Here is a 115,086-nt window from a genome sequence, read left to right on the forward strand (position 1 = left end):
GTCTCCTAGTTCCCCAGGAGATGGTACAGATGGGCCTACACATATAGTGAGCTGTGTTTATAGGAAAACACTGAGCTCAGAGAATTTACTACTTTCACAGGGAGTGGTAACAGGCCTGATCTTTATTGGAAGGGAAGACATTACTTCATCCTTCAAGTTGTTTTTTTTTTTTTTTTTTTTTAAAGATTTTATTTATTTATTCATGAGAGACACACATGGAGAGGCAGAGACATATGCAGAGGGGAGAAGCAGGCTCTCTGCATGGAGTCTGATGCGGGACTCTATCTGGTGACTCCAGAATCACAACCTGAGCCAAAGGCAGATGCTCAACCGCTGAGCCACCCAGGTGTCCTTAAGGTTGCTTGTCTTAAACACAACCCTGAAAATGACCTGGATAAAGGGTAATCAGGGCCTACAATCTTGGCTTACGCAGTAAGAACATGCATGAGTGCTCAGGGCTCATGGTGGATTGCCTCTTCCAACAAATCACACCCATGGATATCCCAATTACAAGCCCCATGTCCCAGATAAGATAGGTTAGGAGACGTTGTAAGGTCCCAGAGCTGAAACTCCACCATTCTTTCTTCAATTTCTGAAACCATAGCATAAGGCCAGTAGATTATGGAGATAAGGGAGGGTAATTATAGTGTTTACCTTGATTCCTAATCAGTAATAATAAAATCAGTTATAATGAAAGGTAAAAGATTTGCTCACTTTGGTATTTTAACTTTTGTTAGTAATGTAGTCCAAATGTTACCTGGGTTCACCAGTTTTCATGTTCAAGGGAAACCAACACGTAATATCTTGTATCAGTTAGCTATTGTTTTGTTTTGCTTTTTAAAGATTTTATTTATTTATTTGACAGAGTAAGAGCACAAGGAGGGGGAGTGGCAGGCAGAGGGAGAGGGAAAAGCAGGTGCCCCGCAGAGCCAGGAGCCCAATGCAGGGCTCAATCCCAGGACCCTGGGATTGATGACCTGAGCTGAATGCAGATACTTAACTGACTGAGTCACCTAGGCACCCCAGTTAGCTATTGTTATAGTAATGCCACACAACAATCAACCTCAAACACCATGGCATATGACATTTGGTTTTTAGTTTTGAGTTTCCTGGTTAGCTTAATGGCTCTCTTTCACTGAACAAGTTGGCTTGTGTGGTTCTACTCCCATGTGTTTCTTACCCTTCCACTAGATCCAGGGGCTTAACAAGAACATATTTCTTTCTTGGTGATGGCTGAATTGTAAGAAAGCATGTCCAACTACACAAGTATATTTTAAGCCCACTAGCCAGATCAACTCTAATGGCCAAGCCCAAAGTCAGGAGGTGAGGAAGTATACTCCACCCATGGAGGTGGAGGGGAAGGGAGGAGATATTCCTGACAACAGTCTAATCTATCATCTATCAAAAGCCCATGATTCCCCTTGTCACTTGTCATTTTTTTACTCACACAGGGCCTCAAGCCCCTTTGCAAAGCCTTCCCCATATTCTCCCTTCAATCCCACAGTATCAAAATACAATTAAGCCTCAAATGATAAACATTCACACAGTGGGTTCCTTCCCCACCTCCCAGAACAGGGCTTTAAAAACACTTACATTCACTTTTCTTAATTAACCAACATTCCGCCCCCCCCTCAAAAAAAAGACATAAAACATTGGTGCCAAGTTTATACTTCTAGGCTTCCTCTTCTGCCCTCCCCCAGGCTGGGGCCTGCTCCTGGAGAAATTGACAAATAACCCCAGTGCTTTATGTTCAAGCTTTTATAGGCATAGAAGGCCTTCTGTTTGAGAGGAGATACATACAAGTTGTGAGATTCTTCATAAAGAATGGATCTGCTCTAGTTTTTATGGCTATTTAAAGTTATAAAAGGTAATACATTAATTTAGAAATGATTCAGGAAAGAGAGAATAAGAGAACAATAGCTAATGTGTCTAATTTTTCTGCTGCCCTATATAATTAGAACATACCTAGGGTCTGGGCTTTACAAGGGGGTGAAAGAAGTACCTGACTCAGTGTTCTGTGATGGCAATACCTTTTCTTTAAAGTTCTTTGTCCCTTTTATCCCTAGTATGTGTGTGTGAGCATGTTAGTGTGTGTGTGTGTGTGTGTGTGTGTGTGTGTGTGTGTATAAAAAGAATTATGCGGGGCAGCCCCGGTGGCAGTGGCGCAGCGGTTTAGCGCCGCCTGAAGCCTGGGGTGTGATCCTGGAGATCCGGGATTGAGTCCCACGTCAGGCTTCCTGCATGGAGCCTGCTTCTCCCTCTGCCTGTGTCTCTGCCTCTCTTTCGCTCTCTCTGAATAAATAAATAAATAAATAAATAAACCTTTAAAAAAAAAAAAAAGAATTATGCGTATTCCCAAGAAGGTATTTCCTATATACTTTTTAAAAATTTTTGTTTAGGGATCCCTGGGTGGCGCAGCGGTTTGGCGCCTGCCTTTGGCCCAGGGCGCGATCCTGGAGACCCGGGATCGAATCCCACGTCGGGCTGCCGGTGCATGGAGCCTGCTTCTCCCTCTGCCTATGTCTCTGCCTCTCTCTCTCTCTCTCTCTCTCTCTCTGTGACTATCATAAATAAAAATTTAAAAAAATAAAATAAAATTTTTGTTTATTTATGATAGTCACACACAGAGAGAGGCAGAGACATAGGCAGAGGGAGAAGCAGGCTCCATGCACCAGGAGCCTGACATGGGACTCAATCCCGGGTCTCCAGGATCATGCCCTGAGTCAAAGGCAGGCGCTAAACCGCTGCACCACCCAGGGATCCCTATCTCGTGCATACTTAAAGACTACCTATTAGCAGTCACTCTCTGTGGCCCCTCCTCTCTTGTCCCAGCCTCTGACTGTGAATGTCTGTTGCCTGGAAGGGCCACTTGAAGGCTGTTCATCTTTTCCATTGCTAGGGATATCTGTATTAGTCAAAGATTCTTTGTTGGAAGTGGTAGAAACCCAACTCTAACTAGTTGACCACAAAAGGGGATTTACTGGCTCACATAACCAAACCATGGACAGCACAGGGTAGAACTGATTCTAGTGAGGAGTAGGTTCAGATATCCAAATACTATCACGTGCTTCTCTCCCTCACTTTTCTTTGCTGCTCTTTACTTGTTGGGGCCATTCTTGCTTACCACAGATCACAGATGGGCTCTCTCCCCAGGAGGGGAATGTGACCTTTAGCAGCTCTAGAATCATAGCCTTTCATCTTTAACAACTCCTAAAACATAAAGAAAGTCTCTACCTTAGTTCTGGTGTGAGAAATTCCAGGAGATGTCTCTAATTGGCCTAATGTTTTTTTGTTTTTTGGGTTTTTTTTTAGATTTATATATTGGGGCACCTGAGTGGCTCAGTTGAAGGAGCATCTGCCTTCGGCTCAGGTCATGATCTCAGGGTCCTAGGATCGAGCCCAGCATCGGGCTCTCAGCTCAGTAGAGAATCTGCTTCTCCTTCTTGCTCTCTCTCTGTACTCTCTCTCTCTCTCTCAAAAAAAAAATTATTTATTTGAGAGAGAGAGAGCGCACACATGCAAAGCAGGAGGGGCAGGGGGAGGGAGTGAGAACTCAGGGCTCCATCTCACAACATGAGCCAAAGCCAAGAGTCAGAGGCTTAATTGACTGTACCACCCAGGTGACTTCCTCTTATTTTATTTTTTAAGATTTTGTTTATTTATGAGAGACACACACAGAGAGAGGCAGAGATACAGGCAGAGGGAGAAGCAGGCTCCATGCAGGGAGCCCGACATGGGACTTGATCCCGGGACTCCAGGATCACTCCCTGGGCTGAATGTGGCTCTAAACCACTGAGCCACCTCGGAAACCCCACTTCCTCTTATTTTAAAAAAGTTATATCTATTCATAGCAGAGTCTGCTTGAGATTCTCTCTCCCTCTCCCTCTGCTGCTTCCCTCCCGCCCGCCCAACTCCATCACTTTTATGGAGACGGGAGGGTAATTATAGTGTTTACCTTGATTCCTAATCAGTAATAATAAAATCAGTTATAGAACTATAAAGTTGGTAACAAGCCCTTTCCTCAATCTTACCTTAGGAGCCCATCTATACAGTGGTAGGGGGTGAAGTGGGCTGGAAGACTTCCCACTTGGAGATCCCATGACCTTGTTATAAAATAACAGACTATTCTGGAAGGCGGTTCCTCCTCACACTCTTTTGAGGGCCCTCTGTATTTGGTCTCTATGGGTTACTGGGTGGAGCAGGTTAAATGCTGTCCTGGACTGGACAGCAGTTGCCCACCTCTTTGGGGCAGTGGTGCTTGGAAATATGGTCTCCCACTGTGCCTGGGCCCTTGGGAGGACTGGTTGCTGGCCAGCTTCACTGTGACTGCTTGAAACTTGGGGCTTTTTTTTTTTTTAAAGATTTTATTTATTTATTCATGAGAGACACACAGGGAGGCAGAGACACAGGCAGAGGGAGAAGCAGGCTCCATGCAGGGAGCCCGACGTGAGACTCGATCCTGAGTCTCCAGAATCAGGCCTTGGGCTGAAGGCGGTATTAAACCACTCAGCCACCTGGGCTGCCCGAAACTTGGGCATTTTAACCTTAACATGAGGGTTGGAACTCACAGCCTTGAGTTCTAGAGCTGGCTCTGCCATGGCACCAGTTAATTCTCTTCTGTCATCCCCTTGCCTCTTCAAGTTCTCTCCAGGTATATCTCCACTCACCTAGAAGCCTTCATGAGTAATGTTGAATTTTCTTTTTTTTTAAATTTTTATTTATTTATGATAGTCACACACACAGAGAGAGAGAGAGGCAGAGACACAGGTAGAGGGAGAAGCAGGCTCCATGCACCGGGAGCCCGAAGTGGGATTCGATCCCGGGTCTCCAGGATCGCGCCCTGGGCCAAAGGCAGGCGCCAAACCGCTGCGCCACCCAGGGATCCCAATGTTGAATTTTCTAAAGATTGGTCCTCTGTCAAAAGATTGGCATCTGACTGTATATTTATTTATTTTAGACTAAGTGAAAATGTTTGAGGTATATAGGTATCATATGTTATAATTAATCCACATTTGGACTAATATTTTTGATGCACTTGATAACATGAGATAAAGGGAGCTTCTGTATATTTGCTTACTGTCTATTATCACCTAATATGACATTTAAAAGCTATTAAATGGATAGTGCCTTAGGATTTGCTCAGTTGCGGACCTTAGAACAAGAATTTGAGAGCAAGTAGTTAATTTGGGGGATGATTTCAGGAAACACTGTTGGTAGAGTGGGGAGCAAGGCAGTGAAGGAAGGGCTGCCAAAGATTTATGTGTGATCATGTAACTTACCACTGTGGGCAAACTGGAGCTAATCCCACTGGGAAACTCTGGGAGACAAGAACACCGTTCTGAGTTATCCTGTATGATGGGTGAGGACGCTGGTGTAGCCATCAACTTCCCATCTGTAATTGGTTGAAGGATATTTCTGTGGGCATCATCACCAGTAATGCTGCATTGTTTAGTGCATGGCCCAAGCATGCTTCTGTGGCTAGGTGTTTTGGGTCATAGCTGCAGTAATCATCTTAGAGCATGGAGGTGAGTGCTGAGGGAGGGCTCTGGCTTTGGACTACAGATGGGTCTTCCTTCTCCTAAGCCATGGTATCCTGGGGTTTCCTACCCTTCCACTGAATCAGTGGGGAGGGGAGGGTGGTCCACATATGAGTCTACATGCTGTCTCCTGATCTCTTAGGTAACTGTCCGAGAGGACAGCACAAGGATCCATATATGGACTGACTGACACCCATATACCAACTTGAGTTGAGGAAGGAGTAGAGGTCGAAGAGGAAAGATGAAGCTTTAAATCAAAAGATGCTAAATACCTACATAAGAGTGTTTTCAACTGGTAGAGACTAAGGTACTATTAGTAATCACATTTATAGGGAAGCCCGGGTGACTCAGTGGTTTAGCGCTGCCTTCAGCCCAGGGCCTGATCAAGTCCCACGTTGGGCTCCCTGCATGGAGCCTGCTTCTCCCTCTGTCTGTGTCTCTGCCTCTCTCTCTCTCTTTGTGTCTCTCATGAATAAATAAATAAAATCTTAAAAAAAATAATAAAACTGAAGTCCCACCAAAAATGGGGAGTTTCCTCTTCATTCATTAAAAAAATCACATTTATATTTTTCTCTCTTAATGATAGGGGAGACACAGAAAAAAACTTAGGTCACTTATAAAAAGTAACCTATACTTTGTGTGTGTGTGTGTGTGTGTGTGTGTGTGTGCCTATGAGTTGTACAGGGTGTATTTCAAACGTCCTACAAATACAATCTCCATATAGGCAGGGCCTTTACCTGCTTTGGCCTTTGCTATTTTCATAGTTCATGGCACTGTGCCTGGCACATAAAAACGCTAAGTATTTGTTGAATGAATATGTACTCTATATTTCCCTACTGGTGTCCCCCTTCTCTTCTGAGATTCAAGCCGTTTGATTTCAATTTTTTTATTGCAGCTTCACCCAGAGGTGGGCCAGATGCTGGTATTTTCTCTCAGACATTTAAGCTCTTTAGTAGAGAACCAGGGTGTGAGGGGCTGCTCATTGCACCCCACACAAGTATAGTTTGATGTATAGAGAATAGTGAAACTGTCAGAACACTGGCTGGTGACTGAAGGGCTATGTGTGTCCCTTCAATTTAATGGCCTCTTAATTAATATAAATAATGGCTGAGTAATTACTTGGTGCCACTACACCCTGGTGTCTTCAGGGATTATTATGATCAGGGATGAACAGCCCTCCTGCAACCTCTATGTCCCCACAGTCATGGAGTAGAGCTCCACGGATCCCAGGCCCAGCACTGCCCCCTTTCTATTTGGGTGACCATGGGCGAGTCATGTTCCATCTTTGGGTCTTGGATTCTTCATCTGGATGGGGCAGCAGCCTTGAGGATTGTTCTAGGCTTTTCTCTTTGCATAGCCTCTCATCATGATGCAAATATATGTGACTGTTCAACACTGCAGGCCACATGCCACTTCACCCATGGGGATCCCCTTAATGATGTGGGTCTGGAGTCAGCCAGACATGGATCCAAATCCTGGATTCAAATTTATCACCTCCTTCTATCTCCTCCTTCTATCACCTCCTCCTGTGTGGCTTTAGATAAGTCACAATTTCTATGAGTTGCATTCTTTTTTTTTCCAATTAAAACACACACACATATTACATATCACACATCCCCAGTTGCCAGGCATTATCCTAAAACTGCTGAGGTCAAATTCTGGATCTACTACTTGCTAGCCATATGACCTTGGGCAAGTCTCTTAACCTCTTTGCTCTCAGTTTCCTCATCTGCTAGGTGGGAATAATGATAACATTTTCCTCCAGGGGTGATGTAAGGAGTGAGTTAATAGTTGTGAAGCACTTAGAACAGTGCCAGGAACATAAAAATGCTGATAAATGTTTGCTGTTATTATGGCTACCCATTTCATTGAAATTTATAACTCACTCTGGGAAGAGGTCTGATTTTCTCCATTTCTAAACTGAGAGTAATAATACTCACAGCATAGGGGCACCTGGGTAGCTCAGTCGGTTGAGCATGTGACTGTTGGTTTCAGCTCAGGTCATGATCTCAGTGTCACAAGATCAAGTCCTGTGTTGGGTGCTGCACTCAGTATGGAGCCTGCTTCAGATTCTTTCTCCCTCCCACTCACTCTCTCTCAAATAACTAAATAAATAAAAATCTTTTTTTTTTTTTTTAATTTTTATTTATTTATGATAGTCACAGAGAAAGAGAGAGAGGCAGAGGGAGAAGCAGGCTCCATGCACCGGGAGCCCGACGTGGGATTCGATCCCGGGTCTCCAGGATCACGCCCTGGGCCAAAGGCAGGCGCCAAACCGCTGCACCACCCAGGGATCCCACTAAATAAAAATCTTAAAAAATATAATACTCTCAGCATAGGTGGTTATGATTATAGAAAGTAACATAGGTAAAATAATGAGTACTACACTGAACCAATTGCATTGTATGACTCAAATATGCTTGGCGGCAAGGAGCAAAAATCAAAAGTAACAGTGGCATGAATATATAGGGCTTCATTTATCTCACATAAGAAGTCTAGAGGAACCCAGGCTCGCTCTTTCTGCTTTATCATTCTTATCAAGTCAGTCTTTGTTCTCAAGATTTCAAGATGGCTGCCATGCCTCTGTGCATTCACATTTGTGTCCTAGGCAGAACACAGAAGTAAATACAAAAGGCTGAAGAATGCCAGTTGTCTGTCTCTAAAAAACAAACTTTTCAGGAAGTACACTTAACATGATGAGCACTGAGTAATATATAGAACTGTTGAATCATTATATTGTACACTTGAAACTAGTATAACTGTATATTAATTATACTTGAATTTTAAAAAATACTTCTCTGATAAGTAATACCAAGCAACTTTCACTTACATATCACTAGCCAGAACTCTGTCATCTAAGTTGTAGGGGCAACCCTACCTGATAGGGAACCTAGGAAATCAAGCCAGCCTTCATGGCAAGGGAGGCTGTAAACAATTTGAGGGTAGCCAATTCACAATATATGCCACATATACACTTTTTCTGTTTAATTCCCACCAAAGCCTTGAGAGACTGGAAACATTAAGATTTCTGTTCTTAACAATAAGTAAACTGAGGCCAAGAGAGGCAAAGGACAAGCAAAAGGATATATAATTCACAAGTGGCAGAGTCAGGATTCATTTTTTAAAAAAAGATTTTATTTATTTGTTTGTTTATTTAAGAGGGAGCGCATGAGAGAGTGAGAGAAAGAGAGAGGGAGAGAGAGGGAGAGAGAGAATGAGCAGGGGAGAAGCAGAGGGAGATGGAGAAGCAGACTCCTCACAGAGCAGGGAACCCAATGTGGGGTTTGATCCCAGACCACTGAGACCATGATCTGGGCCAGAGGCAGACAGTTAACTGACTAAGCCACTCAGGTTCCCTGGCAGAGTCAGGATTCAAACCCAGGTCCATCTCACTGGAAAGTCTGGGCTCTTTGCAACGATGTGATGCTGCCAAGAGTCTACTGTAATGACTGGCACATAGTAGGTATGGAGGAGATGTTATTTCCCTTCCACTCCTAGTCCTCTACTGAGGTTCTACCCACTTCAGGCATTTGAGGCTAGGCCTTTGCACCACCTGCAGAAGTGTAGGCAGGCTAGATTCCGTGGAAAAACATGGTGGCCACACCTAAGGCTTTCTTTGCTCTTCAGACTCTATGATGTGAGTGAGATAGATGGAAATGTTATGTGTGTATAGCGCAGAGGTAGGACAGGTAGGTATCCTTATTTGATGACAGTGTAAACTCTGGCAGGGTATTTTATTTTATTTTATTTTATTTTGGCATTTTAAAATAATGTGGTCAAAAGGTTTCAAAACAGCAGCCTAAAGACTAAATGGATATAATTTTTTTTGTCCCACAGTATTTTTAAAAAATTCAAATAAATTCATAACATTTTAATATTGGGAAACTTCACATTATAACCTGTATTTCCTATCTCTCCAAGGGAAAAAAAATCAGGCAATCTGGCCACACTGGGCCCAGATTCCACACGGTAACACTGCTGGAGCTGGTAACACCCCCTTAGAAGGGTGTGTGCTCACCTGCCACCCCCCCTCCCCCGCCCCTGGCCCACTTTCCTTGTCTGTTACATGCTTGGTCCCTGTGAGCTTCTGAGCTTTCCCCTCTGAAACATTGGAAAGAGAGGCTGAGGCTTGGAGAGGGAAGTGGTTTATTTTTATTTTTTTTAAAAGACTTGATTTATTTGACAAAGAAAGAGAGAGCAGCAGAGGGAGAGGGAGAAGCAGGCTCCCCTCTGAGCAGGGAGCCTGATATGGGACTCAATCCCAGGACCCTGAGATCATGACCTGAGCCCAAAACAGATGCTTAACTGACAGGGAAGTGGTTTGGGTTGTCTAAGCTCACATAGCCAAGCAATGGCCAACTTCAGACTGGGCCATTGGAATTCCAAGTCCAGTACTACTTCTTTACAACACCTCCTTCCGCTGCTATTTATAAATTTACTCATCTGGGGGCACTTAGGTGGCTCAGTGGTTGAGCTTCTGCCTTTGGCTCAGGGCATGATCCTGGGGTCCTGGGATCAAGTCCTACATCGGGTCCCCACAGGGAACCTGCTTCTCCTGCCTATGTCTCTGCCTCTCTGTGTCTCTCATGAATAAATAAAAAAATAAAATCTTAAAAAAATAAATTTATTCATCTGGATTGAAGTTATTGCAGTGGGAGATGCAGTGGAAGGAGCTGACTCAGAAGTGTATGAGTAGGTTAGCTCTTTGGGCCTCAGCTTCCCCATCTGTAAAATGAGGTTATAACAGTCCCATTTTTAGGTGTCGGAAGGCTTTGAGAATTTTATGGAGCTAGGAAAGGTTATTGAACATTATTGCTGTTTTGATTGTCTATTGCTATGTAAAAAAGAAAAAAAGCACCCCCAAACTTAGTAGTTTAAAACAACCATTTATTTTGCTCATGATTGTGCAATTTAGGCTGGGCTCAGATATGTGGTTTTTCCACTGATCTTGCCAGTGATCACTCCAGTGGCCTCATGTATCTGTCATTTCCTGGGCTCTCAATCTTTTTTGAATAAGATGCTCTAGAGATGGCTTTTTTCATTAGAACAAATGCCACAGACACAAAACCTTCCTTGATATTTCTTCTAATGTGCTTCTACTTGAGCAACCCTTAATGTCAATTTCAATTAATGTTGCTGCATTTGATCTTGATGTTGTGGCTCATGGATGCAGTAGTGGGGGTGGGGGTGGAGTGAAGGGCACTGGGAAGTGGGGGGAAGTGTCCCCCCTTGTTAGGAGGCTGAAAGTTCCTGGTGAAGAGGCATTGGGAGGGAAGGTATGGAATGATTTGCTCCCTACTTAATGAAGATCATACTTTAAGGATGCCAGCCTGTCTGCTGCTTGATAAATTTGGAGAACTAGTAGTAAGGCAGAGAGGAGAGATAGGGCTCTAGGGCTGAGCCAGTGAGGAATTAGAGACAAACAACCTTCCATTAACCTCTTCCCCAATAACCTTGAGCCACCAGTAGCAGGGGTGGGGGCCATATGTTCCAGCCCTGTTATCTGCTTTTGTGGGGAGGCCTTCTGGTTCTGCCACATGCACTTCCTCCTTCCCAGTTAGGGTGGCTCAAAGCTGGTGGTCTCACAACAGCATGAATGTGATCTGAGCTCAGCACTGAAGTGGGATGGAGCAGAGTTTGGGGTAGAGAAGGCAGAGCAAAGTTCAGGGAAAAGTAGAGACTGTCACAGCTTGCTCATTCTCCCTCCTCTTTCCTTTCTAATAAAGGGAATTCCTTTGTTCAGGAAAGATATGGACTTAACGCTTTCCAAGAGAAGAGCCTCAGGAACAATTTTCTTTCCTTTGAGAAGTTAGAACTCTTGTTTTTTCATCCTCTTTATCATCAACAACAATCATTAGAAGAGCTTACTATTTCTTGAGGACTTTCTATATGTCAGGGACACTGTACACATTATTGCTAGTCTTCCCAACTTTATTTTATTTTTTAAACTTTTTTTTTAAAGATTTTAAAAAATTCATTTATTCATAGACACACACACACACACACAGAGGCAGAGGGAGAAGCAGGCTCCATGCAGAGAGCCCGACATGGGACTTGATCCAGGGTCTCCAGGATCACACCCTGGGCTGCAGGCAGTGCTAAACCGCTGCACCACAGGGCTGCCCACTAGTCTTCCCGACTTTAGAGGTAAATGTAATGTATGCCCACTTTACAGAGGAGAAAATTGGGGTTTAGAGAGCTTGAGGAACTTGTCCAGTAAGAGGCAGGGCTGGAGTTAGACCCGAGGCCTGTTCATTTGAGATCTGGCTCTGATGTCATCAATTATTGAACAGTAGGGAGATTTGGGCTCTTGGCTAAGACTTGTCAATGGGTGTATCAAAAATGAGAAATGGGGGCGCCTGGGTGGCTCAGCGGTTAAGCGACTGCCTTTGGCCCAGGGTGTGATCCTGAATCCCAGGACTGAGTCCCACATTGGACTCCCTGCATGGAGCCTGCTTCTCCCTCTGCCTCTGTCTCTCTGTGTCTCTCATGAATACATATATAAAATCTTTAAAACAAAACAAAACAAAAAAACTGAGAAATGTTTTCTATTCTTTTCAGATGTCCATAATTGGCAAGAAATAAACAGTGTTTAATCTACCCTAGAAAAAAAAAATCTACCCTAGACTAGAAGATGAGAGGTTTCCACCCCTGTTTCTTTAACTCTTCTGATAGACAGCTTTTAGTGTTCATGACATATGAGTTACCCTCTTTTAGGTCTTATTTCTTTATCTGTGAAATGGGCAAGTAAAATACCTCCAAGGATCAATCAGTTCAGTCTAAGCCAATCTGACAGCACTTATGGAGGCTTCTTGTTTGGCTGTGATGAAAGGACACAAAGCTTGATAAGATATGCCTCCATTCTCTAGGTAAGCTGGATGTGTGTTTGTGTGTTCTCTAATAGTTATAAATAAAGGGCAACAAAGCTTGGAGAGTGGAACTTTTCATTTAAAATTAGCCACTGACAAGTGTGCATGGCAGGGAGATGAGGTAAGCTTCACTGAGGAGAGAGATGCTCTTCCCCTTCTCTGACCATGTGATTCCAATGGAGGCTGCCATCTTTTTATCCATCCCATATCCCTATTGACAATGATTGGTTACAGAGTGGGGACCTGGCTCAAACCGGGCCAGTCACAGTACCTGACCCTATCAGTAGCGGATAATTGGTCTAAGGATGAGCAACTACTCAAGTTGGGCCAATCAAAGTCCTTCCCTAAAATTTTGTCATTAAGACTGAAGTAGGGCAGCCCCGGTGGCTCAGTAGTTTAGCGCCACCTTCAGCTTAGGGTCTGATCCTGGAGACCCGGGATCGAGTCCCACGTCAGGCTCCCTGCATGGAGCCTGCTTCTCCCTCTGCCTGTGTCTCTGCCCCTCTCTCTCTCTGTCTCTCTGTGTCTCTCATGAATAAATAAATAAAATCTTAAAAAAAAAAAAAAAAGACTGGAAGTAGAAAGTTTCAGGCTCTCTGGAGGAGCAGCTGAGATTGTGAGAGTTGTGGCAGCTGTGTCCAGCCTTGAGCAGAAATGCTTACATGCAGAGAGAAGGAGAGACAGGACTGGGAAGGAGTCCTTAGCAACATCTAAGTCCCTGGTCCCTTCTTATAACCCTGCATCTCCATTTGCTCATTCTCAGGTCCTGCTGATTCTCCCTTACTGCCTATCATCTGTCAACTTCAGCTCCCTGAGCTCCCAATACCCTCCAGATAAATTCCTTTTCCATTTCTGTAAGTCTGAGTTTGTTTTCCACCTCCTAGTTGGCCACTGAGAACCCTGCCTGGCTATATCCTGGGGCTTTGGGTCACCCTCACCCCAATCAGGAAAGGTCGCTACTCCTCACCCTAATCAGGGAAGCACCAAGAGAGAACTTATTCTCAATCTAATGGACAGAAAGGAGGGAGCCCCATTCCCACAGTGAAGTGCATTAGCATGGGAGGCAGAAATTCCTTCCTGTCACTGAACTTTAGGCAAATTTCTGTGCCTTTCTGAGCCTGTTTTCCTATCTGTAAAATGGGACCTGGAATATAATGATGATTCCCAAACTGTGTTCTGCAATACCCTGGATTTTTGCGGAGGGACCACAACTTTAGGAGGGTGGTTTATGGCAGGGGGGGTGGGGAGGTCTACTCTGAGGTCTCTCCCCTACTTCAAAGCCACCGCCCTCCCCCATCTGTTTTATGCATTGCCTTTCTGTGAAAGGTCTGGCTTAAAAGAGGGCTCTATAGCGTAACTGATTTGAAAACCCCTGGATAAGATGTCTCTGAAAACCTTTCTAGTTTTTCTAGTTCATGGTTTCATAGGTTACAGGATAAAGAATAACTTTCACATGGATGATAAAATGATTTTGAGTGTTTGCTTGCTCTAGGTCAGGCACTGTGCTAAGTACTTTACATAAATTTATTTATTTATTTATTTATTTATTTATTTATTTATTTATTTATTTAAAGGCTAGTGGGTTTTTTTTTTTAAGATTTATTTATTTATTCAGAGAGAGAGAGAGAGAGAGAGAGAAAGGCAGAGACACAGGCAGAGGGAGAAGCAGGCTCCATGCAGGAAGCCCAATGAGGGACTCGATCCCGGGTCTCCAGGATCACACCCCAGGCTGCAGGAGGCACCAAACCGCTGTGCCACCGGGGCTGCCCACATACATTTATTTTTAAAAATCATACAGCAACCCTCTAATGTGGGAAATTTATTATCCCCAACCTGGGACTTCACAGGTGCCTGGATGGCTGTTGGTTCAACATCTGCCTGTGCCTGCCCTTTGGCTTGGGTCATGATCCCAGAGTCCTGGGATCCAGCTGAGTCAGGCTTCCTGCTCAGCAAGGAGTCTGCTTCTCCCTCTTCCTGTGCCCCATCCCCACCCTGCTTGTGCATGTGTGCTCTCAAATAAATAAATGAAATCTCAAAAAAGAAGAAGAAGAAGAAGAAGAAGAAGAAGAAGAAGAAGAAGAAGAAGAAGAAGAAGAAGAAGAAGAAGAAGAAGAAGGAGGAGGAGGAGGAGGAGGAGAAAAAGAAGAACCTGGGACTTCAGAGGTGAAGTAATTTGCTCAAGAGCACATAGCTGTTAAGTAGTGAAGGTAGGTTTGGACCTAAATTGATTAGAAGACACAAACGAGCAGCTCACAGGTCAAACTCAGTCCTAACATATGAGTCTTTTGGCCAGGGTAGTGCTTTTTTTTTTGAGTTAGTTGCCAGCACTTTTTTTTTTTTTTTTTAGTTGTCAGCACTTAAAAGCCAGATGATTTCATATAAAAATCTGGATTTAGAGGTTTTTTTTTTTTTTTTTTCTTTTAAGACCTGGCAACTGGCAATACTGGACATCTCTATCCCACACAGGTGGTAGCTGCCTCCTCTAGAAGGAGCATGAACTCCCATCTTACTAAAGACCTTATTACTCTTTATCATCTTATACCTAACCCACTTTGCTCATTCATAGTACCTGCCTGGACCTGACGCATCTGATTTTTTCACCCCTGTTCTAATGATGAGCCTGTCTTCCACAAAGACTTCTTATAACCCTCCATCTCCATTTGCTCATTCTCCAGGTCCTGCTGATTCTCCCTTACTGCCTATCATCTGTCCCTTCCTTTTCATTTACCTGCCTTTATTCCTTGCCTCCAATGAACACACCTTCTAATCTCCCCTCTTTCACATCCATTTTCCTAATCCTAGCTTAGGTAGTTTACAAACATCAGAGTGAAATCTCTAAAGAGAGATTCACTCATTCAAGATGAGCTCACAGGGCAGAGTTAGTGGTGGGGAGAGAAAGTTGAATGTATGCCTTGGGGCTCAGCTGGCCCCAGGTTCAAATCCTGATTCATTTGCGTCACATTTTTTCATCTGTGAAATGAAGATGAAACAACTCAAAGTTGAACGAGATTACTTCTAAAGTTTCTTCCAACCTTGACACTTTATCATTTTTAAAAATTATTTTATTTATGATAGGCACACAGTGAGAGAGAGAGAGAGGCAGAGACATAGGCATAGGGAGAAGCAGGCTCCATGCAGGGAACCCGATGTGGGACTCGATCACAGGACTCCAGGATCACACCCTGGGCCGAAGGAAGGCACTCAACCGCTGAGCCACCCAGGCGTCCTGACACTTTATCTCTGCACAAGACTTTTCAGTGATTCTTGGGACGCCTGGGTGGTTCAGCAGTTGAGCGTCTGCCTTTGGCTCAGGGCGTGATTCCGGGATCTGGGATCGAGTCCCACATTGGGCTCCCTCCATGGAGCTTGCTTTTCCCTCTGCCTGTGTCTCTACTCTCTCTCTCTCTCTCTCTCTGTCTCTCATGAATAAATAAAATCTTTAAAAAAAAAAGACTCTTCAGTGATTCTACCAAGTTGAGTATAGAAACCAGTTCCTCTAGATACTAGTTCTAGCCTACCTTTTTTGTTTAAGATTTTTAATTTATTTGACGGAGATCAACAGAGAGAGCACAAGCAGGGGGGATAGCAGGCAGAGGCAGAGAGAGGGGGAGAAGCAAGCTCCCAGCAGAGCAGAGAGCCTAATGTGGGGCTCAGTCTTAGGACTGTGAGATCATGAGCTGAGCTGAAGCCGGATGTTAACTGACTGAGCCACCCAGGGCCCCCAGCCTACCTTTTATTTTTGTTTAAAAAATTTTTTTAAAGGTATTATTTATTTATTCATGAGAGACACAGAGAGGCTGAGACACAGGCAGAGGGAGAATCAGACTGCCTGTAGGGAGCTCGATGTGGGACTCGGTCCCAGGACTCCATCTTGGGACTCTGGGATCACGCCCTGAGCCGAAGGCAGATGCTCAACCACTGATCCATCCACCCAGGCGTCGCCCCAGCCTACCTTTTATATCTCATCTTTCCCAATTCAGCTCATACCTTGTGCTACCTCTTACATTCCTGCCTTTATAGAAACCTCTAGCTCTTACATTCCTGCCTTTATACTTGCTATTCCCCCTATCTGGAGTACCCTCTAGCATTCTGTAAACAAATGCCCCATAAAAATATGAGGCATTATACCTCCACCTATTGGACCCTACTCACCTGTTAGGAAAGCTGTTTTCATTGCAAATTATGAAAACGCCAACTAAAACTACTCAAACCATAAAGACATTGGTTCATGGAAAAGTCCAGAGGTGGGTCAAGCTTCATGTATGATTTTATCAGGTCCCTGGCTCATTTTTTCTACAGTGTTTTCTTAGTCCTGCCCTCTTCCATGTGGTGGCTTTTATTCTCTTTATTTCTTTGGCTGGCTTTCCCTTGTGATGGCCGTGAGGGGCAATTTTATGTGTCAACTTGACTAGGCTAAGGCATGCCCAAATACGTGGTAAAACATTTCTGGGTGTGTCTGTGGTGGTGTTTCTGGAAGAGATTAGCATTTGAATTGGTACACTAACATCACCCTCACTAGTGCAGGTGGGTGCAGCTAATTTGCTGAACAGAAGAAAAAGGCAAATATGCTCTTTGCTTGAAATGAGACATCCATCTTCTCTTGCCCAGGACATTGGACATCATTGCTCTTGGTTCTTGGGCATTTGGACTTGGACTGAATTATACCACTGGCTTTGTTGGTTCTCTTGCTTGCAGGAGGCAGATGATGGGACTTCTTGGTTTCTAAAACCACGTGAGCAGGCTTCACCCTAAGTGTGAAGCTGATGCAGGGCTCAATCTCATGACCCCAAAGATCATCTCCCTTCATGCTCTAATCTTCAGGGACTCTCCTGGACAACACAGTTTTCCTAACACTTCTCTGTTTAATTCATAGTCATTCATTCAACAAATATTTGTTCTAGGGACTGAGGAATGAACAGACAAAATTCTGTCTTTGTGAAGATCACAAAGATGTAGTAGAAAGTGTGGACAGGGCAGCCCAGGTGACTCAGCAGTTTGGTGCTGCCTTTGGCCTGGGGCCTGATCCTGGGGACCTGGGATGGAGTCCCACGTCGAGCTCCCTACATGGAGCCTGCTTCTCCCTCTGCCTGTGTCTCTGCCTCTCTTTCTCTCTGTTGGTCTCTCATGAATAAATAAATAATCTTTAAAAAAAAAGTGGGGACAGGAGAGAGAAAACAAACATATTTTAGGTGGTAATAAGTACTATGGAGAAAAATCCAGCTGGAAAGGATACAGAGAAGTAGGGTGTTGCTGTTTTATTTTAAATTTTTATTATTATTTTAAAATTTTATTTATTTATTTGAGAGAGCGAGAACACGAATGAGCAGAGGGGAGGGAGCAGCAGACTCCCTGCTGAGCAGGGAGCCCCATGTGGGGCTCGATCCCAGGATTCCAGGATCATGACTTGAGCCGGAGGCAGACACTTAACTGAGCCACCTAGGTGCTCTTATTTTATTTTTTAAAAGATTTATTTATTTTGGGGAGAGTAAGTGAGCAAGCAGGGGGAGGGGCAGAGAGAGAGAGCATCTCAAGTAGACTCTCCCCTGAGTGTGGAGCCCGATATGGGGCGGGATCTCATGATCCTGACATCATGACCTAAGCTGAAACCAACTGAGGTTGGTTTGAACTGAAGCTCAGGGCAGCCCTGTTGGCTCAGCGGTTTAGCATCACCTTCAGCCCAGGGCCTGATCCTGGGGACCCAGAATCGAGTCCCATGTTAGGCTCCCTGCATGGAGCCTGCTTCTTCCTCTGCCTGTGTCTCTGACTCTCTCTGTCTCTCACGAATAAATACTTTAAAAAAATTTAAAAAATGAACTGAAGCTCAACCAACTGAATCACCCTGGTGCCCCAGCATGTTGCTATTTTTCTTTTTTAAAGATTTGCATTTATTTGAGAGAGAGGGAGAGCCAATGAGAGAGAATATGAGCTGGGGGAGGGGCAGAGGGAAAAAGTAGGCCCCTGGCAGAGCAGGGAGCCTGATGCAGGGCTGGATCTTAGGACCAGATAGGAGTATGCCAGACATTGTGCAGGGTCTAGTAACAGTGATGTACTAAACCAAAGATTCTTAGTCTTATGGAACTTACCTTCTACTGGGGAAACAGACAAAATCCCAGACCAATAAGTGATAAGACTAAGAAATACCATGAAGGAAATGAACAAGAGGCCAACCTAGAAAGCATCTTTAGGTGAGGTGTTCAGGAAAGGCCTCTCTGAGGAGGTGATAGTTAAGTAGAGACTTGAGGCATAAGAGGGAACTAGAGTTAGAAGAGGTAGGGGAAGAACGTTCCTGGCCTTGGTCTCAGTGTCACTATTTCTCTAATTTTTTTTTTCTTTTAAGATTTTATTTGGGGATCCCTGGGTGGCTCAGCGGTTTGGCGCCTGCCTTTGGCCCAGGGGGAGTCCCGGGATCGAGTCCCGCTCCGGGCTCCCAGCATGGAGCCTGCTTCCCCCTCTGCCTGTGTCTCTGCCTCTCTCTATGTCTATCATGAATAAATAAATCTTAAAAAAATTTTTTTATTTATTCATGAGATACACAAAGAGAGGCAGAGACAGAAGCAGAGGGAGAAGCCGGCTCAATGCAGGGAGCCCGCTGCAGGACTCAAACCCTGGGACTGCGATGATGCCCTGAGCCCAAGGCAGATGCTCAACCGCTGAGGTACCCAGGCGTCCCACTATTTCTCTAATTCGATTTCTCTTCCTTTGGGGCGCCTGGGTGGCTCAGTCGATTAAGTGTCTGCCTTGGCTCAGGTCATGATCCTCGGGTCCTGGAATCCAGCCCCCCATCCAGCTCTCTGCTGGACAGGGAACCTGCTTCTCTCTATCCTCCTTGCTCACGCTCTCTTGCTATCTCTGTCTCTCCCTCTCTCCAAATAAATAAAATCTAAAAAAAAAAAAAGAGAGAAACAGAAAAATGATCTCTCTTCCTTTGAAGGGAGACACGGAGGTCATCAAACAACACAAGCGGAGCTGTAATTGTTGGTCTTGCAGCGCCAGGATTCCAGTCAAACTCTGCCCTGTTTAGGAGTCCTGTCTGAGGCAGATTCTGGGGATGGCGATGTGAAAAATACAATCATGAAATCCCAGGTCGGCCTCATGGAAAATTGGACAGTTCTCAGCCTTCAAGGAAGTCTATAGCTGAGGACTGAAGGGCAATGGTCTCCGTGGGCTCTTGAAGACCCCTCCGGCTGTTCCGTGGACGCTGGAAATGGCTTTGGGTGAGTTTCCGACAGGAGAAATACTCAGTAGAGAGGACCACCACCCAGATCGGGTTATAAAACATTTCCCGCATCCCAGCAGGGTAAAGGTACTTGAATTTAACCTCCTTTGTAGGTGGGAGGGGCACCTCCTCCCCAAACCCAAGCCAACCGCCGCCTCTCCGCCCAGTCCTAGCCTAGGCTGCAACGAGCTAGGCTCGCCCAGGCCACGTACCTGCTTCCCTGAAAATGAAAGGACCCGGAGTTCCTTCCCACCGCGTCCCTCACGCACTCCTCGGGGGCCGCCCCCCGCCACCGTGTTTGGGGCCCACCTCCAGGCCCCGCCCCCCGCCAGCTCCAGCCGCCCGACTGGATCCCGCCTTTGGGTCCCGCCTCCTTCGGCTCCTTTCTACCCCCCGCCCCCACCCCGTGGCCACCTTTGGGCCCCCTCCTCCCTCCCCGTTCGGCTTCCGGGCCCGCCTCCTTCTGCCCCGCTACAGTCTTTTCCTCCTTTCTGGTTCTCACTTCGGCCCCGTCTTCGGCCTCCTCCCGTAAGGGCTCCGCTTCCCTCAGCCTCGCCTCGGCCTCCCTCCAGCCTCGGGCTCCTCCTATGGGCACGGCCTCCCTCAGGCCCCGCCCACAGCCCCTCCCGTCAGGCGCAGCTCCGGCGGCAGGCTCCGCGCGGCCTGCACGGTCTTCCACGCCTGCCTTCCGCGTCTCTGCTCTCGCGCGTCGCCACCCTCTCAGGCCCGCCCCGCCTTCGGCTCGCTTATTGGTGGAGGAGAGCCTCTCTCTTTTCCCGCCCTTAGCCCCGCCTTCCAGGCGCCCCCGCCAGCCCCTCCTCCCCGCCAGGCCCCGCCCCGGTCCCGCCTTCCCCTTCTCCCCGCCGAAGCTCTGGACTTTTCCAAAGCGAGGCTGAGGGGGTAGGGGGAGCCCAAGCGCTCGGGAAGCCGGGCTAAGTCGGGGTGGGGCTGCGGACTCCCAGCGCTTGTGTCACCGTGTCCTTCTCTAGAGACAAAAGCGGTGCGGTAGAGGGAGGGCCCGGGGCCAGGGCCGGAACGGCGGGCGGGGCCGAGCTGAGGAGAGCCGTTTGGGGCCCCCGCCCCCGCGCGCTTCAGTGGTGGCGGCCGAGGGAAGGACTCGCGGCTGCGGGGCTCGCGCCGCTGTCAGTGCGGCGGGGCGCGCGAGCGGCGCGGGCGCGGGCGCGGGGCGGGCGCAGCCGAGCAGCTGAGGGGGCGGCGGCGGCGGCGGCGGCGGGGGCGACTCCCGCGCGTGTGTGCTCAGCTCCTCACGCCGCGGCCGGGGCCGCCTTCCTCCTCCTCCTCCTCCTCTCCCTCCCTTCCGCCCCCGAGTGCGGCGGCACCGCCTCCTTCCGCGCCGCGCGGCTTCCTCCAGACCTCTCGGCGCGGGTGAGTGGGGGCCACGGGCGTCTCCTTAGGGGTGCGGGGGAGTGTTCCTTGTTCCTTTTCGGCTATCCACCTCTTGGCGCGGGTTGCTGCCTATTTTTAGAAACTCTTTTTTCGGCCATTCTGGGCGTCCCGGGAACCAGAGTAACTCCCGGCCTCCTCCCCCCGCACCTCCCCCCAAACCCCGTGTCGCTGGCCCGGCCCATCCGCGCCTGCCCCCGGCCGCTTCCTCCCCGCGGGCCGGGCCTGGGCCAGGAGTTGGCGGGGTGGGCCCGCGCCCGCTCGGAAGTTGGAGTCTTTGTGCTCGCGCCCCGCCCCGCCCGGCGAGGGGAGGAGGGAGCGGAGCGGAGGCCGCGCGGGGAGGCCTGGGCGGGCCGGGCCCGGGCTCTGGCCCCGGCCGGGGCTCCTTCCGGCTCTCCCTCCGGGGCTGGGTCTTGCCGGCTCCCCAAGGCAAACAGAACTGGCCTGGCCTCGCTCCCCACGGGCCTGAGCGCCGCCTCGGCCCCCACCGCCAACGTTGCTGGGCTCGTTGCACACCTTGGGGCTCGGAGAGGAGCAGCCACGGGCCCTCGAGCTGGTGCGGTGTTCCGCACTTCACGCAGTTCCCAGTGCGGCCGAGCTTCAGTCTGCCCCTCCGTAAGATGGGGGAAAGAAAGTCGCCTCGCAGGATGTTTGTGGATTTCGGGAACTAATATGGGAGAGAAGTGTCTAATACCAACAGGTAACATTTAATGGACTTGGTCAGGAACTTCGACGGCCTTCTGGGGTCATCCCCCTTTACAAAAGCAGAAATCAAGGTGCAAAGAGGAAAAATAGTTCACAATAGCCACAGGAGTATAAAGCCGTGGTATTAGTACCTGTTATTTATTTCTTAGTGTGAACTTGTGTAGGGTCTTAGTGCAGAGGATTTTGAGTTCACCTTGGGTCACTTCTTTTTCTCTGACTCCCAAGCTAGTGTCTACTATACTACGGATGAAAGGATACGAGAGGTCCCAGGGAAGGGAAATTCGTATGAATTACTGATCTCTGGGCTTTTGGCTCAAGGAAGGCTTAAGTCATTTTAACTGAGGTTCTTCCTTTATTTTATTCATGGCGTATCCCTTTCCCCCCTAACTTTGTGTGTTCTCTATAGGGTTTATTTTATTTTTTTTAAAGATTCTATTTATGAGAGACACAGAGAGAATCAGAGACATAGGCAGAGGGAGAAGCGGGCTCCATGCAGGAAGCCCAACGTGGGACTCGATCCCGGGTTCCCAGGATCACGCCCTGGGCTGAAGGCAGGCGCTAAACCGCTGAGCCACTGGGGCTGCCCTCCATAGGGTTTAGATTTACAGCTCCTAGTTGTTGGGGGAGGAGAAGCAGGAAGTGACTCAAGTCAACTGCTTCAACTCCCTACCTTCAAATAGGGTTTTATTTTTCCTATTTTCAAATAAGACCGAGAGGGCTAAAAGTGAACGAGCTAATACTAATTTTGGCAAGTTTCTAGTTTTCCAGTGTGTTTGATCCCTGTTGTAGGGAGTGTCTAAAAATCAGAGTTCCTAGGCCACACCTTGAAGGAGTCTCCCGATGTTTGCATTAGTTCTTTGGAGTCTGGAGGTCTGTTGTGCTGCTCTCTTTCCAAAATTCTGAATTTAGGTATTGCGGTATGTGGGACCTGGAAGGGGTCTTATCATCTGGTCTAACTTTATCTGCCTCGTCCCCTTACACAGTTAACACTGGAAGAAAGTTGTCCGCATTCACAGACTGCTTTGGTGACAGAATCAGAACTAGAATTCCCAGTCTTCTGCTGTGCAGTCCAGTAATAGTTTTATTTCTACCATCCCTTGCCGCTTTGAAGGAGTACTAAATTACTTATTCAGGCCTTAAGAGACCAGAGACCAGGAATCCTGAGTAAATGGAAATCTCGAGAAAGTTGGTTAGTTCCAGCCATTCTATGTCTTAGGTTTAGCGTTAAAAGGAGAGCAGGTTTTGTGCACAGGTGTACCAGTTCTCATTAGTATTTACTGTTATCGTATGGCTTATATTACTCTTTTGAAATCATCTGATTTCTAATCCAGTTCTGTGAGGGAGTTCTTAGACTTTGGTTTACATCTTCTTTTTACAGCTGTAATTGAGAATTGAGATACAGAAAGGTTGGGGCACTTGTGTTACTTAGGTCACCAGATTAAGAAGTGAGGACAGCACACCTTTCATGAGTAGAGGATTTGATGTGGCATCATTAACTGAGCCACTCATTGTGGCTCTGTGAACCTTTTTGCTTTTCTGTAAATTCACAAGGTTGTGTGGAGACTGTGAGAAACGGCTGTGAAAGTCTATTGCAGTGGTAGAAATAATAGCTTTTTTTTTTTTTTAAGATTTTATGTATTTATTTGAGAGTGCCAGAGAGAGCACCAGCAAAGGGGAGGGGGCAGAGGCAGAAGCAGAAGCAGACTCCCCACTAAGCAGGGAGCCAGATGCAGGGCTTGATCCTAGGACCCTGGGATCATGACCTCATTTGAAGGCAGACCCTTAACCAACTGAGTCATATTATGGTGCCCCACTAATAGCTAACGTTTATTAAGTACTTACCAGGTACCAATTCTTGGAGTAAGGACTTTCTATAGGGTATCTCATTTATTTCTCAGAGCCAAATGTATGAATTGGGTATTATTTCTGTTTTACAGAGGAAGAAACAGGCTTAGATAGGTTATATGACTTGCTCAGGATCATGCTATTGATGATTGCAGACAATATATTTTTATTTATTTATTTATTTGACAATATAATTTTAAAGCTGGGGTGTTGTTTTTTTTCCCCCTTCTTCTGGGTAAAATGTGCATGAGGTAAAATTTGCCATTTTAATCACTTTTAAATGGACAGTTCTCTGGCATTAAGTACATTCACACTCTTGTGCAGCCATAACCACTCACTATCCTTGTTTAGAACTTTATCTTCCCCAGCTGAAACTCTCTACCCATTAAACACTTAACTCCCTAGTCCCCTCTCCCTGTAGCCTCTGACAACAACCATTCTATTTTCTGTTTCTGAATTTAACTACTTTAGGTACCTCATATAAGTGGAATTATACATTTTTTTTGTCCTTCAGTGACTGGCAAAGCTGGCACTTTTAGTGCTTCCCTTGACCTCGGGATGCTATGTAAATGCAAAATGATTATTCCTTATCTGCACTGGGGTGTGGCATGCTGCCCCAGAGCAGAAACTGAGGACTGTTTGTACCTCTGGTTAAGCTCTTTTCCCCCTTTTGCCTCTACTCTGTGGATTGACGTTCCTTATTACAGCAGCCTTTATTGGAGATCTGTGCTTGCCCCTTTTGTATCTTCCAAAGAGACCTCCTACCCTTGAAATAGAACCCAGAGGACTCTCCACCCTTCTTTGCACCTGCCTTTCCGACTATTCAGGATTTGCGCGTATGGGCTGCAGTGATCAAGAATAGCAGTGCTATGACAGCAGCTCGGATCAGAACTACTCACAGGATGATTAAATGGATTATCTTTATGAAATGTGCTCTCTCTACCCTCCTCTTTCCATAAAGTCACACAAGAGGGATTAGCTATGGGTTCCTAGAGGGTGTTTATGGGTACTCATTGCTTGCAGGTGGTTAAAATGGAGTTAAATGTATTTAGCCTTTTTTTTTTTTTAAAGATTTTATTTATTCATTCATGAGAGACACACACACACAGAGAGGCAGAGACAGACACAAGCAGGCTCCATGCAGGGAAACCCCAGTATGGAGCTCAATCCCAGGACTTGAGATGATGACCTGAGCTGAAGGCAGATGCTTAACTGACTGAGCCACCTAGGCACCCTAGAAAACGGTACCTTTTTTTTTTTTTTTTTTTAAGATTATTTATTCATGAGAGACAGAGAGAGAGAGAGAGAGGCAGAGACACAGGCAGAGGGAGAAGCAGGCTCCATGCAAGGAGCCTGATGCGGGACTCCATTCTGGGACTCCAGGATCACGCCCTGGCCGAAGGCAGGTGCTAAACTTCTGAGCCACCCAGGGATCCACCGCATTTAGCCTTTCAAAACTCCCTTAGGTTTGACTGTTTGTTTCTGTATATTTGGGAGGTGGTGGAATGTGTTGTTTATGAAGGGTTGTTGGAATTTTGTCCTGAAAACCAACAGGGAGTGGAGGTGAGAGGTGTTCCAGAGATGGGTAATTGGGCAGCAAACAGATCTGAGCATGTTGGGTTTTCCTTAAAGATCTGATCGCCCTACATTGCCTATGTATTAAGTCCAAACTCCTGAGTGTGATAATGAGGTCCGAATGTGTTGAATTGTTTATTGGACAGGATCTTGTAGTTGAGGGGTTTTAAGGTCTTGCCCACCAGCCAGCCATCTGGCCAACATTTGAATTGGCTACTTATTGAGAATCGATTTCATGGGACATTCATTATTAGAAAGTTTTCCATTTACAGAAAAATTATTAAGCACCTGCCATGCACAGCCCTAAGCTTGGTGATTTGAGTCTATAATAGCCTTGTGGGGAAGCCAGGCAAGGAAACAGGTAACGTGACAAGTGTTGTGAATGGGGATAAGCACTACTAGAGCAGAGAGGAATGGTAACTAACCCAGCCTTGGAGGCTTCTTCAGAGAAGTTGGCTAAGCCCAGATCTCAAGAAAAATAGACATAAGGCAGGAGGAAAAGAGATTTGGAGAGTTGAGGAGGAGACTGACTAGGCAGAAGAAATAGCAAGTCTAAAGATGGTGAGGGTGTAGTAGTTGAGACTTTTGGGCATTTCTTGTATCAGGTGCTACTCTAAGCATTTAACATGTGCTAATTAATTTTTTGTTATGGCCACCCCAAGAAGTACATACTATTATTTCCATTCTGTAAATGAGGAACAGACCCAGAGGGGTTATTTAATTAATTATTTATTTATTTATTTATACCCAGAGGGGTTAAACACATCTCCTGTTTCTCAAGATTGCTGGGGGGAGGGATGCCTGGGTGGCTCAGCGGTTGAGCATCTGCCTTTGGCTTAGGGCATGATCCCTCGTGATCCCTGGGTCCATGGATTGAGTCCCACATCGGGCTCCCAACATGGCGCCTACTTTTCCCTCTGCCTATGTCTCTGCACTGCCCACCCCTGTGACTCATGAATAAATAAATAAATAAATAAATAAATAAATAAATAAATAAATTTTTTTTGGGTATATAAAAATTTATTGTCATGTTTTCACCACCAAAACTTAGGATCTTGGTTTTTCTTTCTTGCCTTTGTACAAGGCCAAAAGAAAGACATTGGCTACTTTGACAACCTTAAGTGGACTCCAGGAATGTCACCAACAGCATGACCTTTGCAACCAAATCCACCAGAACCTCATCATTTTCCTCAATAAAATTCAAACAACCATCATTGGGTACAAAGGCTGTGATCTTTTTGCCATTCTTGATCAGCTGGACCCTGACACACTTCCAGATGGCAGAATTTGGCTGTTTGGCTTTCAGCCCCTACTTTTTCCAGCACAATTCCTTTTGCATGGGAAGCACCTCCAAAAGGGTTGGTGTTCAGGTCTGTGCCCAAATGGGCTTTCTTGTACTGCTTATCATGCCACTTCTGGTCCCCTTGGTGACTGCGGAGCTTCCTAGCAGTACGGAGGCCAGACACTTGCCCATCCTGCCGGCGCCAAGGGCCTGAGCCAAAAAGACCAATAAATAAGATCTTAAAAAAAAAAAAAAAAAAGATTGTTGGGGGGAGCATAAAGCAAAAGATGGGTGGATGTGGCAAGAAATGAGAGGAGACTGGAAAGGTAGGTAGAGTAGAAGCCAAGTCATGAAAGGGTCTTGTTGCCTAGGTTGAGAAATTTGGACTTCATTTCGAGGTGATAGGGTCTCTGCTCCTATGGACATTTTATTTTATTATTATTATTTTTTCCTATGGACATTTTAGAAGGATGTATCTGGCTACCTGTTTGGGGAGTGGTTTGGAGACCTAGAGCACCATGGACAAAAATACCAGTTTAGGAGGCTGTGGTGGTAATACAGGTAGGGGATGATGGTGTTTCAAATGAAGAGTGTGTATGTGTAGAAGGAATTGAGCAGTGAGACACAAAGATTATTGTGTGGTAAGTAAGGAAGAAATCAAGGATGATTTCTAGATTTCTACCTGGTGCAGTTGTATAGATGGGGATGCTGATTATTGAGGTGAGGACATAAGAGATGAGGTGGTTGTCTCTTTTTTAAAAAAATTTTTTAAATTATTTATTTATTTATTTAATTTATGATAGTCACACACACAGAGAGAGAGAGAGAGAGAGAGAGGGGCAGAGACACAGGCAGAGGGAGAAGCAGGCTCCATGCACCGGGAGCCCGACGTGGGACTCGATCCCGGGTCTCCAGGATCGCCCCCTGGGCCAAAGGCAGGCGCCAAACCACTGTGCCACCCAGGGATCCCGAGGTGGTTTTCTCTTGAAGGGTCTTCTTAAATCTGCTTTCGTTTACCTTCTAGTTATTGAGCCAAGTTCTCCATGGAGAGGATTGGGGGTAGAAGCATAGGGTGAGGGGGGACAGTATTGTACAACATATCTGGTAACTATTCCTGGCTAAACCGGATGATGTAAACACTAGTTTAGAAAAGGAAGAAATATTAGATCCCGGATATTCAGGTCCTGCTTAGCCCTGAAGATTACTTTTATTAAGCTAAAGGAAGACTTAACATTTTCCAGACAACTTCCTTTGGTACTGCTCTCTCCATGTGTTACTGTGGCCCTAAGTCACCTGTGTTTACTACCTGCTAGACACTGGGAAAACAAAGATAAGTAAAATGTAGCTTCAGGAACTTGTGTCCAGAAAGGCAGCAGATCTCAGTAGCTTAGATAACAGTGGTGGAGGTACAGGGTGGGATGGGGCAGGTCAGGATGGAACAGAATGGGGAAGGACCACGAGGGATTTTTGTTGGGACAGGAGTCAGGAACTCTGTACTCTATCTAGTCTTCTTGTCAGGTGGCAAAGGTCCAGCTTTATTCGTCTGAATAATGATAGGAAATCATGGCTACTAGGGTCCTTTCTAGCAATAACGTTTTATGATTCTAGATGTTGATTTAGACAGTATATCTTTTGGAGAGGCATTTTCTTTCCTCTTTTTTCTCCTCCCCCTTTTTTTCTGAGGCAGTGATGGGGAAAGGGTAGAGATAGGGTTTTCACATGAATGTCTGTAAAAAACCTAGTTTTTTTCAATTTTAGCTTCATGTATAAAATGTTTAACTGGGGCAGCCCCGGTGGCACAGCGGTTTAGCACTGCCTGCAGCCCAGGGTGTGATCCTGGAGACCCAGGATCGAGTCCTACATCGGGCTCCCTGCATGGAGCCTGCTTCTCCCTCTGCCTATGTCTCTGCGCCTCTCTCTCTCTCTCTCTCTCTGTCGCTCATGAATAAATAAAATCTTTTTTTTTTTAAAGATTTATTTATTTATTTATTTATTTATTTATTTATTTATTTATTTATTTATTCAGAGAGAGCGAAAGAGAGGCAGAGACACAGGCAGAGAGAGAAGCAGGCTCCATGCAGGGAGCCCGACGTGGGACTCGATCCTGGGTCTCCCGGGTCTCCAGGATCACATCCCGGGCTGCAGGCGGCGCTAAACCGCTGCGCCACTGGGGCTGCCCAATAAATAAAATCTTTAAAGAAAAATGTATAACTGGAGCGGGGAGAAGATGACTAGTAATGTTTGCCTGCTGACCTGCAACTGCCCACTAGGTTCTGTGAGGAAAGTTTCAGACCTGAGGTGGGGTACAGCTCTTAGACTGTCAGGATGAGAGAGGGGTGCAGTGAGATAAACTGGAAGCCGTGTCATGAGCCTGAGGATTTTTTAGTTTGGTTCCTGCTACTGACTCAATTTGTGGGCTTGGCCAACTCCTTTTCTTCTCTGGTCCCATTTCATCATAATCTCAGACCTCCCTGAAATTTTGTAAAAGACCAAAAGGGTGGGAGCCAGAGAGGAATAAAAAAGGTTTGGAGGTCCTTCTCTATTCACTTTCTTCTCCCTGCTTAAATGAGTAACTAGAGATAGGCATCTGCCCAAGTATCCTTATTATCTCTTCTGTTTCTACAACCCTTTCTTTTTCCTTAGTTTTAGTGTCTGTCACTTTATAATGGCCTTCATGTGAATAAGCAGGCTCTACCTCATCAGAGGAGGCGGGGAGGGTGGAATATTATTAGTAGGTTCTACTTTATATCCCCAAAAGGTCACTGCCCCCTGCTCTCCGTGTAGGGGTAAGGGTGGGTTGATTGTGGTTGAATGCTTGGACTTTTCTGAAGCTCAGGCTCAGGAGTGCTCCACTAACCGAAGTGCAAGTTGCCATTCTCCCAACACGCCCAGTGTGGTTCCTCTGGGGGAAATAGGCATTTGATATGTGCCAAAGACATGTAAATTGTCATTACCTGATATTCTCTGGGATCTCCGTCTTCCTTTCTAAAACAACAGAGTTGGACTAGATAGTCTTGAATGATATTTTTACCTCTTAATAGGGTGACTTCCTGGTTTTACACAAGTGGCTTGTGAATTCATCTTTGGAAGAAGAAAGGGCTTTGTTAGAGCTTTGAGAGTGTGTCAGAGGGTTAAATTCTGGGTTCATAGATACCTTTTGGTATATAAACAGATGGATATTGCATTCTAGAGTGGACAGATTGCTGAAAAATTGCTTGTGAGATGAATTTATCAAAATGCCTGCTAGTTCCATTATAAACTTGGAGAGTTTTTGTCCCATAGACCAACTTGGAGTCTAAGACTGTAAAAAATTATATTTAAATATGTAGCAAACTGTTTAAAATCATAAAATAAAGAGAAAATGTTAAAAACACTATAAGATGCCCAAACAGTACTAGTGCTGGAAAAATACTAGACCAGAAATTTGCATTTCCTTAGAGGTTTAGCTTTATGAAGTAGATACCTCTGCTGAGGTTACCTGGCCCTTGAAATGCCATCTGTAGAGAGTGAATAGTTCTGTTTATTTGTCAAGATAAGAATCATTGCTTTATTCCAAGTAAGTATTCTCTTTAGAAGGCCAGGCTTATAAGCTTAATATTATTGGCCAGGTTTTCTTCATTCCAGAGGCATTTATCTGGTATTTTAGCAGTCTCCTGTTTGTTTTATTAAGGCTTTTACTAAGCCTAGTTAAAGGTATAGTTTGCATGGTGTCTGTTGATCTGTCTGTCTGGTTTCACCACTTTGTAATAATTTATGCTAGTGAAAGCAAGCTCAGCAGTAGATATAAAAAAGTAATTTTCATAACTCATTATTTCTCTAGGTCTGGGTTTCTTTCTGGAAGTATGATCATGCTACACTGAGAAGTCAGATGTTGTTCCTGGCTTAAAACAGACCATTTTAAGGCTTTGGGACTTTGTTCTTCCAGGTAGCTGTAAGCTGGCACTGAGGAACGGTGTTGTCAGTATAATAATGATAGCTATGCCTAGATCAGTTGAACACAAGCCTATCTTTTCTTCAGACCTTAAAAACTCACTCTAAATTGATTTTTCACACCAGTGAAAGTAAGCTCTTACTAAAATTAGGGTCTTGGTAGAGTTACCATGCTAAGTAGGTTACCTAGCTACTGTAACATGATTGTGCTTTCCATCCCAAAGTTCAGTCATTCATTTCCAGGAATTTGGACTACCTGCTGTGGTCTCTCTATGGAGAACATAAAAACCAAGCAGGACATGATTCCTGCCCTCAAATTACTTTTAGTTTTGAGGAGACTGAAAAGTACGATAGATCCTAGCTGCTTCTTTCTCCTGCTGCCTTGGCCCAGATATTTAGGTTGAGGGTTCTGACGAGAAAAAGCAGAATTGATGGATATATCACTACACAAGGAGACCTGTTTCCAGTGTTTAGTTTTAGTTTTGCCTCCGCTTTTTTTTTATTTTATTTTTTTTTAATATCTTTAATTTATTTATTTATGAGAGACAGAGAGAGAGGCAGACACAAGCAGAGGGAAAAGTAAGTTCCATGCAGGGAGCCTGATGTGGGACTCGATCCTGGGACTCTAGGATCATGCCCTGGGCTGAAGGCAGGTGCCAAACCGCTGAGCCACCCAAGGATCCCCCTTATTTATTTAAAAATATTTTATTTATTTGAGAGAGAGCAGAAGAAAGAGACAGCGAAAGCGTGTGCATACACACAAGCAGGTGGAAGGGGCAGAGGGAGAAGGAAGAAGTAGGTTCCTCACTGAGCCAGGGGAGCCTGACGTGGGGCTTGATCCCAGGTCTCCCGGATCATGACCTGAGCCGAAGATAGATGCTTAACTGACTTAGCAACCCAGGTACCTCAAGATTTATTTATTTTAGAGAGCATGATCAGATGGAAGGGCGGAGGGAGAGAAAATAAATGGCCAACTTGGGGTTACATCCCAGGACCCTGAGATCATGACCTGAGTCAAAATCAAGAGCTGGCTACTTAACCTACCGAGCCACCCAGGCATTCCTGCCTTCCACTTAAAAAAAAAAGAAAAAATATATATATATTTTAAAGACTTTAAAGATTTATTTAAGAGAGGGAGTGAGGGAGAGAGAGAGAAAATCTTAAGTAGACTCCCTGCTGAGCACAGAGCCAGGACTTGGGGCTTGATCCTAGGACCTTGAGATCATGACCTGAGCCAAAACCAAGAGTCAGACCTTTATTTTTATTTTATTTTATTTTATTTTATTTTATTTTATTTTATTTTATTTTATTTTATTTTATTTTATTTTAATTTTTATTTATTTATTTTTTAATTTATGAGAGAGAGAGAGAGAGGGAGAGACACAGGCAGAGGGAGAAGCAGGCTCCACGCAGGGAGCCCAACGTGGGACTCAATTCCAGGACCCCAGGATCAGGCCATGGGCTGAAGGCGGCACTAAACTGCTGAGCCACTTGGGCTGCCCCGAGTCAGACCCTTAATCAGCTGTACCACCCAGGTGTGCCTCCCCTCCCCTTTTATTTTACCTCCCTTTATCCTCTATTGCTGACGTATCTCACATGCAGTGTGTGAAGAACATTTGGGTAGGGGATGACATTGTCCTTCAGGTTTGGGTGTCCAGACATCTGCTTAGTGCTTTCCCTATTCTCCTCACATCAGTTCTCTGGCTGGCTTCCAGAAAGATTTGATACTGTCTAGCTTCTTATTTAGGAAGGAAGAAAATTCAGTTTCATATTGAATTATTTTAAGTTTTATTATATCAGTTTTTTTTATATGCAGTTTTGAAATAAAATAGTTCTCTGTTTTGCTTGCAAGTAAATTATTTGAGGTATGGTTTTTGGCATTTGCTCAGCTTGTGACTTACTAATTGTGATTAAATTGTGGTTCTTGAAGCTCACTGCCAGTGTCTGTGCTAGCCTTCTTTGAACACTTTGCAGCACAGAGCCCTTAGGAATGGAAAATGGAGGGACTGTTGAGCGTACCCTTCCAACAATTTAGCATTACTTATGAGGTCTAGAGAAGAGGAAATCTGCCTGTGCCTATTCTTTAAGATTGGGGACAGTGCTGAAATCAGTCATCCAAACTTATGGAGCCCATGGAGTGCCATATCTTAAATTCCTCACAATAACATTGTGAGCAAGTTAGATAACGTTACTAAAAGTTAAAAAAAAGAGTACCGTATAAAACCAGATGATGCAGTTTATAGGAGAATACACAAGCCATTTGTCAGTTAATAGGTAAATGGCAGAGTTTTCCATAGAAGAGGAGATCTCTCTGGTCTGGAGTGATCTGGAAGAGTGGCCTAAGTCAGCCTCTAGTCAGCCTCTTCCTCCAGGAGAAAAAATGATGGAATGATTTAGACCGGGCAGTGATGAGGCAAAAGACTAGGAAAAACTTTTCAGGGGGAGCAGTGTTTCCAGTCTCAAGTCACAGGGTAGGCGTATGTTCAGCTTTAGTAATTATTGACAGTTTTCAGAGGCATACCAGATCACACTCTCATCAGTGGTACATGAGAGAGAATTCCTGTTGCTCCATGTCAACACTTAGCATTGTTTATATTTTTCATTTTATTTTATTTTTAAGATTTTATTTATTTATGAGAGACAGAGAGAGAGAGGCAGAGACACAGGTAGAGGGAGAAGCAGGCTCTATGCAGGGAGCCTGATGGGGGACTCAGTCCCGGGTCTCCAGGATCACACCCTGGGCTGCAGGCGGTGCTAAATCGCTGCGCCACCTGGGCTGCCCATATTTTTCATTTTAAATCATGCTGGCTGGTGCATAGTTACAGAAGTGAGTTTTAAGAACCATAATATGAACTATCAGGTAACAGTATCATAAAGAGGTAAATAGATTGGGGTTTCAGAGGAGGGAGAGATTGCTTCATTTGTGGGGATGTGGTACTCCGGGAACATTTATGGAGGCATGAGCATTTCACGGGGTTTTATAGGATAAAGATAGTGACCATGTATCATCTGGGACCACTTTAGTTTCTAATACTGTCTGGTTGTACTTTTAGATTGTGAACCAATATTTCTGTGACTGGAAGATATCTCCCAGACTATACAGAAGCAACACCCAGATAGCCCTTCTCAGTTGTTGTGCCCCTCTCTCTTCTCCCTTTTTTTCCCCAGAAAGTATGGTCACAGGAGATTTTAGGCTGTTAGAGATGGAGAGAGGACATTCTGTCTGACGGGAACATCTTGAACAGAAACACATGAGTGACTAAATTGAGTGGCATCGCTATTCCTGCTAATGAGCTAAGGGAGGAGGATGTGTCTCATTCTTAAAGGGTGGATGATGCCTTCTCATAGCCTTCTGGAGCAGGTGGAAAAAGTCTACTGTTACCAAGCCAATTTGTATTTAAACTGGATAGAAGGATGAGAATGACCTCTTTGCCTATAATTACATCATTTCAGGGAATAAATTAATCCAGCAATAGTCACACTTTTGAAGTATGTTGAGATTTGTCTTCTCTTAAGAGAAGGGAAAGGGGGTGAGAGGGGAATGCCAAAACTAAAGAGTAGTCTCTCAGAGCTCATCTATTGTATATTTGCTCAGAGAAAAATTGCTATTTCTTTGTCAGCTTTTATCCTGCTGGGTGGGCCCTAGCTAGGTGTTTATTTTCTGTAGTTTTACCAAATCACTTTGAAGGCTGATGTGAACATTGATCATTTCTTAGAGCCTTTCCTCTTTGTTCTGTCAGCAAATATTAGAAAATGTGCCTTAAATTACCTGGTTCGGGGAAATAAGGTGGCCCTCCCTGCTTGCTTCCAGAGAGCAGCACTTCCATGTTAAACATTAGTCAGATCCTGATTCTGTGTCAGGTCATCCTGTGTTTTTCAGGAGAGACTAGGAATGTTAGAGCTGCCACTGGGGACATTTACCAGAGGGTTTTTTGGCTTTCTGTCGAAGAGACTAGTTGAGTATTTGATTAAAAAATCTGATGAGGTCCTAAATCTAAGTCTATGTTTCATATTAATAATTGCTGCCATGTATTGGGTGCTCACTGTGTTGAGATACCATGCTTGGTACCTTGTGTTCTACTAAAGTGGATGTTTATTGAAGGTTACTATGTGCTGAGTTTTGTGTGTGTGTGTATATAAATCTTTATAAATCATGTAAGATGTGTAAATTTATATCATTTACATGTTATGTATATGTAATATACATAACATTACATGTTATGTAAATAATATATATATAAATTTAACTATACATATAAAAATCATATTTATTCTCCCCTCAACCCTAAGAAGTAGATCCTGTTAATCCTCATATAAATGGGAAACAGACACCAGGAGGTTAAGAATATGCCTACAGTCTTACTGCTAGTAAATGGAGTTGCCAGGATTGAAACCTAACCAATTATTTTTAACATGGAAATTTTAAAACAGACACAAAGTAGACAGAGTAAGTAAATGAAGCATGATGTATACCCATCACTTAGTCATAGTCAGTCATATTTCATTTATACTACCTCATCCTGTGCTTTGAAGAAAATTTCAACTGTCCTATTTTGCCCTTAAATATTTCACAATGTATTTCTAAGGGATGACTTTATTTATTTAAATATTTTATTATTTGGCAGAGAGAGCACAAACCAGGAGCTGCAGAGGGAAAGAGAGAAGCAGATGCCCCAGTGAGCAGAGTGCCCGATGTGAGGCTTGATTCCAGGACCCTGGGATCATGACTTGAGCTGAAGGCAGACACTTAACTAACTGAACCACCCAAATGTCTCTACAGGATGACTTTAAAATAACCACAGGGATGCCTGGCTGGCTCAGTCAGGAGAGCATGTAACTCTTGATTGCAGAGTTGTGAATTCCAGTTCTACATTGGGGGTAAAGTTTATTTATTTTAAAAAGATTTTATTTTTATTTACCTGAGAGAGAAGATGAACAGGGGGAAAGACAGAGGGAGAGGGAGAATCAGGCTTCCTGCTGAGCAGGGAGCCTGAAGTGGGACTTGATCTCAGAACCCTGGGATCATGACCTGAGTCGAAGGCAGACGCTTAATGGGCTCAGCCACCCGGGCACCCTGGCAAAGTTTATTTAAAAAACAAAACAAACAGAACCACAATGCCATTTTCATACCTTATAAAATTTAACAATTCCTTAATACCATCAAAATCCAGATTATGTTCACATTTCCAATTATCTCATAAATGTCACAATCTTATTTTTACGGTTTATTTAACTTAAGATTTATATAAGATCCATACATTTTAATTGGTTTTTTACATATTTTAAGTCTCTTAATTTATTATTTCACTTCTATTTGTTGTTATTACCTTTATTTGTTGAAGTAAAAGCATTGTTTTTCCTGTAGAGTTTTCTGTGTTCTGAATTTCCTGTAAATTGGTGATTGTATCTAAGGGGGTAGTATGTCTTAATCCTCATGGCAACTCTACAGAAAGTAGGTATTCTTATTTTGCAGATGAGAAAACAGACCAAAAAGGGTTGAGTTGAGTGACCTGCCCAAGGCCTCACAGCAACCTTGGATGTGAACACAGACCTTCTTACCTCCAAAGCCTTTATTCTTTGCTCTTTACCACTCACCCATTCTGTGACCTTGGGCAGATCACTTTTAAGTTCTCTGGGCCTTAGTTTCTTTGATATATACACTGAGAACTTCTACAGGAGTGGTGGTTTATGGGTCTATGACCATTTGAGTGCCCACCATGTGATGGCAAGGTACTAGATGCTGTGGATGATACTCATGAATAAGACTGTCTCCAGTGAGCAGGTAGTCAGCTAAGGACTGTAGGACCATACCCTGTTTCAGATATGGAGCTTGTTTTGGCCATGGCAGGACTATCAGAGCTTCCTAACCAGCCTCTGCATCCTATCTTGGCCTCTTCCATGCCATGCTTCTCCCTGCTGCCAGGTGCCTTTTCTAAAAACCATTTTTGTCGTGTTCTCCCCGATCATAAATCTAGTTTGAGGACTTGGTAAATAAGAAACAAAATTCTTCCAGCAATAAACCTTCCCTCCTTAGATTGAGTTACTATTTCAAGGGCAGCTAGGCTTTTTTTCTTTTCTGTTTGGCAAAGGTGTGTTAGCACCTTTTGGAAATGCTGAGGAGTCTGGAGATGATAGAATAATGATGGAGTAAAGCACGGGAATGCTATCTTGATTCAGGGGAGAACATACATTTAGCATTGTACTGTTCACTCCCAAGGACATCTGACTATAATGGGGTAGTTGTCCTTTTCTTTGCAAAGGAACTTCTGGTTGTACAGTTCAGGGATGAGAGTTTTCAGGATCTCCTTTTGAAGAGAACCAAGCTGCTGAGCCTTCATTTTACTGGCTAGCCAAGCTATTAAAGTGAAATGTGGTATATAGAGCAGTGATTTGGGTCTGTAGTAATTTGGTGGCAGACAGCTGGCACTGAGTCCAGTCTGACCCACAGCTAACTATAAAGTTAAAAGTCCAGAGAGGTAGGGTTCAGGGCATTTGTATTCCTAAAGTACCTAAGACCTTTAAATCTCTTTTTTTTTTTTTTTTTTAAAGAACCTTTGATGGTGGATTAAGCCAAAGAAGGCTGTGGAATCATGGGTTCTAAAGCTAAGTCCTAAGTCTAGGACCCTGGATAGCTCCTTGGAAAAGCAGTTCTGACAAAAGTTATGCAACCTTAGGGGACTCCTAAATCCTTACTGTGCAGAGCTAGTCAGAGGATCTTACCCTCTAGATCAGGGACTGCAAACTGGCAGCTCCTTGAGGTGTGTCTGGCCTGCATCCATATTTTTTGTTTGACTTGACCAGTGTTTTTCTGTTTTGAGTTGGACCCCAGCCTGGGAAGATTGGGGCTGCCTTCTAGTGGAGATACCTTATATGAGATCAGAGGTTCTGGCATGTGGGCTGTGAGGGTGACTGATTTCTCCTGAAGAGGGAGGAGGATTTTTGAGGAAGTATTCCTATTCACAGAAGTGGAAATAGCACCCAGGTAGCTATTTTGTAGAAGGCTTCACTCCCTGAGCCCTGTGCCAGGGACTCCCTATGTCGTGACTCCTTGTGCACTGGCTTGTCCATGTTTAAGAAACTTGTAGCTTGGCTTTTTTTTTTTTTTATCTTTGAGAGACAGAGATATGATTCTGATCTTTGAGCAAGTCTGTATTACCAGCCCAGTTTGGCAAAATGCTTGTGTTTGAAGAATCACATTCTTCATTTCTGTTCATCTGATTGGCTGGCTTCTTTAGACAGGGCATATTTGTTCTCAAGTTTGTCAAAGCCCTCATCATTTCCTGTTGTTTCTGTGATATCCAAGTCCAGTGCCTATTGCTACTTATCACCAAACTAGCTCTTTTATTTTATTTATTTATTTAAGATTTATTTATTCATGAGAGACCCAGAGAGAGGCAGAGACATAGGCAGAGGGAGAAGCAGGCTTCTCGCAGGGAGCCCAATGTGGGACTCGATCCTGGATCCTGGGATCAGGCCCTGAGCTGAAGGCAGACGCTCAAGTGCTGAGCCACCCAGGTGTCCTGCACTTTTTTCTTTGAAACATTTGGTTAGCTGTATTTCTTTTTGCTACCTGGTTTGTCCTTTTGGGCCTGTGGATATCTTTAATATTGAAGGGACTTTGCACAGTTACAGTGCTCTTAGTCCTACTAGATGAGTTATCTTCCATTTTATTAGAAACTTTGGTGTCCTTGTGATACTAGTGACGGTTCAGTGAACCTTGGCCTTATAAAATGAGCATTTTTTGCAGTCTCTAACACTCACAAGCTTGGGGTGTGTGTGTGGAAGATGAAAGAAACCACATCTTATGAAAGACACCATGACATCTAATACAAAACTGGTTTACTTAGGAGTTAGTTCCTGGTCTTCCACCCAGCTGCAGTGAGCAGCAGCTCCTGTGTGTTGAAAGTAGGTGACTTTTCTGAGTGACTCTTCTACATGCCTGTTCCCTTTGTCTTTTTGTAATTATTGTAACATCATCATCTTGTATGTGGAGCACCATGGTAATTCCCTTGACAACTGATCATGATTTCCTAGATAAAGGGAGGAAGCTAATAAGTGTTAGGAACTCAAAAGGGATATTGGGCTAAGGTCTTGTGATGCTAGTAGAATTTTGAGCTGGAAAGAACTTTTCAGCAGCAAAAGCCTAATTAAACCTTTTCTTTTTACAGACAAGTCCCTATTTGAGATCCTTAGCTTAGCGTTTTTTGTGCTCCCTATTCTATATGGATTTTCCCCATTATATCCCACTGGACCATGAGCTCCATAAAGGCAGGAACCATGTCTATTTTGTTAATTACTGTTTTTTTCAGTGCTTTACCATAGGACCTAAGTAATTTTTGAGTGAGTCGAAAACTATGTTGGAGTTTCCCAAACTGGTGGGACACATGGTTGCATATTGCATGATATGTAAAATCACAGTATAAAACCTATTTTCCTAGAGTGTCAATGTACTCAGATTTTTTGGAGTTAAATTAGTTTAGAAATTATAACCAGTAATTGAAAAATTTACTCAAAATAAATCACATATGAATTTTTTAAAGATAAAATGAGAAGGCATCAAATAAATTGCGGGATTACAGTAGACCCTTTGACTTTTACCGCAGAGGGTCTAGGGTTTCCAGAACTCTGGTACATTTTTTTGTAAAGATTTATTTATTTACTGGGGAGGGTGGAGTGTGCATGTGTGGGGAGGGGCAGAGGAAGAGAATAGACTTCCCTGATGAGCGCCAAAACCAAGAGTTGGATTCTCCACTAACTGAGCCACCCAGGCGCCCTGAGAACTCTGATGTTTTTGAGAAGCTAGAAAACTAACTTTTTAAAAACATGAGATCTGATTTGAAATGTTAGCAGTTAATTCAGAGGTTTAATTTTTTTTTTTTAAGATTTTATTTATTCATGAGAGAGAGAGAGAGAGAGAGGCAGAGACACAGGCAGAGGGAGAAGCAGGCTCCCTGTAGGGAGCCTGACGTGGGACTCGATCCTGGGTCTCCAGGATCAGGCCCTGGGCTGAAGGCAGTGCTAAACCGCTAAGCCACCTGGGCTGCCCCAATTCAGAGGTTTTTAAATAAATTTATGTGGGTCAGACAAAACATATCCTGGGGCCCGAGCATCTGTTTATGACCTAGACTTTGGGCAGGAACTAGACTTTGGACAGGGCCATATGGATGATGATGGTGTCAGGGACAGCTGCCATTCTGCATCTGACTTCTTGGCTTCAAAGTGGCTATAGCTCAGAGTGGAAAGAATGAAGTTATGACTTGATAGGTTAGGAAAATTCCCACATTACATATCACTCTCTTTGGGAGACAGCTTCTATAAACTCGTATGCTATCTTAGCCCTTAAAAGAGCCTCACCTTTACTCCTCTTGTTTTGCAGATGAAATTGAGGTCCAGCGAAGGAACCAGAGCTTTTGTGAGGTCCTGGGCAGGCCCCGCTTCAAAGTCCAGACCTTTGTTTGGTGCTCCTGCCTCACTCACACTTAAGGCATGGATAGGGCAAGGTGTTTTGGCATACTTTGGGTTGGTTGGTAGAGCTGGGGCAAACTCCATTTCTTGGCACAGTTCTATCATCTTGAGCAAAGGGAGGGTTGAGGTGGCAGTTAGTAATGTACTCAGTCTCAGCACAAAGGGTCTATTTCTGTCACTAGCATAGATTGACCTTATTTTTTTCTACCTAGAAAAATGTAGAGGACAGCTTAGCAACAAGGAACCTCAGTGCCATGATCTGTTTCTCCTTGTACTTTCCTGCTGCTTCTGTTTCCTCCCCTCCAGCTCCTTTCTTCTTGAGCCCTACTACCCTCCCTTGTGTATATCACTTTCCTCCACCCCAACCATCACCCTTTTATTCTCTGGTTTTCTCTGTTGCCCTTCTCTTCTGTGGGAAATTCTTGTAATGCCTCTGTAGTAAGCAGAGTCTGAGATTGGACCTGTTTCCAGGGTTTTTGAGGGACTTGCTCTTAAGTAGGGCAACTAAATAAGGAGATGAGATGTTTTTAAACTGCTCCCTCTTTGGTCCACCTCACCCCAGTTGGAAAGGATAAAAACTCTGGGCTTGGCTACAAGGCTCATGCAGTCTGGTGCCACTTCACTTTGCTGCCTTCTGTCAGCAGCAAGGTAACACCCACTGTTTCCCTGTGCTCCTGCTCAGCTCAGAATGACTTTGTTGTTTGGCAGTTCCCTCTGAGTAGAAAGCTCTCAGCTCCCAGCCTCCTTACCAGACAAGCTCCTGTTTCATTTTTTCATCATTTCAAATGCCATCTTCTCAATGAACCTTTCTGTAATCACTCCATAAGCAGAATTTTTCTTTACATTTTGCTTCTATAATTGTGCTCCGTTGTTGTATCACACCCAAAAACTGCTCTCATTCATGAAATTGAGATCTTATGAGCCAGGGAACAGTGTACTACTTATCTCTGTTTCTTTTGTACCTCAGTAAAAATCCTGGCACAAATAGTACTTGCAGAATGAATAACGGAAATGTACATGTACTGATACCCGTGGTATAAAACTGAATGTTACGTCCTACAGGTCAAATGTGACAAAGTTCTGTGGAAGTTTATGGGAGTTCTTGAGAGCTACTTTCTGACTGGGAGGAATCTTGGAAGCTTCTAAAAGCTGGTAGCCTTTGAATATGTCTTGAAGATTTAGAAGAAGTTCAACTTGGCAAATATGGTGGGAAGAATATTCTAAATGGGGGGTATAGTTGGAATAAAAGCAATGAGGAAGTATGGAGTTCAGGCTCCACTGCTTACTCCACTCATCCCCTTAGCCAGAATTCCTACTAGAGTGTATCCTAAGTTTCTAGGCCAGCCTAAAGGAAATTCTTTCTTTACTTCCTTTTTTCTTTCTTCTTTCCTTCCCTTCTCCCTATTTCTTATAACCCCCTTTCCTTTTATTTTTGTTTTTTTTTTCCAGCCCTCTCCCTTTCTTTCGTATGTTTCCAGTCCTCCTCCCCTTTTTAATTTTATTGTTTACCCTTCTTTCTCTACCTCCTTTCTTCTTTCTTGCCCTCTTCCCCAAGTTACCCAGGAAATCCAGTCCTTTGAGTTGAGATGTGAATCATTTATACAATATTTAACTCCAAATAAACACCTCCCTTTTGAAACTGAGAAGTAATCGTGGCATAATTTCTTCTTATGTGTCTGTCCTGTTTTATTGGCATTGACTTTTTTTTAACTTCCCACGATGCTGGGGGTGTTGTTACCATTTTTCTTTTCTTTTTTTTTAGTTGTCATAATGTCAAATTTATTATTATTTATTTATTTATTTATTTATTTATTTATTTATTTATATTTTTTTATAATGTCAATTTTATTTTTTTATTTTATTTTTTAAATTTTTATTTATTTATTTATTTATTTATTTATTTATTTATTTATTTATTTATTTATTTATGATAGTTACAGAGAGAGAGAGAGGCAGAGACACAGGCAGAGGGAGAAGCAGGCTCCATGCACCAGGAGCCCGATGTGGGATTCGATCCCGGGTCTCCAGGATCGCGCCCTGGGCCAAAGGCAGGCGCCAAACCGCTGCGCCACCCAGGGATCCCAAATTTTTATTTATTTATGATAGTCACAGAGAGAGAGAGAGAGGCAGAGACAGGCAGAGGGAGAAGCAGGCTCCATGCACCGGGAGCCCGACGTGGGATTCGATCCCGGGTCTCCAGGATCGCGCCCTGGGCCAAAGGCAGGCTCTAAACTGCTGTGCCACCCAGGGATCCCTAATGTCAATTTTAATGAGAAATTTCTGCAGACAGGCCTGCCCTTGAGTGGGTATGAGCCTTCAGGCAAAGCTAGGGCTGGATGAGTCAGATACACTCATGGATCTGTTTTCTCATGCATATAAGTATCTAGGCCACACACATTCCCTCCTGTTCCTATAAGTTCATATGCTTTGCAATACATAGACACAAAATTCAGTCACAAAGGTGCACATATTGCTTCTCTTCCATACACATCCGTGTTATCTCTCTTACACCTTCAAGTTATCTACTTCCTCCTCCTGCCATGTACCCACACATTTATCCTCCTATACTCCCTGTCCTATTATTTTCTAACCAGATACTCAGAATTATATGTGTTATGACAATATCTGCAAGACTTACACCACTGTCTACTTCCTTACATATCTACACAAGTCCTCCCCTATACACAGATCCATCTTCCCACACCCCATGTCTCACACTCAGTACCACAGCATCTCCCATTATTCCCTCCATATCCCTTCCTTGGGTGTTTCTACTCTGCATAAAAGACATTTTAGTTTCAAACTAGTTTTGAAAGGAAATGTCTTTGCTGACAGACATGCTAGTGGACCATAGGAAGTCTGAACTGTTTATGACCGATACCTCTGAGGCCCCTAAAATAACTTTGTCATGTTTGGGGTGGGGGAAAGCTGGGTCAGACAGACAATAGAGGGTTGCTTCTAAATTGCACTATTATGACCCAAGGTGGATTTGAACCTAGGTGCAAACTGGTCCTGTGATTTCAGGGTTCACTTTTTTTTTTTTTTTTAAGATTTTATTTGTTTATTTGAGAGAGAGTACTAGAGAGAACAAGCACAAGTTGGGAGAGGGAGAAGCAGGCTCCCTGCTGAGCAGGGAGCCCAATCCCAGGACTTGGTATGATGACCTGAGCCAAAGGCAGATGCTTAACTGAACCACTCAGGCAATCTAGAAAACTGTATCTCTCTTTTTTTTTTTTTTTAAGATTTTATTTATTTATTCATGAGAGAGAGACAGAGAGAGAGAGAGAGAGGCAGAGACACAGGCAGAGGAAGAAGCAGGCTCCATGCAGGGAGCCTGATGGGGGACTCTCCATCCCGAGACTCCAGGATCACGCCCTGGGCTGAAGGCAGGTGCTAAACCACTGAACCACCCAGGGATCCCAAAAACTTATTTTAACAAGTTCCCAGATTCCTTCTGTTGTGTATCCAGATTGGGAAGCAGTTATTAAGAGGAAAGAAATAGAAGTAAGTTCTGCATTATCTTTTTTTGTACCACCTTGGACAAATTATCTTTTTTGGACTTCAGCTTTCTCACTTATAACAAAGCTCATGCTTGTAAAGGACCCTTTCAGCTCTAAAATTTTGTACTGCTTTATGATGAGTTTAGTCTGGTATCCTTTTCAACTAAGTATTGGTTCTCTGGGTCTGCCCTGGGCAGAGCATTTCATGCTTTGGCCAGAAACCAGCAGAGGCAGCCTAGGCCCTGACCTTTTGTCAGAAGCACTGACACAGGTCCTAATTAGAAATGTATCGATAATGGTCCTGCAGCCAGGCCTGGGGAGACTGGGAGGAGGCTAGAGGGGTGCTCCTAACTAGGGAGAATCTGATTACCATTAAGTGGCTCTGGTTACACTTGTCAACACAACGGTTTTGCTGGAATAGCGCTCTTCCCCTGGGAATAGCAGGCAGGGCTGCCCTGAGCAGACTGAGAAATGGTTAACTTGTACTCCCTTTGATATGTTTTCCTCACCTCTATCTATAAACCTACATATAACATGATGCTAGGTACATAGTACAGGTGTCCTCTTCAGATGGAAAAATCACTTATTAAATACCTAAGAGTTAAATGCTGATTTAAAGCCCTTTTGTTTGTTTATTCCTCCTAATAACCTACTGGGATAGGTTTGAAGAGGAAACTAAAGCTCAGAAAAGCGAAACGAGTTGGCTATCCTTGTGTCACATAGCATGTTTTTTATTGTACTACAGTATAACATTTCTGAGCATTTGCAATAGTGATTCTAAGCTGATGAACCGTTTTCTACCAGAGCCATCCCTTTCTTTCTTTTTTTTTTTTAAAGATTTTAATTATTTATTCATGAGAGACCTAGAAAGAGGCAGAGACACAGGCAGAGGGAGAAGCAGTCTCCCTGCGGGGAGCCTGATGCAGGACCCAATCCCAGGACTCCAGGAACACGACCTGAGCCAAAGGCAGATGCTCAACCACTGAGCCACCCAGGCGTCCCAACCTTATCTTTTTACAGATTGAACTGGAGCTCAGGCCGTCTCCCCGTAAAGCCCTTCAAATACTAAAGGAGATTCTTAAAAATCATTGATGAGGAGTATTGGGGGCGGGGGGGATGCTCTGCTTGCTTTTGCTTTCTCATCTCCTTTCCACAGTCCCTAAGGAATGAGCATGCTTTAATGGGAGAGATCAATCATCATTTGGGATCAATGGGAGAACTTCCTCCTTCAAGGAGTTCAGAGTCAGGTTTCTGAACTGGCCGTGTGCAAGGAGGGGGAAGGGATTCATGACTGGATATTTCTAGGCATTGTAGTAGCTGAGGGCTTAACATGCTTAGCTACCAGTTGTGGTCAAATTCCCCCTGTGGTTGATCATTCAACAGATACTTGTTGAGTATTTCCTATGTGTCAGGGCTTGTGCCAGTGCTAAAGATTCCCAGATGTAGACCCATTCTCTGCCATGAAAGACCTCACAATCTAGCATCAGAGTCCAGCAAGGAAACAAACCACAGTAGTGGAGGCATGTGCAAGAAATTCTGGGATTACAGGCATGGTGGTGGGCTTTCCTAGGGAGGATAACTTTGATCTGTGCTTCTTGAAGGAAGAGGAAGAGTTGAGACAGGCAAGGCAAAGAGGAGGGTCACTCCAGACTAGGGGATTAGCACAAAGAAAAGCATAAAAATGTGGCTAGGAACTCCTGACCAAAGGGTAGACATTAACAAAGTCCCTAACTTGTAGCAAATCAGAATGTCCATCTAAGCTCTTGTCCCTTGCTAGACTTGGGGCTGTAATAGTAGCTACTGAATGGCAGTAATACAGGAGCAGGAGGAGGGGAAAAGGAGGTAGATTGATTAGCAGAGGCTGACTGAATCTTCGTTTCTGGGAGGGAACTGAGGAAGAAAGCTGAAGAGCAGCAGCCCTTTGTCGCCTGGGCCGAGCCTGTAGAGGTGCATGCTGCGGGTTCTGGGCAGTGGTTTGAAAGCTTATCTGGCCCAGGCACATGGCTTCACTTCTCCCATGGCAGAATCCTCTGCTCCACTCAGCCCACCCCTCCGTTCTATGTTCTTTCAAAAAAAAGAAAAAGAAGTTAATGGAATCTGTTCAAAATACCCTGAAATGAAATTACATTTTTAACTCTAATTACCCTAATTAAAACTTGACAGCCGTAATCCTGGAATGGCAGATATGCTAAGTACCCCATGCCTCTGACAAGCTCACGTACCCAGATGGAATGTTGTTCTGTTCGGGGCATAGGAGAAAAATTCTTTGTGTGTTTGTTGTGGTGTTTTGTTTTTGTTTTTTTTTTTCCCCCATCAGCAATTTAGTCTTTGGCTTCATAGCTTCTCCAAGCTAAGATAGCCATACTTGTGGGCTATAGGCTTGCCCAGGACCTTTAATCTCAGTGGAGATCCCTTTGCAGAGGTCATACTCCTAGGGATTCTTAACCACATACCTTGGAGTTTCCTTTTCAGTTGAGGTTAGACTGCATGCCCTGAGCGTTTTCCTGGGTAAGATCCCCTGCCTTCAGGGATGAGGGATCTGTGCTTGTTAGAAGGCTGTCTGCTGATCTAGAGCTAAATATGGGTCTGGGATCAGTTTATGGCTGTTATTAAGGATATAGTTTGAGGTCAGGGATGGGAGCTCTGAAAATAAGATGTGTCTTCTCTTCCCATGTCTCAGCACAGGCTAGAACCACCTAGTAAAATGCTGGGTCTTAACTAGTTACCTGGCCAGTCCCAGGGAACACAACGGGGCATGGGAGAGGGTAGCAGGAGAAGAGGCAGCTCTTGAAGCAGACTGAAGGCTCTGTTGATGCTGTGAGTCATATCATGGTTTTGTTAGAAACAAAGGTCCCCATGTTCTGGTGACCTCCTTTCAGCCCAGAAGCCAAGCCTTTTCAGTCAGCGGACACTAGCTGATGTGTTAGGTACTGCAAGGGATACGGAATTGAATATGGCACAGTACTTGCCCTTGTGAAGCTGACAGTTGCGGGGGAGTGGGGGAGGCACTGGTGGGTGAGGGACAGCCATGTACATATGACTAATTATATAAGGCAAGCAAACACTTTTCATAGGTGTTGCCATATGAACTTGTCCCTGAATAGGTATCAATGGAGGCATTGCAGGTATCAGGGAATAGCATGGGGGGAGAGGTAGGAAGTTGCCAAGTGACAGTCTGCTGTGATTGGAATACACCGTGCAGGGGAAGGATGTGGTAGAGGGTGGAGGTAGAGTTTAAACTTTTATCTTGTAGGCAAAGGGAATCTATGAAGGTGCAGTGCTTGTCTTAATGAGTGTGTATGATGGATTGGGAGCCAGGGTGATTGGAGACAGTAGATTAGTTAAATAGGTATCAGCAGACTATGGCCTATGGGCTGAATCCAGTCTGTGGCCTCTCTTCATAAGATTGTGCTGGGGTACAGCTGCATTTGTTTGTTTCTTTATGAGTGTTTTCATACTACAATGGCAAAGCTGAATACTACAGAGATTGCTATAGCCCACAAAACCTAAAAATACTTTCTGGCTCCATACAGAAAATGTTTGCTGGCCTGAGTTAGAGGGTAATTATGAAAGTTCTCTAAAGCCTGAAATGAATTGGAGGTATCAAATGAGACTTTGCAGAAGGGACTGCATGATTTAGCAAAGACTCTAGCCCTGCCTACCTCTCAAAATTTTATATAGGTCAAATTTGCTGAAAGTCACCATGGTCACAAAAGTACACAGGATGCCAGTAAGTCCTGATTTGCCCTTATTAGCTCTATGACCTTGGAAAAATCACTTGTCAGAAGTTCAGGTGAATATAGTAAATAGAACAAAGAAAGGATTCAGATTATTCCACATGGTGCAGAGCTGTTACTCTGCCACTTTGTACTTCCAGTTTATAAGTCTGAGCGCCCTCTAATGGAAAACACAAATATCCTCAATCTGGTACATAGTTTGTCTTGAGAAGTTGGGGATGGGTGAACAAGAAGGTTTTGATACCTAGAGCAGCTGGCATTGTGGGCAAGAGGCTCATTCTTTGAGGACACTGTGTACCCATTTTCTTCCTTAACCATTTAGACTTATTCTAGCCACATTGAACAACTACCCTTCAGCTTCCAGAGCGTATTAGGCCTTTGTAAAACCAAAGACTGGATTTATTTCTCTATCACCTTTCCCAGCCAGAAACTGTATAAGTAGCACTTGACATCACTTATGAGTTGCTCCTTACCACTATACTGAACCCCATATGCCTCCCCTTTTCCTAGAACATTGTACATCTGCCCTGTAGGATGTACAAAAAAACACTAGATGGGGATATGGCAGTTGTGGGTTTCTTATTTATTTATTTATTTATTTATTTATTTATTTATGATAGAGAGAGAGAGAGAGAGGCAGAGACACAGGCAGAGGGAGAAGCAGGCTTCATGCACCGGGAGCCCGACGTGGGATTCGATCCCGGGTCTCCAGGATCACGCCCTGGGCCAAAGGCAGGCGCCAAACCGCTGCGCCACCCAGGGATCCCCAGTCGTGGGTTTCAAAGCTTACTATGTGACCTCAGCCCCTTTGTTTCGTGTCTCTGGTCCTTTTGTAGGCTCCAATACAAATGACTTTAGTCACCTCTTGGAATTTGAGAGTTCTTCTCTAAGATTCAGAGCACCGCTCTCCCCAACCCCCTATGTTCCCCTTCTCCTTTCAATTTAGAATATTAGTATATTCCCACACTTGATCTACTTGAAATTCTCTGCATTTGACTGTGAGTAGAGTAGTAGTCCTGTCTCTAGCTGTTTTTACCGCAGGCTTCAGGAACTGGCACTCAGTCTAATTACTGGAGTGGAAAAGGCTGTGGAGGTCATGTCCATGTGATCCTAGAGGTTCAGCAAGGCATGGTGTCTCTAGGATGGGCAGTCTATTCAGTACGGGCAAACATTTGGCCCTGAGCATCCATGATACAGTAGAGGAAGGTGTTTATCCAGGCAATTTACAGACTTTTTCCTATTTATCTCACAGCTCTGAGATAGGTGATATTATCTGTCTTTTATAGATAGTGGGAATTTATTAGAGGATCATTCAGGAGACAGTGACTGACTCATTGAGGATAAAGGGAAACAAATACTCTTTGTTCCCAATAGGGGAGAGTGGTAGAGGAGACAGACAGGTAAGCTGTGATAGGAGCTCTAAGAGGATACACCCGTGCCTACCCAGTTTGGGTGGCAGAGCCAGGGCTCAGCCCCAGGTCTGTCTGCAGGCTATTTCTTTTTTTTTTTTTTTTTTTTTTTAATTTTTATTTATTTATAATAGTCACAGAGAGAGAGAGAGAGGCAGAGACACAGGCAGAGGGAGAAGCAGGCTCCATGCACCGGGAGCCCGACGTGGGATTCGATCCCGGGTCTTCAGGATCACGCCCTGGGCCAAAGGCAGGCGCCAAACCACTGCGCCACCCAGGGATCCCATGCAGGCTATTTCTATTGTACCATGTTATCTTTCCTGCTGAAGGGTGGGGAGGGCAGTAAACTCAAGTTCAGGTTCTTAGGCCTGCAGAATGGCCACTGATGGGGAAATCTGGCCTTGGATTCAAAGGTAGGCTTTAGTCTTAGGAGAGCCAGAGTTGTTAGGCGACTAAGGCAGAGGTTATGACAGGGACTTGGACCCAATTATAGAATAGAGCACAAGATTTTGTTACCTCTAAAAGGTGAAGCCCGGTGGTCAGCACTGGCAGTATCCTGGAATACTACAGGGAGCCCACCGTCAACTCTGGTAACAAATGGGGAGGAAGCGTTGATATCCAGGCCCTGTGGGTAGAGGTTAGAGGTTGTGGCTAAGACGGATTTAAATATTTCCTGCCTGGAGTCAGAATTAGTTCAAGGACTGGATTGGAGTTGTTGCTGATCCTTACTTGAGATGATAGAGCTAGGATAGACTGTGAGAAGAAAGAGAAGAGGTTTTAGAGGCTGACAGGAGATGGTATTAAGGCAAAAAAAAAAAAAAAAAAAAAAAAAAGCCTTGTTAGATTCTACAAATTATTCCAGTATAAGAACTTGAGCCATTTTCTTTTCAGTGCAGCTTTTCAAATACTGGCTCCTTTTCCCAGAGACTCTGTCTTCCTTTTTTTTCTGACCTTGGCTATCCAGGCAGGCCATGACTAGCTCTAGGCTATAACATTCTTCAGTCCTGCTGCTTCACTGTGCATCCTCTCCTCTTAAGCTCCCAATAGTGCTAGATTCAATTTCTTCATCTGTGACATATGGGGATTGGACTAGCTGACTGAGGTCCAGGTGTACTATCCACAGGACCTTCTTTTAGCCACTAGACCTGAAATTCATTTTTAAGGCTAACTTTGGATCCTGCCCTTTTGGTATCTATAGCCTTCATATAACTAAAAAAAAAAAAAAAAAAAAAACACAAAAATCTGTGCATTTTAGCTGGGATTCAGTTTAGTTTTTGTTTTTGTTTTTGTTTTTGTTTGTTTTGTTTTTGACCATCTTCTTGCGATTTTAATTTTTGGGTAAAATTATCATTATTTCTTAGATTCCAGCTTTCTATCCCAGAACTGAGATTCTTGGGGCTGAGTCTATATCTAAAGAACATTGTGTGTTGCTTTTTAAGTACCTATTCAAAACCATTATGTGTAGGGGGACCTGGGTGGCTCAGTTGATAAAGCATCCTACTCTTGATTTCTGCTCAGGTCATGACCTCAGGGTCGTGAGATTGAGACCTGTGTCCTGGCTCTGTGCTGGGCCTGGCTCTGTACTGGGCTTGAAGCCTGCTAAAGATTCTCTCTCTCCCTATGGTCCTCTTTGTTGCCCTCACCCCCAGACACGTGCTTGGGTGCGCTCTCTTTGTAAAAATGAAACAAAACAAAAAACCAAACCAGGATGTGACCTTGAAACTTGCAGTTCCTGACTCCACATTGAGGACACCACGAAAGTCATTCTGTACTGTAGGAAGTCTGGATGTTGTGGGAAGTGCCCTGACTGGGAGTAGGAATCTGGCCCTTTCACTGACTTCCTTCTGTGACTTTGGACAGATCCTCCTGCCACTCTGGTCTGCCCTTTCTAAAATGGTGGGTCCTCTTCCAACTCTGGTCTCACTGGGGACAGAAAGCCATCATCTACACAGTTCAGTTGCAGAGCACTGTCTGGCCCAAGCTTTGGTGTGTGGGTTACAGATAATAAAGCCTTAGATTCTCCCTTCCAATTAGGGAGGGGGAAGGGGAACCATCCAACTGTCTCATTAGCATGGAGAAAACAAAACAGTAATTACTGGTGGCTCCCTTGATGATTCCTGCAGGGTTGGTTCTTTTAGGGAAAGAGGAGGGGGAAACTAGAGACAGCTTTAGCTGAGGAAGGAGAAGTGCTGTTAGCTGTTTAGAAAATTTCAGAGGCAAGAATGATTGTCTTGCACATCTGTTGTATTCTCTGGACATTCCTCCAGGCAGCCTAGAGACTGCCTGGATTGAGTTTCAACTATTTATGGCATGAATAATGTTCTCATTCACGGACATGGACTAGGCTCAAGAGCCCTAACGTCACCTGTCAGTAAGACACCAGCTGCCCTTGAGGCCCTCCTTTTGTGATATGCTGGGCATCCTGACACCTGTCTTTGTTGGGGAGTAGTGGAGAGTTTTACTGAGCTATTTTGTGACCTGGCTGCATTTTTATGATGTAGTGAGTCATCTTTTTAGCCCCCATGGCAAACCACAGCCAGTTGGTTTATTATGCCTGGGCATAGGCAGCCCCACAGTAGAGTCAGTCATAAGATTCAAGGTCAGGTATCCTTGTGAGTGGGAGCAGTCTGGTAGAATTGCAGGGCCATAGGGTATGGTCAAGGCTGGGAAAAGCAGGCCTCACAAAGATTGAGGCAGAGTTTTGAGGCCAAGAGGTTAGGAGACAGCTAGAAAAGAACAAATAGATTGGCAAGCATGGCTCCTGGGACAAAGGCTATTTGCTCAGTGCCCAATCTTATGTTCCCTGTTGGTTGTGGGCAGTTGTGCACCCTCATGTGCTGATCACATCACAAGTGGGTCTGAGGCCACCCGCAGGTGAGCCCCCTGTCTGATTGAGCGTGGAGCTGTTATGCTATGATTATTTCCTGGGTCTGCTTATTCTTGCCTTGGTTGCTGCCCCAGAGACCTAAAGAACCAGCTTCTATTTTCTTCCCCTCTCCAGAGAAAAATACCATTTCATCAATAGCTCTTTCAGTCAGTCTTCTTGTAGGCTCTGGAGATTATCCTTCTCTAAACAGCAAAAGTTCGATAGGGACATACTATTTAAAAAAAATTTGTTTAACAAATATAGGAGATGATTTCTTCTGTCAAAATCTTTCCTTAGCCCCCTGAAGCACTCCCTTTTGCTTGGTGCCCCACCTTTCCAAAAGCCTTTGATGTTCAGGATTCAGTTCTTTCCCAAATTTTCTCTCACTTCTGGCTCCTTTCCTCTAGTTGCCATATGTAGTTTCTGGTTTCTGTGTACTCCTGTAGAATTTGTCCTTTATTATTATTATTTTTTAAATTATTATTATTATTTTTTTTTGTGGAATGTAACAAAATAATGGCCTGACTCTGGAAGGAGTGCTTTTCAGACTAAATTGTAGTCATCTGGACCATAGTAAAGTGCTTCCCCAAAATAGGGTCTGTATGCACATCCAGGACATGGTACCTGTTGTCTTGCAAAGGTGTTCATAGCATTGTATTCCCTCCCAGTATTAGATGTTTTAATCAGGTATTTGAGTTCAGCCCAGGCTGAACCTCTCATGGCTTCTTGACTCTTTGATAATTTTTTTTTTTTTTTTTTTTTAAGATTTTATTTAGGGATGCCTGGGTGGCTCAGCGGTTGGGTGTCTGCCTTTGGCTCAGGGCATGATCCTGGAGTCCTGAGATCAAGTCCCACTCGGGCTTCCTGCATGGAGCCTACTTCTCCCTCTGCCTATGTCTCTGCCTCTCTCTTGGTGTCTCTCATGAATAAATAAAAAAAAAAGATTTTATTTATTTTTAGAGAGTGTGAGAGACAGTGAGATCACGAGCTGGGGGAATGGGCAGAGGGAGGGAGAAGCAGACTCTCCTTTGAGCAGAGAGCCCAATGCAGGACTGGATCCCAGGACCCTGGGATCATGACCTGAGCCAAAGGCAGGCCTTTGAGCCATTCAGGTGCCCTGCTTGGTAGAGTCTTAGAACATCTTGTGCTTTTGGGTGATAGCCAATTTGGAATAGTCCCTCTCTCTCCTCTCCCACTACAATAACTGGCTGAGAGCCCCTTGGGAAGGCCTGGTAAGCTAAGTCCTACAAGTCTGGAACTTGATGGTACACTTGCATTCCACCTCTGCCCGTTTTTTCCCCAGGCATGCAAAACCAGTAGTTGCTCCATCAAATACAAAATGGGAGAATTTTTTTTTTTTTTTTTTTTTTTTTTTTAAGATTTTATTTATTTATTCATGATAGTCACACAGAGAGAGAGAGAGGCAGAGACACAGGCAGAGGGAGAAGCAGGCTCCATGCACCGGGAGCCCGATGTGGGATTCGATCCCGGGTCTCCAGGATCGCGCCCTGGGCCAAAGGCAGGCGCCAAACCGCTGCGCCACCCAGGGATCCCCCAAAATGGGAGAATTTGATCCATTTTCTGAAACTCAGTGGTGCCTATATGTGGGGGCGGGGGCTCTTTATTTTTGAGCACAAGAAAGTGCCAGGTATGTAGTAGAAAGAACAGTCTTTGAGTCAGACTGTGGTTCCAGTTAGTTCTGTTTCCTAGCTGTGTGATATTAGACAAGTTCTTTCTCTGAGGCTCAGTTTTTCCTGTAAGATAGGGATAATTCTTCTGACCTCAAAAGGGTTATTAGGAATCAATGAAAATAGGGATGCCTGGGTGGCTCAGTGGTTGAGTGCCTGCCTTTGGCTCAGGGTGTGATCCTGGAGTCCTGGAATCGAGTCCCACATTGGGCTCCCTGCATGGAGCCTGCTTCTCCCTCTGCCTGTGTCTCTGCCTCTCGCTCTCTCTGTGTCTCTCATGAGTAAATAAATAAAATATTTTTTTTTAAAAAAAGAATCAATGAAAATAATTAAAGCTTTGGCTATAGGACATGATAGGTATTTAATAGCAGTAATGGCAAATGTACATTTCTTTTTTTCCTCCTAGACCATTTTGTTGCCTTTTTTTTTTTTTTTTAAGATTTTATTTATTTGTTTATGAGAATACACAGAGAGGAGAGAGAGAGGCAGAGACACAGGCAGAGGGAGAAGCAGGCTCCATGCAGGGAGCCCGATGTGGGACTCGATCCCAGGTCTCCAGGATCAGGCCCTGGGCTGAAGGCCGCGCTAAACCGCTGAGCCACCCGGGCTGCCCCATTTTGTTGCTTCTGATTCATTCTTTTGTGGTACTTAAATGGAATAACAATACCTATTATTGAGTCACTTTTGCCAGGCTCCGAGATAAGGGCTTTCCCATGCTGTCTCATTTATTTTCCTAGTAAAACATTGATGAAGCAGGAGCAATTTTTAATAAATGTAGGAAACTAATGTATAGAAGGTCAGTACCTTGCCTAAGGTCACAAAGCTAGTTATGAGACAGAGCTAGGATTCAAACCCAGGTGTCTGATTTTAGTCTGAGCTCTTCATCACTGAATTGATCATTACTACTTTTACTTTTTCTGAGCAATGTGTGACTTCTGGGGTGTGTGTGTGTGTGTGTGTGTGTGTGTGTGTGTGTGTGTGTGTGTTTTTCTCTCCACTTGGACCTCTTGGGATTTGCATGCATGTGGCTTATGAACTTCTTTTAGTCTTGGTTGGTACCTGTCTTTTGATGTAGATACAGACAATGACACTGTCTGCCACAGTTCTTCCTAATCCTTTCACTCAGAGCAGACCCTTCAAATGAAAAGTGATATAGCTACCTTGCTTGCTTGCTTTCGAGACCATCCCCTCATTCCTTTACCGTTCACATAAAACTAAGTAAATTTACTGTTCTTACCAGTTTTTTTTTTTTTTTTTTGATCCCTCAGAAGATCCTTCAGAAGAACAGATTGAGGGCAGCCCCGGTGGCCCAGCGGTTTAAGTGCCGCCTTTGGCCTGGGGTGTGATCCTGGAGACCTGGGATCGAGTCCCACATCGGGCTCCCTGCACGGAGCCTGCTTCTCCCTCTGCCTGTCTCTCTCTCTCTCTCTCTCTGTCTCTGTTTCTCTGTCATGAATAAATAAATAAAATCTAAAAAAAAAAAAAAAAAAAAACAGATTGATAAAGAAATTAAGGTCCAAGAAGGTGAAAGAACTTGTTCAGGGTCACACAGTGAATTAGAGGTAGAGCTGGAACTAGCTGTTAGGTTTTCTGACTCTGAGCCCAGTGCTTTCTCTACTAATTTAGTAAGCAGGAGAGGTATGTATGTATAATTTACAGATGAGACCTAAAGAAGGTTAAGCTATATTAGGACCCAGGATCTAGAGAGTTCTGAGGGAGGGGCCTTGCTTCATCCATCCACATCTTCACCCCAGTTCTTTCACACTTATTTGAGGAACTCAGCAGAAAGGGAGTAATGCTTTCCCCTTAGGGTTCAACAAAGCTTTCATGACAAGGAGCTGTGGCAAAGCATCCAGAGGATGTCATTGTCTCCTCATCCATAAGGAAGGTTGGATTCCCAAGGCTTACTAGCCTGCAAGAACTCTTATAGAAGGAGCAGAGGAGTATCAGAAGAATCTATGTATCTTTGACTTCTGCAAACTTTAGCCTTAACCTAGGTGGGCTGGGACAGGGTAGTGGTAAGTACTGAGGTTGGGAGCCCTGAGGAATGAGTTTTATTTTACCTGTTGCTGGTATATTTAGTTTGGGGTTGGGGACAAGCAAGTTCCCTTCATTTGAAATTTATAAAGAGGAATTCCTACTGTTGCTCTTTAAAAAAAAACAAATAAATCTTTGGTTCTGGTACCAGAAAAGAAACCTTTCCCAAAGTCTGGGCCTCAGACAGTTCCTTCCTTTTTGCCTCCTTCCTAACTTCTCTCCTTTTACCCTTTCCTCTCCCTCTATTTTCTCTTCCTGCCCAGCTTCCCTTCTTATTCTTTTCTCTCCTCACCTCTCCGTAACTCCTGAAAACAAGAACAAGAAAAGGGAATCTTCAGACAGCAGATTAGTAGATAGCTGGGATTAAAGATAATGGGGCCGAGAGTCATAACATGGGAGCTAGAGATTTTGGACCTTACTTCTAGACCTCAGAACAAAGGTTCTTGGAGAAGAGGCTTATTCATTCGTTCATTTACTCATATATAGTGTCTCCTAAGTATAACCTGCCAGACTATGTGTCAGATACTTAGGTGATTCCAGTTAATAAGACCCTAAATCTGCCAATAAAATAATAGTCTTATGGGGAAGACATAGTAGAAGTGTATCTTCTCCCATACTCCCCCATTCAAATCATTGGATTAAAAAAAAGTTTTAAGTAATCTCTATAGTCAACATGGGGCTCAAGTTCACAACTCTGAGATCAAGAGTCTCTCGGGTTCTTTCAGCCCCAAATCACTGGATTTTTCAGGTAGAAACAACTTTAGAGTTTATCTGGGCCTCTAAATCATGAAGTAAGCAAACATATATAGGCTTTGGAGTAAAGTAAAGTAGGCCTGGGTTCACATTCTAGTTCTGCTACCTACTAGCTGTTTGACCTTAAATGGTACTCTTAACCTTTCCAGTATTCAGTTCCCTTGGATATAAAATGGGCATGACATCATCTCTTCACAGGGTATTATGAGGGTCAGCTTCGTAACACCTAGCCCAAAGCCTGATGCATATTAGCATGTATCTTTCTATCATTCTGCATCAAGGCTTGGCGAAAGTCCTTGCTTCTGTGAAACTGAGGCCATCTCCAGTCAGCCTGATTTCTTTCTCCGTGTTTTTTTTTTTTTTTTTTTTTTAGAGATTTTATTTATTCATAGAACAGAGAGAGAGGCAGAGACACAGGCAGAGGGAGAAGCAGGCATCATACAGAGAGCCTGACGTGGGACTCGATCCAGGGCCTCCAGGATCATGCCCTGGGCTGCAGGCAGTGCTAAACCGCTGCGCCACCAGGGCTGCCCTCTTTCTCCGTTTTTACGATACATGGAGCACTCTTTGTACTGTTGGGTCCTGCCTGATATTATTAGTAATCCTTTGCAGGAATTTCACATAGTCCCACCCTGGAATGCAAGGATAAGAACTGTTCTCACTCATCCCTGTGTCATCTATAATCCCTAACTTAGAGCTGTGACCATGACCAACCAGGCCCAGAAAGTATTTTTTGATGGATTGGTTAGAAGGCTTCTATAAATATGCTCAGTGTTCTGTAGTGAAAGAAAGAGCTATTAGAGATCTGGCCTGGAATCTCCCATCCTAACTCTTCCCCTACCTCCTCTTCTGTTACTGCAATGATTCTCACAAAATCCCTGTCCTATAATCAGGATGGGGGTTGGATCTCCATTTTGTAGAAATCTGATGCTCAAATTAGACCCAAGTCTTTTGTTAGGTAATAGATCCTGAGTAAGGTAAGAATAGCAGAAATGAAAATAAATCTTTAACCAACTAGGTCTTCATTCTCCGGCACCAGCAGGAATCTTTACAAGGAAGAGAGAACAGAGGAACTGGTTTTGAGGCTTTAGCTGATGATGAGGTCAGAGCCAAGTGTAGTCACAGAGATGATTCAAGAATGAATATGATAGTGGTAAGAAGGGGTTCAGGATAACTTCATAGATTTACTAGGCCTTGAAGACTAAGACAGATTTGAATATGTACAAATGAAAATGGGCATGATGAACATTGAGAGTCAGTGCCTATAGAAGAACGATTATACCATTTGTTGAACTATGGAGGCTGAAAACTAGGAGATGAGTTCAGTTTGGTGACATTTTGATTTGGAGGTGCTAATAGTCCATTCCCCTTACTGTGCACCTCCTACTATCTTTGTCCTTTGACCCAGGCCTATAGAGATCCTTCAGTTCCATGTATTTGCTGCTTTGCTTCCAGGCCGGGAGCCCCCAGAGACCCCCTTACCCATGTCTTAAAACAACTGTCACTCTGTCTGAAGTAAGATAGTCATGTAAGATTCTTAGCCTGGTACCTAGTCTGTTTCAAAGTGTACATTCCGTGATAGTAGCTGTTAAATGGCTGTTGTTGTGGTTATCATTGCTTTCTGATCATAGTAGCTAGAAATTGGAGAAACATCTGGAACCAACTGAGTGAAGGACTCAAGAGTCATTCACCTGGTATTCAGTAAGAATCCTGAACTCTGCAAGTAAATGGAATAAATTTCAGGCTGGGTATAAATGAGGCTCTGAGCCATATTGGGTAGGACTAGAGAATGTTTACTGTCCATCACCCGCCCCTGCCCCGAAGTTGGTATTGTACGATATGGTTAAGAGGGCAGGGCAAGCCTTGGAGGTTGGACTCCCTGGTTCAAGTCTTAGCTCTACCTTCTGTTAGCTGTGTGACTTGGGCAAATTTACTTAACTGTGCCTCAATTTCCCTAATAGTAAAAATGGGGAAATAACACAGCAACCTTATAAGATTGTTGTACAGATTAAAGAGTTAATGCAGATAAAGGGTTTACAACGTTGCTTGGCATGAGCTACTGTTCTCCTTAACCCTGGAGTCCTCTCTATTCCACATTCCAGGTAAATACAGCTATTTCTCTGTTCTTCAACCATCCTCACCAGCAGCGGAGGGGATAAGTAAAGAAACCTGAAACCAGTTTTAGAGTGCTTGAAAATTTGTCCCAGCTGGGGTCCAGGTTATCTAAGCCTGGAGGAACCTGGCCCAAGATTGATATAGAGAGTTGTCTAGATGACCTGAATTCCATTCCCAGTTTTTTTTTTTTTTTCTTTAAGGTTTCTACATCAATGTGGAGCTTGAACTCTTGACCCTTAAATCAATAGTTGCAGGCTCTACTGACTGAGCCAGCCAGGTGCCCCTCCATTCCTAGTTCTGCCACTGATGTACTTTGACCTTGGGCAAGTCATCTAACTCTGAGCCTCTGTTTTCTCACATATAAAATAGGGAGCATAATTATTTTCTCCATATATATTTAGTATCTCATTCTTTCCATCACTACATTCTAGTTATATTGACTTTCTTGTTCCTTTAAGCATAACAAGCTTTTTCTTGCCTATTATTGCTGCAATTGGTATTCTCTCTTTCTGAAAGTCTTCCTTCAGATCTTTGCAGATCTTACTTCTTCACTTCATTCAGGTCTCTTTCTGGTGGTCAGCCCTTGGAGAAGTTTCCTTGATCATTTTATCTAAAATAGGCCTCATTCTCACTCGTCATTCTTTCCTCCTTTACTCTGGTTTATTTTCTTTAAGACACTTAGCATAACCTGAAATAATGTGTTTAATTATTAACCTATCTTTTGCAAAGATGCAGGACATGTGAGAGCAGGAACTTGGGATGCCTGTACTGACCTAAGTTTATGCCTGTTCTGAGCAGGACACTGACTGACTTCCCTCTGTTTTAGGTGAGCCCTGTTCGCAGAGGCACCTGGTGCTGACCCTGTAACCCAGAAGAGTTAATTGCAGGCTGAGCTCAGCCTTGGTATTGGTGAGTGAGGGTCTTGGGTAAACCCTGGGCAAGCTTGGGCCAAGATCAGGGTAATTAGTTTGGGGCTTATTTTTATCTTTAGTACAGGTAACTAACTTATGGACAGTTATTCTCCTACTCCATGTCTGAGAAATTGGCATAGGCAGCTTTCTGTACTGGGAGGAGAATTGAACCTGGTTTTCTTAGAACTGTTGTAAAATGGTTTGGGATCATTTGTGGTGAATAAGGCAAAAGCAAGCTTAGTTCCTTTTGGCTTCTGTTAGCTGCTTTGTCTTGGAGGTTATCTTGAACCTGGCAGCTAAACCCATTCTCCTCGTAGCCCTTAGAAACTTTCCAGATTTCAGTCTTGACTGTGACCTACCAAGTCCATAGGTCAGCTTCAGAAGCTAGTTTTATCAGTCCTGGAAAATGTGATTATGAATGGTGGTGAGGATGAGTAAAAGAGTTGGGGCTGTGTTAGAGAAAGTCAGGGGAAGCCTAGAGGGAAAACCACAGATGGTGAGACAAGAAGGGAAATCAACACATTAAGAACCAATTGTGTGGGGCGCCTGGGTGGCATAGTTGGTTAAGCATTTTGCCTTCAGCTCAAGTCATGATCTCAGAGTCCTGGGATTAAACCCTGTATCAGGCTTTCTGCTCAGCAGGGAGTTTGCTTCTCCTTCTCCCTCTACTCCTGCTTGCTCACTCGCTCACTCATGTGTGCTCTGTAATAAATCTTAAAAAAAAAAAAAAAAAAATATATATATATATATATATATATATATATATATATATATATATATATAAAAGAACTAGTGGTGTTATGTGTCTCATTTAATCCAGACAAAACTCCATTTTATGACTGAGGGAATTGAGGCTCTGGAAGCTGAAATAATTTGCCTGGGGTTCACATCTGAGAATCTATAAAGCTGATATTAGAACCTCCTCAGTCTAATTGTAAATACCATTGTTCTCCCTGACTTGGCAGGCTTTCCTTGTTAATTTCTCTGGAATCCTGATTTTTGTAAAATGAAGTTCAGGAAGACAGACCTCCTTAGGGATTCAGGAAGGGAGATCTAGTTATTTGAGGGCCCAGCAGGTAGGAGTTGGGATTCCTTCTGAGGCAGTGGCATTTCTAGTGAGGGAGCCAAGAGCCTAAAAGATAGGATCTTCTAGTAGTTAGAGGCCTAGGCTCAATATAACTAGAAGAAGAAAGCACCTGTAACACGTGAGATACTGTATAAAGACTTGGCCAGCAGAGATAGGGACCTGGACAACTGGATTGGGGTTGGGAAACCTGGGTTATTAACTCTCTCTCAGCATTTGTCCTTGGACAATCTCCCTTCCCCTACTTGTAAAATCGGAGTGCTTCCTTGCACCCCTACATATCTAATGTGTGTATGCCAGTCTGCAGGATGTTGTAGGAAATCAAATGAGAAATGCAAGTTGGATATTTTTGAATTGTAAAGCAGCATGACTGAATGAGAGAAAGTGAGAAGAGAACATAAGTACCCTGGCACCTCAGTCCCTGACCTATTTGGCATTCCACTCCCCAAAGGGAAAAGAGAAGGTTTTCCTTTGGATATTTGTGTTGTAAATCTTTTCCCATGCTCTTCTCTTCCTCTTCTTGTGTAGATTCTACCTAAAGCTCAATCTTTCCACAAGGGAAGGGATTTTCCAAAGTACAGAGACCTAGCCGCAGCATCAGCAGCATGATTTGCAGCAGGTGGGCTGCAGAGTGCAGTTTTAAATGCACTCACACAGCCTGGCTTCAAGGCCACTGCTAGCACAGATATTAAAGCACTTTTCAAGGACCCATCCCCAGCATGTGTTTTCACTCACTAATTCCACATAGATGTTGCCTTGTTTCCTACTGTCTTGCTCAGAAAAGGAAGGCTGTTCCTATTCTGGCTTTAAGTACCCTGCCCATCCCCACCCCTTACCTCCAACTACTAGTGGAAAAGGCATTTATGCTATAGCCTCATAATCTTGTCAGAGGCCATGGTCATCCAGTTTTCCCACCATATCTCTTTTGCCATTGGCCAGTGATATAGGCCACTTTCTTCACATTCTGTAACTGGACATTTTGTTCTTCTCTCTGCCTGAGTGTGTACAGAGGGGTCTCTCCCCAACCTGGTGTTCTTGGAATCCACATTAGCCAATCTTCCATCCTACTCTGAATCTCCAGCTCTTTCTGTCATCTCTTTTTGTCTGGTTAACCTAAGTTCTGTAGTTGCTGGCTTTCCTGTGGCCTGGGTGCCAAGTTCGGACCTTACTCTTTTTGTACCAGTGCCTTGTGAAGAAGTTCCATTATTGATTGTTTCAAAATATGAATGATTCCATGTAGTGTCTATTTAACATATTCAAGTTTCTACTAAAGACAAATTTGAACTAAAAAGGAGGCGAAGCATTGTCATTCTTAAGCCTTTGCACAGCACTAATTTATCTCTATTTTTATATGTTGTAATAGGTTTAGCAATCTAGTTTCTAAACTCGCATAAGATTCAAAAAGCATATCAAAAAGGGAGGAGGAGCTGCTGTATTAGCAGCTAGAGGTGAGAGCTGAAAGCTAATAGTAAGGGAAGGATGAAAGAATAGAAAGAGAAAACAAGTATGGAGGCCTTCAGTTTAGGGGCAGCAGTCCTACAGACCTATGTGTGCTTCAGTGAAGCAGAGTTGCTAATTTTTAAGGTAGTTCTAAGTTCCTCTTGAGGCCAGAGGTATCAGAAAACACTAAATTATTTATCATGTCTACTATATTATCAGATGCTATACTGAATGCTCTGTATAAGTTGGTTTTATTTTCATAGCAGCTTGGGAGGTAGGTGGTGATATTCTCATTTTAGAAATTACTGAGGCTTCAAGAGAGACAAACAGTGAGGAAGAGCTAAGCTTAGAACCCAGAAGAATCCAGCTTTAGACAACTAAGTTTTTTCTATTATCCTATTTTGGCTCTTTCCCTGTGACCTAAACTGGTCTTTCTCAGCCTCTTCAGCCAGTGGTTTCCCTATGCCTTCTTTTTATTCGTTCTCCTATATAAAACTTTATTTTTTAAGACATTGATACAGTGAGTTTTTATTGAGTATCAGCTCTGTGCCAGATACAGCTTTGAAATATAGCAATGAAGAAACTACTTTGGGCAGCCTGGGTGGCTCAGTGGTTTAGTGCCGCCTTCAGCCCAGGGCGTGATCCTGGAGACCCGAGATTGAGTCCCACGTCGGGCTCCCTGCACGGAGCCTGCTTCTCCCCCTCCCTGTGTCTCTGCCTCTCTTTCTCTCTTTCTGTCTCTCATGAATAAGTAAAATCTTGAAAAAAAATTTTGCTCTTTTGTAGTTTACATTCTGGTAGAGGAAAACAGATAAACAAATGAATATGTATGAAGAAAAATAAAACAGGATAAGGGAACAGAGAGGTTCTTTGTGATGAAAAAAGGCCTCTGTGAGAAAGTAAATCTGTGCAAAAATACATAGGAACTAAAGTAGTGAGCTCTGTGTATATCTTGGGGGAATAACATTCCAGGCATAGAATTCAGCAAATTCAGAGAACCTGAAACTATAGCAAGCTTATTGTGTTTGAGGAGCAAAAGGAAGCCAAGTGGCTGCAAGTGGAGTAATCAAGAGGGAAAATGGAGTATGGAGAAGTCATAAGGATAGACAGGGACCCAGAACATGCAGGGCTTTATTCTGAGTGAAATAGGAAGCCATTGGATTGTGTTTAGAGGAATGATGTAATCTGACACCCAGTAAAAAAAAAAAAAAAAAAATCCCTCTGCCTAATTGTATCAGATAAGACCTCCTGCACAAGGTTGAATAGAATTGGTGAGAGCAGACACTCTTACCTTGTTCCCAATTTTAGGAAGAAAGTGTTCTGTCTTTCACATTAAGTATGGTATTGGCTGTAGAGTTTTTTATAGATGATTTTTATCAGGCTAAGTTCCCTTCTATTCTTAATTTACTGAGAGGTTTTACTATGGATAGGTGTTGGATTTTGTAGATTCCGTATTTTTTGTTCCTTGTTCATAACATGGCATTACATCAGTTGATTTTTGGATATCAAACCAACCTTGTATTCCAGAGAAAAATCCCACTTTGCCAGGGTATATGATCTTTTTGTTTTATTTTTTTCTTATAAAAGTATTATTTATTTATTTATTTATTTTGCTCTTTTCTTTTTTTATTTTTATTGGAGTTCAGTTATGATCCTTTTTAAATGGTGTTGGATTTGTGTTGCTATTTCGTTGAAGATTTTTGCATCTGTATTCATGAGACATATTGATTGTGTTGTTGTTTTTCTTGGAATGTGTTTGGTTTTGGTATCATAGTAATACTGGCATTATAGATTGAGTTGGAGAGTGTTTCCCCGTCCTTTGTTTTCTGAAAAAATTTGTGAAGGTTGTATTATTTTCTTTTTGATTGTGTGATAGAATTTACCAGGGAGGCCAGCCTTTACCAGAGGCTTTACTCTTTGGGAAGATTTTTCATTACTAATTTAATTTTGTTCTTTGTTTTTTGCTTCTTGTAGGTCTACTCAGGTTTGTTCCTTTTCCTTTTCCTTTTCCTTTTCCTTTTCCTTTTCCTCTTCCTCTTCCTCTTCCTCTTCCTCTTCCTCTCCCTCTCCCCCTCCCCCTCTCCCCCCTCCCCCTCTCCCCCCCCTCCCCCCTCCCCCTCCCCCCCTCCCCCTCCCCCCTCCCCCTCCTCGAAAGATAGAGACAGAGGCAGAGACACGGAGGGAGAAGCAGGCTCCCTGTGCAGAGCCTGATGCGGAACTCAGTCCCAGGACCTTGGGATCACAACCTGAGCCAAAGGCAGATGCTCAACCACTTGAGCATCTGCCAGATTTTGTTTCTTTTTCAGTCATATTTGATAATTGTGCCTTTCTTGAAATGTTTTCATCTAGATTGACTTTTCTTTAAAGATTTATTTATTTACTTATTTATTTATTTATTTATTTATTTATTTATTTATTTATTTATTTATTTATGATAGACATAGAGAGAGGCAGAGACACAGGAGGAGGGAGAAGCAGGCTCCATGCTGGGAACCCGACGTGGGACTTGATCCTGGGACTTCAGGATCATGCCCTGGGCCAAAGGCCGGTGCTAAACCGCTGAGCTACCCAGGGACCCCTAGATTGACTAACTTCTTGGTTTAAGATTGTTCATGGTTTCCCTCTCAATAAATAAATAAACAATAAAAATTGTTCATGGTATTCCTTTATAATCCCTTTAACTTCTATTAGATCAGTAATGATAACCCCTTTTTAAATCCTGCTTTTGGCAATTTCTTTTTTTTCTTGGTCAGTCTTGTTATGTGTTTGCCAATTATGTTGATGTTTTTAAAGAACCAACTTTTGGTTGCATTTTCTATTCCATTGATTTCTTCGTATCGTCTTTCTTATTTTCTAACTTTCGTAAGGGCTAATTTGCTCTTCTTTTTCTAGTTTCTTAAGACTTGGGTTGTTTTTGTTTTTTTAAGTTTCTTTTTGTTGTTTATTTATTCATGAGAGACACAGAGAGAGAGAGAGAGAGAGGCAGAGACACAGGCAGAGGGAGAAGCATGCTCCATGCAGAGAGGCTGACATGGGACTCGATCCCAGGTCTCCAGGATCACACCATGGGCCGAAGGCAGGCGCTAAACCGCTGAGCCACCCAGGGATCCCTAGTTTTGTTTTGTTTTGTTTTGTTTTGTTTTGTTTTGTTTTGTTTTGTTTTGTTTTAAATTGGCTTTGCATCCCAAATGAAAAGTCTTCAGGCTTGAGTGATGTGTGGGCTGTCAGTGTGCCCCTGATGTGGTAGTCTCTGCAGAATTATGTGATGCTTCAGAGAGGGCCTAACTCAGGAACAGTGGGGTAGACAAGTTGTCTGCATTGTATGTGTTACCAGCTGAGGGGGGGGAGGGGGGCCAGGGCTAGACCCATAGTGCTGGGCAGCCTTGATCCTGCCTGTCCCAAGCCAGGATTTGGGTCAGGCCTGAACTTTTTCACTTAGGAGATGAGGGTGGTGTGGCAGGAGGTCAGATGACAGACCTGGAAAGTCAAGAGTTCCTCAGAGTGCTGAGGAGATTTTTGCCTGATACACAGAGCTGGTGGGGATAGCTGCCCACCTCACAGACTTCAAAGGTTCAAGATGGCTTTCGAGACCTTGCAGAATACCTCTATTGGCTAATAATGACTGAGATTCTAAAGAGAAATTTAATTCTGTTAACAAAAATAAGCCTTAAATCCAGATCCCTTAGGTAACATTGAGGTGGAAAAGCTCTAAGCAATGCCTGGGCTTGTTGGTAGCCTTTATTTCCTTCATCTATAAACAAAGAATAACACTGTCTACCATCCAGCACATGTCAAATAAGTGCTGTATAAAACTGTTAGATACTGTTCAAGTGAAAGGGACTATTATTGTTAGTAGTTGTGGTGGTATGGACCAGGGACAGAGTCTGAGAAGGTCCAGGGGCAGTAGCAGTGCATTATTATCCTTCAAGGTGTGGGATGAATGACCGCAGTGGATATTGTAACTTAGTAAGGCAGGAGGTTCCTAGTTTACCAGTGTAATAATCAGATGGCTCCTAGAGAATTCTGTGGAGAAAATCTGAGGGAGGCCGCCAGAGCAATTCATAAAAGAAGCAGCTGTCCCTGTTCTTTCCCCATCTAGGAATTTTGCCCACATTCTATTACTTTGGTTCTAGAAACAGCTGGCTTTCTTGAAGGTTGCTGTCACAAGAAAGCAATAAGATCTTGCTTACTTGGGGGGTAGGAATAGTGTGTAAAGGGCTCCGGGTTATATTGGGCTCTGTGTCTCCATCCTTCCCCAGTTTTCATTAAAACTAAAGAGGATCTTTCTGTCCCACTGGAGCAGCAGGCCAGACAGAAGGGGGACTGACAGGTCCTATAGGTCGGATTAGCTAGAGGACAGTTCTAAGAATGTGGTGGAGAGGCAGGCTCCTGAGCCTGAGACTTAGGCCAAGAGATAAAAAAAAATCCAAGCTGTGAAACTGGGAAACAGTAGATCAGGAAACCAAGATCTGTTAGCAGTTGTGGTGCTAGAACCCTGAGGTGAAAAGGACATGGATTGAGGGGACTTTAGGATTTAATGGGGCAGATATGCAGAAAACTAATAAAACTATCCTACAAAAGCCCCATGTTAACACAAAAGCAGAAAACACTTCTTTTGAATTGTCATTTTTGTATTGGCTGAATCTTCTCTGTTCTTCTTCCCTCATTGCCTCCCCCTGCCCCATTTTCCCAATTAGAATAACATGTCAAGAGTTACTGCACTTAGTGCTTAGGGCAATAGACAGAAGTTACCGGTTTTTGGAAGTTTAATTGACTACACCTTTTCTGTGTACCTCTGAGTTGTAGTTTCCTCATCTGCAAAATGAGAAACAAAAATGCCTGTATGGTTATTGTGGTGCTAATAGATGATGAAAAACATGCCTGGCCTGGATTGGTGTTTGGTCACTAGTGATTGAAATAAATTCTGATACCATGTGTTCAGTGTCAGATTATAATAGAAGGTGAATATCCCAACCCAGGCTCTTAACTCTGTTTTACTAACTCAACCTTGGGAATGCATTTAATCTCTGGTCCTCAGTTTCTTCTGCTTGAAAAAAGAAGCAGTGAGGTAGAAAGTTGACCTATAATTGCTGATGTCCCTTATAGTTCTTTGCCTCTAAAGGTACAGTGGTCTGTGGTTCAAAGGCATCAGGGAGTCAGGATGAAACAAAAAGTCAAGAAGGGTCAAAGAAACTTCAGTTTCAGTTCTGCTCAAGGCTGAGCAAAGATATTACAGAGAAAGAGCCATTATCTACAATGAGCAGGTGTTGGAAGTGTCTGGGAGTCTGCTGCAGGGGCAGTGACCTGCTTGTCACCCAGCATTTGGAAAAGAAATATCAAAGAGTGGATCAGAATGGCCCAGAAGATTGGAGACTGAGTAGATAACTAGTATGAGAGAGACCATGAGGCATAGGAACCAATTTGTGCTCTGTTACCTAACTTTTTCTGAGTGTTCCCAATCAAGCAAGCTCTTTCTCTTTTTGCAGTCTTCATACCCTGTCTATAAAACAAATTAGGTGATCTATTCTCCAAGGACTTCTTTAGGGCTCTCTAAAATTTCATTGTTCACTTTGTTCTAGCTCTCCTTGGTGTTGACGATTTCATTTATATGCAGAGGCTTAACAAGCCAGGCTTTGTCTAGCCCTAGAGTATTTAGAATGCTCTTGAAACCACAATTTCAGGTCACTAAGAATCATACATTTTTTTTTTTTTAATTTTTATTTATTTATGATAGTCACACATGGAGAGAGAGGCAGAGACATAGGCAGAGGGAGAAGCAGGCTCCATGCATCTGGAGCCCGACATGGGATTCGATCCTGGGTCTCCAGGATCGCGCCCTGGGCCAAAGGCAGGCGCCAAACCACTGCGCCACCCAGGGATCCCAGAATCCTACATTTTCGAGTTGAGAAATGCAGCAGACTTTGAATTCAATTTCCTACCAGTACTAGTTTATTTAATCTTCCAGAGCCATAGTATCATTATCTGAAAATGATGAGAGAGTGACAGTAGAGTAGAAGGCACATAGAGAATTACATTATTCAGAGGGGAAAAGAAAAAACTGAGGACAGAGAAAGTCACCTGCTCAGGGTTGAACTCAGACCAGAACCTAGGTCTTTTGTGACTCCGTTCAGAGTTTTCTTCTCTAGAGCCAAGGTCAGTTGTACCCATGTATATGTTGTAGCAGAGATTAGAACTTGAAAGCATGTCAGCTTTCTTAACACATTCGCCAACAGCCTTCTCAGTTCCCCTGTGGCGTGTGTCAATAACACAGCCTGCACTTGTTTTAGAAACAAGAGCTCCATAAGCACTTCTCTTTGATTTGCTTTGGCTGGTACAGGATCCAGATGCTCTTAGAATAGCACATCAGACTCTCCAAATCAGCCCATTCCCATTCTGAGCAACTTGCAGCTCTGATCTGCTGCTGACTGTGGTTTGTCCCCAAGTCCTCCCTACCTGACATGCGAATCACATTCATTGTCTTTTGCTATTTGCCCTTTAACTCTTGATGGAAGAGGTGTTTATTTATTGAGGTGTCTACTATGTGCCAGATACTGTGATAGGTACTTTAAATTGGTTATGTCCTTTAATCTTTGTAATTCATTAAGTTATAATAGCCCCAAGGGAAGAGCTGAGGCTCAGGGAAGTACATGAATTTGCTTGCAGTCACATGTCAAGTTTGTGGAGGAGCTGGGTTTGAACTCCGGTCCTCCTAACCCCATAGATCCCATAGTAAGCTCTTCCCTGAGTCTCATACTGCCTCTCTAGCTTCAGCTCTCCCTGAGGGTAGACTATTCAGTAGGGCCCAGGAACAGGCATTTAGTGACTTTAGCGTAATGGGAATATCTTCTGTACTTTCAGGGCCATTTTCCCGTGAGTTTCTTCTTTGCTTCAAACCAGCTTCTCCAAGACCCAGGTGTATGGCCCAGAATCCAAGCACTAAGCAAGAGGCCACGTTTCCATCCTCAGCATGGAACACTGAATCCCTTGTAAAGAGTGTAGTTGTAATTTTTAGAATTGAAGGAGGGGAATATTTCAAGCACTTGTAACAGCAACTCTGAAATGTAGGGAAGGAGAGAAAGGGTCTGTACATCTCAAGTTTAATAGGCCTCCTTCAGAGGACCTGGCAGGAGAAGAGACATAGAAGATTTAGGAATAAGATTGTTCTAGTGTTCTAGAACTTTTCACTTACAACTTTTCAGTTACAAAGCACTTTACTTGCAGAGATCTTACTATGAGGAAATTGAACACACCTGCCTTTATGTGGCAGAGCCAGAAGCTAGAATCCAAATCCTTAGTCTTGATAAGGCCTGTGAGTCTAAGCCCTTCCCGAAAGAGTTTTGCCCCTGGCCCTGGGCCCCACTCAGTCTGCATTTGCAAAAGGGGCAGATCATTAGTCTTAATCTTTGCCTTTTCTGAGTCCTTTGCTGTTTGTCGCCTTCTTCACCCAAAGCTACTCAACTGCTAGAGTTTCTTAATGAGACTACCTCTTAATAATATATATTTTTTAGAAATAGCATAAGAGGATATATTTTTGGCTCTGCATTTTCCCCAGGATCATTTGCCATAAACTGATGGAATTTTAGGATGTCAGAGTGAGAAGAGACCTAACAGACATCAAGTTTACAGGGGAACTCTTTATAATTGTGAAGTTGAGGCCCAGCAAGGGGCAATAAGTGACATGCCCAGGGTCACATAATTAATAGCAAGTTTCCTGATTCTCAGCCTGGTGCCATTTCTACTACACTGAGCTTTATGTCATTTCATAAGTGACCACCTGCCACCTGTTGTTGTTGTTTTTTTTTTTTTTTTTTTTAAGATTTTTATTTATTTATTCATGAGAGACCCACAGAGAGAGAGAGAGAGAGAGAGGCAGAGACACAGGTAGAAGGAGAAGCAGGCTCCACGCAGGGAGCCCGACACAGGACTCTAGGACCAGGCCCTGGGCTGAAGGTGGTGCTAAACCGCTGAGCCACCCGGGCTGCCCACCACCTGTTGTTCTTGACTAACATCCTGTACCTAGATACCAGGCTTCTTGCCTACTTGCATCTGGTTCTTTTGAGATAGCCAGGTAATGGGTTTTTGTATTTTGTCAGGGCATAATTCTCATACACATGGTGAGCAAGTGTCAAGTTTTGTTTAACTCGTGAGTGTGGAAACCAGCAGAAAGAGAATAGCTGAGAAACTGAATTTCATGTTGTCAGTGGAAAAAAGGATTGCTGAAATTAGATTTCTAAATTAGATTCAAAATTGATTAATGTCCTAATGAACAACGTACACTTCGGCATTATCTTCTCTGCTTAGAAGTGTACCTTCTCTGTTTTCTACACATTAACCTCTAACTTTGCAGTTTCAGAACATTTGGGCTCTAACCATTTGTGAATGGGAAGTTAAACAAAATTCCATTCTCCAGAGCAGCCCGGGTGGCTCAGCGGTTTAGCGCCACCTTCAGCCTGGGGTGTGATCCTGGGGATCTGGGATCGAGTCCCACGTTGGGCTCCCTGCATGGAGCCTGCTTCTCCCTCTGCCTGTCTCTGCCTGCCTCTCTCTCTCTCTCTCTCTCTGTGTATCTCTCATGAATAAATAAATAAAATCTTTAAAAAAAATTCCATTCTCCAAAAGTATCAGATGACTCAGATATGTATTTAAAAATGTTCTAATGTGACTTTAAAAGATCACACAATCATCTTTTGCCTTATTTCTAAGTTTTGGATAATTTTCCTTAACTTCCCACCACTGAAAACTACCACAGCCTCTTGTATTTAAAGCAGGCTAGAGCTGTCCAAACCCAGCAAGGCACCTTTCTGCTCAGGGCACAGACACAATTTCCTTGCTGAAGTTTGTGATAGCAGCCATCAGCAAGATCTTGAGGTCTCTCCTATAGCCCTACTCACTGGCTTGGACCTTGGCCTTTGCTAATCCTAAATTTGCTTCTTCACCTGGTCAGGGAGGCTTTTTCCTTGCTTCTGGTTTCCCTCAGGGCCATCTTGGATGCAGAGAGGTTACATAGTTCCATCTGGAGGAAGTTAGTTTTGAGCACAGAGTTGTATTCAGGTGAAGTAAGTAACTGCTTTCATTATGTGGTTTTGTCTCTGAACATGTAATGTTGCCCACTTCTCATTGCTACTACTAAAGGCCAAATCTTAATCCTCTCTCATTATAGTTGTCAATTAACTCCTCTTTCCACTTCTAGTCTTTGCCCCTGAAGTATAACCTCCTTTTTCTCTCCATAGGTTTTTAAAATACATTTCTTATTCCTATCACTTCCCACTCATAAAACCTCTAGTAGAATAAATCCAATCTCCTTAGGATGACATTCTAAGCTCTGCAAAGACTGTTTCTTCCCTTCCTTTCCAGCCACTTCTCTATCCCCTTCTTTCTCAGGCTCTTTGTTCCAAAGGAGTTTACTAGTGGGTAAAGATAGTAGGAAAACCAACTTTGGCCAGTATAAAGGGAGAACTACCTGATCGAGTCTGCCAAAGCTTAGGAAGTGTGCTTAGTTGTGATGCCACGGGAACACCCAATCCAGTAGACATTTTGGGCAGGCACAGGGATCTACGTCCTGAGGGATACGGAGAAGGCAAACAACATGGTCAAGGTTTTTGGAGCCTATAGTCGATTAAAGAGGACTGGCAAGTATAGTAAGTAGACTACAGTGATGGTCTCTATAGTAGAAGCATATAATTGCACAGGTCTTACTGTGGTGTACTTTGGAGGAGGGGGGTGCTAACTGCTTCACAGATGAGGGAGGCTTCGAGGAAGGTGATATTTGAGGTGGACTTCAAAGATGAGGTATTTGACCGTTGGGAAAGAAGTATTTGGTAATTGTGAAGGGGATTCTGCAGCTTCTAAGCAATGAGACTGGTGAGGACAAAGATACAGAAGCTTTCATGTATGTCTCAGAGAAGGGTAAACAGCCCAGGATGGCCAGAGTATAGGATTTCAGGAGTGGAGTGTGGTTAGGGTTAAAGTTAACAGTAAGTTGGCTAAACTCTGTAAGGTCTGATATTCCAGGTTAAGGAAATACTGTGTATATGTTGTGTTTTATACATAGCATGTGATAATTGTCTTTGAATTAAGTGCTGTGTATTTGTCTGTGAGTGCATGTGTGTAGCTGTGTGTTAGGGTGTGTGTATTACATTTGGAGATCATTTGTGAAGATCCACTGAGGCAAAGCAAATGTTAAAAAAATGGAGCCAGAAGGACAGGTTAGACCTAAGCTTACTCGGCCTTGAACTTCTGAGATGTTCTCCAGTTCCACAAGCCCATATGTTAATCATAGCATGCCAGAATTGGAATGGACTTTTGGGACCAGTAGTTCATCCATCCATTCAGTTCTCTATTCAGCAAATTCCTGATAATACTCTTAGAGCTGGGATATGGTAGTGAACAAAACAAACTGCCTTTGTGGAACTTGTTGTAGTGGGGGAAACAGAATGAATAAAATCATTAGGTTTTTTTTTTTTTTTTTTTTTTTTTTGTAATTTTGTATGTGTTATGAAGAAAAGCAAGAGTAAAGGGTTAAAAAAATGGCTGGGGAAGCCCTTTTTGAAGGAAGATCATTTTTAGCTGATAGAAGAACAAATGTAAAGTCCTTAAGGCAAGGGCTTGTTTGTAGAAAAATTAGAAGGCAGACAGTTTGGCTGGCACCCTGAGGGGGGAAGAAGCAGGAAATCTGGTTGGAGAGAGAACAGCTCAGGCCAGAACATAAAGGGCCCTGAGGTCCATTTGGCCAGTGAGAAAATGAGGCTGACTAATCAATAGCCAGGGCCATACAGCAAGTTAGCAACAAGGCCAGGATTGCTACCATCCTGGTTCAGCTTCCCTGCCTTTGCGTCTCTGCTTTGACCCAAGATGAACTTGAATCTCATTTAATCTCCTTCTCCTCTCCCTCATTTAGCTCTCTTTCCCTCCTCATGTGCCTGTGGCTCCTGTCACACCATTGTGGTGTTCCATTTCAGGCTACTTTTCTTCATTGCATAATTAGCATTTCTCAGACCCACCTCTGCACACATGACCTGGTAATAGCTTGATTCCTGGAAGGTCAGAGTTACAGAGGTCCTTGGACATCCTTTTGTTTTAACCCCTGATATTAGAAACCCAGAGAAGACCAGTGATTTGCCTAAAGCCAAGCAATCTGGTTAGTGGCAGAGCTTGATTTTCCTTTGCTACCCAGTCTCTTGCTCTTTACTTTATGCATGCTGCCTCCCTTTCTTAGAGTCCAACTACAGGGAATCAAGTTGTGACTCATGTATGTGGCAAGAACAGCTAGCATTTAATGGCTCTCTGCTGTGTGCCCTTACCTTAGCTATTTACTTGGCCTTTGTCTTGTGAATTAACTGTTCTGGTCATTGCCTTTGAACTACCACACTTTTCAAAGACAGCATGTTGCTAAATTCTGTACCCATGTTCATGATATCCCCACGCTTGAATGAGCATCCTGCTTTTATCCTCCAGTCTATATCCAAGCTTGTCTCTGAAGTCCAGCCCCAGTCTTATATTCAGAGAAGCACTGTGGAAAGAACATAGGGTTTAGAGTTGAATATATCTGGATTTGAATCCTGGCTTTGGCACATACTGGGACAAAGTAGTCTTGGACAAGTTACTTGACCCTTGAGAGCAGTTTTCTTACTTATAAAATGAGGATGTTAATACCTGCTTAATGGAGCCATTGGAAAGATTATTTACAGTATTATATGTACACCTCAAGGATTGTATAAAGAGAAACTTTATGGTCCATCCTGGATGCCCTCCCTTTTTTCTAATTATCTAATAGCTAACGCTTAGGGTTTTTTTCTATGTGCCAGGCTCTGTGCTAAGTGCTTTGTGTGTGTGTGTGTGTGTGTGTGTGTGTGTGTGTGTGTGCGCGCGCGCTAAGTGCTTTTACAAAATAATTACAGCATATTAATCTATAATTCTCAAAATTAAAAAAATGTAGAAGGCATTAATGCCATTTTTTCTATTTTCTTTTTGTGTGTATAGATGTCAGGTTAGGACTCAGTGTATACCTACGTTCTAGTGTTGCTGTTTTCTAGTTGTGTAAACCTGGACAAGACTCTTGACCTTGCTCTTAAGTGTTTTTCCCACCAGAGCCCTAAGATTTCATCCTGTAACCATTTGGAAACCTGACATGCTTACCTGCTCACCTTGGAAAATGTGCCTGTGTTGATGGCTAACTGAGCAGTAGTAACTGGGCTGGCCCTGTAGGACTTAGAGAGGACCAGATGGGGAGGCATGGCACTACTGGATGCCTAGGAGCCATTAGATCAGGGATTGGCACTCCTCTCAAACCAAATCAATCAAAAGAGTTCTTTTTTTTTTTTTTTTTAAGATTTTTATTTATTTATTCATGAGAGACACAGAGAGGCAGACACAGGCAGAGGGAGAAGCAGGCTCCATGCAGGGAGCCTGACGTAGGACTCCATCCCGGGTCTCCAGGATCACGCCCTGGGCCGTAGGCAGCCCTAAACCGCTGAGCCACCCAGGCTGCCCTCAAAAGATTTCTAGGATCGAAGCATTGGTGTGCAGTGTTGATGGTGACTCTGCTTGGAGAGTTCTGCCAGCCGCATTGGATGAGAAGACCAGCAGTACCTAGCCACACTTGCTTGTGTTGGTGGCAAGTGTCCCAACATGGCTGTGACTGACTGCCCACAGACCGTTTCTGCCATTCATGACATTACCCACTGACCTTGTGTAAGCCCTTGTAAAAGACTGCTATGGTTTGATAGAGCCCAGTCTGTGGAATCACATAGATGTGAGTTCAAATCTCTGTCTGCCCAGCCCAACCCCCTGTTTTGGAGTTGTTTGAGGATTCAGAATTCCTTAGGTAAATAAGGGTCACTTAATACCTAATACTAACTGAGCAAATGGCAAGTTGATCTTAATGATTAGCTCTGTTAAGACCAGTATCTTTAAGAGGTGGCATTAAAGTCAGGGCTTCTCTGATTCTCTGATTGCCTACCTGCCATCCCCAATGCCCTGGATCCCTTCTTTCCTTCCTTAAGTTCTGGCCCCAGAAATGTTGGGTAAGAAGGAGCCTCTCAGGCTATAGTCTCTATCTTCTAGGTGGTATATATGAGTAAGCAGGATTGTTACATAGCAGATATAGCAGGCCAGGGCAGGTAGCTCAGGCAGCAGCTGAACAAAAAGGCTTCTCTCTGTTCCCAATAAATTGGTCCTTGGGGATCCTAGCTTTGAAATTCTAATTGACACAGGAAGGAAAAGATTCATTAGGCTCTGGACTCATTAAAATGCTCTGCTGCTCACCTACGATTTATTCTTGGCACTTCATCAGGAGGAATTAAGTAAACCAACGGGCTTGGAGGCTGCTGACAGCAGAGTCTGCTTGTGGAGTGGGGATGTTGAGCTTCCCATATTATGGAGTTGGCCTCTGAAGTTCCTCACCCCTAGGACTAAGCATGAGTCTAAGACTTGTATGCTGTCAGTGCCTAAAGGACCTTTTGAGATGATTAATAGATGATAATAGCTCATTTATGGATAACCCAAAGCAGGACTGGGTCTTGCTTGCCCAAGATCACTGAGCACAGTAGTGGTAGAGCTAGAGTTACAGTCAGTTAGGCTTCCTGACTTCCTGGCCAGGAATCTTTCCCTGCATCACCTTTGAATTTCTAGATCCACTGTTTCATTCATTCAAGTATTTACCTTCAGCAGATATTTTTGACATATCTATGTGCCAGGATTCTGTGAAAAATAGTCCTGGGAGGAGAGGGAATACCTGACCAAGTATTAGATTAGAAAGGCCTCCAAATCTGAGGGGTGAATAGGAATTAACAAAGAAGCAGATGAAGAGTGTTTAAGGCCAGGAGACCAGTGTGTACAAAGGTCTAAAGACTCTCCAGAATGGAAAGTTGTGTCTTGCTAGAGAGTAGGGGAATTGAAGAGAGGAGAAATTAAGAGGAGTCAAATCTATGAGGTTTAGTTTACTTTCTCTTTGGTTATAATAAGAACCTTAGACAAGGCATCCTGGGTTCTAGATGTGTTTCTGCTTACCAATATCAGTCATCATTCAGGTAACATTTATTTAACGTGCCATGCTGAACACGGAGGCACAAAAATGCATAAGATGTATGTAGTCCCCCTTTTCAGAGATGTCAGTTTAATGAGGCAAACAAACTAATAAACTACTCTTATAATAAATTAGTGAAATAATTACCTTTGCTGGGGGAAGTTGGAATAGAGCTGAATGTTACTGTCTGTGTTGGGCTTTGATTATCTCACCTGTCAAGTGATGATAACCACTGTTTGCCTCATGAGCTGATGAGAAGACAGCCTTGTAACAGCTGGCATTTGTGTGGCTTTTTGTGGGTTACAAAACACTTTTCCATCGTTAATTAATCTTAACTACAATCATCACTTAGGAAACTTCTCCCTGATTTACAGATGAGGAAACTAAAACAAGATATTGAGGCTTGTTCACGGTTTCACAGCTTTTATTTAACAAAAGCTATGATTATAAACCCAAGTATAGTAGATCCAAATAAACTTTTGAAAGTAGAGAGATGGCAACCTTTCTATCTCCTCCTTGTGTGGCACATTTCCACTTCCCATCACTAGAAATGCAAAAAACCTCTCCATTGTGAGAAAGACTGACCTAAGTTGGCTGGGAGAAAGAGAGTTTATTTCAGATCTTTCCCAGATTGGGCACTGAATTTTTAAGACCGTATGTTCCAGTTCAGTTCTTGTTCCTTCATTTCCTGCTGTTCCATGCCATGCCATTTACAGAGGTGTGTCTCAACCATTGTCTAATTAGCTACACATACCACCTTATGGAGATATAGAGCCTGCTGTACACATGGGTAAACTGAGGTCACAGAAGTTAAGACTTCACTGAATTATTCATGCCAGAATGAGGACTGGAATCCAGGGCTCCTGATACCAGATAGGTACTCTTAAGTCATAGAAAGCAGGCTCCTTTGATTCAGTTCAGTTTATAAAATTCTTGAGTTTGCTATACAAGAGAGCCTGTTGTTAGGCTCAAAACATCTTGGTGCAGTGCTTTGCTTTCCTTAAGAGCGGGGAGTTTTGTTTACTTCTCTGGCCTTAGCCAGGGCCTAGTTCCAAGAATGCTTTGCTATTGGTTTTGACCTTTGTCTGTCATAAGCTGGAGGGAACAGTTGGCTATAGCAATGTGGATCAAGAGGGTGTGATCCCAGGCAGGGCTAGAGGATGAGTTGAGAGCCCTACACCCATACATTGCTGTTTTTGTGCCTAGACCCCTGCCAAGGTATTTTGCTATCCCAGCACAAAGTGAAGCTGGCCAACCCAAAGTGAAGCTCCCATCTGCCTTCACCCCCTTCCCCAACATACTTCTTGATCTCCTGGATATATTTCTTTCTTTTCTTTTCTTTTCTTTTCTTTTCTTTTCTTTTCTTTCTGGTGTGTTGGTTTTTCTTTGTGCGGGTTCGTGGATGGCTTTCGGTGTTCTTGCGTGTGGTGGTGCGTTTCGTGCTGTCGGTTTGTCTCTCGGTTCAGCGCTGAACTGGAGGTGCTTTCAGGGGGGAGTGGGGTGTTCTTTCTTTCTTCTTTCTCTTTCTTTCGTTCTTTTTTTTTTTTTTTTTAATTTTTTTTAAATTTTATTTATTTATGATAGTCACAGAGAGAGAAAGAGAGGCAGAGAACAGGCAGAGAGAAGCAGGCTCCATGCACCGGGAGAGACGGGGAATCGATCCTGGTCTCCAGGAGTCACGCCCTAGGCCAAAGGCAGGGAAAAACGCTGAGCCACCCAGAGGGATAAGGATTGGGGGGCTGGAGGGAGAGGGGAAGGAGGAAGGAAGGAAGGAGAGAAGGAGGAAGGAAGGGAAGGGAAGGAAGAAGGGAGGAAGGAAGGAAGGGGAAGGAAGGAAGAAGGAAGGAAGGAAGGAAGGAAGGAAGGAAGGAGGCCTTGCATTCTATTCTTCCTTCCTTCCTTCTTCCTTCCTTCCTTCTTTCTTTCTTTCTTTCTTCTTTTTCTTTCTTTCTTTCATGATAGACACAGAGAGAGAGAGGCAGAGACACAGCAGGCTCCATGCTGGGAGCCCAACGTGGGACTCGATCCCAGGATTCCAGGATCGCGCCCTGGGCCAAAGGCAGGCACCAAACGCTGAGCCACCCAGGGATCCCCGTCCTGGATATATTTCTTACAAAGGTTCTAGGACCTGCTGTTCCAAATGACCCTTTGGATCTGTTTTTCCCAGAGATGTTCCAAAATGAGGTTAAGAAATCTTGTCCCACAGCCATTCTGGCATCTCCTCTATCTACAGGCCTTCTATCAGACTCCCGCCTACCCTGCTGTTTTTGCTCCTGACTTCCTAAGCAGATTGGCTGCTTAATGTGACTTTGACAAACAGACTCTAAATAGTAGTCAATACTGAGAAATTAATGTTTTCTATTTATCCAGTCTTTTTTTTTTTTAAGTTGTTATTGGTGGTGTTATTTTCTTCAAAATCTTAACTGGAGAATTTTAAGGAACGCTGTAGGGTAGTGAGTGATTGGGATTAGGACAGTTGATTTCCATGATGGGAAGCCCATAATAACCTCAGCTACCTTATAAATCATTGAAGGAAATATCAACATTTATTCACAGTGTTTCAAATGTCCCTTACAGAGCTCTTTTCGGGCATGTTACTGCCTTTGAGTTTTAGAGAAACTTTGTGAGGGAAGCAGTGCAAGGATTACCATTTCCACTTGATAGTTGAGACCAGGGAAGGTTAGTGACTAGTATGGTGGCAGAGCTCTAAACAGAACCAAGACTTGAGAGAACAGTAGTTCTGGGTTTGAAATCTAGTGCTCACTACTTGCTAGCTGCATAACTGGGCAAGTTACTTAGCCTCTCCAAGCCTCAGTTTCCTTCTCTGTAATAGGATAAAGATATTTACGTCTTATGGTTGTCTAAGGATTAAATGGTATAATGAATGAAAAATGCCAACAGGATATAGAACAAGTATTACAAGCTCAGTAACTGCAGGTTTTCCATCTCAGTGTTTTAAGTTCTTGTATTCTGAGTCTTTGAAAATTAGTACTCTCGTTACAGTAAAATGAGCTATATGTAATACATTTCTTTTTTTTTTTTGTAATACATTTCTATTAACCAAAGTATCCTTTGAGAGTCTCACCGGGTTAAGAGAACTAAATTAATGGGAAGGCAGGGGTGCTGGGGCACACTGGATAAGTACTTCTGATACAAACCACAGTAGGTTAGAGTGGATAGGGACCCCAGAAGAATGTTTCAGGGTGTCTTTCTCAGAGGAGATGTTAATAAACTGGGAGAAGTCAGACTGAATAATGCAAAGCATATTTCTTTTTTGCTGACTTCTCAGAGCCATAGTATGTGTGCGACTCTAGGTGGAGTGGTGTGTTGGGAGGAGATGAAATATGCCAGCTTTCCTATTTGTATTTGACCTCAGAGCACCTTTTGTGAGGAACTCTCATAAATATTTTGAGGAACATTGGTCTTCCATGGAAGAGTTCATGCATGCATCACTGAGATGATCCATTTCCTCTATTTTCTGGATAAGATAATTGAGGTCTGTAACCAAGTTTTCCAGAGCCACTCCACAGTGGAATCAAGTGTGAAGTTCCAGATGCCTAATTCCCTCTCGGGCCCCACTACTACTTGTATTCCACCATTCTTCCTCTTTTAGCCAGCAAATCATAAAATTACAGAGGATTCTGCAAACCACTAATCAGAATATTGTTAGAGCATAGAGGTTTCAGTTTTGATGTGTTCATCTCAGTAAACAGAAAGATTAGGAAACCACAGGCCAACAAATTTTTCTAAACAGTTGAAGGACCAGAGGTTGAGTAATTAGCTCAGTGTCTGGAAAGGTTCCTCTAACCCAAAGGTTTTAAGCCTGTTTTTGGCTTTAAGAAGTTTCCATTGTATCCACGAGCTCATTCAAGAGGCTCACAGTAGAGTTCTCAATGATGAACACTCTGACACCAGTAACTATGGGGAAGATTCTGAGAGAGGTTTGAAGAGAATGTGTCAAATTTCTGTTCCATCGCCACCATCACCACAGAATGGGTAGAACTGTCTACTGGATTTCTATCTAGACTGGCAGAGGGAGTTGTCCTTGACATTTAGTGGGCACTATCCTTGCATTCTGCTAAGTCTTCTAGTTCAGATCTAGTTAAAAACATCACCTTTATATTTGCAAAGTTGTACAGTAGACTTTTCGGACCACATCCGATACTCAATCCTATGACAGAGGTTATCTTCCATGTGTATGTGAGGACACTATGACTCACAGAAGGGATAGTGACTTGCCCAAGGTTTGATAGCAAATTAGTGATATATTCATGTTTGCATTATAGATGTCTAGTCCAAGCCTAACACAGTAGATCCTCAAATATTTATTAGATGAAAAATTAGTACATTCTCAGGAATGAACTCCGCTTCAAACTGTTTGAGCAGTATTCTTTCCAACAAGCCAGCATAATGGGACCCAGTGGATGGGTTTACTCAGCGTCACCAGATAATTCAGAGAAAGAGGGGGCTAGGTCTCCCTCACTGTGTTGATTCCTGACAGGGATGGAGGTTTCTATCCTTTGCTTTTCCTTGCTTGTTGATGACCTAGTACATTTTTCCCCACAGAAAGCCCAGATTCGTCAGTCTCTGGGCTGCAGCTTCAGTGTCTGTCTCTCTCTCTCTCTCTCGCCCCCCCCCACCTTCCCTCCTTTTCTCCCTCCCTCCCTCTCACCCTCCTCCTTTTTTAAAAATTAATATCTATACCCAATGTAGGGCTTGAATTCATGACCCCAAGATTAAGAGTTGGATACTCTACTGACTAAGCTAGCCTGGGTCCCCTCAACTTCTCTTTAGAGTCCCTGTTCCTTGTAGTCTACTGAACAAAGACACAGTGATCCCCAGCTTCTTGCTCGGTCTCTCCTTTGTTTTCTCTCCCATAACTGTCTTGGCCTATTCTGCCATACTAGTGGCAACTTGGGCTCATTTCATGAACACCAACTGTACAGTTTACTTTTAAGGAGTTGCCTTGTCAGGAACACTGGGAAACCCACTTACTGAAACAGCACTCACTTGTTCATTAGCAGAAATTCACTGAGGATCTATCTACTGGTTGCCAGGGCAGTGCTGGAGGGCCGGATTGCAAAGATTAACGAGAGTCTCTGTCTTCAAGGAGTTCAGGGTCTCCTGGAGAGAGACAGGTATGTGAATTACAAAAGTGCAGCAAAAGTTGCTGCAGCAGAGATCTATGGAGGATATTGGATTTCAGAGGAGGAAGTGACTGGATCTGCCTGGGGGATAGGAAAAGAAGGCTTTTCTGAAGAGTTTTCATCATGGGCATCATATCAGTGGATTTGTGCTCAGAGAACGAACTCCTCCTTGCCTTAGCCTCCCATCACCAAATCAGAAATTGGCTCTGGTCTTGCTCTATTGAGGAAGCAGTATCTCTCTTAACTTTATTCAACAATAAGAGTGTGATATTTGGAACAATGGGGCCAATAGTACTTTAATTTTCTTAATTTATAAAATTCCTGAATGCTTGACTGGATGATACATTATCTCATTGAATCCTTATGGGGAAACAACCTTATGGGGAAAATACTGTGATATTAATTTCCATTTTACAAATGAGAAAATTAAGGCCCAAGAGAAGTTAAGTCATTTACCTGGGATCATTTAGCTGATCTATTGGAGAGCTGAGATGTGAACCCAGGTTGTCTGACTCCAGAGTCATTTTTCTGAAAGGGCCTCAGAAAGGGCTCTTTTGACCTTGGTATAATTCTTACCTCAAAGATTTGTAAGAATGAGAAGTAAAATACTAAGCAGTGTGTCAGCCATATAATCAATTAATAAATCACAATGATCATGTATTACATTATAAAACAGACTTTCCTAAAGGCTGGGGTGGATTAGGCTCCTGTGGAAATACCTCCTTTTTCTCTCTCTTGAGTCTCTTCTGGCTGTGTTCTCTGTACAACCTGCTTCTTTAAGAGGCATTGACACTGAGGATGGCAGGGGCAATGGTACATGGAGTTCATTTCAGCAGATACTCCCTGAGCTCCCACTCTGGGCCAGAGCCTATCCTGAAAGGCAGAGGGGATGTGGAGATGAAAGAATATGGACCTGCCATCAGGAATTCACAGTCAGCATAGGAAAGGAGATAACACAGAAAATAGACCATTTTAATACAGTCTCCTCAGATGGAGGTTAGGCAGCACAACAGATCCCACTGCCCATGGCTCATAACACAACTAGCAGGGTGAGAATGACTTACTGTTATTTTAATTGTTGAAATAGTCATCCTATTAATATCCTTGTCATCATTAAAGCAGCTGTTATTAATGTAGAAAGTAGGTAATACCTTAGAGAAGGGTCAGCAGCTACTCAAAGGAGACTTTTAACATGCTCAATTGGAAAAACCTATTTTATTTTTATGAAGGGGGAGGTGGTGCTGTTCCAAAACTGCCAGTAGAGCTGAGGGAGTCCTTGGCTTGAGGAATGTACAGTGGGGAAGGATTTATATCCCCCAGGCCTTCCTCCTGGCCACCCAGTGTGCTGCTTAGTTATTACATACTTTATAGCTTCTTGAACCCAGGCACATTTTTTTTTATTTGGCAGAATGAGTAAGAAGGGGGAGGACAGGACATGTCTGAGGCAGGACATCTGCCAAGAGAGGCAGTTACTGAGCATCTGCTGAGATTGGCAGGTTAAGGGCATTGTGAGTTGTGTGTATTATTGCATGAAGTATCTATTAATTGATCCATGAGCATTATTGGAAATGTGAAAAATACTCAAAGTTATTTGGTGCTTGGTGAGAGAAGATTAACACATAAGACAAAAAGGATCCAACCCTGGTGGGATGACCAAGAGGTTGACTTGTGTGGTTCAGACTCCTGAGCTGTAGGGACTTAGAAGTGCCTCCTTTCTAACCTGCTTGTCACAGAGGAGTAGGTCATGGCTTCCATGAAGTCCAGGTTCTTTAGCGGCCCTTTCTGATATGGCCTCTGCCAGGCCCTTTTTCTTTCCTTGCATTCCAGTCAAACCACAGTACATATTATTGTTCCCTAAATATGGTAACTCTCTTTAGCTTCCTTCCACAGCTTTGCTCATGCTCCCTCTCATTTGTATGTGGGCTAATTTCATCTTCTCCCTCTGGACAGGATCAGATCTTGTTGAGTCCTTCCTGACTTCTCTCTTCTTTCCTGTCCTTTGAGTTCCTAAGTCTTCCTGTCCTAGCCCTTACCAAGATGAAACAGAAGTCCTGGTTTTTCTGAGATCTCTACCAGTGGACTGCGAATTCCTCCAGGGCAGAGATTGTACTTTGTTTATGTCTATATTTTGTAAGATGTCTGACAGTAATACATGTTCAATAAATAGTTTTTGATAAATGAAATTTTCAGCATATTATCCCTCTGCCTAGGAACCTATAATTACTTCTTTATGGTATTCAAAACTCTGTAGACTCAAAAACTTAAGACACTATTATCTTCACATACACATGAAAACAACAATGAAGATTTGTCTTTTCCCTCCTAATTAACCCCAGTTTTCTACACTCCCCTGCCCCCCATTTTATTCACTTATTTTTAAAAGATTTTATTTATTTATTTTGAGAGAGAGCACACACATGCGCACACAAGTGAGAGGAGGGCCAGACTCCCTGCTGAGCAGGGAGCCTGACATGGTGTTTGATCCCAGGACCCTAAGATCCTGGACCTGAGCTGAAGGCAGACGCCTAACTGACTGAGTCACCCAGGCACCCTTCCCCCCATTTTAATACAGTTCTGGTGAGGTTGTCATGAAAGTGGCATTCATTGGTGATAGCAGTATAAATTGGTATAGCATTTTTGGAAAGCAATTAATGTATCTCAAGAGTCTTAAAAGTGTTTGTAGATTCTTTTTTAAAAGATTTTATTTATTCATGAGAGACACAGAAAAAGGCAGAGGGAGAGGGAGAAAGAGGCTCCATGCAGGGAGCCTGTTGTGGGACGCATTGAGCTGAAGACAGACGTTCAACCGCTGAGCCACCCAGGCGCCCCATGTTTATAGATCTTGACACAGTAATTCTACTTCGGGGAATCTGTCCTAGGGAAATAATCAAATATTAGAATAAACCTTACCTTAGATGTTATTTATAATCATGAGAAAATGGGAGAAGCATAAATGACCACCTGACTACAACCAGTCTAAACTATAATAAGTTCACGTAGAAAACTTTGAGTCACTAAAAACAGTAGTTCTAAAAAATGGGGCTTATTGAAAACTATGCAGCAATAAAGACAAATATGTTATATATATATTAAAATAATTGAAAAAAATTAGGCTACAGAATTGGATACATGATTTTACTGTGTAATCTAAATACAATGCAAAAGAAAAAAACAATGGAAGGAACTATACCAAGGTGCCGACAGGAGTTTCATCCTGAGTGGAGTAGGGGTTTAGGTGATTTCTTATGGTAATTTCTTTATTTTTTTCTTGTAATTTCAAAAAATAAATACACTAAGGAATACAAATACCTAAATTATTGGCTACAAATTTTGAAATAATAAAGCAAAACTTTAACTTCAGTTTTTTTTCTTTTTTTTAAAGGCATGTACACAGGGTAGACAGTATACATTTATTTTTTTTATTTTTTTATTTTTAAAAAAAAATTTATTTATGATAGTCACAGAGAGAGAGAGAGAGAGAGAGGCAGAGACACAGGCAGAGGGAGAAGCAGGCTCCATGCACCGGGAGCCCGACGTGGGATTCGATCCCCGGGTCTCCAGGATCGCGCCCTGGGCCAAAGGCAAGCGCCAAACCGCTGCGCCACCCAGGGATCCCAGTTTTTTTTTTTTTCTTTAAAGATTTAATTTATTTATTCATGAGCGACACACACAGAGAGAGAGAGAGAGAGAGAGAGAGGCAGAGACACAGGCAGAGGGAGAAGCAGGCTCCATGCAGGGAGCCCGATGCGGAACTCAATCCTGGGTCTCCAGGATCAGGCCCTGGGCTGAAGGCGGTTCTAAACCGCTGAGCCACCTGGGTTGCCTGAGTTGTTGTTGTTTTGTTGTTTTTTATTTTATTTATTTATTCATGAGAGACACAGAGAGAGGCAGAGACACAGGCAGTGGGAGAAGCAGGCCCCATGCAGGGAGCCCAACACGGGACTCAATTCCTGGGACTCTAGGATCACGCCCTGGGCCGAAGGCAGGCGCTAAACCACTGAGCCACCCAGGGATCCCCCTAATTTCAGTTTTAAGCAGAGGAGTGATATGGTGATATTATTCCAATGACTGTGTGGAGGATGATTTGGGGAAGTGGTAATAAGAATAGAGAGAGCTACATTTTAAAATCTTTAGGAGGCCAAATTCGTAGGCCTTGGTTTACTATGTGAATGAAAGGATGGATGATTGAGTATATGGCGCAGTATATGCTTAATAGAGAATATTGGCTCAGGGAGTTTAATTACTTGTCCAGAGTTATAGGACTAATAAGTAAGTAGTTGATCGTGGATTTAAATCCTGGTCTTTCTGTTCCATGGCTTGTGCTCTTGCTCCCACAGCTGAGACCTGTATTAAAGTTTTGAGGAAAGTTTTTTTGACCAGCTTTTGGAGTGTAGAAACTTGTGTAGTGTTGTGTCTGTCTCTGTCTGTCTTTCTTTTTATAAAGATTTTATTTATTCACGAGAGAGAGAGAAGGGGGGCAGAGACACAGGCAGAGGGAGAAGCAGGCTCCCTGCAGGGAGCCTGATGCAGGATTCCATCCCAGGGTCCTGGGATCACAACCTGAGCCAAAGGCAGACACTCAACCACTGAGCCACCCAGGTGCCCCTAGTGTCTCTTTTTTTCTGAGGGAAAAGAGACCAGAAAGGGTTGATTAATTCTTTCTAAGATGTTGACGGGAAAAGGCCACAGATACTACAGCTGCTTCTTTCTGTATGATCAGTTAACTGACTAGAAGTTCATTGGATATGTTATGTTTGCTGTCTTGGGGGATTTTCCCCCTCCTAAGTTGTTGTGGTTCATTGGTTGGCTTTTATTTGATGCTGGTGACATTACTGCCCCCTTGAGCTTAGATATGCAAATATGTACCATATTACATGCAAATGAACATTTTGGTCATTATGCCAAATTTATGAGCAATTCTGCAGCTCTGAGGGTGGTAGAAGTCAGATTGGCAGCCTCCACTAAGGGACAGTGTTTAAGCAGCACCCTGAAAGGAAGGTTTGCCTGAACCAGATAATGCTCCGTCCCCACACCTGTCTCATATAGTCTTGTCCAAGAAAAGGTGGTTTCTTTGTTTTTTTTTTTTTTTTTTTTTTTTAAGATTTTATTCATTTATTCCTGAGAGACACAGAGAGGCAGAGACACAGGCAGAGGGAGAAGCAGGCTCCATGCAGGGAGCCCGATGTGGGACTCAATCCCGGGACTCCAGGATCAGGCCCTGGGCCAAAGGCAGACACCAAACCGCTGAGCCACCCAAGGATCCCCAAAAAGGTGGTTTCAAACTCGATTCAGTACTTTGGAGTCTGATATCCAGTCCTTCAGAAGAACCCAGTTCATGTCAACTTGCTCACTGTATGACCATGGGCAACTGACTTTGCCTGTCTGAACTGGGGTTCACTGATTTGTAAAGTGAGTGTGACTTACAACCCCTTAGAGTATTGTTGTGTATGGATTTGATAGCTTTAACTCATGAAGGGGCTTCCAAGCCTCATTAAAGGAGTTGGACTCAAATCTTAAGAGTCTTAAACAGGAGGTGGCAGGAACATGCTTCACTCAAGAGACAGATGCTTCGTAATGTTTGTGGAGTTAATTTGTTACCAGGGGGACAAAGGCAGAGTGGCTATGACTGTGACATCATTCTCAGTGGTCCCCTTTGGGCCAAACATATGGTACTGTAGGGTCATGCCTTGAGTGAGCTCTAAGATATGTTTAGATCGGCACTCTGGAGAGAGGTCTGAATGTAAGAAATTAGAAAAACACATATGTCAATGCATATGCTCTCTGCAGGATCAAGCTTTTGTGGGGCTGTGAGGGGTAGCATTCATGTATTTTCAAGGAGAAAAATTATTGTAATGAGCAAAATATTGATTCCACATGAAAGGATTTTAATCAACTGCCCTTACACCCGAGGGGCACAGTGCTTGGCTGCGTTGCCAAGTTGTGCACCATCCACCGCCTACTTCCAGCTGACTGGTTTCCTGCCCAGGTCCCTCTGTCTAGGAAGACCTGCAACAGCAGTCCATCCAGGCAACATTCCTGTCCGTATTTATGAAGCATATCTCGTGTAAAAGAGTATACTCCCATATGTTATTATCTCTTTGACCCTCACAACAGCCTGCATTGCAAGTGGACAGAGAGGGATTTTTTTTTTTTTACCCATGTTAGAGATGGAGAACCTTGAACCTCAAAGAAGTGAAGTGCCTTCCCAAGTTCATACAGCTAGTAGAGATGGAATTTAGGACCCAGGGCTCCACGGGCGAGCAGAAATCCAAAGCTAGTAATCCCCTATTGCTATTTTAACTTAGGGCAAGCTCCCTCTTGAGTGAGGTTAGGCCTCCCTCTCTGTGTCCCTCAGAGTCACTTATTTCTTCTAAGATAGTCTGGAAAATGGGGATATCTGCACCACAATGGCACAGCCTTCTGCTGCCTTATTCAGAATAGAGTAGCCACAGGATGTGGAGGTTATGTCAGAGACACAGAACAGTGAGCAGCAAATAAAGGTTTCTTGCAGTATTGGGCCCTGGGTCCCCATTGCCCAGAAGAGAAGCCCAGCCTGCCTTCTGGGTCCTTCAGGTACAGAGAGGCCTTTTGGAAATTGTACTTAGGAAAGGGCCTCTTCTTGACCCCCTTCTCAAGTTGTTTTCTCTTGTAGGGTACTGCTTTACTCTAGATACTCATTTGTTCATACAATACTTTTTGTTTTTTAAAGATGTATTTATTAGAGAGTGAGAGAATGAGCAGGAGTATGAGAGAATCTCAAGCAGACTCTGTGCTGAGCGTGGAGCCCACCTTGGGGCTCGATCCTAGGACTCTGAGATCATGACCTGAGCCGAAATCAGAGTTGGATCTTAGTCAGCTGTGCCATCCAGGCACCCCTTATTCAACACTTAATGCCTACTCTTGTGATTCCTTTTATGTTCAAGACACATTTCCAAATACTAGAATTTTGGTGACACACTTGAAGAGATTATTGTATCCACAGTTCTAGTGTTCTTTCCTTCATCACAATTCAGTTCTGGTGACATTATTACAGCAGGATTCACCACCTTCCCTTTGATACTCCTAAGGAAAAGTTCTTGCAGTTTCCAGCAATAACAATAGTGGCAGCAGTAGCTAGTATTTACATACTTTGTAATGTACCAGACACTGATCTTAACACATGAATTGAATTAAATTTTATACTCTAGCAGCCCCAGAGATATTTATTGCTGTGCCCATTTTATAGATAAGGTAACTGAAGCATTAAGAAACTAAGACACTACCCAAAGGTCATGTCACACAGCTAGTTCATTGACAGAGTTAAGGCATTTTGGTCTCAGAGGCTGCTCTCCTGACCAGATTACATGGCCTCTTATGTGGGAATAAACATGTAGGCTTCGGCTCCTGCTTGGTGACAGGCCTCTTCTCACAGCAGATTATACTCCTCTCTATGCTGTATCATATGACCCACTCTACTTTGGAAAGATAGCACCTCATAGGCTCAATTAGAACGTAAAATTCTGTACAGTGATAATTTGGCTGTGCACCTGGAAGATTCAAGTGCACTGTTATGTCTTGGCTGCTCATCTGCTTCCGCCAGTCACGCTCTTGGGTATACTGTATTATTCGAGAATCAATCTGTCCACCTTACTTTTTTTTTATATAGATTTATTTTTTATTGGTGTCCAGTTTGCCAGCATATAGAATAACACCCAGTGCTCATCCCATCAAGTACTCCCCTCAGTGCCCATCACCCAGTCACCCCCACCCCCCGCCCACCTACCCTTCCACCCCCCTTAGTTTGTTTCCCAGAGTTACGAGTCTCTCATGTTCTGTGTCCCTTTCTGATATTTCTGTCCACCTTACTTTTAAGAAACTCCCTAGGATAGGAAAGACTACTGTAAGCAACCATGAGACAAGACTGTGAAAGTTACAACTTCCTGGCTAGTTTCCTAATGTCACCCAATGTCAAGGAGAGAGGGTCCAGGAATACCAGCCTCTTCAGGAATATACCCTCCTCTCAGATGCCCAGGCCTCAGGAAGATTGTTGCAGTCTCAGCCTGGATCATTGTTCCTTGCAGGATCTAGCATGACCTAGAGTAGATATATCACCTCCTAAAGTGTTGAGTGGCAAGCCTTGAACTTCCTATCTTTGGCCTACTTATCCTGTTCTCTCTTTCTTGAAAGAAGCAAAAAGGAAAAAGATTTAGGATAGTTTTTGTTAATTGGTCTAACACCAGAGTCTAAAAGAATTGGGCTAAAGGACTTGAAAGAAATGGAATAAACTTATTTCTTTGCTTTGGTTTTCTTGTCTGTAAAATGAGATTAATAATACCTACCTCAAAGGGTTGTTTCAGGAATTACTTGATGATAAATAATATTTTGAAATACTTAATATGTGCCTGTTATCATAACTTGTATTATCCTATTTAAGCCTCACCACAGCTCTGAATCCCCATTTTTCTGAGACTTGGTTAAGGGACTTGCCAGAAGTCAAACCTCTAGTAAGTGTGTAGGTGGAATTTGAATAGAAGCTGGTACTCTTTTATTTTATTTATATATATATTTTTAAGTTTTTAAAAAATTTATTTAAGGGGTGCCTGGATGGTCTCAGTTGTTGTGTCTACCTTCGGCTTGGGTCATGATCCACGGGTCCTGGGATCGAGCCCTGAATCAGGCTGCCTGCTCAACAGGAAGTCTGCTTCTCCCTCTGCCTCTCTCCCCAGCTTGTGCGCGTGCGCATGCGCTCTTTCTCTCTCTCGCAAAAAAAAAAAAAAAAAAAAAAATTTTTTTTTTTTTTAAGTAGTCTCTACACCCCACATGGGACTCAAAACTCATGACCCAAGGTCAAGAGCTCCTCTGACTGAGCCAGCTAGGTGCCCCAGGAGCTTGCATTCTTAACTATTATGCCATTTTCTGCATGAAGAACCTGGCACACAAGAGAGCTCCTTGTCTCTCTACATTTTCTACTTCACAAGAGGTCTGGAGACCTGCTTTCTCATTCCATCACTGATACTAACTTATTTTTGTGACCTTGGGCAAGTCACTTCTTCAGACCTTAATTATCTCATCTGCAAGGCCTATATTTCATTCATCTTTGGTTCCTCAGCATTTAGCTGGACAGGATGTGCCATAATGAGTATTGAGTACTGAGGCAGATGATCACACTAGATGATCTGTAAGGGCCCTTTCAGTCACTACCTTCTTTGAACATCCTAAGTATCTTATCTTCAGTTCCTCCTGAGCATCATATTCACCTTCTCCACCTGGCAGCATGACCTTATTTCCTCATGTCTGTTTGTTTAGGCAGTCTTAATCCTGGGTACTTTGGGGCGGCCCGCATGGTGCCTTTGTTTTTACTGGTTTGTGAAATACGTGTAGGACAAATCCACCAGAGATAACACACGTAAGGGATGGTAAGGGCTGGCTCACAAAATCAGAAACCTGCTCTTATTCCATTCTTACCCGGTGGGGTCTGGACCTAGGGTAACCCTGCCGGCACAGTGCTGCCAGGCCTGAATAATGGCCACAGCTTGGAACAGGGTTTTCCATGAGCTCCATCGGGGTCTCCAATAATTGGAACATGGCACCTTCCGACTCATAATGGATGGCAGAATGAGAGGGGCATTTGTCACTGCCTGACTTCCCTGTGGGAAAGAGGCTCATAAGTCACAGCTGACAGACCCTTTGATGACTTTTAAACTTCATTTACAGAAAAGAATAGCTATAATCAACCAACAGCAAGCAGTGACTAATCTTGCCACATTATCACTGTGAGGAGTTGGCCCCTTAAGGTGTAGGAAGGGGGAGGGAGGGCCATCCTCCAAGCTCACAGCAAGTGCTTATTGGCTCTTGGATGTGAGAGAATGCCCTCAGCAAGACCCCATGCATTTATGCCCAAAGGATTAGAAAGTGTTAGAAGCTGACCCCCTGGCTGGTACAGGGTGTGCTTAGCATGGAAGCCATTTTGGGCCAGAGCACTAGCTCTGGTCTCAAATTGATTGCAGCTCTGCCATTTCCTGGCTTGCCTGACTAAGCTCCAACCCTTAGGCTCCTCATCTGTGAAGTGAAGACAATACATACTATCACCTACCCCACAGCAGAAGACTGAGTGCAGTAGTAAGTGCTCAGTAAGTGTTGGTAATGATTATCACAGTCACATGGTTAACCCTGAAAGAGCTCTTTATGGTCACATGCTCCAGATCCTGAGGTCATGTGGCATATCAGCAGCAAAGCCAGAATCAGTCTTTCTGTGGGAAGAGGGGAGGTCAGTGGGAGCAATCTAGTGGAGTAGAAGAGTAGTAGAAGAGTGGAGTTCTTTAGAACCAGATAAGCTTAGGGTCTTTTTATCCTAGTCATGCCATTTAATGTTACTGTGGACAAAATTATTTAAGCTCTCTCTGAGCCTGTTTCTTCATCTGAAGAGTGAAGATGATAGTACTTAACCTCATTGGGTTGTGGTCAGGATTGTGAAAGATAAGTCTTGTAAAGCTTCCAACACAGTGCCTGGTACAAAGCTGCTACATATTGAATTGTGTTCCCTTTTTTTTCTTCCTCAGGATAAGAATTAGTATGTAGCTATCAAGAGAAGAAGAGGCAGCACTGAAGAAATTCTCTTATCTTGAGACATTTTTTTTCCAGCCCTACTGTGCATATACTTGCAGGAGGGAGGGTAGAGCAGGGAACAAAGGTGAAGGGTATGTTTTGTGCATTGTACCGCAGTCCTTCCTGTCAGGCATGACCTCTCTCCCTACATCATCGCCTGGTAGGAATTCGACTTAAACATACTCTTTTTTTGTGGAGCCTTCTGTAATGCTCCTTCCCATTCTAATGTCCTGGAATGCTTTGTTTGGGCAACTTCTGGGACTGTGGACTCCAGCCCAGGCACATGTGCTTTGTAGTCCTCTTGATGTATTGGGAGTTCCTTGAGAATCAAGTACCAGACCAATTGCTGGATGAATGAGTTGGCCCAGTGAGTATTTGGATAGCTATAACTATAATTGAATGTGTGTTTGGATGGTTTCCTTTGACAAAAATAAAGAGGTTGACAATTATTTTTATTTTATTTTTTGTTTTCTTAAAAACATGGAACACTTCACAAATTTGTGTGTCATCTTGTGCAGGGGCCATGCTACTCTTCACTGTATCTTTCCAGTTTTAGTATTTGTGCTGCCGAAGCAAGCCCAATTTTTAGGTCCCTAAATGTAACTTAGTATTGGGGATTATAGGGCCAAGGTTGTACCTACTCAGTCCTTGCTGCCTTTCCCCTCATATCTAGAAGGGCTGCTTGTTACAGATGCTAGCCTCAGCCTAAGGCCACAATCAGGGGTAGAGTTAGGGTGCAAGATACAGGGAAGATAAGGTATATACCCAGACTACACTGTGGGGAAAGGTGACTGAGGCCCCAGCCCTGCCTCTGCTTTGGGGCCTCCCCTCAGGGCCTATCAGATGCTGATAACAGTGTTATAGGAATAGAATTTCATGGTATAGCTGAGTAGTGAGTCACTGGCTTAGAAGGCTTGACACCTCTCCCAGCTAATGTTCTTTCCTCTCCTAGCTCCTTATAGTAGTACCTGTCAAATCAGGCATAGGCTGGGGGGATCTTTATTAAATTTCTAGGTTTGGTTCCAGACACTAGGACAAGGGAAGAGAGTGTGTGTAGGCCCTCTGCTCCTGACTCCTCTATTCTTAGGCAGAGTATGGAGCACTGGGAAATGACAGGGGTAAAGAATATAGGGCTGGAATGTGGATAATCTAGAGTGCTGGGCTAGATGCATCTGTTTTCATAGGCCCAGGGCATTTGAGTTTCTTATGTAAATACCTACTGGTCCTAGTCATTATACCAGGCACTTTATACCTGTTATTTCTAATAATTCTGGGATTGGTATAATTCCCATTTTGCAATTGAGGAATCTAAGGCTTAGTGAGTTTAAGGGGCATATTCTGAGTTTACATATCATATTTCTATTTTCGGTGAATTTTTCCCTTTATTGTTAGGAAATAGTTAAGAAACAGGTCAAAGCAAGTAGAAGACAAGGCCTGTGAGCACTTGTTCCCAGAATCTCCACAGTGCCAGCACAGAGGGGAATACTTAAGAAATGTTTGTTGAGTGAGTGAAGGGGATAGGAGTTGGGTAATAATATCTATAATCCTCTTTCCTTTTATAGTATGTTACAGATGCAGCAGAGCACTTAAACAATGATTAGCCTATTTGATTTTGTATCAGATCTGAAAGGTAATTAGGCAAAGATTATTTCTCTTCTCAGAATAAGGTGATAAGGCTCAGAGAAACTGTGTAACTTGTTGCAGGTCACACATCAGAACCAAGATCAAGCCTCCTGAACCTGTAGTCCGTACTCCTTACACTCCTAGGAGACCTCAGTATTCACATAGTGGGAGCTGGGGTTTCTCATGTGAGTGGGAATTGTCAGGAACTAAAGAGCATTCCTTAGGAAATTAGTCCTGTCTGGCCAGTAATGATCATTTGGGCAATGCTAATGAGCTGGGGCCTGGTGAGTTTAATGAGATTAATAGATGTTCTGTCATCCTTGGCCGCCTGTTAACCAGGAGCCTCTGGACCAAGGAAGCCCTGGGCACTGATCAGTCTAATTGCTTGGCTTTGTCCAGAAATAGCCTTGCCATCACTGATAGCTATTTTCCTTCAAAACTGCCCAGTATCTCCAGGGTTATCTAAGGGCAGAGGTCTGGCCACAAGCTGGTGTGCTCCTCATCTGTACACTGGAGAGTAAGGCCAGAGGTGCTCAGCAGGATTGGCCTAGACAGAGGCCCTACATAGCATTGCGGGGCATCAGGACCAAAAGCAGCAGCTCTTCTTTTGAAATTAGTGTTTTAAGAAGAAGAGATTCAGTGCCAGGGAGGAACTATGGAGTTGGAGCAGTAGGCATTCTGATGGCAAGTGCCTCAGAGGTTGTGCTGAAGATAGACTTGATCCCGATAGCTATGGTTGGGAGGGCATAAGGGCTGACATGGCAGAGTCAGAGGCTTGGGACAGTTGCTGAAACAGTGGTGTGTAGAAGCCTGGATTCAAGTCCCCTAACTACTCCCCTTTACTAGGCTGAATGGCCTTAAGTAAGCCACTTACCTTTGCTGATCCTCAGCTTTTCATTATGAGACTGATAATGTCAGGATCAAGGATATAAACTGGTTTTGCTCACTAAAGTCCTGTGCAAACATTGTAGTAGAAAGGGGAAGGGGCAATAACCAAGAGGCTGTCATTGACTTGGGATGACACATTCTGTCACCTTGGCATTCAGTACCCAAGGCATCTCTATGAATAGGCTTTATGTAGTCGAACAGATCTGAGTTCCAGTTCTGGCTTTGCTGTATTAACCAACCAATAACGTAGCCTCTCTGAGTCTTTATTCCCCTATTTAAAATACCTCTGCACAGGGCTGTTGTGAGGATTAAATAAGTTGGAGTGGGGATGCCTGGGTGGCTCAGCGGTTTCGCGCCTGCCTTTGGCCCAGGGCGCAATCCTGGAGTCCCGGGTCGAGTCCCGTGTCGGGCTCCTGGCATGGAGCCTGCTTCTCTCTGCCTCTCTCTGTCTATCATGAATTTTTTTTTTTTATTTTTATTTATTCATGATAGGCACACAGAGAGAGAGGCAGAGACACAGGCAGAGGGAGAAGCAGGCTCCATGCACCAGGAGCCTGACGTGGGATTCGATCCCGGATCTCCAGGATGGCGCCCTGGGCCAAAGGCAGGCGCCAAACCGCTGCGCCACCCAGGGATCCCTGTCTATCATGAATTTAAACAAACAAAAAAAAAAAAAAAAAAAAAACTTAAAAAAAAAAGATTAAATAAGTTGTAAAGTCTGACACTGAGTAATTAGAGGTTCTTCTTCCTTTGATAGTTCTCTGGGGGTCTCATTTACCCAGAGTTCAGGTTCAGGGCTGGTCATGTCTTAGGATTTTTCTACCTTTAGAAAGCCCTGTCACTTTACCACATGTTCAGGCTTGGCTCTTGGATTCCATCTGAAATGTTTCAACTGGGAAAAATGATTTGTTTTTGCCAAATTTCCTCGTTCTTATTAGCTTGGAGAAATAAGCCCATCCTTTCGAGCTGTAAATTGCATTTCAAAGCATTTCAAAGCCTGTGTCACTGGTGGGTTTTAATTAGCTTTAGGGGCCCCCTTTTATGCAGCAATTGTTTCTCCAGCAGGTAAAGGTGAAGACACTTGGGAGCTAGTCCCCTAGTTTTCCTCAAAAATATCATATCTGGATTACCCCCTCCCAGCCCTGCACTGTCCCGAGGGCTTGTCTCTCACCAGCCCAAAAGGAAAAGTGGAATATAAGAACCCTAGACTTGGAGGACTCATGGGGTTCTTGGCCCTGCTACTTCTGGGCTGGAGCATTGTGGCCAAGTCCATTGTCCTCTGTTCCTGAGAGTGAGGACATATAAACTCCGTGTTCACTGAAGTCTCTGCTAATCCGACATTGCAGAAGTCTCTGGAAATAAGTCTGGTTCTTTCTCCTCCTCCTTCCTCCCACCAAGAACAGTTCCTCTACCCACCTCTCCTTGGTTCATTGCTAAGCATGGGGCCTCTAGGGGCTGCAGACACCTTGCTCTCAATTACACAGCTAATCTGTGAGGCAGAGCTTGGCCCAGGGGGAAATAGCTTATCAAGTCTAGCAGCTTCTGCTGAATAGGATGTCAATATTTTCTAGGGCTCCTACTCTAAGCCAGGGGGAAACCTGCAAAAACCAAATAATGAATTGTTTGGGGAAGATTGAATTGGGAATGGTTGGTCAATGGGGGGGCAGAGGGGGTGTTTGGGTTAGAGATTCTAGTCTTTTACTGTGGTGCCTGGGACCTCAGCCCCCAGTGGTGTTCACCCTGCCCGCCACCCCCCTAAAGTAGGGCTATGCTCCTGGGATATTATTCTCACTGCTTCCTCCCTCATATCTCTTAATATTCATTGGGTACTTATTGTGTCCCAGGCTTCATCAGGCTTGCCTCTAACATTAGCAGGGCAGAACAAAGAGTACAGATGGAGGCTCACATACCATGTGTCTAACTATTTGAAGGTTATAAAGTGAAGCTAACAAATTTTTAAGTTCATAACAACCTGGAAGACCATGTCTGAATTTAGAATTCTTGACTCTTTGAGATTCTGTGCTTGAACCTAGCAGTTCCAGAAGAGCTAGCCTGGGCACACTTTTCATTTCCTACCCCTAACTTGATCCCTCACTTTCAGGAGCCTCATAAATGCATTTAAACACAGAAGCCTTTCCATACCCTACAATAACTATCCCTTTGGGCTTAGGGAGTACACACAGTAGCAACACAGACTGCCCTTAGGAGGAATGTGCGGGTCTTGAAAGCGATTGAGGGGCTGATTAGATAGGGAGTATAGGGAGGAGTTGGTGCTGGAGCATGCTTCATGCTTCAGGTGGACATTTCTTCATGGCCCTGCGAATGCCTCACCAAGAATGGCCATAGGCATACATTTCCCCTGGTCGCTTCTCTGTATTAGCCTTTGTGTGATGTGGCTTCTGACTACCTTTTCTGGGCATTGTTCAGAATGTGCTCCAGTCTGACCTTGACCTTCATTTAGAATGGGCCTCAACAATGGCAGTGTTAACAAGAACAAAGAAGTTCAACTAGTCTGAGTAATATTAGATCCTATAAAGAGCTTCACCATTTACAAAGTCCTTCTATGTGCATTGTCCTAAACCCCAAGTGATGAGAGAAAAGACTGGGTATGGCCAAACTTTGAAGAACTTTACTCACCAGCCAAGGAGTGAGTGCTGATTCTGCTCTATCACCAAACAGAGATTGCTCAACAAATGCTTCCTGCTCAGTGGTTTTAGAGGCTCCAGCCAGAGGTCTGAGGGAACCCAGCATCTATCATGTCCCTGCCAGGTCAGTGGCAGAGCCTAGTAGTCCTCAACAGGTCTGAACCATCATCCCCCTCTCTTTTTGTCTTGGTCTGCATCCCAGGCCAGTGGTTGGTTCCCTTCAGCCGAAGTAGGTAGCCCCTCCCTGAGCCAAAACTTCATGGCTCTGAGCTGAACCAACCTGGAGAGTTACCTGATGCCCATGGAGAAGCCCCACAAACTTTTTTTTATGTCCATGGATGGCTAAGGAATTAGCTTTTGAATGACTTGTCATCTAGATAGGGGGATTATCTGAGAGGACTGTGAGGAATGGAGGGCTCAGGGGAACCCATATCCATTGAGCATTTTCTGTTGCTCATGGACAGTATTAAGTGCTTTCATGGGTGTGATATCTTTTGTGTTCCATACTGCTTGACAAATGATGATTGGATACAAAAGTAAACTGAGTTAACAAAGAGTTTGTCCCTTCTAGGCCCTTTCCAAAGCTTAGCACCAACTCTTTCATCAATAGCAATACCCTCTCAGCCCCCCCCCCCCCCACTTTTTTTAACCTAGGATGGTGCACACTTGCCCCCAGTATATCTGTGGAGCTACTGCAAGCCCACCATAGGAGTGGGTTTCTTCCTCTGCAATTACTCTCAGGCCCCAGCTTTTAGTTTCTTTGTGATCAGTGCCACCTGCTGGTCAGAAGATGCCCTTTTCCAGGTTGGAGGGATTGAAGAAGTCTCTTACCTGGCAGAACAAAAGATATGCCTTTCCCAGCTTATCCTCCACTCTGCTCTAATTCCCTGAAAAGAAGCTCCCTCCACCCAAAAATATTAGGTTAGTAGGCAGGTGTTTACTATTAACCTAGGCTGATGAGAGTTTTTATACATACTGCTTAGGGTCTTTAGCACCTTCTGTAATAGCTCTACGGCAGGGTATTGAAATAGTGTTACAAAAGGGAGTTGTACTAACCCATGCCAGTGAGCAGAAAGCTGGGCTGGAAGTATAAATACCAGTACTTAATGTTAGGCCTTTCCTGCTGTCACCAAGCCTCCCTTTCTGTTCCTTCTGGAGCCTGTCTTCTGATGCAACCTGTCTAGGGTCTGGGGTAGGAGAGATTTGTACAGCCCCTTGGGGTAAAAGACATTGCCAGAGTGTAGAGAGCAAAGAGTAGATACATTATGCTCTCTAAGCAAACAGTAAAATTTGAGTCAGTATAAAAATGAGTAATTCTAAATTATTAAAAACAATTCTTAGGTAAATATGCTGACTTAACTATTACATTGGCTTTAGCTCTGGGAAAGGAGAGTGATAAAGCTGGGGAAAAAAGGGGGTGTGTAAGGACCAACTGACCTGAGTTTGAGTGCTCATTCCTGGCAAGTTAAAGAACTTATTGGGGTCTGTTTCTGGTAAAATATGAACAATAGTAGTGTTTATAGGGTCTTGTGATTACTCAATATTGCATGCCATCCCTAGCCGGCAGAGAGTGCTCAATGAGGCTTGTTTAGCACACCTTTTTAAAAATAGCTGGTACCAGTAAAGAAAGCCAAAAGGCTAGGTTGATGTCTGGATCAGACCCAAAGAATTTTCATAATGTGGTCATTGTTATAGCCGATATTACTTGCAGTTTCCACGTGACTTCTTTGCCTTCTTCTACATGGAAGGAACAGAAGAAAAACAGTGGAAGGTCTTCAAATTTAGATCCTGCATGGGGTAACGTTTCAGATAAATATTAAAGAAGGAATGGGGTTAAAATAATTAGACTCAAGCCAACCAGAGTTCAAATTGTAACCCTGTTGCTCGTTAGCACTGTGGCCTCTGAATGTGCATTTTTTTTCCCTTGTGAAATGTCCTGGTTCTGCTTATCATATCAGTACCAAATGAGGGAACGTATATAAAGCACCTGGCCATGAGGTCAGCAGCCCAGCAAGATGTAAAATGGAGAGGCTGGATACTGTGGGGGTGAATGTGTAGCAGGGCACAAAGCAATCCAGTTTAGCCAGGATGTGGGCCATGGATAGCCTTTAAGCCCATCTGGGGGACCCAGCTTCACAGTGGCTCTCTCTCTTCAGGTGGCCACCATGTCCTTGAAGATCCAGACAAGCAATGTAACCAACAAGAATGACCCCAAGTCTATCAACTCTCGGGTCTTCATCGGAAACCTCAACACAGCTGTGGTGAAGAAGTCAGATGTGGAGACCATCTTCTCCAAGTATGGCCGTGTGGCCGGCTGTTCTGTGCACAAAGGCTATGCCTTTGTGCAGTATGCCAACGAGCGTCATGCCCGGGCAGCTGTGCTGGGAGAGAATGGGCGGGTGCTGGCCGGGCAGACTCTGGGTAAGTGTCTTTCCTTGGCCCTGCTTCTAGTGTTTTTCTGAGCAGGTTCCAGCCTTCACTTTCTAGCTCCTCCCTAGGCACTTTTCTGTTTCCCTTACTACTACCCACTACCTCTTTCTGAAATTGTATTTAAGTTATAAATGAAGTAGTTATAAAATCTGCCTGTATGGGAGTATTTTAGGAGCTTCTTAAAAATGCTTCTATCTTGTCTTTGCTTTCACAATGACTCTTAGTGACAAGCCTTATAGTTCCAGTTAAAATGCAGATTCCTAAGAGAAAAGGAAGGGTGGACTAGCATAGCCTATTACATTGGGCTACAGATGGCTTAGGTTAGAACTCTTTATGAGAGCCAGGAGGAGGGGCTGGGAGCACAAGGTAAAGCGGTGCCTTTGGCCTTGGTGCTGTGTATATACGATGTGGCCATGTGGCCGTCTACCTTGGAGGGTGTACAGTGCACCTACTTCTATGTATCTTGTGTTCAAGAAGAGATATCTGTATATGTGATATGTGGATATAGCTAAGCATGTGGAGAACATGTGGACACATCTTTAGTATGTATATTTATGCAAATGTGTGTCAGAATATACTAGTGCATATAAGCAGATATGCATATTTATATACACACGTCTGTCATATGCTGAGCATCATTCTAGGTATAAAGATTTGGTAGGACATTTGCTTGAATGTGCAGTGGCTCATTTGTGTATGGGCAGTTACGTATATGGACGTTGGAGTCAGCTATGTTATTTGATTACTTGGATGCATGAACATGTGTGTGAAGATATGTATTTGCAGTATTTATTTACATGAGTGTACTTGAGAATGCATATATATGTGTGATGCCCATGGCATGTGTGCGTGAGTGAGAGGTTTGTGAGCATGCATGCAGGTGTCTGAATGTAAATTTGTAAATAGGTGTATCTCTGTGATGTGCGGGTATGAATCTAATGTGTAAAGACCTCTGTTGGTTGTTTTAGTTAGGAAAGTCCACGTGTACCTCACATAAACACATAGAAATTGCTGCTCACGTGTGTGAGGGTGATACATGTTTGGATACCCTACTGTTCTGCCTGCATCTGACTGTGCCTCCTCCCTCCCTCTACGCAGATATCAACATGGCTGGAGAGCCCAAGCCTAACAGACCCAAGGGGCTAAAGAGAGCAGCATCTGCCATATACAGGTGGGGCGCTCTGTCTTGTCTCTCTCCATCTGGGTGGGATTGGTCCCTCTTTCCACAGAGGGAGTGAACACTGGTTGGTGACAGTGTGGCGAGCCTAGAGTCTGGGGAGGCATTTGGAGATGAGGACCTATGGAGAGCGGGCTGAGTGGCTGTCCCTAAGCCCTGGCCCTCTCCCCTTTGTTTCCCCAGTGGCTACAGCTTTGACTATGATTACTACCGGGACGACTTCTACGACAGGTGAGCAGGGGGAGGGGCGTGCCCAGGCATGAAACAGCCAAGCTGGAAGGGTCCTGAGAGATTGCTGGTGCAGCCCACTCGGTCCTCCCAAGTGTGAACCAGAGCCCAGAGGTGTGGACAGGCATCTGCCCAAGGCTGCTCCACAAATTGGTGGCAGAGCTGGAACTAGGGTCTAGTTCTTCAGGTCCCCAGGTCAGAGTTTCCCCCACTCCACACTGTCTCCCACTCTCTGCCCTTCCTCCTCCTAATCTGAGGGTGGGGCTCAACAGGACTAGGTAGCAAGAAACATTTAAAAATAGCAAGTTGAATTAGAGGTTACTAGGCACAGGGAGTTTGAGTCCTCCCACTCCTGCTGTTCAGTCTCCTTACCTTTTGGAGGTGCTCAGCCAGGTGGAAGGGACCTCGGAGCTCAGTGTGAGCCTCTTGGCCTTTCATTCATAGCTAAGAGGTCAGCGATCCTTTGGAGGTCTGAATTAGACCTTGGTAGTCTGTGGCCCCCTTCTTCATCAGATTGCAGCCTTGAGCTCTGAACTCCATTCCATGGCACCAGCCACATTCTTGAGTGAAAATCATGATGGGGGTGTTCCAAACTTCTTCTCTCCCTCCTGCTTGGCCTATGGGAAGGAAGAACAGAACCTCTCTGAGCCTTGGTTTTCTTACCACTGAATGGTTTTAGGAGACAGTGCGGTGTAGTGGAATGTTCCCTAGCCTGGGAGTGAGAGGACCTGGGTGCTAATCTCAGCTCTGCCACTGAATGGATCATGTGTCTTTGGGCAGATCCCCTCCCATCCTATGAAATGGGCTTGCACCAAGTGATCCCTCAGGGCTCCTCCAGCTCTGGGGTTCTGGGGTTCAGTGATTCTGACCCAGGCCAGAGCCGCCCCCTCCCCTTAGGGGCAGAAATGCAGGGTCTGGGACTGGATCCATTCCCAGAGACTCTTCATCTCCAGCCATCACCACCCTAGGGCAGGGGCTCTCTGAACAAAGGAGTGCCAAGCCATGGGGCATTGAATTGCCCAGTGTTGGCATGTTTCCTGGCTGTCACCAAAGTGATCCCATAGTGTACCCCTAAGGCTGCTGTTCCCTGCAGAAAGGTAATAGTAGCAGATGTGGTATGAAAGACCCCTCCTCAGCCTATGAGCTTCTGCCTAATGAGCAGGAAAAGAAGCCCTCTTGGAGAGGGCTGGGTGTTGAAATTGAGGGCAGCATACAGTTGGAGAGCCCAAGGTTCTGATTGAGCTGCCTAATCTTGATATTCTGCTGGATCTCTTCCTGTCTATCTGTGAAGTGGACTAAGAGGAATGGGGTAATTAAGGGGGCTCAGAATGAGGATGAGGGCTTGGACTCCAGCCTCATGCCTCTGAGGTCATAGGCTCCCGGTTTGACAGTCTTAGTACCCTGGCCTTCCACCTGTCACATCTTATTAACATGTATGTTTTTAACCAAGTGTCTCATTCTTTGCCTGCACAGCAGCCTTGTGGTGGGGTGGGGAGTTGGCACAGAATTTAAGGTAACCGTCCTCATGAAGCAAATAAAAACAGGCTCAAAAAACAACTGAGGCTCAGGCAGGTTTAGGGATTATCCATTCCTATATCTTTTTGTTCTGGGTTGGCAATTTGCATTGCTTTAGGGACATTTGCAATCTCTGACCAGAGGTTGGGGTGGCAGTTGACTCAGCAGAAGACAGGTCAGGTAATAACAGGCCTAGGTATCAGGGGGATCTAGGGAAAGCTCCTTTCTGGGGCTGGTCTGTTGGCTCCTTTTGTGAACCGGGACTATAACCATTACCACTCACCTGCCCTTACCCAACCTGGCTGGTAGGAAAGGTGGATGTAATGAGAGTCTCAGCGGCTTTTAAGGTCTGGAAAGCCTTTCCTCTTTACCCTCAGGGGGCTTGTTAGGTCGGTAGAGGTGTAGAGTGTAGGCTGCCCACCAGCTGCATGTTGGTCTAGAGTCGCAGTGCCCTCTGGTGGCCACAGGCCATGCTGCAGCCTCTGGCCCATTTGCCCCTACAGGCTCTTCGACTATAGGGGCCGCCTGTCACCTGTGCCAGTGCCCAGGGCGGTCCCTGTGAAGCGACCACGGGTCACAGTCCCCTTGGTCCGGCGCGTCAAAACCACCATACCTGTCAAGCTCTTTGCCCGCTCCACAGCCATTACTGCCGGCTCAGCCAAGATCAAGTGTGAGTGACTAGAACTTCTTCATAGATCATTTTTATTTTTCTCATTAGCAAAATAATAGAATCACATATTTTTACATTGGAAAATAGATGAAGGAACAAATCTCCCACAGTCGCGCAGCTCTACCACAACCAAGTGAGTATTTTTATGCATTTCTAAGAGGAAAAGGCTGACATTTGAGGAGGAGGGGCTTGGGTTGGACACAGAAATGTCCAGTGCTGTCACATGGAACCCAGTAAGGACAGGGTGTCCTTTTTTTCTCTAGTAAGGGCAAATTTGCCCAGGCCCACTGCTCCATGTTCATTCTGGTGTACACATGCTGCAGTCAGGCACCCAGGAGATCTGATGATAAAACACATTTATATACCTGAAATCTAGGCATCATCCTATAACACTAGGAAAAACAAAACACATATGTTTGCTCAAGTGCGTATCACACCTGCATTCTTACCATCTCTAGTCCCTTTCAGGAGTTGAGATCAAGGGGGGAAAGTCCCCAAGTTCAGAAAGGTGGGCTGGTTACTATACACGTGGCCTCAGAAGTCTTGGAGTGAAGGCCATGGCCAGCTCCAACCTTTTTCTCTGCCAAAGAACCACAGATGAGACAGTTCCTACCACTGGCCTGCCTTTTGAGTTGGCAGAAGGGGGCTAGGGTCTTATGTTAGTGTCAAGTTCCCAGCCCCTGGGTGACAGCCCTATGCTCCTTTCACTCCCAGTAAAGAGCAGTGAGCTGCAGACCATCAAGACAGAGCTGACACAGATCAAGTCCAACATCGACGCTCTACTGGGCCGCTTGGAGCAGATTGCCGAGGAGCAGAAGGCTAACCCAGGTCAGCTTCCAAGGGTCCTTGCCTAGCTCAGTGACAGGGGTACAGGACAGAGTATGGGGCGAGGACAGTGCACAGGGCATAGATTGATTGTCCATGGATCCACCATGGTGAGACTTACCTTCTGCTATTACCCTGGGCAGCTGCCCTAGGCTGAGTTTTATTCCCTTCTTCCTACCCCTTTTCCCCCAAGATGGCAAGAAGAAGGGCGACAGCAGCAGTGGCAGTGGTGGGGGCAGTAGTGGTGGCAGCAGCCGGCCACCAGCCCCCCAGGAGGACACAGCTTCTGAAGCAGGCACACCCCAGGGAGAAGCACAGGCCCGAGACGACGGCGATGAGGAGGGGCTGCTGACGCACAGTGAGGAAGAGCTGGTGAGGGCACAGTTGGGGAGGGGCTTCCAGGAGGGCAGCAGTGGTAGGGGGAACGAGCTGGACAGTGGCCCTGTGAGTTTCTTCCTCCCTCTTTCTCTTGAGATTCTAGCCCTGTGAGGAAGAGCAGGGGCATGTCTGCTTCAGCTGTCAGTCAGAAGTCCCACTGAGGTAGACCTCTCTTTAGTCCAGAGCCCATTCTAGATTCACTTTCTACATAATCTGGAGGAGGGAAGAGTCAGGGGCTCAAGGGAGCACACATAGTCTGTAGAGTTCCGGGGGGCCAGGACTGGAATTGCCTAGGGAAGCCACAGGAAGTTTGGCTGTCCACTCTACCTGAGGGTTTTCTAAAAGCCATTACTGCTTAAGTAGGAAACAGGTTCTCTTGAGGGAGGCCTGGAAGGATCTCTCTGTCTGGTATTGGAACCAGGAAGCTGTTAGCGGGAGCGTGTAAGTAGGAAGGTAGACCAGACTCAGTATGTGAGATAACTGTTGTGTGCTTACTATGCATTACCTAATGGGCACCTAATGAGCACTAGGCCTTGTAGTTTTTAACTTAATGTAACCGTAACAACAGCCTTGCACTGTGCAAAGTATTATTCTTCCCACCTTTTTACTCAGGAAACTGAGGCTCAGAGGAGTAGAGTAACTTGTTTGGAGCTTTATAACTGAGGCTGAGCCAGAATTAGAGCCCAGACTTCTTTACCAGATCTGGAACTTTTTCCTTTTCATCGATACTGGGTTTTGGCACTAAAACATAAGGGCTCATGGCCACCATAGTTAAGAGGTCCTCCTCATGCCCCCAGCTCATCTCTCCTTTTTTGATCCAATTATTCTCTTAGGCATAGTAGTCTTCTAACAAAGGCTTAGATGCCCCAAAGATGGGGAGCTGGTCTGAGGGCCCCCAAAAAGAGAGAAGGGACCAGTCAAGGATGTTCTAGGTATAGCGGGGGACGTGTTTCTACACAGAAGGTCTTTCTTTTCAGGATCCCAAGCCAGCTATATGGAAACTGTTCCCATAATCATTCCCCTTGGCTGTCTATCCCTCTTTTGGAGTATGGTCTCCAGATGTGCTCAGGGCCTCAGGGACAACACAGAGTTGGTAGTGAATGATGTATGATCTCTTGTTGCCTCCTCCCTATCAGGAGCACAGCCAGGACACAGACGCGGAGGATGGGGCCTTGCAGTAAGCAGGTACGGGGGTCCTGGTTGTCAGTGGGTGAAGTGAAATGGCAGGCATGCCGTGAAGCAGACCTGGCATGGGTCATACTATGCCCAACAAGGAAGGCCCCTCTATCCTCGGCCATTCTCCCACGTTTCTTTGTAGTAAAAGCAGGAGTCATGGATGGGCTAGCCGGGCCAGCCCTGCAGGGGTTCCCTCGGCGCACTCTGAGCCGTGTTGCCCATCTCCTCCACCCTTGAGGAGCTGTGAGTCTGATGGAAGAAGATACAGACCATCAGCATGAACCTGATGATGGGCTGGAGAGCCGGGTAGTCAAAGAGGGGTGTGATGGAAGAGTTGATAGTATGTAGCTAAGTCTGTTCAGGATTGAGGAAGAGGCATACAAGAGAACCGCTTAGCAAAGCACAGAGCTCTGGTGGTCCTCAGTCTGTGGGAGATGGCCAGGAGCCTCCTGTGGCCATAGCCCCCATTCTGCATGGTAAGAGAATTCCTTGCCCACTGTTCATCATCAGAGGGTGATGGTTGTGCTGGGCTTAGGGGCTGGGACTTGATCCAGCCAGAGGAAATGCCCTCTGTGCCAGAAACTATCCCAGCCCTGCAAAGTTGTGATTATGCTAGCATCATGGATGTGGGAACAAAGGCACCAAAGGGGGCAGGGGGCTTAGCATCCCCCTGGTAGTATCCCACCAGTCCCAACGTGGTGATTGGTGGAGCCTAAATTTGAGTCCAGTGTTATGTGGACTCAAAGCCTACTCCCTGGCTGGTGTTCACCACCCCGCTCTGCCCCTTTCCTTGGGGAACTCTCAGGGTAAGATAGGCGTGGGTAGAGGAAGGCCTCAAAACAGCACAGCTATCTCTACATATGACACTTCCATGCTATGAGCTGCTCCACCAGCAAGATGGTCCCAGACAGTTTCGGAAATTCTGTATCCGCAGTCTATCCTCTGGGAGCTTCCTGGTTGGTTTTACCAGGGAGGCTAAGTTTTACCTCATGAAGCCAGTTCACAGACGATGTGCAGGGCTCAGGTGAAGAAATGGAGACTCAGGGAGAGAGAGACTGACCCAAGGTTGCATGGCCAGAAAATTAGAAGGCCAGAGCCAGAGTGTAGGTATATCTCTGTCTGCAGATAGCAAACACCATTCCCTTTTGTCTTCCCAACCCCAATTATCAAGAGTACCAGGGGCTCTTCCTCCCAGCCTCAGTCTCTCCTTTGTCTCTCTCTTTCTCAGCTTGACAGGAGCGATGGCCACCGGCAGGAGAAGGGCGTGCACTGTACCAGGCCTAAAGCTGGGCACCCACCCCTGGAGACCACCCCCGGCAGGTCCCAGGAGAGCTGGCAGCAGGCACCTCCTCCCCCACACATCCCAGCCAGTGCCACATCCTCTGCAGGTGGAGTTATCAGCCTCCCGTCCCCACACGCCCTCCCTGTTGGCACTGCCCAGGCCAGAGGGCAGAACACAGAGGTTTCCCCACACTCTACCTCCCCTCCCAGAACACTCCCAGGCTTGGAGTTTTTCTATAGGTTTGGAGTTGGGAGGGTTCCAGGGAGGGTACCCGGACAATAAAGAGATTGGATCCCAACTTGCTCTGAGATGGGATGGTTTGTGTTTTCTCAAAGTACCTGGGCCCTCCTGCCCAGCCAGAGTCTGGTCTAGTCTGTTTCACCCTATTCTTTTTCTTTCCTTTTTTTTTTTTTTTTTTTTTAAGATTTTATTTATTTATTCATGAGAGATACACAGAGAGAGGCAAAGACACAGGCAGAGGGAGAAGCAGGCTCCATGCAGGGAGCCCGACGTGGGACTCGATCCCGGGTCTCCAGGATCACACCCTGGGCTGCAGGCAGCGCTAAACCGCTGCGCCACCAGGGCTGCCCTCACCCTATTCTTTTTCCTCCCTCACTCCTGACTAGGGAGCAGCTGTCCATGGTGAGTTATACTGGTCTATCTGGGCCTTAGTTTCCACAACTAAAATGGGGATAAAAATGGCCAGTAGGGTTTTTGGGGAGGGTCAGATGTCCCTGGTGGCTGAATAGTCAAGCAGTTGTGACCCACTTAGGCAGTGGTAGGTCCATGTCTCAGCTTCTCACTCAGTCTCGTTTTTCCCTGCTCTGAGATGATTTTAGAGTCCACCTCTTCCTCTCCTTCCCTGTCATAGTTGAGGACATTATGTTTTTTTTTTACTCGGGCTTTGTCCTCTCACTAGCCTCCCAGTCTCTGGCTTCTCCCTCCCCCATTTCCCACTGGCCACCACAGTGCTTTTTCTGAGTCCTGTCTCTTCCCTGTGAAACCCTTACCTGACTGCTCACTATCAGGACAAAACCCTAACTCCTGCACGTGATCCTGTATGCCCTGGCCTCTCCTGCCTCTTGTTCTTCCCACCTCTTTCCTGGCCCCCTCAAAGCAGGTCCTTCATTCTCCTAGGCAGCAAGAAATTGAGCCCCACTCCAGTTACCTCAAGCAGTAGGAAGTTGGCGTCAGAGTACCTGTGCCTGCCTCTGCCAGTCTTAGGCCATCTATCCAGGTGTTTGTTCTGTTCTCTGGCAATATTCCTTTAAATTTCCATTTCTCTCCTAACTTCACCTTACAAGTTGAGCAATTCCCCTGTGTTAAAATTCCCAGGAGAGGTCACCTGCCATAGCAGATCTTTTTGAGTAACTCGTGGGTTCCGAGTGCCTTCTCCGGACCTGTGAACTGGGTGATTAAGGTGTGGCCACTTGGGCTGGTCTCTGGTGTGGGGCTTTGTTCCAGAGTCTGGCACGTACTCTTGCTCCTACTTTTTCCCCCTAAGAAATTACCACTCATCATTAAACTGCTGTTCTAGTGTTGATACCTTTGAGAAGTCTCTCGGTCTTTTTAAAGATTTTATTTATTCGTGAGACACAGAGAGAGAGGCAGAGACATAGGCAGAGACAGAAGCAGACACCCTGTGGGGAGCCCAATGCGGGACTCGATCCCAGGACCCCCAGGATCACGACCTGAGCCAAAGGCAGATAAGTCACCCAGGTACCCTTGAGAAATATTTCTGATCAGCCTACTGCTCTTCACAAGTTGTTCATTCTGTCTTCTAGGCAGCCTTCCCCAACACCGGAGATTTGGTCCCATCATCACAAAGGGTTTTGGGTTCTCCCTCCATCTTTACATGTTCTTCAAAGTCTCAGGCCTGCTGGAATCTTTACTAAAAATCACTTTTTGGACAAGCAGTTCTACAACACAGCCTCCATCAAACCTCCTCTGGGCTTTGGCTCCAGGTTTTGGATAGAGGATGGGCTTGAGATAGCACTCAGGCTAGGTTACTCTGGGTATGGAATCATCCAGGGAAGTCTTTGTTGTCTCATGGCTCCCTCCTTGAGCAGTCTTCCTGCCTGCCATTGACAGGCTAGCAGTCTGAAGACTGAGTATGGCTATACATTACCAAGCTGTGCAGGGGACTGATAAGCCAGCCATTAAGACTGCCAGAGTTCTGGACCCACGCTGTGCCAGATGCCCCCATCCCTGCTTGGCTGTTGCCTCTTCTGTGCCGTGGAGCAGTTACTGCCCTTTCGGAGCTATAGCTGCCCAGTGGTATCACAGTCCCCATATATGTGCCTGCCAGAGATCCTAGGCAGTAGGGAGAGAGAGTGTAGAGGCTGAGACCTTCAGTCTCTGGGAGATCAGACCTCGGGTGAAAAACAGCCCTTGGAACTGGACTGGGCCCTGGCCCAGATTACTCAAAAGGCTTCAGTCTAGAGCAAGAAGGTGTCCAGCAAAAAGGGCTAGGTCCACAGGGAATGTCACACTCTCCCAAAGAGCCCTCTAGTTCCTGTACTCCCAGTGTATGCTTGCTGTCCGGAAGGCCAGAGCCCAGTTCTAGCAGACTCCCTTGCATACGTGTACAGGTCTTTGTGTCCCTACCTTGTACACTGCCCTGGACTGGAACTTGGGCAGCGTCCAAAGAAGAGATTGTTGGACCTTGGTGGACTTCATCCTGAGGGCCAGCACCATGTTCCTGTGCCCCCAGAGCCCAGTGCTCTGTGCCCATTGCACTGTAATAACATTTTCAGACTCTACAAGGCCCTACTCAGTAGTGCTTGACTGAGGCACTCACTTTTTGGTGCTTGGGTGATGGGTAGAAAGGAGAGGCTCTGGGCTTCTGTAGTATGCTAGGCAGAAGAGCAGGGAAGACCCCTTCCAGGGCAAGAGGAGCTGCCCCCCCCCCCCCAGGCCCCTGCTGATCACCCTGGCACCAGGACATATGCTGGACAGATTGAGATCCCCATCCTGGCACCCCAGAAAAGCTCCTAAACTAGCTTGAGAGGGAATTCGTATCCACAGAACCCTGCTTACCCCTGCCCATCCTCCCCATGTCTAGGGCAGGAAAGACCTCTCCCATTCCATTGTGATCAGGTTTTGTGTATTTGTTTAACCTCTGAAAACCAAAAAGACAAAAAAATGTCAGATTTTGCCCAAAGGACTGATAATCCCTAGGTGTTTTAAAGATCTGAAGCCTCATTTGTGATCCTGGCAGCTCCTTGAAGGAATATCACAGCCAGTGGGTTTATTGGATTGTGAAGCAAGGCTTTCTTCCTTGTACTGTTGCCGATAAGGTTTGTGACCCTGGGCAAGTCTTGTTCCTTGCTAGGTCTCTGTTTACTTAATCTGTATGAGGGGTTGGCCTAGGTCAGGGATAGTAAATGGACCTTTTATCAGTCACTAACTTGTATAACAAACCCACTCCAAAATTTAGTACCTTTAATAAACATTTATTAGCTTCTGAAGGGGTGGCTTGGCAATTGGGGCCATGCTCAGCTGGGTAGTTCTACTTCATTTCATCTGGGCTTTGATGTGGCTGAGGTGAGTTGGCAGATTGGCTAGGAGCCCTTGGGATAACCTCACCCACTTGTCAGGTGGTTGGCCAGCCAATGGGGCAGCTGGGCTGCATGTTGCCAGCATCTAGTAGGCAGGACCAGGTAAGCCCCAACATGCAAGTGCTCTTTAAGTTCCTGCTGGTGCCATGTCTGTCAGGTTCTATTGGCAAAAGCAAGTCATGTGGTTAAGTCTAAAGTCCTCTTAACTTGAGGAGCTTCAAAATAGGGCCATAATTTGTTTTTAATCCTTCTCTGGCCTTGTTTAATTTGCTATTCAGAATGGTTAGTAGCATGCTTTTTGAAGATTTGGAACTTTTAGACTATTAGGAAATAGTAACATAATTCGATCATGTGTTTTTATGGATGAGGAGTTGAAATGTGGGTTTATGAGTGGATCTTCCAGAAGGAAAGGATCTCCGGAAGGAAAACAGGAGTTCTGTTGCTGGAAGAAGGGAGGCTTGGGTTGACACAAACAACAGGTCTCCATTGTGTAGTTGTGCCCGTTTTGTATATATATTTTTTTAATTTTTATTTATTTATGATAGTTACAGAGAGAGAGAGAGGCAGAGACACAGGCAGAGGGAGAAGCAGGCTCCATGCACCGGGAGCCCGATGTGGGATTCGATCCCGGGTCTCCAGGATCGCGCCCTGGGCCAAAGGCAAGCGCCAAACCGCTGCGCCACCCAGGGATCCCTGTATATTTTTTTTAATAGATGTGAAGGTTCTAAAACTTGGCCCCATTGACAGCTGGTATCTATACCTTCTCCCCTTTATCTGGACCCTGGCTGATGAGCAGAATACAGTGATGGTGATGTTGTGCCCGTCTAACAGTTCTGTTCTTAAGAACTAACAGTTTCCATTTCTGTGTCTTGAGACCCAGCCACCATGCTGTGAAGAAGCCCAGACCACATAGAAAGGTCTTGACAACCCCATCTTCCAGCTGACCGCCAGTGTCAATTGTCAGACATGAGTGAGGAAGCCTTTTAGACAACTCCAGCCCAGTCACTGAGAACAAAGTAAGACCCTAGCTCATCCCAGTCAAAGCCCAGCACCATGAGGGGAATAATCCATGATTGTCGTCGTTTTTAAGCTACTAAATTTTGGACTGATTTGTTCTATGTCAGTAGATAAAACCAGAACACAAACTGAGGCTCAAAGAGGTTAAGTAGTTTGCTCTATTTTAGGGGGACTGGGTTAAGAGTATAGACTTTGTGTTGTACTGAGTTCTAATCTGGATTATGTTGTATGACTTCAGGCAAGTTAGTTAACCTCTCTGAGCCTCATCTTCCTCTTCCTCTGAGAAGCAGAAAAGACCACATTGTTATTATGACAATACTTAATAAAGGAGTTCATTTATTATTACCTAATCCAGATACAGGTGATTTTTCTCTTAAAAAATAAGACTATAATTTTTCCTTTTTTTCCTAACTCCCTTTATATTCACTTGTTCCAAAATATGTTTCAGACAGCTTACAAAGAGAAAGTCAATAGACTATTATAAAAAGGAGGTAAGGAAGACATTGGTAAGCCTTTTTTTCCCTAAGAGTTAATGCCATCAAGAGTAGTGTGCCTGTCTGGTCACTAAACCTGTGGGACTGTGTATATGAATGAGTGGACACCTGGTGCACACATCCCTTTCCTTGCACCCCTGCCTCAGTCTACGTCCTGACGGAGCTCAGATGATCATAGTGTCCTCCTATAAAGTTGAAGCAGCCAAGTCTTGGGCAAGTGCATGGGTTTGGCTTTTCCAGGTGCACAGAACAGAAACAGGGTTACCTGTTCCCATTTTCTGACCTGGACCCCATTTCTTGCCCATCCTCCAGTCCCTTCTAATTATAAGCCCCCTCTTACCTCTAAAACCTACCTGCAGTGTTTCCTCTACCCCCTGCACAGCCCAGTGTCCAGTTCCCTAACCACAGAGGAAGCTAAGGCCAGAGACTGTCTTATTCATTCTTGCCCATAAGGGTTTTAAAAAGGAATGTGTGACTTGGTCAATTAAATAACTCTGGAGGATATGCAAACAATTCACTCCAGCACCTACCTACCTTTGTCAATTTTATTTTTTAGTAATCTCCACACCCAGTGTGGGGCTCAAAGTCCTGACCCCAAGATCAAGAGGCACATGCTTTTCTGACCAAGCCAGTCAGGCACCCCTACCTTTGTGTTTTATTTATTTATTTTATTTATTCATGAGACACAGGCAGAGGGAGAAGCAGGCTGCCTGTGGGGAGCCCAATGCAGAAATTGAGCCCAGTATCTAGGGATTATGTCCTGAGCAGAAAGCAGATGCTCAACCGCTGAACCACCTAGGCATCCCTATCTTTGTGTTCTTAATTATATGCCCCCTCCCTGCCTGCAGCATTTGACTGTAGAAAGAGGGATATAATACATATAGATGTTAGTATTTCCTGGGTGTTCTGCTGAGTTAACAGGAATTGCATTATCTTATTTGACCCTCACAATAGTCCCCCCAGAGTTAGAGATACTCATCCCATGTTACAGTTTGGGAAATTGAGACCTCTGATTGAACAATTTGCCTAAGATCATGTCCCCTTTGAAAAGGTAGAGGCAGAATGCAAACCTGGGCAGTCCTTTCCCACATGCCTGTCATAAACTGATTTTGAAATTCCTGATTCTTGGGTCAACAGTCTCCCAGCTTTTTCCTCATCTGTACAGTTTCCTTTGCCGATTCTTCCTATTAAGCCAATACCTTTCCACCCTCTCTTTCTGTACAGCTTCCTGGCTAACCTAGTATTTGGCTTCAGACTCTACAGTAATGCCTTCCCATCTCCACCTCTAACTCAGTCCTTCCCTGGAGCACCAGGGGATACATAGTTGCCTATCTGATGGCTGCACTTGGATGTCTACAAGGACCTCCGTCAAGCCCTGCCCTATTAGGCCACCAGTCTTTCTCTTCAGGAGTCCTTACCTTGGGGAAATGGCACCACTGTCCACCTATTGCCCATGTCGACATCTTCTGATCATCAAGTCATATTCATTTTTCCATCCCACTGTCTCTCTTTTACAGTAACCTCCAAACTAGTCTCCCTGATGCTTGCTTCCCACCTGTCTTTACCACCATGTTATTCATTGCCCAGTAGGTAGATTTCCAGGCCCCTTCCTTCCCCTTTACAGCTCAGCATCTCCCATCTTCCAGTCTGACTTCGATTGTCAAGGTACATGAACTAATTGTGGAAAGAATTATCTGGCTTCTATGCCTTTACACCTGCTGCTGTAATTCCTCTACTGGAATGCTCTTTGTCTTCTCCACCTGGCTTATTTGTAGTTCAGACACCTCCCGGACCTGAGTTAGCACTGGCTCTTCCAGTAATACGGATTCTATTACCACCTCTCTTACTAGATTATATTTAGAATTGGTTTGCTCACCTGTCATCTTTGTTAAGCTATAAGCTCCTGGAGGGTAGGGAGCTGTCTTGCTACAGGCATTCAGGTAACGTTACTATTTGAACATACGATACTGTCCCTGAGCAGTGTTTACAGAGGCAGAGCACAGGCTTGGAGCCAAAATGCCTGCTCCTGCAACTATGGCTCCTCACTTATCAGCTCTGCCTTTCTTGGGCAAGTTGCTTATCCTGAGTATTTCATCAGTAAAATGGGGAGAATAGTATAACTTCCTCAAAGAGTTTCTGTGCTAATTGAATGAATGAAAAGAAAAACACTAGAGCAGGGCCTGGCACAAAGTTGGGACTTTGGTAGTACTAGCCACTTACATAAAGGATTATTAGGAAGAGCTCAGGATTATTTAAGGATATAAATTTTAAAAAAGAATAGGGGTGTCTGGCTTGGCTGGCTCAGTTGGTAGATGTGATTCTCAGTCTCAGGGGCTTGAGTTCAAGCTCATGTTGGGCATGGAGCCTATGTTAAAAAAAATAGAATACCCTAGATTCTGGGCCACAGTAGTCATAGTGTACAGATATATCTGGGACTGAAAAATCATTAATAATTATAAGGCTAAAGCAGAATACTGAAGCTATTGCTCACTATGATAGTAGGTTTGGCCAGCTTCCCATATAAGATTTTGGTTTTGATCTTGTTTCTGGTTCATTTAAAAAGCTTATGAAAATCTGCAGCTGATGAGGATACTTTTTAAAGACGGCTATTGAAATGCTAGTGTTTAATATGAAGAATATCCATTAATATTTATGCTTCTAATGTTGTATTAATAAAACAGAACCCAAGCTTAAACCAAGAGGCAGTGATGAGAAGAGTTCAGGAATATTTTATCAGGGAAGGTTTGATAGGACAGGAGCCATGGCAGCCACAGGGGACCCAGCAAGTGTTTGGTCCTTTCTTCTCAGAAGCACCATTAATGTGACCAAAGCTCCAAGAACTATGCTGCACATTGCTGGGAGAGTTTGATGCCCTTATGGCCAAGGGTGGCAGAGATTACAGATCTGAGACAGGATGGTTGTCTAAGAGCAATCAATCTTCAATAGGAAGGCAGTAATAATAAACCCACCACCACAAAAATAAAGGGATACCTACAGTTTTCACGATTTGTACTCTTGGCTACTCTAACGTCCCCATGCCCACGGACCCTGGAAATTCAGTTTAAGGGAAGTATTCAACAAAAGGAAAATAGTTTCAGGTGCCAGGCAGGGTTAAGCACTTTATATATATCACCATCTTTGAGATAGACATTTTCCTGTTTTATAGATGAGAATATAATCATTAGCAGAGGACTGCCAGTCTAACCTGTTGAATCCATACTTCTAGCAGTATTAAGAATTAGCACTCATCCAAGCACTGATTTAATAAACTATGGCATAACATGGATGGACTTCTTTGCAGTTTTAAAAAATTATGAAGACTGTACTAACTTGGAACAATGTTCTTGATACTAAAATGTTGGTAGGATTATGGGAATTAAGTTTTTAATTTATAAGTCTACATGCTATAAACCCCAAATTCTAAAAACACATTGCAAAATCTAAAGTTCTGTTGAAATGTGAAACCTTAAGAATTGCCGGGGCAAAGGATCTGGGTGGGGGAGGTCAGATCGGAACTGGGGCCTTGAATACTGCAGCAGCATTTCTTTCAAGATGTCCTGCCACACATTTTTTTTTCTGTAGGCTAGAAATCTGCATATTCCGTGCCTCCCCCCCCCCCCCCTTCTTTAAAGAGCAAGAGAAAACAAGCATGGGGAAGGGAGGAAAAGGAGAGAAACTTACACAGGCTCCATGCCCAGCATGAAACCCAGCATAGGGCTTGATCTCATGACCTGATCATGATCTGAGATCATGATCTGAGTCGAAATCAAAACTTGGGACACTTAACGACTGAGCCATCCAGGTACCCCCATTCTATGCTGCTTTTGAAGAAACTCATTTAGAGGGCAGCTGAGCAGTTCAGCCGGTTAGGTGTCTCACTTCAGCTCAGGTTGTGATCTTGGGGTACCAGGATGGAGCCCTGCATTGAGTTCCACTCAGCAAGGAGTCTGATTGTCCCTCTGCTCACTTGCTCTCTCTCAAAAAATCTTTAAATAATTTAAAGAAACCCATTAAAGTATTAGAATACACAACTTGCTAGGCACTGGTTGCTCTCAG

General features: G+C 44.3%; 1 protein-coding gene, 1 long non-coding RNA gene, 1 other non-coding gene and 1 pseudogene across 7 annotated transcripts; 2 read left to right on the forward strand and 2 right to left on the reverse strand.

Moving 5' to 3' along the window:
- Positions 1 to 20,542: 20,542 nt before the first annotated feature.
- RALY (RALY heterogeneous nuclear ribonucleoprotein) lies at positions 20,543 to 106,257 on the forward strand. Of its 5 annotated transcripts, none has more exons than XM_038572038.1 (10): positions 20,543 to 21,008; positions 58,760 to 58,842; positions 98,435 to 98,699; positions 99,807 to 99,879; positions 100,069 to 100,116; positions 102,132 to 102,298; positions 103,013 to 103,126; positions 103,317 to 103,495; positions 104,638 to 104,686; positions 105,906 to 106,257. In XM_038572038.1, the coding sequence occupies exons 3-9, from the start codon at positions 98,444 to 98,446 to the stop codon at positions 104,680 to 104,682; spliced, it is 882 nt and encodes a 293-aa protein (XP_038427966.1). In that variant the 5' UTR covers positions 20,543 to 21,008; positions 58,760 to 58,842; positions 98,435 to 98,443; the 3' UTR covers positions 104,683 to 104,686; positions 105,906 to 106,257. The 5 variants fall into 5 exon arrangements, with proteins under 5 accessions (XP_038427966.1, XP_038427970.1, XP_038427968.1 ...); XM_038572039.1 differs by lacking the exon at positions 20,543 to 21,008 and adding an exon at positions 21,366 to 21,726; XM_038572042.1 differs by lacking the exon at positions 100,069 to 100,116.
- LOC119865599 lies at positions 26,199 to 39,933 on the reverse strand (annotated as a pseudogene).
- LOC119865779 lies at positions 91,597 to 91,702 on the reverse strand. The gene has a single exon (XR_005378140.1). It is a non-coding gene; the product is annotated as a U6 spliceosomal RNA (small nuclear RNA).
- A 192-nt stretch (positions 106,258 to 106,449) lies between the features above and the next one.
- Positions 106,450 to 110,886, forward strand: LOC111092078. The gene is made up of 2 exons (XR_005377769.1): positions 106,450 to 106,601; positions 107,097 to 110,886. It is a non-coding gene; the product is annotated as an uncharacterized LOC111092078 (long non-coding RNA).
- Positions 110,887 to 115,086: the final 4,200 nt, after the last annotated feature.

The sequence above is a fragment of the Canis lupus genome, chromosome 24 (genome assembly GCF_011100685.1).
Source record: "Canis lupus familiaris isolate Mischka breed German Shepherd chromosome 24, alternate assembly UU_Cfam_GSD_1.0, whole genome shotgun sequence".
Classification (NCBI taxonomy): Eukaryota; Metazoa; Chordata; class Mammalia; order Carnivora; family Canidae; genus Canis; species Canis lupus.

What these genes read in the sequence shown, in the direction of transcription:
- RALY (XM_038572038.1), top strand. Translation starts at nt 98,444, where the DNA reads ATGTCCTTGAAGATCCAGACAAGCAATGTAACCAACAAGAATGACCCC. An exon ending in GCTGGCCGGGCAGACTCTGG is followed by an intron (nt 98,700 to 99,806) that starts GTAAGTGTCTTT and finishes CCCTCTACGCAG; the next exon opens with ATATCAACATGGCTGGAGAG. An exon ending in CGGGACGACTTCTACGACAG is followed by an intron (nt 100,117 to 102,131) that starts GTGAGCAGGGGG and finishes TTGCCCCTACAG; the next exon opens with GCTCTTCGACTATAGGGGCC.